This window comes from Eptesicus fuscus, chromosome 7 (genome assembly GCF_027574615.1).
Source record: "Eptesicus fuscus isolate TK198812 chromosome 7, DD_ASM_mEF_20220401, whole genome shotgun sequence".
NCBI classification, from domain to species: domain Eukaryota; kingdom Metazoa; phylum Chordata; class Mammalia; order Chiroptera; family Vespertilionidae; genus Eptesicus; species Eptesicus fuscus.
In genome coordinates, this window is record NC_072479.1 from 60,495,245 (window position 1) to 60,638,433 (window position 143,189).

Sequence of the window (143,189 nt, forward strand, 5' to 3'; positions counted from 1 at the left end):
TTCTCTTCCTTTTTGAGATTATATACTGTCAATAGGTGTAATAAACATGGTTTTTATTATTTCATTTATAATAAGATTTTTGTTATAATCCTGATTATAATTGCTCTTTAAAAAGAAAAAATTTCTTTCACACAGATTCATGAAATAAGAGAACTAGAAAGGAACCTTAGAGATTATACATTGCCGAGAACCAATTCCAGCATGTAATAATTACAAGAGTTTCACCAAAAGGTTGGTGAAGCTTGGGGAGCTCAACAGGGTTGAGTCAAATGTAGTTTACCTGTTGGAAAAGGCTAAACGGCACTTCCCCCAAACCTGAATAGGATTGTTAACTGCCAGACAGCTCAGGGCATTTTATTGCCTCTTGTTGGCCAAACACCTGCACAGCTGTAGGCTATTCCCCAAACTGTATTCTACCTTTGATACTGTACTCCTTGAAGTGTATTATCTCCACCTTGCCTTAGGATAAATCATGTTAATAAAAGCAGGGTCCCGAGTGAAGGAGGAGAGTCTTCGGTTCCTTTTAGCTGAAGCTCCTCTGACCCCCAATGCCTTTCAAAAATACCTTCGTCTCCGGACTCTAATCATCTACACGCAGATGATGAACCCTTTGTAAGACAGGGAGAAGAACCCCGGCATTATGACGCCCTAACGAGGGACACCAACAATACATTCTAGTGTTTCCCAAACTTTTTCACTGAGATTATGTTAAAGAGAGTAAATGAATAAGTAGCTCTAGATTGAGGGGGACAGATTTTTGTCTACTCTTTTATTTTACATGTGAGGAAAACCCAGAGGGATGCTTTTATTTTTAAAACTCAGTAATATGAGGAGCTTTATAGGGTCTAAACTATAACCTAATAATCACTACATCACCAAATTCTCTTCAGATATTAATGTAAAAACTAGTAGGTGTTTTATATAGATGTACTATATTATTAATGTTTATGTTACCTGATAATTTCAAGAGCCATTTCTATTTTGATTATTTTGGTTTTCCCCTCATCTGTTTTTGCCTATTAGTTTTAAGTGATCTTTTCTTTCTCAAACCTTTATAACTAGAGTTAAGAAAATATGACTGTCCCAATATCTTTGGAGATTATAGTCTTATTTGCTCTTTGGAGAATAGTTACACAAAATATTAAAGATTGGCCCTAACCGGTTTTGCTCAGTGGATAGAGCAGCAGCCTTCGGACTGAAGGGTCCCGGATTTGATTCCGGTCAAGGGCACATGTCTGGGTTGCAGGCTCCATCCCCAGTCAGTGGTGGGTGTGTGTGTGTGCAGGAGGCAGGCGATCCATGATTCTCTCTCAGCATGGATGTTTTTATCTCTCTCCCTCTCCCTCTCTGAAATCAATAAAAATATTTTTAAAAAAACTTTAAAGATTGTAAGATGTGATGGTAGGCAAAATCTGACAGTTAAGAAATCTTAATTTTAAAATATATTAAAAAATATATGCCATTAGATCTGTTCATCTTTATATTTGGCACGGATTTCTTAAAGAATATATGAAAAAAAAACTTTACTTTTGAGAATCCAGTGGGTTTTTAAGATGGACCTTTGTAAAAACAATTAGCTATTTGTAATTGATAATCTATTGTGTTCATAATAGATTTGGTGCACTAGACAATGTGGTTATTCTGATGAACCACATTGGTCATTAAAAAATAGTTTTATTCTTAATCTTTGGACATGAATTCTCCAGAAAGTTTGAAATAAAATGCAGGTTTAGAAAATAATTTTTGTCCTCCCACAAATTCTGGATATATTAGTATAAAATTTTGCTGGGAAAAAATGATTTAAAAAAAAAAATCCTTACCGGAGGATATTTTTCCATTGATTTTTAGAGAGTGGAAGAGAGAGGGAAACACAGAGAAATATCGATGTGAGAGAAACACTTCTATGGTTGCCTCCTGCATGCACCCCAACCAGGGCCCCGGGCTAGGTAGGATCCTGCAACTGAGGTATGTGCCCTTGACCTGAATTGAACCCGGGATCCTTTGGTCCACAGGCCGGTCGGTGCTTTATCCACTGAGCCAAACTGGCTAGGGCAGTGGTCCCCAAACTCATTAGTCAACAGAGCCAAATATCAACAGTACAACGATTGAAATTTTTTTTGAGAGCCAAATTTTTTAAACTTAAACTTCTTCTATGTCACTTCTTCAAAATAGACTCGCCCAGGCCGTGGTATTTTGTGGAAGAGCCACACTCAAGGGGCCAAAGAGCCGCATGTGGCTTGCGAGCCGCCGTTTGCCGACCACTGGGCTAGGGCAAAAATGATTTCTTAATTATATGAGTTTCACTAAGCAATTTTGTTACCTGTATTGTTTTAGATAAATTTCTATAACTTATTAATAACTTTTGATAACTTCACTCAGCGGAGGGCCAGGTATGAGCTATTAATATGGGTAAAAATTCTGTACTTGATCTTAGCCAAAAGGCTGAGGCACAATGAGCCTGTCATTCTGGATATTACACTTGTCTGTTTTCTATGTTTTGATCCAAAGATGTTTTGCAAATAATAACCTCATAACTTATTCCTATTATTTTCAGTTTGCTCTGTGTGTCTTTGTGGTTTTTGAGATCAGAACAAAAATGGATTCTCTTAAAATGTTTTGATACTTGTGATTAAACATTTTTGTTATGGTAGGCTTTCCTGCTGATTTTTTCTTCCTCTCTTATTTTAGGTTCCTTTCTCCAAATTTAGTTCTTGTTACAGACAACACTGTAACTATGTGAGAAAAGCCTTTTCAGTATTTTCCTTTGAAAACATTTCTAGACGGTTGCATTCTTGAGACTTGGAAACCTTTTGCCTCACCACTTAAGGTTCTTTTAAATTCCAAGTTAATTATTTGTATAATAAATGTGCATAGTAAAAGAATTGAAGAAAATAGTCCATTGTCTTAACCATATGAGAACACTGGTTTCTGTGGATATTACACATCTGAAGTGAATGTATCCTTTTAGTTAGCTGACTATCCTTTTCTCTGTGTTTCTGCTTGAATTAACCAGCTTTAAGTCCAATGTTCTTTACTTACTTTTTTCAACCTTAATTATTTTGAAGATGTGATTCTTGTTTTTGGTGATTCGCACACCAGAGAAAGGGAAAGAATTTTGGACTCTAAGACCTATTTAAAAGCATAGAACTAAGTGAGCTTCTTGTGAAATTAGATTACTGGAAGCATAGAGCCTCTATAAAGTGGATTGGACATAAGGGAGTACAAACCCTGGGGTAATTTTCACTCTTAGGCAGGAGAGTTTAGGGATAGCCTCTTAGAAAGGGGTGACATGCAAGTCTGTTTGACACATCGTTTGAGCCTTTGCAATGCTTTAGGCCCTGAAACAAGACCAGTGGTTTTTTTTTTTTTGGTGTTGGTTTCAAACAGGAGCCAAGAGCAATGTCTTCTTGTGGTTTGTTGGCCATTCAGGACCCAGTGGGAATGGCCAATTCAATTGGAAGAAACAGAGTCTGTAAATACAATATTTTTTGTTTGTTTGTTTACATTTGGTTGTTAGGTTTAAGAATCAGGAACTCATAATTCTGTGGGGATAAGGACTTAACCAAAATAGTATTGTGTAGCTGTTAAGAGAGACTTTGAGTTTTTTACTTACTCATTTCTCTTTTCTCCCTTCCCTCTTTTGCTCACTGTCTTGCTTTGTGGTAGTTAGGACATTAATCAAACAATCTCATATTACCCAATATTTTAAGGCAGTATTTCAGTTTAATTTGTAATTATACTGATTGAAAAATATGCTTTTTTAAGCAACTGGTGGTCCCTGCTTTATACTTGGCAGCAAAGAAAAATTTTTAGTGCTTTTGAATCTTATCCCATTTGGATCTTATCCCATTTGTTGGACATTTTGGGAAAGTCTTTTTTTGACTCAAGGTAGGCAAGGGGTAAGGGAAGTGTGGGAAAAGTGCTTTAAGGTTTGCTGAAAAATATGCTAACTGTAGCTAATTGGTTCGTTTGGTATTGCTGATAGGCATTTCTCTTTCTTTTCCTAGGACTTGGATGTTGTGGGTGATGGCATGCAGTGTCCTCCTTCACCCTTGCTTTTTGATCCTTCACTAACCCTTGAAGATCATTCAGTCAAAGACACTGCTGAAGGCCCAGTGGATACTTTGGCAAGTGAAGAACAACCCGGCCAGGCTTCCCTCATGTAGCCATGTAGCCAGGCAGAGGGTTCCCCGCTGGCTGTGCTAACGTGCACTCCCAGAGAGTGAGTGGGGTTGTCATCACACGGAGACTGTAAAGGTGTCCCAGATGGTAGTTCTCCAGATAGGCTCCTAGAGAGAACCCCTGGTTCTCATATCTCAGAGCAGGACACACATTTAGTTAGCTAGACAAGGAATCTAGGTACATTGTTCCTTTTAAGGCAGAGTTCAGCACTGGAATTGTTTTCATCATAGGGTAAGGATAAGTAATGTGATTTGGTTTCTTTCTCTGAGCCTTGGGTGGGATACAAATGGCCCTGACTGAAGACCAGCATTTATACTATAGCTGTTGGTTTCAAGCAGAGGCCCAAAGGACCATCTTCCTGTGATCTGTTGGTTGTTCTGGAAATTCAGCACAGAATGGCTATTTCATTTGGAAGAAACAACCCACAGCTCTCCCTCCCATTGGGAGAATCTTAGGAATGCTTCAAGTAATGACAAGTATGGGGAAGAGCAACTGCCCAGTATTATTTTATTTCTGCTGTCTTGTTCTTGTTGCTATGATACATGGGCATTGATAAGTCAGATTCATGCTTCATATCACAACAAATGAATTTGTAACCAAAGTAACTTTCTTTTGACAGGGCCAGATGCAGATGGCCGGAGATGGGTGCAGATCGCAGGGATCTCGAAATTCTGAAAAAGCCTCTGCACCATTGCCTCAAAGTGGAGTGGCTACTGCAAATGGGAAGCCAGAACACAGTTCTATCAGTTGATAGTTTGTTTTGGGAACCATTTGACTTTGGAGGATTTGAATTTCCTGTTATTTAAACAAGTATTTCTGACCTCTCTAAAGGACAACCCAGACTACTTTGTTTTCCTTCTGGGTTACTGAGTGCTATAGTCAAACATACACCAAATTTTGGGGGAAGGGACCAGTAGTAGTGTCTAAAAGTTGTGTCTTCCCACTCTGGGCAAGGAAGAAAGATAGGTGAATCTTGTCAGAGCTGCTGGGATCAAGCGAGTAGTTGGGACTCTGCTATGAGGAGAGACATCTTGGTAAGGGGATTTCCAAAGTCTTTAAGTGGGAGTTGTGTAGCCCTGGGCTATTGATGGACCCAGTGTTTGGCCATTGCTATCTAGCAGCTTGTGTTTCAGCCTTTTCTCACCTCTCACCTAATTGGAGAATCTGAACTCCCTTCCTCCCCAGTAAACTCTGACCTGTAACTTCAGAAAATAAGCCCACAGGACTGGGTCCTCAACCATCCATCTTCAGCCTATGTAAACTTCTGCAGTGACTATCCTAATGTAAGATGCCATAAAAAGTTATTGTATATAGTTTCTATTAAATGTTAAAATGTTATGAAAATATAAATCACTTGAATGCATGTTTTATTTGTATTTGAGAGTGAGTATATATACACACACACATTTGGGTGGTGGTCCTTAGGGAGCTGTTTCTGATGGGAAAGGGAAAATAGGACAAGATATATTTCCATCCTAAGAAGTAAATACACTTTTAGTAACTTTAGTTTTGGTTTGCAGGATAAGATAAAGAACTGTTAGAAGTAAATGGAAAGGGGTAGGACCTCCCTATTAAAGCTTACCAGTTCCAGATATCTTCCTTTTCACTCTCCTCTGTGCCCCCTACTTCTCCCATTTCTCTCTCACAATGCCTGATTATCATTTTAAAATTCTCTAGGACTAGGAATGTATATCCATAAACACGTATCTTTAACCATCTGTCTTCTATGTCAATTTCTGTATGTAAATTACATATGTATATGTAAACACATATATAAAACTCCCAGAGAAGTTGGGTCTGGTGCTGGATCACAGAGATAGGCATAAGTTGTCCAGATCTTTTAAAAGTTACTTTATTTTTTTTAGAGAGGGGAAGGAGAGGGAATGAGGAAAGAGAAACATTGATGTGAGAGCGGAACATCAATCGGCTGCCTCCTGCACGCCCCCTACCTGGGATAGAGCCCACAACCCAGGCATGTGCCCTGACCGGAAATGGAACCAGCAACCTTGTGGTGCACAGGATGGCGCCCAACCAACTGAGCCACACCTGCCAAGGCTGTCCAGATCATTTTGATGAATCTAAGAGAGTTAAAATAAAAATTTAGGTAGGGTTAAGTTACCTATGCTAGAAGTTGTTTATTGAGGTGCATTATGACAAGGAGGCTAAAAGATCACCTATAAGAACCGAACTAAGGAACAAAAAATTTATAGTTAGACCAGTGATTTCAACCTTTCTCATCTCATGGCACACAAAATAATTACTAAAATTTTGTGGCACACCAAAAATGTTTTTCACTGATTGTGTTTTTTTTTTTTATGTGACAGTCTAAGGGAGAGGAGGTCAGTGTCTGACTAAACAGGTATCGTGTATTTTAAAAATTCTTGTAGGATGAATTTTTATTTTGGTTCAAAAGCTGAGTTACACCATCACTTTGGCTTTAGTTTACGTATTTACATCCAGAGAATGGTTGAAAGTAGCTCAGAAGGCCCATCGAATTCTGAGATCTTTCATAGGTCCTGCAGTATATTCATAATACAGGAGAAGCATTTATGCAACCATAAACAAGAATATGCTTGCTCTTGCAACAAGATTAGACTATCGAATTCCTGTTTAAAAAAGTGATATACAAACCATTAGCACCCACCCATCACTCCAGATGATTGTAAATTAACAGGCCCATCCATGAGCACTTTCTGGGTTAGGGGAGGGGAAGTGGAGGCCAAGGAATTAATACTCCAGAAATTTTGATGGTCGCTCTTGGAAACCCAGCAACAAGGGTGAGTTTTGAGAAGGCCACATACAGTTGCCACTCCAGGGTCTTGGGTTCTGTTAGGCACAAGGAAAACGATTTGGTAGGAAGAGCCTCAGACTGCATCCTACCTATATGAGAGTGCTGATGAGTCCTAGATGAAGTTTCCCTGTATGAAGTAATGACTTGGAATCCCTTCTGCTTTCAGTCGTGTAGCAGCCTGAGGGAAGTGTGGCCTTGATGTGACACCTAAAGGTGAGGGAGCTGGAAGCTGTTAACTGTTTGCAGTACATGATCTCGAGATTTGGGTGGCATACTCTAATGGCCACTGCATTCTGCCTGTGCCAGACAGATTCATTTCTCCAGGCATGTTCACAATTCCTGAGGGGCCTCTTAGGAAGATAGCTTAGGGTGGCAAGTTACAGTTCCCAATGCTGCAGTTTGTCTTTGGGCCACAACTTTGTCACCTCCCTCCACTAAACATGATAAATTCCCTTCATTGTTATCATGGAGCTTACTTGGTGGTGTGAACCTAACTCATTCCTGTCTTGAGCCTTTGGTAATCATACCCTTCTCAGGCCAGGGTTGCCACGCATGTCCCGTTACAGTAGACAGTGTAGTGCCAAGCTGCACCTGTGGCAGAAAGAATAACCATCTCCCAAGATGTCCAAGTCCTAATCCCTGGGTCCTGTGAACATGCTACCTTACTTGGCAAAAGGGATTGTACAGACATGGTTATGGTTAAAGGCTTTGGACTGGGAAAGAAAGCAACCTGGATTATTCCAGTGGGCCCATGCTGATGTCAAGTCCTTAAAAATGTTTCTCAGCTGTGATCAGAGGAAAAGGACAGTGTGAGAAGGATGGTGGTTCTGACCTGTAGGGGGGACCAGGGAGAGGTCTCTAGTTGCTAAATATGGTCCCCAGCTGACAGCCTGCTCAGTCCTATGTTGCAAGAGACTGAATTCTGCCAACACCTGAGAAAACGGCTGCCCTAGAGCCTGCAGAGGACTGCAACCTGCCCATACCTTGATTTTGGCCTGGAGAGACCTGTACTGGACTTCTAACATAGAGCTGTGAGATAATACATTGATGTTTTTGAAGCCATAAGTTCGTGGTAATTGGTTATGGCAGCAACAGAGAACCAATATCGCACCCAAGTTGATGACCTGGGGTTTTCCCTTTTTTTTGTTTGTTTGTTTTTTTTTTTGTATAAAAGAAGCCCTACTTCTGCTTATCAGTTATCCTATGAAAAATGGAGGTCCTGCTCTAACCAGTTTGGCTCAGTGGATAGAGCGTTGGCCTGCGGACTGAAGGGTCCCAGGTTCGATTCCGGTCAAGGGCATGTACCCTGGTTGCGGGCACATCCCCTGTAGTGGGTGTGCAGGAGGCAGCTGATCAATGTTTCTAACTCTTTATCCCTCTCCCTTCCTCTCTGTAAAAAAATCAATAAAAAATATTTTTAAAAAATTATTTGAAATGAAAATGCAGGTTCTTTCCTGCTAGTTCCTGGATGCAATGTACAATGGCCTCTTAACAGCTGTAGCTTATAGTTCAACTGGGTCCTTGCTATGTCTCCTGGCAGAGTGCACCCATTTAGGACCTTGACCTTGTAGAGCCTAAAGTTGTGAGGTGGGATACCCCATTGGGTCACTGGGTGTGATAAATAGGGCTTCTCTGCTTCTAGCCTTTGGTCCTAAACCCACTTATTCTTTCTAATGAATGGAACTTAGCACTTCATAGAGATCTCTGATTGAGTGCATGCACTGTGTCCTGAGGGATGGCACTCATCCTTGCGAAGTATTTCTTCCCAGCGGGTGTTTCAGCTGTGCCTCCAGTGGGTTGTCCCAGGGCTCTCTGAGCCCAGCTGCTTCTGGAGGGTGCAGCATGTGGAGCCCTGCTTTGCTGTGCGGTGAATTCCTGGCCAGGTGCTGTGTTGTGTGAAATTTCATGCCTGTTCTGTGAACAGGAAAGGTGAAACCTGTGCCTAAAATAGGCATCCCTGTGAGGATGTACCTATGCCTCACTTCTAGGATGGAAGTCACCTAACATATTAATATACTACTTACTACCAGGAAGACATTGAAGCAGTTGAGGAATGGTGCCTTTTTAGGGGATCAGGCTGGGTATTTTTCTCCTTCAATTAGTCTTATGGGTACCCATCTTCAATGAGCTCGTGAAAGGGCCCCAAGTATGATGTGGGACCATGATGACACTTGCAGTTTCTGGGTTTCAGTGTCAACCCAGACCTATCCTACGTAATAAAAGAGTAATATGCAAATTAACCATCACTCTGCTACACCCACCAGCCACGCCTACCAGCCAATCAGAGTGAGTATGCAAATAAACCCAACCAAGATGGCTACAGCCACAGAGAGCAGGAGGGAGGCTTGGGTTTCCCAGGCAATGGAGGAAGCCAAGCTTTCCGCACACCCTGGCCAGCCCAGGCCTCCACTCCAGGCTACAAAGTTTCAATTATAGAAGATACATAAGTTGCAACAGAAATGGCTGCTGGCCACAGAGCAAGCAGGAGGCTTGGCTCTGCTCCAGGCTACAAAGTTTCAATTGTAGAAGGTAAATAAACCCCAGATACCAGGGCCTCCACTTGGGTTGCCAGGGGGCGTGACTGGCCTGCAAACTACCACAGGCCCCTTGCTCAGGCCACCCCACGCCCCAAGGGAACCCCCACCCTTATCCGGGACACCCTTCAGGGCAAACCAGCTGGCCCCCACCCATACACCAGGCCTCTATCCTATCTAATAAAAGAGTAATATGCAGATTGACCATCACTCCAACACACAATATGGCTGCCCCCATGTGGTCAAAGATCCTGCCCCTATGTGGACACAAGATGGCCACCACAAGATGGCCAGCAGGGGAGGGCAGTTGGGAGGCACCAGGCCTGCAAGGGAGGGCAGTTGAGAGGGACCAGGCCTGCAAGGGAGGGTAGTTGGAGGCGATCAACCCTGCAGGGGAGGGCAGTTAGGGGTGACCAGGCTGGCAGAGGAGGGAAGTTGGGGGCAAACAGGCTGGCAGGGGAGCAGTTAGACATCAATCAGGCTGGCATGGGAGTGGTTAGGGGGTGATCAGGCTGGGAGGCAGAAGCGGTTAGGGGCAATCAGGAAGGCAGGCAGGCGAGCAGTTGGGAGCCAGCAGTCCTGGATTGTGAGAGGGATATCCGACTGCCTGTTTAAACGGGCAGTTGGACATCCCTCGAGGGATCCCAGTTTGGAGAGGGTGCAGGCTGGGCTGAGGGACACACACCCCTGTGCACGAATTTTGTGCACCGGGCCTCTAATATCCAATAATCCTTGAAAAGACTATTTCCCTTCCCTCAGTATACAGTCATGAAAGTAAATGGGAAGTACTGAGGAATTCATTACAGTACATGCTTAGTATCTTCCTACATGGGGGGAGTGCTGGCACTTTGGGATGCCCCTGCAGACTATGAGAGTTCAGGGAGGTCTGCAGTGCTAATATTCTTAGGGGCTTCCACTCAGATGTTTTTATCCTATATATTAGAGTTCCAAGTTTTTCCAATCAGACCCCTGACCTTAATATAACAGTATAAACTTGGTTGAGCATTTAAACTTTTCTGAAGTTCAGCTCTTACTAAGTCCTCAGCCTGTTTCTCAGGTGTGTCTGCTCTCATGCTACAGAGATGATAAAGGCTTCTTTTTAAGAAACCCCTCTGGCTCTCCTGCTTATCCTTTAGCTTTAAAAATAAATGTAGCTGTACATGACATCCTCAGAACTTATATTAATCTTATAACTAGAAGTTTGTACCTTTTGATCACCTTCACTCATTTCCCTATCATGGCCCCCATCCCCCAACCTCTGGCAAGCATCAGTCTGTTCTGTTTCTATTGAGTTTGAGGTTAAGCATAATGCCCGCAAAGGTCCATCCATGCCATGGCAAAAGGAAGGATTTCCTTCTTTTCTCAGGAAGCCTGATGAGTAGTATGTCACTAGGATAAAGGTAGGTTGATGCCTTCAGATTCCAGTAACCAGGATTGGTATAATGGGCAAGAGGCGTTGGTCTCAATTTTCTTTGACATCTAGCTCAAAATTTCCTCTGAGACATATTTTCTGGATTCCCTGTTCTTTCATTTTCTTAGTCTTTTTGATCACCAACTGGCTTAGCTGCCCAGGTCCTACAGCTTGCAATGATTGCCATCCTGATTGGAACCCCAGGCCACCAGGACTGTCATCATCCTGTCATCAGCAGACAACACCACCTGTCCTCACAGTTCAGCTCCTGTAGGTGATTGCATTTGATCAGTGCATCTAACCAACTTTTCTCAGACCTGGTCTGCTTGGTTCCAGTGCTCTTCTGCTTTGACCAAGTGTGATTGATGCAGCCGAGTCAAAGATGTAGAGATGGAGGTGGTGAGTAGAGAACTGAGGTGTGCAACTTGAAAATGATTTCTATCCCCTTCTCCAGTATTATATTCCTGCTGCTACTTAGCTATAGCTACTCCAATGTCTTTTAAACCTCTTCTGTCTTCCACAGCTTAGGGAATGGCAGATCATCCACCCAGTGACGAGCTGGAGCCTAGCATTCATCCATTGTTATCTCTCTCTTCTGCTGTCCACATCCAATTGATCACTATCATAATTCCTCCTTCATAACATCCCTTGAGTTTGTCCTTTTTCTTCATCTCTACTGACATTACCTTCTTTTGAGTCATAGGTTGCAAACTGGTGACCTTTGCACCAGATGTGGCCAATAATTGGTTTGTTGTTTTTTGCACTATTTTGAAAATTTAAAAAATTATATTAAAAGGGAGAGAGAAAAAGGGGGCACCACATGGGCTTTGAAACTGATACTCTGCAGAAGAATGACCAATTAGGAAAGCACAGGGATCATAAATTAAGGAAGGGTCCAATTAGAAAGGGTCATGAGAGACAAAGAGTTACAGCCTTTATAAACCTGGAGACAAAGAGACTTAGAAGATTTTAGGATTGTTTTTTCCCCATTAGAGTGTTGGAAGCCGCCCATTGTCTTCACTAGCAGAGGGGTGTTGACAAGGAACCTTGAAGGCTGGAGACCTTGAGCTCTGAAAGGTCAGAGCTCTGCACCCACTGTTTAGTTGAGACAATGGTAGCTGAAGCAACTTCCACCTTTTAGTTTTATGTAAATCCTTGCTGATTGGCTATTGTTGGAATTGCCTGCCTAAGGGCTATGGGTGTATCCCAAAACCTGAATAAAAGAGATAGCAAGGCCAGAGCAAAGGGGAGTCCTTCCTCTTGAACTGGGCTCCCGCCTGGCCACCAATATTTCCAAATTAATATTTTCTAGACTCTTTCATTTGTGTGTGTCCTCCTCCAGAGCCCAAACCCTGAACCTGAAACCTGAACCATGTGGGACGTGGGGTGGGGGGCACTCACAACTGGCGCCTTCAATGTGGGACCTCTAGAGGAGATGATATTTCGCCTAGAGCGAAGAAAGGAAGAATACACCAAAAGGGTGGGGAAGAATTCACCGAAAAGGTGGGGAAGAATTCACACTATAGGTGAGGGAAATTCACCGCACTCAAAGCCTACGATCAGCTGCAGAAGTCTTGATCTGTAAGTAGGGTGAGAATGTCTTTTTCACCCAGGCTAATGGGGCAGAATTAGGTTATAAAGTAAACTTTATTATAAACTTTTGGTTTGCATGCTTAAGGAATTAAAGTTTTAGAAGGTATTCTCTTACAGTTTTTGTTTGATGTTATAGAACATAACCCTTGCCCTAACCGGTTTGGCTCAATGGATAGAGCGTCGGCCTGCGGACTCAAGGGTCCCAGGTTCGATTCCGGTCAAGGGCATATACCTTGGTTGTGGGCACATCCCCAGTAGGAGGAGGCAGCTGATTGATGTTTCTCTCTCATCAATGTTTCTAACTCTCTATCCCTCTCCTTTCCTCTCTGTAAAAAATCAATAAAATATATTAAAAAAAAAAAAAAGAACATAACCCTTGGTTTCCTGAAGAAGGTACATTAGATCTTGAATGTTTGGCAAAAAGTTGGTCAAAACTTGAAAAAAGCTCAGCAGCAGGGGAAAAAACTTGCGTCCAAACTGTTTCTCCATGGGGAACACAATATTGCATTTGTTAGAGCCTTTTAGAGATGAGGAGGAGTCTCCGCCCCTGGCTCCCTCCACTACTTTGTGGAAGGAGAGCTTGGTGGGCTTTTACCAGCAAAAGGGGACCCTCAGGGAGCTTTTAGTAAATGTATGCAGGGACTTACAGAGTCATTTTCTGATTTTGTGGCTCGTCTCACTCAAGCAGTGAGATGACAGATTCAACATGAGACAGCAGGAGATATTTTAATTCAACAATTAGCTTATGAAAATGCACATGCTGATCAATTGGTTGCTTTATTAAAAGAAGCCTTAGAATCTCATCAGCTTTTACATCAGCCTGCCAAAATGTTGTCTAAACAATTCTCAATCACTCGGCAACAGGCAAAACAGATTATTAAGGAATGTCCCACTTGCATGTTACATCTACCTCAAAGGCCTAACACAGGAGTCAACCCTAGAGGTTTGCTAAGAGACCATATCTGGCAAATGGATGTAACACATTATACTTCCTTTGGACGCCTTGGGGCATTACAAGTCTCTGTAGACAACTTTTCAAAAGTCATATGGGCTACTGCATCTACAGGAGAAACAGCAAAACAGGTTATTAATCATTGCCTAGCTGCTTTTGCCATCATGGGAATTCCAAAAATTACTAAAACTGATAATGAGCCTGCTTACACAAGCTGTCATTTCCAGGAATTTTGTAAAAGGTGGAAAATTCAGCACATTACTGGAATATCATATAATTCCCAAGGACAGGCCATTATTGAACGATAGCATCAGTGGCTAAAATCCCAACTTGAAAAACAAAAAGGGGGGATTATGGAGAAATCACCTCCGGGTAGGCTGCACCAAGCTTTAATTACTTTAAATTTTTTCACTTGTGATGCTGATGGCAAGACATCTATGGAGTTACACTGGTGTCAGAATAAAACAAAGGAAAATGGTCTAGTTAAATAGAGAGATCCCGAATCTGGTTTATGGAAGGGACCTGTTCCATTATTAATGTTTGGCAGAGGGTATGCTTGTATATTTTCAGAGAATTTTTCCAAACCCGTGTTGATTCCTGCTAGAAATATTAAACTGCAACATGGATCCAAGAGAGAAACTAGCCAGATTAATAAGAACCTTGTGCTTGGAGCCACACCTTGAAGCTGCAAACAATCAACTACCTCAGCCAGAGAGCAGCGACTACAGGCAATCCACTGAAGATGAGGAGCAGGAGAATGACAAGCCCAACAACAAACCGCCCGGAGGTCACCTGGGGCATGGTAAAGAAGACGGTACAGAAAGCTTAGCGAATTTGTGAGGAGAACAGAACTCCAAGAACTCCTGAGAATGTCTTTCTTGCCATGCTAGCAGTAATCAGCTGTGTGGTAATATTACCTGGGGCAAATGGGGAAGCATTTTAGACTTATGTTCCTGACGCTCCATGGGTAAGACCCCTTACGTGGGCTGATCCCCCGCCTAATGTAGTCACCAATAATACTAAACACTTTGGTCATCCAGGAGGACTACGGGTGGGGCAAGGAAGTATATTGGCAAAGTATAATTACACAGGTGTCGCCACCCAGCTTCCCTTTAGTATGACACAAAATCAAACCACTGCTCCTTTGTGTGTAAAATTAAAGAAAGGCTTCTGGCTAGCATGGACACCAAAGGAGGGGGAGGCAAAAGCCCAAATACGTCTACTATCACTACTTGCTCCAGGGAGAGGTGCAGAAAATGTAACTAAGACCTTGTCTATACAGAAAGGAATTGATAGCCAGTTTGAAATTGAATTGACGTCATTAAGGTCTACAGTCTTGTGGATGGGTGATAAAATCCATGGCCTAGAGCAAACTCTTTAGTCAACAGTGGTACCTCATTTTGTCCAGAAACAGCCTCTTTAGCATGGCATTTAAGACCCTTCATCATCTGACCTTACTTACCTAATGATAGTCAATGATAGTCATCTGAAAGAAATGTTCTTTATCTTACATGCAACTCTCCAGCCATATTGAACTTCTTGGATTTATTTGAAAAAGAAGCAGTAAAATGTGGCCAAGTTCTGGGGTTTGAACTCAGAGGGACCTGGATTTTAAAAAATTGTTGAAGGAACCTGCTGGGCAGTTTAGGTGGTTAGAGCATCAGCCCAATACGCCAAGGTTGCAGGTTTGACAGGGCACATACAAAAAGCAACCAATGAATGCATAAACAAATGGAACAAATTGATGTTTCTCTCTCTCTCTTCCCCCCAAAAATCAATCAATAAAATAATAAAAATTTGATAATGCCCTCGGCAGTCCCGGATCTGTCTCTTGCTTCAACAGTGTTTAGACGGAACAGATCCAGGGATGCCCCTACTTTCAGCCTCCGACCACTTTCCAGCATCTTATCCAGTCACCACCTTCAGAACCACCTCTGAGACCAGCCAACACACCTTTTTTTCCCCACTGTAACTCCTTATTTTGGACCAACCATGAGCTCCCAAATTCGTCAGAATTATTCCACCGAGATGAAGGCTGTGGTCAACTGCCTGGCCAACCTGCATCTGCGGCCTCTCACACCTACCTCTCTCTGGGCTTCTATTTTGACCTTGATGGTGGGCTCTCGAGGATGTGGGCTACTTCTTCCTCGAGTTGGCAGAGAAGAAGCGTGAAGGTGCCGAGCATCTCTTAAAATTTCAAAACCAGTGCAGTGGTCGCATTCTCTTCCAGGATGTGCTGAAGCCTCCCAAGATGAGTGGGGCAAAACTCAGGACACCATGGGAGCCACCCTGACCTTAGAGAGGAACCTGAACCAGGCCCTCTTGGAGCTGCAGGCCCTGGGTTCTACCTCCACAGACAGTCTCTGTGACTTCCTGGGGAACCACTTCCTGGATGAGAAGGTGAAACGCATCAAGAAGAGGGGCAACACCTGACTAACCACCCGTGGCTGACCGGCCCCCAGGCTAGGCTGGACAAGTATCTCTTTGAAAGGCTCACAACTAGGAGCTTTTGGAGCCCAGAGGCCTTTGAGGGGCCCCTCTGCATTCCCCTGGTATCTGGCTTTTAACTGAGCCTCTCTCTGAAACTATCAGCCATTCTTTTAACCACCCTGGAGCCCTGTTCTATGCTTTGGACCAAATGGAAATAAAGCTTGTTGCAGCGAAAAAATAAATAAAAATAAAAATTTGTTGAAGTCTTTTTTTTTTTTTAAGATACTATCAAGTTAATGAATTTTATTCCTATTCCTGGTCTGCTAAGTTAAAAAAAATCACATGTTGATACTGGACTATATCAGAAAAATCCTATATCTTTTGAGATGATTATAATTTTTCTTCTTTAATCTCTAATATGTTGAAAGACATAGTTTTCTTTTTTCTTGATTGTTTTTTAAATTATTATTTAAAAATTTAAACACATCCTGTATTTCTTGTATAAACCCACTGGGTTATAATTTATTGTTCTTTTTACATATTCCTAGTTTAGTTTTCCAGGATGTAAAAATCCCAATGCATTTATAAAAAAAGGTATAATGCCTCATGATTTCATAATGACACTCTTATTCACTTTTAGATTAAAGAGTTTTAACTAAACTTTTATCTTACATCTGCACATTCTTCTCCACACATTGGCCATCTTGGTTCTTAAGGACACCAAGAATGATAGAATTAAAATATAATCTAATTGCGTAGTTGCTTTATCCTATCTAATAAAGAGGGGATATGCTAATTGACCCTCATGCCATTGCAAAGATGGCAGCACCCACAGCCAATAAGGAGGGAATATGCTAATTGACTGCCACACCCTCAAAGATGGCACTGCCCACAGCCACAAGATGGTGGTGCCCAGTCCCCTCAGCCCCACCAGGGCCTGCATGCCTGCCTCCGGAGTTCCCCAGTCCCCTCAGCCCCCCAGCCACTCAGAGCCAGCCCAAGGCACAGGCAAGCCTTGGATGGCGGCTGCCCAGCCGATGCCCGAGGTGCAGGCAAGCCTTGGATGGCGGCTGCCCAGCCACCCAGGGCTGCCTGAGGCTCAGGTAACCAGGGCTGGCTGAGGCTTGCGCTGTCGGCAGTGGCAGCAGCAGAGATGTGATGGGGGCGTTGTCTTCCCCTGATCGCTGGGTCGCCTCTCACCCCTGAGGGCTTCTGGACTGTGAGAGGGGACAGGCCAGGCTGAGGGACCCCCCACTCCATTGCATGGATTTTCATGCACTGGGCCTCTAGTTATGTAGATAATATGCAGGGGTAGATAAAAGTAGATTTACAGTTATGAGTATATGAAATAGAGTTTATTCTTGTATTAGTATTTATTATTGCATTATTTATTTGTATTACATGTAAACCTATTTCCCAACTTTGTATATGTATGTATGTATTGGGATTTTTGCATCTGGGTTTATGAAGTGAAACTGCCCAGTAATTTTTTTTTTATTGTTTTGTTGTCATGGTTATGCTATTCTCAGAAAATAACTTGAACTTCTATCATCTCTTTCCATTCTTTGAACTAGTGTAAGATTAGTTATTTCTTCAATGAATACTTAGTAAAACTTGTCTATGGAGTCATATGGGGCTGGAGGGTTTTTTTTTTTTTTGTTTTGTTTTTTTGTGTGTGTGTGTGTGTGTGTGTGAAGATTTTTGTTTTCTGACTCAATTTATTTAATGGTATCTGATTGTTAAACTTTATTGTTTCTTGCATCAGTTTCGGTAAGTTATATTTTTTCTAGGAATTTGTCCTTTCACATAAATCTTCAAATTTATTACAAAGTTGTTTGTACTATAATCTTTACTTGAAGACTGAATCGTATTAGTGATTCTCTTTTTTTATTTTTGTTATTGGTTAACAGTGCAGTCTTCCTTTTTCTCTCAGTAGTAATTCTCCCAGTTCTGTAGTCTATGGTGCATAACCAAACTCAAAGGATTTGGGATTTAAGTATCCAATGAATTCTGAGAAAGAGAACTTAGCAGGTGTGAGGGCAGAATAAGCCAAAAGAATTCCTAAATTGCTGTGACAAAGGGTCAGAGGCAGGAAGGGTTATCCTTAGAGTAATGGATCCTCCCATCCCCTCTAATGCTTTACATTTCACAGTAAGTCCATCTCAACCCTGGCCGAGCCCCTCTAGGAATCAGAACACTACCTCCCACCCAGGTTCCAGCCACTACACGGGGACTCCTAGTGCCACCCACTTTTACTCAGTTTTCCTGGTAATATGAGTTACTTATCAAATGCAGATAAATTCTAGGCACTATGGGTATAGCAGTGAGTTAAACAGAAACAATCCCAATTGTTACAGTCTAGAGTCTAAAAGGGGAGATAAAGATTAAATACTTTCACAAACACTCACATTACAATTCTGAGGTTGTTACAGAGACAAAGACAGAACCTATCCCACAGCTCCGGGAGGCCTCCTCCCTGGGAAAGTGAGATGAGATCTGCAGGACAAGGAGAAATTAACTAAGAATGAGAGAATTGAAGAGAAGTTGGAGGAAACACTGCAGGCAGAGGGAAGACTTGTGCAAAAGCCCAGGAGCAGAGGAAAGATGGTACAAACGTGAAGCCACTGTAGCCCAAAGCAAGGAGTTTGGTCTTTATCCTAAGTCCGAGGAAGAGTTCCTGAGGCTTTATTTTTTATTTTTAACAAAGGAGTAAAAAGTTTTGCATTTTCCGAAGATTCCCTGGGTGGCAGTGTGAAAAATAGATGACCAGGGGAAAGATAGGTGTGGCCATAAGGAGATAATTAAAAGGTATTGTAGTCTTTCAGGTGAGATGAGATAGTGTCGTGAATTAGAATGACTATAAACTTGGTAAGAAATGGATAGAAAAGTGTTGATGAAGTTGGACTAGTCCCAGAGACCTCCATCCATCATGGGTTCTGTTCCTTCTCTACACTTCCACTAGACTGCTTTCTTCCCTTTTCCCTCCCCTGTCCATTTTCACCTCTTCGTTATTGAAAAGGAAGCTCACACTGTCTCTCTAGTGCCCTCTGGTGGTCATAAGTAGTCACTGCGTTCATGTCTGCAGGGCCACGCTCCCTTTGAAACCTGAAGGGAAGAATTCCTTCCTTGATTCTTCCTAGCTTCTGATGGTTTGTCAGCAATTTTTGGCATTCCTTCGCTTGCAACGTCATAACATCAACTAATTACATCTCCAATGACCCTACTTCCAAATTAGCTCACATTCTGAGAGTTATGACATCAACGTATTTTTCTGGGAGGACATAATTCAACCGATTAACACCAAGTAATTAGTGTCAGAGCTGGTGCAAGAATCTAGATAATTCATGAGTAAGAACGCTTTACTTGGTGCCCTATACTAGTCTGTATTCTTTTTTTTTTTTTTTAATATATTTTATTGATTTTTTACAGAGAGGAAGAGAGAGGGATAGACAGTTAGAAACATCGATGAGAGAGAAACATCGATCAGCTGCCTCCTGCACAACCCCTACTGGGGATGTGCCCGCAACCAAGGTACATGCCCTTGACCGGAATCGAACCCGGGACCTTTCAGTCCGCAGGCTGACGCTCTATCCACTGAGCCAAACCGGTTTCGGCAACTAGTCTGTATTCTTATAATGCATTTATCCCACATGCATTGGATATAACTCTAAATTTTAGTTGAACTTTCCTTTTAGGCAGAGTGTATGTAGTTTATAGAGATTTATATTGTTGTCTTGCTTATGGTTGACCCTTACCAGTTTCATTTTTTAAACAGCTTTATTGAGGCATAATTGATGTACAATATTTTGTACATATTTAAAGTATGCAATTTTGTAGATTTTTTTTTTTATAGCAAAGGTGGAAATTTATTGATGAACAAGTACAGACTCCCACGTGGGGAGGCAGAAAGAGTCCCCTGTAGATTTTGATATATGTATAAATCCATGAAACCTCAATATAGTAAGCATCTTTAGTACTATGAAAACTTTCCTTGTATTCCTGTGAAGGGTCTCCTTCCCATTCCTGCTACCCCCACATTCCTTTTTTTAAAAAGAAATATTTTTATTGATTTCAGAGAGGAAGGTAGAGGGAGAGAGAGAGATGGAAACATCAATGATGAGAGAGAATCATTAGTTGGCTGCCTCCTGCACACCCCCCACTGGGGATCGAGCCCGCAACCTGGGTATGTGCCCTGACTGGGAATCAAACTGTGACCTCCTTGTTCATAGGTCGATGCTCACACACTGAACCACACCGGTTGGGCTCCCCACATTCCCAAACAACACTGATCTGCTTTCTTTGATATACGTAGATTAGTTTGTATTTTCTAAAGTTTTATATAAATGGAATTATACAGTATGTACTCTATTTTTTTTTTTTTGCCTGGCTTTCATTCAGTATAATTATTTTGAGCTTCAACCATATTATTGTTTGTATCAATAGTTTGTTCTCCTTTTTTTTTTTTAATATACTTTATTGATTTTTTACAGAGAGGAAGAGAGAGGGATAGAGAGTTCATCGATGAGAGAGAAACATCGATCAGCTGCCTCCTGCACACCCCCCACTGGGGATGTGCCCGCAACCAAGGTACATGCCCCTGACCAGAATCGAACCTGGGACCCTTGAGTCCGCAGGCCGACGCTCTATCCACTGAGCCAAACCGGCTTCGGCTGTTCTCCTTTTTGTGTGTGTGTGTGTGTGTTGTACTCATTCGAGGACATTTTTCCATTGGTTTTTAGAGAGAGTGGAAGCGATGGGGAGAGACAGAGAAACATTGATGTGAGAGGGACACATTGATTGGTTGCCTCCCACATGCTCCCCAACAGGGATTGAACCTGGTTCGTGTTCCTGGGTCTGGTGGATTGTAGGTCGACTAAGTGGGTGGGAGGATCTACTTTAGCAGCCAGGACTTAGGCAGGGTTCAAGTCTGTTCCATACGTTTCATTCTGGAGCTCAGGTGGTGGAGGTGCAGTGGCTACCTGGAGCATGCTCTCTTCTGACAATCACTGGAGCACAAGACGCCAAAGAAGACCATGCAAGCACATTTTTAGTTTCTACTTTGTCACACGGGCTAACATTCCATTGGCAAAGCATGTTACATGGCCAATTTCAACATCCATGTGGTGGGGAAATAATCCTTGTCCACTGCAGTGCTCTGGAAGATCACATGACAGATGAAGGCGTAATTCACTCTACCTCAGGAAGCCACAGGGTTCTTGGATAGTTGTGAGAACTTACCTTGCAGCCTCTTGGAACATGGAGGTACAGAGAACTTGCTCCAAAAAAAAAAAACTGGGGGAGGATTAGCCCTGATAAGGAGCTGTGTTATACTGGTGCCAGAACACAAGCTGGCCTCTTTATTTCCTCCTAGCTGTACCTTCCTGTTTCTCTGTTCCTTTCTTCTCCTACCTAGGAATCTTCAGCTGGGGCTCAGCCATGGTGATACCAATCAGACAAGGAATGGAGTCCAGCCAGCAGTTGTAGCAACAGCAGCAGGAGTGGGGCTATCCATTCAGAGAGCTGGCTACCTGCCGCATGAGCAGCAAGGCCATGGCAGAGGCCATCAGAGAATGAGACCTCAGTGTCCTGCTTTCCATAACACGGAGTGTGGCCAAATAAGCAGTCTCCAAAGGTACTTTGTAAATGGTTAAAAGATATTATATCAGGAGATTAAATGGGAAACTCTTTGTTTTAGTTTCAGCTGCGGCCTTAGACAATAGATGCCACATTTCAAAGCGAATTGGAAGACCACAAATATTTACAAAAGGAGATTGGAGAAATATACTTTTGCATCTTTAGTTGATATTCCAATGTCAGTCTATAAAAGATGTGGGAGAGGTCAAGAAAAGAGCTGGAGAGAAGAGGGGTAGCTTCCTGAGACAGAGTTCGTGTACTTTCATGATTTGAGGGTGACTAGAGAAGCCATGATAGTTGCCTGAGTTTTTAATCCAGAGGCAAGAAAAGAACCCACCCCACAGAATAAATGCAAAGGTATGGTGGGACGAAGAAATGCTCTTATATGGTTATATCCCATGAGTCAGACTGTATGTTTGAAACACTTACATTACTGGAATGTGATTATGATTTACTTTATTAAGTGATTTATTAGTTACTATGGCAGAAATTGCTAGTTGTCCACTGCAGTAGAACAAAAGTAGTACCTACGTAGGTACTACGTTTCCCAGGCGCCCTTGCAGCTAGGAATGGCATGTGATTAAATTCTATATTTGGAGTATAAATGGAAGGGACATGTGCCTTTTCTAGGCCTTAAAACATAGCATATGTGTTTCTCCACACTTATTCTTCTTCCTGAAAATCGGAGTAGGAAGTGCCTTCAAACCAGCTTTGTCCAAGTAGGTAAAGACAGTACCCAGGGCAGTGCTTCTCAAATGTTTCTCTGCATAAGAATCACCCAGGGAGTTTTTTGTTTTTTTAAAAAATATATTTTATTGATTTTTTTTTTTTACAGAGAGGAAGGAAGAGGGATAGAGAGCTAGAAACATCGATGAGAGAGAAACATCCATCAGCCGCCTCCTGCAACCCCCCACAGGGGATGTGCCCGCAACCAAGGTCCATGCCCTTGACCGGAATTGAACCTGGGATCCTTGAGTCCGCAGGCCGACGCTCTATCCACTGAGCCAAACCGGTTTTGGCTCACCCAGGGAGTTTAATAAAACAGAGGTTAAAACTAGGATTCAATAGGTCTGCAGTGGACTCAAGAATTTGCATTTCTATCTCCCAAGTGAAGCTCATACTGCTAGTCCACAGACCACACTTGGAGTAGCACTGCTGTAGAGTACGGTGGAGATGCAGGGGGAAAGAATCTGGGTTTCTGAATGTCTTGTGTGGGACAAGGGAGCTTTTCTACTGATCTTGGACTGTTTTGTGAGAGCACCATATTTTTGGGACTCTATTATAGTAGCTTAATCATTTACCCTAGCCTACATAATCATCCTGATGTTCTGCCAATTCTTCCCCATGTCTAAACCAAATCTCTCCCACAATTCTCTTCTGTTTTATCTTGAACTTTCCTTCATGGTTATGGAGAATAATATTAGCCACCTTTACTAAATGAATTTCAAAGAAGCTGGATCTAGAATGCTATAGTCAGCTGTCAGTTCGCTTAGATGGGTAACCCATTTCTCAGGGAAGGATTTTACCTCAAGTATCTTTCCAGAGGAGATATGGTGGGCTTGGAGAGAACAGGATTTCCATGTAGCAAATCTCCATCACGACCCAGCCCTTAAACATGCTACTTGAAAGACAGCTGAATTTCAGTAATTTTTATTTTGGAGGCAAAGATGGGGGAACATTCAGAGCTTCCTAGGACCTTGAAGAATTGCCCTGCCATCTGGGCCACCTTCTCCAGGAGCCATGTTCAAGGACAGTCTCACAGCTGACAGCCGGCCAGGTATTGGGATAAATCCCTATTTTTGCAGTGATTTACCCAGGCCACCCTAAGGATAGAGAAATAAAACATAGATCAAAGGCAGAGTCAGAAGTCTGTAAGGGCTCGATGGAGAGGGAATGCAGGGCCTGCAGGCTGGAGTCTATTTATGTTGTGGAAGAGTCTTAGGTATTGAAGGCTTGCCCACCTGAGACACAAGTGGGTGGGTGCTGCAGTGATACCTGGGGTGAAAACATCACAATATTATTCTGCCTCATTTCACCTCAGGAGAACAGTCTCAACTCCTTACAAAGCTCAGGGAAAATCCTACAACAGAGATGCTGCTCACATCAGCATCCTAGACACAGTCTGGGCCCATCCCTGACAGAGTGGCTGGTCTCTGCCCTTCACAGTCTCCTTACCAAGCAGACATCCCGTTAGGATCTTTCACAACCCTCTTGATACAGTTGATGTCGTCATTGATGTTATCATCCAGAAATTCTGAAAGGAAAAGTGGATGAGCGCAGAGGGAAAAAAATCCCCTTTCCTGTTTTAATAATTAATCATTTTTTGAAGAGTCCCAAAGGAAATTTGAGATTCCGAAACCCTTTATCTCTGGAGCCCTTCAGGGGGGTTGCCTTTCATTTTGCCAGGATTTGGTGCCTTTGCTAAGAATCTGTTTTTGAGCCCTGTTCTCTCCAGAGGGCATCCAGGACTTGATGGACTAGAGAGAGCCTTTGTTTCAGGCATCTGCTTAGTGTGTCCCGAGTGCTATGTGCGTTTATGGATTGGTGATGCAGAGGTGTCCGTGTCAGGAATGGGGTAGCATGTCTTAAGAGATGGGGACTCATGAAGGTGAGGCTTAGTCAAGGGTCAGTGTATCTCCCTCCCCCCTTTTCAGCAGAAGGGTCTCTGTGGAATCCTGTTTTAGTGTGAGGACTACTTAGGGCCCTTTTATTTTGTATACTCAGCTCCCACAGTGCATGCTGAGGGTCAGGTGTTAGGGAGTAATGCATTGAATTTGGCACTTATTTTATCTGCCCCCTCTCCACCCAGCCCTCAGAGGGGATAGAGTCCTTACTGCTGCACATTATGTTGCAGGCATTTTCTGAGGGATACTTGTTGTCTTTGCACCACCACTTGTTGTTCAGCTGGAAGAGCCCATAGTCACTACTGCCATTGGAGTTTTTTCCATTAAAAGCCCGGGTGTTGAAGTTACTCTCATACTGAGCCATGCAGACCCCTGTGTCAGAGAGAGCAAAAGGTGTGGATAAAAAAGGGATCTCCATAATAAGATTCAACTTGTGCTTTACTAGAGCTACCAGAAAGGAAAAGTCCATTAAGACTGAAATGCAAAGACTATGAGACCCTCAATGTTAGAGGTCATTTGTAATCCAGATGTATTCCCAGGCTTAAGCAATAATGAGGCCATGGTAAGCATGTAATAACAATTTGTTAAATATTTGGAATGCCCAATCATTAATCACAGTCTGTCCCACAATCTAACCTTTCCAGCCTCACCTTCCAGGCAAATATCCAATTCTTGCCATGTATATGCACTTTTGCTCTGTATCCCAAGGTATATGCAAGAGAAGAGGTGGAGAGGTAGTGGAGGAGAATCCTAGGAAGGAATTCTAGACAAACTATCTTTGAGGGTAATAAGAAAGAGAAGGTTTGGCATGGAGAAAAATGAAGATATTCAAGAGAAGTTAAAATAGTTTCATGTGTACCTACCAATGTGATAGATGACTCTCAATCCTTTTCATTGCCTCGCCTTCTATTCTCACGATCCCCATCTAACTCCCTTGTGACACTCGTAGAACAACCTTAGACAAACTTAGCCGATGTAGGTTATTTTTGGCAGAGGAGAGGGTGGGAGGCAACACCTATTGTGCTACAATGACCTGGACTAAAAAGAATGCAGGTGAAAGCAAAGATGATGGCCGCAAAACTAAAAGGAGGTAGGTTAGGTTTTGCGTATGTCCAAGGAAATATTCCAAGCCATTGGGTGGGAAGGTGATTTGGGGGAGAAGCAAAAGAAAATCTGTGATAGGATAACTCCTGGTGGAAAGAGAGAAAAGGAGAACCCAATAGGAATTACAAGGCAGAGGAGACAGAGACAAGAACGGACAGGGGAGTGGAGAAAGCTGGTTTGGGGAGTTTGCTGGGTTGGGGAAGAAGGCCGCTTTGAGCAGAGACAGAAAGGACGGATGAGTAGTTCATACTCACAGTTTGCCAAGCTGTAGCCATGGAAGCCATCCATTCCATGAGCCTTCAGCTGGCGGGCCAGCTCACACTTGGAGAAGACTTTGGCATTGTAAGCTGCAAAGAAGCAGCTGAAGAGAGAGATGATCAGAATTGCCCTCATTTTTGCAGCTAGTGCAATCCGAGAACTGCTATGTCCAGGACACGCTTGTCTCTTATACCCTGTGGACACAAAGGTGTCTCTGAGTGAACAGTTGTGCTGGCATCTGTGCCAGGAAGAAGGACTTGGCTGCCCAAGGCTAATTCCCCAAGCTGGTCTTGCCAGTGTAAATTTCAAGGAAGGGGATGTAACCAAGAATGGTACCAGGAATAAAGTCTCAATGAGGAAGCAGGCAGTCCTAGATTTGGGCCAGTGCATGGGGGTAGGGGGTGGGGGGTGGAATGGGGAAAGAAGGGGATGGTAGGAGAAAGAAGTGTGATTTTCAAGGCTTGTGCTTTGTTGGAATGTCCCCAGAGGAGGTTGTCCTATATGCTTTGTGGAACTTTGCCTGTCTGTATTGTTTCGCATCTTGTTGCAATTTTGAATTCTCTGTCATTTATATCACACTAGAGGCCCGGTGCACAAAATTTGTGCACACTGGGGGGGGGGGGGGTGTGTATCCCTCAGTCCAGCCTACACCCTCTCCAATCTGGGGCCTCTTGGGGGATGTCAGACTGCTGGTTTAGGGGTCGGGCCTAAACCGGCAGTTGGACATCCCTCTCACAATCCGGGACTGCTGGTTCCTAACTGCTCACCTGCTTGCCTGATTGTCCCTAACCACTTCTGCCTGCCAGCCTAATCGCCCCCTAACCACTACCCTGCTGGCCTGATTGATGCCTAACTGCTCCCCTGCTGGCTTGGTCACTCCCAGCTGGCCCGATCGCCCCCAACTGCCCTCCCTTGCAGGCCCAGTCACCCCCAACTGCCCTCTCCTGCCAGCCTGCTCGCCCCCATCTGCCCTCCCCTGCTGGCCTGGTTGTCCCCAACTGCCCTCCCCTGCTGGTCTGATCTCACCCCAATGCCCTTCCCTGCAGGCCTGGTCGCCCCCAACTGCTCTCCCCTGCTGTCCTGATCTCGCTCCCAACTTCCGTCCTCTGCAGGCCTGGTCGCCCCCAATTGCCCTCCCCTGGTTGTCTCTAACTGCCCTCCCCTGCCGGCCTGGTCATGTGCCCTTGACCAGAATCGAACCTGGGGCCCTTGAGTCCGCAGGCCACGCTCTATCCACTGAGCCAAACTGATTAGGGCAGGAGAAAACTCTTTTAGTTACTTCCCAGAGTACTTCCAACATCCATCTTCATGTCCCTAAAGAATACCACCACACTCCCATCCCAAGTATTTATTTTTAGCCTCCATTTCTTGTCTGACAAGAGTTTCTTCATCTCTTGCTTCTTCCAGTCTAGATTATTAATATTCTTAAATATAGGGCCTAGAGCTAAATGAAAATACATCAAAATCTCTATGATTCCTGATAATTTTGAGCTTTAGGGGAGAAAGTTAAATAAATTCATTCATTGCAAAATAAATTTTAGGAAGATCTGAAATAACTCTGGGAGGGTGCAGATAAATGACCAAAAAGCTTGGGTACTAGCAAATATAAGGAGAAATTACACAATTTGTGTTTATAGATAGATGGCTTTTAATTGCTTCGACCATCCTTTATCCTAGGAATAATTTCCGCTTGATTGTAGTGTATGCTCTACAATTTTTTTATTGATTTCAGAGAGGAAGGGAGAGAGAGAGAGAGAGAGAGAGAGAGAGAGAGAGAGAGAGAGAGAGAAAGAGAGAGAGAAACACCAACAGCCTGGCATGTATTATCTTTTTAATGTGCTGTTTGATTTGTTTTGCTAGTATTTCGCTGAGCATTTTTACATCTATATTTGTTAAGAATACTGGCCTGTAGTTTTCTTGTAATATTTTTATCTAGCTCTGTTATCAGGCTAATGCTGGCCTCATCAAAAGAGTTTAGGAGGGTTCGATTTAGGAACAATTTGAGAATTGGCATTAACTTTTCTTGAATGATTGGTAGCGTTTCTCTTCAATACATCTGGTCCTGGGTTTTTCTTTGTTGGGAGGTTTTTGGTTAATGATCCATCTTTTTACTTATTATTGGTATGTTCAGATTTTCTATTTTTTCATGATTCAGATTTGGTAGTTATGTGTTTCTAGAAATTTATCTACTTCTTCTAGGTTATTTAATTTGCTGGTATGTAATTATTCATAGTAGTTTCTCATGATTCTTTATTTATTTAAAAAAATGTTTTTATTGATTTCAGAGAGGAAGGGAGAGGGAGAGAAACATCAATGAGAGAGAATCATTGATCAGCTGCCTCCTGCAAGCGCCCTACTGGGGATCAAGCCTGCAACCAGGGCATGTGCCCTGACCAGAATCAAACCTGACCTCCTGGTTCATAGGTTGGTGTTCAACCACTGAGCCACATCAGCCGGGTGACCCTTTATTTCTGTAGTATCAGTTTAATATCTCCTCTTTAATTTATAATTTTAATCTCTCTTTTTTCTTTGTAGGTCTAGCTAAAGGTTTGTCAAGTTTATCTTTGAAAAAACCCCTGCTCTTAGTTTAGCTGATCTCTTCTATTGTCTTTTTAGTCTTTTCTTTAGTTCTTCTTGATTTTTTGTTATTGCCTTTCTTCTACAAAATTTGGGTTCAGTTCCCTCTTCTCTTTCTAATCCTTTGAGGTGTAAAGTTAGACTGTTTATTTGAGATTTTTCTTTTTTTTTTTTTTATTTTATTGATTTTTTACAGAGAGGAAGAGAGAGGGATAGAGAGTTAGAAACATCGATGAGAGAGAAACATCGATCAGCTGCCTCCTGCACACCCCCCACTGGGGATGTGCCCGCAACCAAGGTACATGCCCTTGACCGGAATCGAACCCGGGACCCTTGAGTCCGCAGGCCGACGCTCTATCCACTGAGCCAAACTGGTTTCGGCGAGATTTTTCTTAATGTAGGTGTTAATCACTAAAAACTTTCCTCAAGAAATGCTATTGCTGTATTCCATAAGTTTTGGTATGTTGTATTTCCAGTTTTATTTGTCTCAAGTTATTTTTTATTTCCCTTTTGATTTCTTCCTTGACCCCATTGTTCATGAGCATGTTGTTGAATCTCCACCTATTTGTGAATTTTCCAGTTTTCTTCTTGGTATTGATTACTTGTTTTATATCTTGTGATCAGTAAAGATGGTTGATATGATTACAGTCTTCTTTCTCTCTCCCTCCCCCGCCCCCCCATTGATCTCATTGATTTTTAGGGAGAGTGGAAGAGAGAAGGAAAGACAGAGAGAAATATCCATGTGAGAGACACACATTGATTGGTTGTCTCTTGCATGTGCCCCAACCAGGGCCTGGGCAGGAGAGAAGCCTGCAACCAAGGTACATGCCCTTGACCCGAACTGAACCCAGGACCCTTTGGTCCACAGGCCCATGCTCTATCCACTGAGCCAAACTGGCTAGGGCTGATTACAGGCTCCTTAAATTTATTATGGCTTGTTTTGTGGCCTAACAAATGATCTAAGCTGGAGAATGTTCTATGTGCACTTGAGAAGAATGTGTATTCTGCTGCTGTTGGGTGATATGTTCTGCATATGTCCTGAAACTCCCATTGCCCTTCCTTTGGACATATCCTTGGGGAGTGGTATCTGCCCTCGAGGCCTACTCACTTCAGGGTGTTCTGGTGAGATGGTGAGAGGCCTTTTCTCTCTCCTTTCCATCCCTTCCCTCACTGCCATTATTCCATTCCTTTCCTTGCCCTTCCCCCTTCCCTCCCTTCTCCCATTTCCTCCTGGCTGGTTTAAGATCTTTTTCTTGTTCTAGTTTTATAAAGCCTCAGTGGCTCCAGTTCCTGTTGTTAGATTTAAATACTGCAGTTGTACCTTTATGGAATGGGGAATAAGGGAAGGATATGGTGAAGGGATCAGGAAATGAAATAAAGTTTCAGTGGAATAAGGAATCAGGTTAGCAATTGAGGGGTCATGAATCTACCATCAAAGGTTTGAGATATGGGGCAAAGATGGAGGCCCATTGAAGTTAGGAGACAATTTGGGAATAATATCTAGAGGCATTTTGGGTTGTCACAATGATTAGAGGGACCTCCTAATGCTTAGGGAGTGGGGTCTAGCTATCTGTCAATGTGCAGGGCAATGCTGACCTCTAAAGAATTTTTCTGTGTTCTGCTTGACCTTAAAATGTTTTAGGTAGACATTCATGTAGGTATAAAGTCTGTTAAAAATTAATTAAGCCTAACTCCACTTCACATACAAACACAAGCATTTTTTAATGGAATTAATATATGCTGATTTTTCTAGTAATACAACAATTGTGAAAATCAAGGGGAGATTGGAACTTTAACAAGGATATTTATCATTTCAAAAATCCTATCATTGATGGCAATGCTGCTCACGTTGCTGGAGTTACCAATGTGACACATCAGTATTCCTATGCTGTAGCCACTACGTTCTGTGTTAGGGGGTCTAACATCCAATTACTTATTATGTTTTCTGGTGTGGTTGTAGCCAAAAATTTTTTTTGGAAATAAATATTAATTTATAATAAATTACTTCCCTTTTATCTCTCTCTTATGCAGCATTTAATACATTATGCCAATTTTCATGAAAGTATGTGTGAAGTTAGGTTATGTGACCTTCAAATTTCATTTCAAAATACTAAAGAGGAAATGATAAAATGTTTGAATTTGAAATAGGGCCTTGGGTCTCACCGAGTGCGCTGTTCTGGGGGTGATGCTGCTGTTCGCAGCAGGCCGGAGTGCGGAGGTGGAGAGCACAGGCTTTGGAGTCAGACTTTGGGTTCTTAATACCAGACTTGACACTTGTTAATGTGTGACCTTGAGGAGGTCACTCTATCTTTATGCCTGTTTTATTAATTGTAAAACAGAAATAATAACTGTATCTCCTTTGTAGGGTTATTGTATTAAGTGGTTTTGTAGGAAGCACTGAGAACAGTGCCTGTACATAGTAAGCATGCAGCAAACGTAAGCTATTATCAGCCCCTCTCCTGTACCTTCTCGCCTCTGTACCAGAAAAACGTTTTTCAGTGGTCAGATGATCCTAGAGGATTATCTCATGAATTGTTTTAACGTCCTCAGGATAGCTGAGGCCCATTAGTGCTGTACACCAGCTGTCTTAGTCAGTTTGGGCTACTATGACAAGATACCACACACTGCGTGGCTTAAGCAGCAGAAATTTATTTCTCACAGTTCTAGGTGTTGGGAAGCCCAAGATCAAGGTACCCGTTAACGGGGTTTCTGGTGAGGACCCTCTTCTTAGTTTGTAGATAGCCAGCTTCTCTAATGTTACATGATGGAGAGAGGGGGAAGGGTCTTGAGTGTATTTTCTTCTAAGGGCACTAACCCCATCATGAGAGGTCCACCCTCATAACTTAATTAGCTCCCTAAAGCCCCATCTCCAAATACCATCACATTGGGGATTAGGGTTTTAACATATGAATTTGGGGAGGATATAAACATTCAGCCCATAGTGCCAGCTAAATATCTTCAAGAGGTATGATGAAGTTTTTCTCACTCTTAAGAGGCATGATCACAGACTGAGTTTTCATCCAGCTCAAAGTCCAGGGCTTAAAGTCAGGAGGAAAGGAGAAAGGATTAGGATAAAAACCCTGCTGGAGGAATTGAGTGCCTGTCCCATAGGAAATTTGGGATAGTGCCTGTTTAAAGTGCCTCCTTTTTTATGGTAGAATTTTTAGTCCTGATCATAGCTCGAGGAGTCTAACTTCTCATAATCTTTGTGTCCAGTTTCTATACCTTGCCTTGTCTCTGGCCTTGGTTCATAGCTCTCTGTTCTCTGAGTCCTGTTTGGCAACTGGGAAATAGTCTAATTTTGTCATTGGTTTTATGTATAGGGATTAAGGCTTGGAGCAACTTCCAGATATATAACCCTTTGGGGGATAATGTATCAGTCAAGAACTGTACTTCCTGGAACAAAGATTATTCTGTCTTCTTAGAAAACTTGATGACCTTGTTGGAAATGCCACAGGGAATCTTGACCTGCTTGCAGGAGGATGGTGTGAGGAGTTTAACCAGTAGGTCCTGAGAAGGCCATGTCCTTTTTGAGCTTCCTTCCTGGCTGAATGATTTGTTTTAGGCAAAAACTTCAACATCTATCCCCAAATAACAACAAGAAGAACAACACAATGTCTTTCTGACATTAAACTTTATGAAGTTGAGCCAAGAAAAATGATTCACATGGGATTTCAAGGGCCAGAGAACAGGTACCCTCAGAGAGAGGAAAAGGAAGTCAGATTGGGAAAGGTCGCTAGTGTTGTCCATGACCAGGTCAAGGATCTGCCTCTATATCCTCCTCCCTTGGGCAATGTCAAAACGCCAGGTCTCCTCCTCCTCCTCACTATTGTTTACTCCCTTCCATAGTTAGAGGAGATGTCGCTTTACACTCTCCCAGCATAAACACAGATAAAGCTCATTAACTTCCACCATTCTGGGATGTGTGAGCTGTCATCGATGCTGAAACCTGCTGTCTGGATTTCTTACCTCCAATTCATCCTTGCTCAGGCCTCTTCCTCTGGCTCTTCATTCTCTCCACACCTCCTCTGTTCCTTTGTTCTTAACAAATCTTATTTCTTCTACTTTGATTATTCACTCATAAAAGTAATGTCTGTGTTCATCTCTTTTCCTTTTCTTTCTCTCTTTTATTTTTGACCAAGAATGCAACACTGATTAAGAAAAGAAAATGGACTTTGAAATAAAAAAGATTGAAGTTTTGAGCCTTGGGTTTGCCTTACTGCCTTACTGCCTTAAATTCACCTCTGTGAGCCTCATTTTCTTCAACTATAAGATGGTGTCAATAAAATCTACCTGAGTTTGATATATAAAAAAGTGCTTAGAAAAAGTTGATTATTATTATAATTAGAGTACAAGGTCTTAGTTATATGGAAAGACATTGTGAAGGAAGAATTATCACTAGATCAATACTTTTACCAGTATTATTATTATTTTAAATCCTTACATGATGATATTTTTTAAGAGAGTGGAGGGGAGGAGAAAGGGAGAGAGGGAGAGGGAGAGAGAGAGGGAGAGAGAGAGAGGGAGAGGAAGAGGGAGAGAGAGAGAGAGAGGGAGAGAGAGAGAGAAACATTGGTGAGAGAGATGCATCGATTGGTTGCTTCACACACACACACACACACACACACACACACACACACACACACACGCACACACACACACATGCTCTGACCTGGGCTGGGATTGAGTCTGCAACAGAGGTACGTGCCCTTGACCGGGAATGGAACCAGTGACGCTTCAGTCTGCGGGCAGACACTCTTAACAACTGAGAAAAACTGACTAGGGTTAGATCAATAATTTTAGGAAAGTGCACAAAAATAACAGTGGCAATGCTAGAAGGTAGCCTCTGTGGTTCTTCTTGAAGTACATGTTCAAGGGCATCGTATGATGTTGACCTGGAGAAGTAAAGGTATAAACACTAGGCATAGCTTATTTATGATATTTACTTGGGGTAACTAATTGGTCTGGCTAGCCATCTACTCATGCTTTCCCTGATTAAACTAATTCAACAAATCTTTATTGATCACTTTTTATGGAATTGCTAGGCAAAGTTGGTGGGAAATTGTTATAGGCAGAGGAAAATAACATGTGAAAAAGCCTGTGTAGTCAAGGATATAAAAGATAATCATTATGGCTGAAGCATAGATACAAGATTGTGAGTGGTAAGAAATGTTTGTAGAAGCACATGGAGGCCAAGTCACATTTAAGAGGTTGAACGTTGCTCTAAGGGCACCTATGAAAACATGCATTTGGGGTTAGATTTTTTCCCTCCACAGGAAAGTGTGACAGAAAGGTAAGAAGGCAAGGTAATAGAAGATATTGGCAAAAGTGATTTAGATTTGGACTACTGAATCTTATCTGGATAAGGAGGGAAGTGAAGACAGAGGAGGCTGATACACAGAGATACAGTAGAAGTAACTATCAATGGATAAACTGTCTTAATGGAATCAAAACAGGAGTATTAGGAACAATTGAGCAAGTGACCTGGAAGAATAAGATGTTGGTGAGAAAAGTAGATGCCTGAGTTTATGGTTTTAGACATTCCATGAAGTATTCCCAGGATAGAGCCGTGGGAATGGGTGAGTGAAGTGGAGTGGAGTAGATGCCTATTGGGTTGAGGAAGCTGCGTTTTGGATGGGACACTCATATGAATGTTTCAATCACTTGGAGTAGTATCAGATCTTGGGATGGAGAGAAATTCTATGAAACAAGTACCAGTGTTCTTAAAGAATGAGGGAGAGTAACCAAAAGGAGATGGGAGGCATATGGGCAAAATATATAAACCTCAAGGAAGTAGGGCCTTTAAAAGAAGGTGGGGTTGGTGATGGTCTAAAAGTACCAGGAGTTAGACTGATTGCTTCTAGATCTGGATATACTGGGTTTTGTACAATAAATAGCCTCTACTTGAGTCTATTTTTACAAAGTAAGGATTCTGAATTTGTGTACATTATTTCTGTGCAGATTTTCATGTCTTCATTATACATGTATGTGCCCCAAAACAATATATGTATTGTTATGTGTGGTTTTAAGTTTTTAACAAGGGGTTTAGTAGTATGCATATTATTCTGCACCTTGTTTTTTCAGTTCAAGGTGTTTACTGTTTTTGCTTGTTTGCTTTTGCTGCAAAGTGCTTTATTGTTTCCATTTGGTCCAAGGCATGGGACAAGGCTCTAGAGTGTTGAACCTTTTGCACTTGGATGTTGAGTGTGACTCGACACGGTTAGCATCGGTAGCAGCTCTTTTTATACTCTTTGAATGTATCAATAATTTGAAATATAAAAAAATCCAAATAAATAAGTTTGTATGAAAAGAAACTCCAGTTTTTTATTCTACTGCCGCGCTTTGTAAAATCTGGGGTATTTAAAAAATTAAATCCCGAGTAGAATAAAGGAATCGAGAAAAAAGCAAGAGAGTGCAAAGGGTTAAAAGGATGCTTAGAGGTTTCAGGGAGAGGCTCAGGCAGAAGCCAGGTATCAGGGGGATGCAGAGGGGCCCCTTAAAGGCTTCTGGGCTCCAAAGGCTCCTAGTTGTGCTTGAGGGTGAGCCTTTCAAAGACATACTCGCCCAGTTCAGCCTGAGGGCCAGTCAGCCCGGGGAGGTTAGTCAGGTGTTGCCCATCTTTTTGATGAGTTTCACCTCCTCATCCAGGAAGTGGTTCTCCGGGAAGTCACAGAGATGAGGGTGTGTACCTGCAGAACTCAGAGTCTGCATATCCAAAGGGTCTGGTTCAGGTTCTTCTCTATGACTCTGGCAGCTTCTAAGGTGTCCTGAGTTTTACTTCACTTATCTTGGGAAGGCTTCTGCACATCCTGGAAGCCGGCACGGCCTGGAGAGGTGGTTTTGCATCTTCAGGAGTCTCTCCATGTTCTCTCACTTCTCCTCAGCCAACTCTTGGAACAAGTGACTCATGCCCTTCAGAGCCACATCATCGTGGTCAAAATAGAAACCCAGAGAGAGGTAGGTGTCGGAGGCCCTCAGATGCAGGTTGATCAGGAGGTTGACGGCAGCTTCCACCTGGTGGAATAATTCTGACGAATTTGGGAGCTCATGGTTGCTCAGCAATAAGGAGTTAAGCTCAAAAAATGGTCTCAGAGGCTGAGGATGGCTGAGATGGCTCCAAAGGCGGTGACTGGAAAAGAGGTTGGAGGGTGATCAGGGGCTGAAGGAGGGGCATCCCTGGGTCTGTTCTGTCCAAGCACTACTGAAGCAAGAGGCGGGTCTGGGCACTGCTGAGGGCACTCAGGTGTTCCTTGTTTTTGAAATTTATTCACGTTGATACTTGCTCTCACGTTGACTACTCTACAGTGATTCATTGTGTTGCCCCCTATTTTATATTCATTCTTCTGTTGATGAACATTTAGATTGTTTTCAATTTTAGTTATTCAGAAAATACTGCACTGAACGTAATTGTATGTGCCTTCTTCTTTAACATAATATTCTCTAGTTTCACTTTGGTATGTCCAAGTGTAGATTTATATCTTATTTATTTTGTTTGGTATTTTGAATATATATATATATATATATATATATATATATATATATATATATATTGTTAATCCTCACCCAAGGATATTTTTTCATTGATTTTTAGAGAGAGTAGAAGGGAGGGAAGGGGGGAGAGAGAGAGAAAGAGAAACATCGATGTGAAAGAGATGAATATTGGTTGCCTCCTGCATATGCTCCAACTGAGGCTGGGTTCAAACCTGCAACCCAGGTATGTGCCCTTGACCAGATATTGAATCGGAGATTCTTGGGTGCGAGGGCCGATGCTCTAACTACTGAGCTACACTGAGGGCTGAATATATTTTAATGAGAATTTACATCTCTGCTTGGCTGGTGTTGCTCAGTGGTTGAGCATTGACCTATGAACCAGGAGGTCATGGTTCTATTCCAGATCAGGGCACATGCCCGGGTTGTGGGCTTGATCCCTGGTAGGGAGCGTGCAGGAGGCAGCCAATTAATGATTCTCTCTCATCATTGATATTTCTATCCCTGTCTCCCTTTCCCTTCTGCTCTCTGAAATAAGTAAAAATATAAAAAAAGTTTTACATGAAAGCATTTCATAAATTAAGCCAGAGTCTCTTTATAGCCTCTCTCTGCTGGTCTCAGGTGATGTTGTGACGGAAGGGATAGAGTGTCTCCTGACTTCCTTTGAGGAGAGGTAGGGTGAGAGAAGAAGCTAATATTTATTGAAGTATGTCCTACAGGAAGGCAATGGATTTTTGCACATTGATTTTGTATCCTGCAACTTGACTGTGTTTGTTTATTATTTCTAGTAGTTTTTTTGGTGGAGTCTTTAGGGTTTTCTATGTATAGCATCACGTCATCTGCAAAAAGTGACAGTTTGACTTCTTCCTTCCCTATTTGGATGCCTTTTATTTCTTTCTCTTGCCTTATTGCTCTGGCTAGAACTTCCAGTACTATGTTGAATAAGAGTGATGAGAGTGGACATCCTTGTCTTGTTCCTGATCTTAGGGGCAAAGCTTTCAGTTTTTCACCATTGAGTATGATATTGGCTGAGGGTTTATCATATATGGACTTTATTAGGTTGAGGTACTTTTCTTCTATTCCTATTTTATTGGGTGTTTTAATCATATATGAATGTTGTATCCTATCAAATGCTTTTTCTGCATTAATTGACAAGATCATATGATTTTTATCCTTTCTTTTGTTAATGTGGTGTATTATGTTGATTGATTTGCGAATGATGAACCATCCTTGTGCCCCTGGAACGAATCCCACTTGATCGTGATGTATTATTTTTTGGATGTATTGTTGTATTCGATTAGCTAGTATTTTGTTTAGGGTTTTTGTGTCTGTATTCATCAAGGATATTGGTCTGTAGTTTTCTTTTTTTGTGTTATCTTTGCCAGGTTTTGGTATCAGGATTATATTGGCCTCGTAGGAGAGGCTGTGGAAAAAAGGGAACCTTCATTCAATATTGGTGGGAATGTAGACTGGTATAACCACTATGGAAAGCAGTCTGGCGATTCCTCAAAAAATTAAAAATAAAGCTACATATGGTCCAACAACCCCACTCCTGGGTATATACCTGAAAAACTCGAAACCATTTATACGCAAAGATATATGCACTCCTATGTTCATTGTAGCATTATTCATGGTGGCCAAGACTTGGAACAGCCAAAGTGCCCTGTGATAGAAGACTAGATAAAGAAGATGTGGTACATATACACCATGGAGTACTACATTGTCATAAGAAAGGATGAAACAGCGTCATTTACAACAACAAGGATGGACCTTGAGAATATTATGGGAAGTGAAATAAGTCAGACAGAAAAATCTAAGAACTATATGATTTCACTCATATGTGGAATATAAAACTGAAGCTTATGAACACAAAAAGCCAGAGGGTGGTTGCCAGAGGGAGTGGGGTGGGAGGAGAAAGGGGTCCTAATACGAGCTGACAGGAGAAGATTTGACTTGGGGTGGTGGGCACATGGTCCTATATATAGATTTTGTAAATTAGTTATCCACACATGAAACCTATATGCCCATGATGACTAATGTCATCCCAATAAAATTTAATAAACAAAAAAGTGTGTCATAGGCCAAACAAAGTGCACAGATAGAGGGATTTAGTATATGTCTTTCATTTAATTTTCATAACAATCCTATTGTTATTATTTTATTCCTTTTATATATTTACTAGTAGCCCATTTGCAGGAAAATCCTGCAAGCGGCTATTGCGGCCGCATGCGCTGCCGCTGCAGCTGCCGCCGCCTTTGCGGCCACCGCGCCTGCACCCGCTCGCCACTGCCGCCCGCCCCGCTCCGCCCCATTCCACCCCGCTCCGCCCCATTCCACCCCGCTCCGCCCCGCCCGGGCTTCCCCTCTGGCAGCCACCTTGCTTTCCGCTTTTCCTCCCTCTTCCTTCTAAGTTGTCTTCAGTCTTCACTCCTCCCTCCCTCAGCATATGCAAATTAACCGCCATCTTGGTCGGGTAATTTGCATACTCGCCCTGATTGGCTGGTGGGCGTGGCTTGGGCGTAGCGAATGTGCGGTCAATTTGCATATTTGTCTATTATCAGGTAGGATTTTAGGTGAGGTATCTGAACTCAGAGAGGTCAAGTGATTTGCCTAAGTTAGTATGTGGCAGAACTGGGATCACAACACAGATAGGTCTGCTCTTTTCTTTATACTGCAGTTCCATGTGCCTTTGACCAATGATTTAAAAAGATGACACTCTGAATCAGAATTTCTGGCTTTAGGAGTTGGCAGGGGACAGTTTATGGGGATCAGGTGGTGGTGGGGGTGAAGGGAAGGGCTTGGGGCTTTCTCAAACTCTTGAGAAAAATATCACAAAGGCAGTCCCATGCTTTGTGCAGGGCTTGGCTTCCAGGGCCTCCTGACAATTCCCTACCTATCTCTTGACTGTGTGCTCAGTGCCAATCACACCGAGTGACCAAACGCCTCTGGGCAAGTGTGAGTCATGCATCCTGAGGAGGGTGTGGGTTCTGGTTTTGGGCACCTGATGTGCCCTCTGTCCACTCTATCCTGGTCCTCTCTCCAACACACTGGCACACACAGCACAGGACTTCACTTTTGACTTTAGTGAAAAGAAAAAAATCATAGAGAAATTTTAAAAACTCAAATACAGCCTAAACCCTGACCATTTCCCAAGCATCATTCCAGACAGGGACATTTTCTGTTTTTTTTTTTTCAACCCAATTGAGACAGTTGTCTATTCCAGATTTTCTACTTCCTGAAGATCCTCTCACTGGCCCTTTTTGTACAACTGTCTTATTCCTACTACGTGAGGGTTATGTCTCTTTACATCCATGAATAACTATATCTTCTTTTTTCTTGCTCGGTTTTCCTATTATCATCCATCTCATCCTGGAAACCATGCCTTCTCCCTACACTGAGAATCAGTTGTGGCATTTTTTAAAATCCTTGATTTTGGAAAGAGAGGAAGAGAGGAAGAGAGAAGAGAGGAAGAGAGAGAGAGAGAGAAAGAAATATTGATCGGTTGTCTACTGTATGTGCCCTGACAGGGAATGGAACCCACAACCTAGGCATGTACCTGACCGGGAATTGGATCTGCACCCTTTTGATGTACAAGATGGAGCCTCAACCAACTGAGCCAGCCTGCCGGGGCTCTTGTGGCATTTGTTAAATGCAGAGCCCTGGGCCCCACTTTGGTGATTCTGATGGTGTAGGTCTGGTGAGAAGCCTAGAAGTCTGCATTTGTAAATAACTACTCCAGTTCATTCTGATATAGGCGACCTACATACCATACCTTGAGAAACATGCTGAAATATATATTTAAAATTAGAAATGTTTTTGGCTCATTTTTTCAAAACTTTCAAACATTCCCTGATAGGGCAGAATTTCAGAATCCTCTCATTGGGTTTATTTCTTTCCTTTTTTTCTCTCATTTAATTGCTTCCTTCCTTTACTCTATTACCTATTGGTACCACATCAAGGACAAGCGGACTAATGGGAACCCCCAGAGCAGTGGTCTAATTGGCCTCCGGACTGCAGGCATGACTGCATAGAGCTCCTTCTGGGCCTCTAATGACCCTTCCCCTCCCAAGGAGGAGCTGTCTCTGCAGTGGGAGCAGCTCTCACCCCCTCACTACCTACATCACTACTCTACTGACTTTAACCCCAGAGTTTGGTTTCTCTATTCGAAGCATGTCATGAGATATCTTAATTCTTTTTTTTTAAATTTAATTAATTTTTTTTTTTAAAGTATTACATATGTCTCCCTTTCCCCCCAGTGACCTCTCCCCAGTCACTCCCACCCCCCCCAGGACAAGCCCCCACAGTCCCAGTGTCCGTGTCCATTGGTTATGCTAATATGCATGCATACAAGTCCTTTGGTTGATCTCTTACCACCCCCCGCCTCCCCTGCCTTCCCTCTGAGGGTTTGACTCGTCTGTTCGGTGTTTATCTCTGGATCTGTTTTTGTTCATCAGTTTATGTTGTTCATTATATTCCACAAATGAGTGAGGTCATGTGATATTTATCTTTCTCCCACTGGCTTATTTCACTTAGCATAATGCTCTCCAGGTCCATCCATGCTGTTGCAAAGGGTAAAAGTTCCTTCTTTTTTATAGCAGCATAGTATTCCATTGTGTAGATATACCACAGTTTTTTAATCCACTCATCTGCTGATGGGCACTTAGGTTGTTTCCTAATCTTAGCTATTGTAAATTGTGCTGCTATGAACATAGGGGTGCATATATCCTTTCTGATTGGTGTTTCTGATTTCTTGGGATATATTCCTAGAAGTGGGATTACTGGGTCAAATGGGAATTACATTTTTAATTTTTTGAGGAAACTCCATACTGTTTTCCACAGTGGCTGCACCAGTCTGCATTCCCACCAGCAGTGCTTTCCCATCATATGTCTCTTGGCCTTCTGTATGTCCTCTTTCAAAAAGTGTCTATTTAGGTCCTTTGCCCATTTTTTGATTGGATTGTTTATCTTCCTTTTGTTAAGTTATATGAGTTCCCTGTAAATTTTGGAGATTAAACCCTTATCAGAGATAATATTGGCAAATATGTACTCACATGCGGTGGGATTTCTTGTTTTGTTGATGGTTTCTTGAGATACCTTAATTCTTAATGCTTCTTATTACCATCTCCTTAGCCCTCCTTTCTCAATCTGCCAATCTCAGTCCTTGCCACCTTAGATGAATGGTCTACAAATGTTCCCCACTTGGTCTTATGCTCTGCTCCCTCTTGCATTCTTTCAGTATTTACTTAATCCATTTTTTCAACTAATATTTATGGAGTACCTATAGTATTTAAGCCCTATACCAGGCATACAATTTTCGATCCCTACTCCATTCCAACTAGAAAAAATGAAGTTACCTCATTTTGTTAGACAACTATTTTCAATCTCACAGTCTCCATATTTTCATCACAGTGATCTTTAGTCCTGTAGACTTTGAGGACGGGGCTAAGCTAGAATCCAGGAAGAAGTCGATAGCTGTCCTCGGATGAGCTGTCTCCAGAGCCTGTGAAGGGCCCCTTTTACCTCTTGGTTCTTGAGGCTGTAGATGATGGGGTTGGCCATAGGGGTGAACACAGTGTAGAGGACAGAGAAAGCCTTTCGAAGTAAGGGGGCCATGTGGTCTGTTGGTGCTACATAGACCACGATGAGGGTGCCATAAAACACCCCAACCACGCTGAGGTGGGAGGAGCAGGTGGAGAAGGCTTTGTGCCTCCCACGGCCTGACGGTATTTGCAGCACAGTCCTCAGGATGAAGGCATAGGAGGTCACAATCAACACGAAAGGGGCCAGTGTCAGGAAGCCTGAAATGCTCACTCCAGCTCCCCACATGAGCCCTGTATCACCACAGAACAGCCCTACAACTGGAGCAAAGTCACAGAAGTAGTGGTCGATCTCCCTGAGGCCCGGGCAGAGGGGCAGAGGGGCTGCCAGGGCCAGAGTGAGGGCGGAAAAGGAGAAGCCGCTGAACCAGGCACCAGCAGCCAGGCAGCCACACCACCAGGTGCTCATCAGGGCAGGGTAGTGCAGTGGGCGGCAGATGGCCAAGTAACGGTCGTAGGACATGGCCGAGAGCAGGAGGCACTCAGCTGCAGCCAGTGAGGCAAACATGTAGAACTGAAGCAGACAGCTGGCCAGTGAGATGGCTTCCCTCCCTTTCAGGAAGCTCCGCAACAGCTGCGGCATGATGTTGGAGGTACAGCCGATCTCCAGCAGGGAGAGGTGGCAGAGGAAGAAGTACATGGGTGTGTGGAGAGTCCGACTGGAGGCCACAGCCAGCACGATGAGGGCGTTGCCCCCCACGGTTAGCACATAAATAGCCAAAAAGAGGGTGAAAGGGAGGAAGCGCAGGCGTTGCAGCTCCCCGAAGCCCACCAGGATCAGCCAGGTGGTCTGGTTCTCACTGGCACTACTGGGTTGCTTCCGCATCTAGCTCTGGGCCCAAGAGAAGACAGGAAAGTAACGTTAACCTAGATCCCGTTACAACCACACACTGTGCTTGGCTTAGTCATTTCTTCACCACAGGAAGCACAGGAGACAGGCCATGCTGTCTCTTGTTGCTAGAAGAGAAATTGAGACCCAGTGAGTGTAAGCCAATCATTCAAGGTCACTGGAGTTTTGTTTTGGACCCAGGTTTGCTTGAGTCCAAAGCTCCTGCGTAATTTTTTATCCTGCTTTCCCAAGTCCTTTCTGAGTGATAGACACGTTAGGATCAGGCAGCAGCACAGGGCACTTCCTGTCATCAGGGAGCTATGTACCTGATGACCCTGGCTGAGCATCAACGGGAGAACATACCTGGGGGGCCCTTCTGAAAGGGTGGGAGGAGTGGCCGTGACCTCCTGGGGAGATGGTCCTCCTCTGAGGCCGTGCACATTCCTGAAGCAGCTGCTCATCTCAGTCTATCTCCCCTTCTAAGCACATGAGACTTGGAAACCCCAGTCAGCAAAATATATCATTTACTCTCTGAGAGACGCCATAGAGAAAGATCTGAATTAAGTCAGATGCCACTCTCTCAGGAAGCCATTCTTTTCCCTCGGCCAGGTGGCCTGCTGACTGTTGGTAAAACCATCTTCAGACTTTGCCTAATCTCTCATCAGTTTGTCGGAAGCAGGGGATACTTTCTGTTTCTTGGTTCTCCTACCCTGTATTCCCCATACAAGTGAAATGCTCAATTTATCTTACCTAACTGCGGATTCTTTAGGAATTTCTATCCTGGTACAGGATTCCTTCTTTCAGTTATTATAGTCTTACCCTAACATCAAACACATAGGAAGGCCTTGATAAGTACTTGTGGAATGAATGAACGAATGAATTAGTTACAATAATTTTCCAATAGTAAATTGCCACAGAAAAATCACAGCATCTGACAATTATTGCTTGGGCTAGAGAAAAGAGCATTTAAATGATTACTAAAAGAGAGAAGGAATCTCTGGGTTCTCCCCTGACTGAGGGAATATTGAAATATTGCCACTTGGAAGAAACCAGAAAGCCCAACAGGATATAGAGTTTTCTCATTTTTTTTTTTCAGTTAAGAAAGATGACATTCACATTAGCAGATGGCAGTGAGAACGCATGGTTTTTGTGTTCCTTCCTGGTCCTATCTTTCCCCTCTGGTTTTGGGCTGCTATGCAGACACACATTTGGTCACATGAGAGGTACAGACATAGAGTGAGTAGAATACTTTCAGGTATAATCTAACATATTTTATCTTCTCTACACTAGTGACTTCTTAAGGAGCCAGGAAAGCGACTTGAATTGAGAATGGGATAGGACCCTGGGTTTAGCAGAGAGATAGAGCAAGGGAAGAAACTAGATAAAACTAACGAAACCAACTAATCAGTCAATGACCCAAAACTTTTCAGGTCTGGACTCTGGATCAGTGCTTATGATAAAAAAGTTACTGTTGCTCTTGCTAACCAGTGAATTTGACCTTGGTCCCTAGTAAAATTTTTAAGTAGATGTTTTATAGAACACTTGGAAGTCCCTTAAGGAGGCATCACCAGGAGCTATGTGATGTTAATTATAATGTAAAACCTCAGTAATGTCCTTTATTTATAGTATTAATAATTTAGTAGATTAGGAGAAACAGTTAGAAAAAGAACATATTAATTTCAGTAAAGTTTCATAGAAAAGATAATGACTGTGAGCTTAAAGTTAATACCCTTAGCTTGGCCACTGTTCACCAAAATTATTCATTAATGACTCTCTAAAAATCAGAGAAAGAGATCTATGTACAGGAAAAGGTTTTATTTTATTTATTAATTTTTTAAGGAGAAGGTTTTATAGAGCTTATCTTCTTTACCTGTTTTAGCAGTGACTTTGGTAGACATATAAATAGACATATAAATATGCATGGCTCATCAAATTTCAGATGATATGAAATAAAGAGGGGAAACCAATATTATAGTTGATAGATTACAATTCAAAGTAATCCTGTCTTTTGGAATGCTAGACTAAACACAAGATGAAATTTAACAGGGCACATATAAAATCTGAATGTAGGCTTTAACAATCAGTAGAAAAAATACAGGAAGGTTAAGATGACTTGGTAGTTATTTATGTAAAAATGATTTGAGATTTTGTTGATTATCATGAATTAGGCATTGGGAACTGTAATGTATTGGGAACATATGAAGAATGTGGAAATGTTCAATCTGGAAAAGACAAAATTATTGGAAGAATATGATAGCTGTTTTCAAATATTGGAGGGATTCCTATGAAGAAGAGGGGTTATGCAGTGTGGGGTGTGCAGGAGGCAGCCAATCAGTGATTCTCTTATCATTTCCATCTCTCTCTCCCTCTCCCTTCCTCTCTGAAATCAATAAAAATATATTTAAAAAAATAAGAAGAGGGGTTATGGTTAGCCCATAGAGGCTTAGAGGCAGAACAAGGACCAAGGGGGTGGGGATGGTAGAAAACCCATACATACCCACCTACCGCTGCTGATTTCATAGAGGTGATTCTTATGGGGTGAACTATTATTTACAGCAGGAGTTTTGGGTATGAAAATAAGATGAGGCTCACTTGACAGGATCAGAGTTGGGGAAATGAAGTTTCTTCTTGTAGAGCCTCCAGAAGTTTGTTGGCAAATATGGGCCCCGTTCATTGGAACCTCCTGGAACAAACAAAACATTTAAAAAATATGGCAAACTCTTCTCTGAAGTTGTTTAGGTTGGATCGGGGGTCGTCCTCCTTGTAGGCAGAGAATTGTGTCAGCCCAGAAAATCCCGAGATACTCAGATTCAGTGGAGAGGAGGCCTGACCTGCTTTGGGCTCGGAGTCAACTCCTTCTGTCCTGGTTGTCTTACCCCTGGACTAGGTTCTTCTGCCAGGGCCAGCTCTGGACTTTCTGCTCCTCTCCTGTGGAGGCTCCATGTTACTGGCTTCTCCCCACCCCAGGGTGCTCACAGAAGTCTGTTATCCCTATTCTATATGTGCTGCTATGGACACGACTGCCTTTTCTACCTCCCTTCCCTTGTGGGGCTTGAAGAAGAGCCTCACTGGGGACGAGACACAGTTTGCAGCCAAATGGAGCAGCTGCAGTTGCTCCAGTTAGATGTCTGGTCCACCAGGGACCACACTCAGGTGTTTCACTCAAATTTAATGGCCTTTTTCTTATGGGGTTGGGAAAGACTGGAAAGACGTAAGAATAGCTACAATTAAAACCACTCTTTATCCAACACTTTGTCATTCATAAAGCCAACACGAACTTATTTAATATGTAGCTGGTTCTCACGATGAACCCCAAGGTGAATGTGAGGATGCTATGATGTGTCCTTGTGGCATTGGAGTGGGTTATCTAGAGTGTGACCTCCAAGGACGAGGTTAGCAGTATTTCTACTCTGGCATGGGTTAAGACCTGCTTTAATCTCTTGGAAGCAGGAGGAAACTACAGTATAATTCTATAGATAACTTGTTCTGCTATTTGATAGTTTAACATCACACATTAACATAACACCAGGTCAGGCCCCTTCAGGATAATGGAGGCAGACAGTGAAGTGTAGCTGCCTGACCACTGAAGAAGGGAACGTGCTACAGAAACATAGCACTCAGGTCCTCCCGCATGAAAGCTGAGAACAGATCTAGGCCAGAAGGAAGCCAGCACAGGGTCGGGGCAGGGGTTGGTTTTCCTGAGTAACAGACTAGGATGGCCCTTGCTGGAAGAAACTGACAAGTATTTTACCTCGACAGGTGAAAGAGCCAGTGGAAGGACTTACATGAGGAAATGGTGACCTGCAAGGAAGTAGTTAGCGTATTTTCTTTGAGGGAGTAGCTGAGAATAAAATATGGCTGCCTAGGTCTTGGGTTGTGTAAAGAGCGTGAGGGAGATACTAGGTGAGAAAGGGAAAAATAAGAGTTTTTTTCTAGGTAGAAAGGAAAGCCAGTGTTTATTGACTTAGAGTTTATGATAACAGTAATAAAAATATCCAACTTGTGCTTAAAAGTTTGTTTAAATTTTAGCTTTTTTTCCTGAGGCATTATCTGTGAGTTTAGTGAAAATGAAAGAGCTATATATTGTTTTTTTTTAGGTATTAAGTTATATATATATGCCAAACGACGGGAACGTTGGAATGACCAGAATGACTAGTCGCAATGACATGCACTGAGGCGGCCAACCAGCCTGATTGGGGCCCCGATCGGCCCTCCCCCACAACCACCTGCGGCCCTCCCCGCCGCCAGCCCGGCCCCGATGGCCTCCATCAGAGCGGTCCAGCCGGACCCCACCCGTGCACGAATTCATGCACCGGGCCTCTAGTTTTTGTATAAAAATGTGTCATGACCTTAATTTAAGAAACATTTATCGCCCTGGCTGGGTTGCTCAGTTGGTTGGAGCATCATCCTGTACACCAAAAAGGTTACAGTTTCGATTCCCAGTCAGGGCATATACCTAGGTTGTGGGTTCGATTCCCGGTTGGGGCATATACAGGAGGCAACTGATCAATGTTTCTCTCTCACATCAACGTTTCTCTCCCTTCCTCTTTCTCTAAAAAAATAAAAAAACATATCCTCAGGTGAGGATTAAAAAAAAAAAGAAATATTTATCAAGATTTATAACCTGTCAGACACTGGTCTAGGCTCTAGGTATATAGCAGTGAACAAAACAAAATTTGGTTAGTAGAGTTATCTACTACTTTCAGTTATCCATATCTTAATGAAGGGTCCATATTACCATGATCAGATACCCCCTTCATTCAGAGCTGGCTTTTCTGAAGGCAAAAATCCTGCCTGGGGAAAAATTTACCTTCATAGAACTAGCTTCTTGTATCCTCATCTCCAATTCACTGATATAAGCATCAAGAATGAATGGAGATCTTTAAAAGGGCAATGAAAGAAGGCAGAACCTGGGAAATCACCAACTGTAGATCACCACCCTCCCCCTGCCCGCCATAAATATTTCTCTCTTTTTCGCGTCCATCGAGGCTAGAGAGCGGTCCAGTTCCTGAGTAGGGGCGGCTGGGGATTGAGAAAATGAAAGAAAAGAGACAGACACAGAGATAGAAGGAAAAAGCTGGGGCTGGGTGGGACTACTGTCCTCTGACATGGACAGGGACAGGAACAGTGACCCTGAGCCAATACAGCATGTTTATTTTATACAGCAAAAAACAGGAAGTTTTACTAAAAGTCAAGACAAAGGAGATTATGTGTATTCTTGGGTGGGCCCGAGTCATATTCATTCCTGGTGCTTGGCTGGATTTAAATAACAAAACTCACCCCCTGGCACCTGGGCTGAAGGTCAAGCTGACAACACTCTTGTCTTTTGGCAAAGCGTGTTTCTGGGATGTGGCTTTGCCGACGCCACTGGATTCAGCTGACAATAATTAAAGAAATGCCCATGTGCCTTCCCAGGTGCTTTCTACACGCCCCGCCTCCCCCAACCCCAACCCTGTATAAGAGCTTGCTTGAAATGAAATGAGAGAGCAATTTTTTTTTTCTTGTGTTAATCCTCACCAGATGATATTTTTCCATTGATTTTTAGGGAGAACGAAAGAAAGAGGGAGAGACAGAGAAATATCGATGTGAGAGAAACACATTGCTTGGTTGCCTCCTGCACGAGCCCCGACCAGGGCCCAGGCCGCTAGGAGTGGAGGGGTTGGGGGGATGGAGGGATGGGAAGCCTGCAACCAAGTCCATCGTCAGCATCAGAGAAAACACGAGTTCCTCCACAGCAAAGGGGAGGAGCAGAGGCCCCAGGAGAGGCTCAGCCCGGCTGCTGACATCACAGAGAGCCCACCAGATGAGGCCACAGTCTATGCACTTCCTGAGAAAAAGAGGGAGATGCAGAGCCCAAGCCCTGCTGCAGGAGACGCCCAGGAGGTGACAAATGCCCAGCTGGACCAGCGGGCCCTCACCCTCAGAGCAGCCCAAGCTGTGTCCCCACAGCCCACCAGCCCACAGCTGATGCCAGCACATACACAGAACTTCCCAGACACTGACTCGGGACCACCTGGCCTCTGCAATTAGAGACATAAGGCACTCTGTTTTTTAAAAATGTAAATTCTTTATTGTTTAAAGTATTACATAAGTTTCCTCCCCCTCCCCCATTGACCTCTCCCCAGCCGCCCCCACTCCTGACACAAGTCACTCTTGCAAAGGCCTGAAGCACCACTAGGAGGGCTTCCCTGTGGAATCATCCCATTCTTGACAGTCATCTATTCATTTCTCCTGGAGGCAAGAGCTGGAGTCTGGGGACCCCTACTCAACACCTAGCAGGTTCATTAACCAGGTGGCCCCTCCTACAACCCACCAGCTCCTTGGAGCACCCATATAACACTTGTTTCCAGAGACCCAACTACAATTGTCCAGCAGTTTCTAGCAACCCAGCTACTGTTGTCCAGCAGTTTCCAGAGACCCAACCACTGTTGCCCAGCGGTTTTCAGAGACCCAGCTATAGTTGGGCTGTTTCTGGAGACCCAGCTACAGACCTACAGTCACCCAGCTGATTCCAGACATGTCCTGTGAATCCCCACCTTCCCCCCAGAGACTGTTGAAACCATCTTCTTAGCTGACTCTAGACTTTCCACTTGTTGAACTTGAGCCTGGGCCATATTCATGCAGTTAATATTTGATGCTTCATTTTCTCCGAACCCTGCTTCAGCTTGTTCACCAATAAATGTTTTCACCTCCCCTGCCCCGCTCCCCCCCCCCCCCCCGCAAAAAAGAATGAACGGAGAGGCTATAAAGAAGAGGATGTAGTAAAATAACAATACAAAAGAGACCATTTGAGGAATATGCACTCTGCTAGGCACTCTGATAAGAGTTTTATAAAATTATCTCACTGAAGCCTCACAAGAATCCTAGGAGGCAGTTATTATCATGATCTACAATTTATATATGTATCAGGCAACTACAGCACAGAGAGGGCAAATACATTGTCCAGGGTCATACAGTTATTAAATTGTGGAGCCAGAATTCAAATCTGATATTACACACAATTTAGACTTTGATTGTTATTCAAAGCACCAAATCTGCACTCTTTTTTTTTTTTTAAATTCTTTTTTAAAAAAAATATATTTTACTGATTTTTTACAGAGAGGAAGAGAGGGATAGAAAGTTAGAAACATCGATGAAAGAGAAACATCGATCAGCTGCCTCTTGCACACCCCCTACTGGGGATGTGCCCGCAACCAAGGTACATGCCCTTGACCGGAATCGAACCTGGGACTCTTGAGTCTGCAGGCTGACGCTCTATCCACTGAGCCAAACCGGTTTTGGCAAATCTGCACTCTTTGCTTCTAGATTTCTGACTATGTAAGAAAAAAAATAAAGCTATTCATAAGCTACTATAAATAAAAAAGGCAAGCCATAGATTGAGAGAAAATATTTACAATAAACATATCTGAAAAATAATTTGTATCTAGTATATACAAAAAACTCTTCTAACTTTGAAAGAGTTGACAACATCATGACAAATACACAGCCCTGGCTGGGTGTTGCTCATTGGTTAGAGCACCGGCCTGTGTACCAGAGGGTTGCATTTTAAAATAATTTGTGTTTTGATTTATATTTGTATATTTGCATTTTTTGTTGATAGTATTCTCAATTCAAAAAATAAATTAATGGCCCTAGCTGGTTTGGCTCAGTGGATAGAGCATCAGCCTGCGGACCAAAGGGTTCCAGGTTCAATTCCCATCAAGGGCACGTACTTTGGCTGCAGGCTCCTCCCTGACCTGGGCCCTGGTTGGGGCTTTTGCAGAAGACAACCAGTTGATGTGTTTCTCTCACATCCATGTTTCTCTTGGTCTTTCCCTCTCTCTTCCACTCTCCCTAAAAATCAATGAAAAAATATCCATGGGTGAGGATTAAAACACACACACAAAATAATAAAAAATAAATTAATTAATGGTTCATATAAGCAAAAAAGCAGGTATAGATATAGTAATGTAGTACAACAATTTAAAGTAATTCTATGTAAATTGAGAGCAGACCTTTGGTGTGGGTATAGAATGTGAATCAATAGTGCTAAGTGACTTTGCAAGGACATTTGATTAAGCAACCAAATCAGAAAGTGCCAGTAGAGAGCACCCCCTCTCCAAATTTTATTTGCTTTAAATAACTCTTTAATTTAAACAACTCTCTAATTTAAGATTTTGTCTGAAATTTGGGTTTTAAATTCAAGATCTAGCTTTATTCATATAGTGATAATTTACTTGAATTATGGGAGGAGGTAGACCAAGGGAGGATATTAACTAGAAGAAATAATGTTCAATACCATTGTGGTCCTAAGGGTGTCCTTCCAAATGGTCCTGGGCTCTGTCTCTAAAGTACTGCTCACCTACAAACCACGGTTTCGGATGGCTACTGCCAAATGTGCTTTGAAACAGATGCTTCTGATCCCTTAATCTCTAGTCGTCCTCTAAAATGGACAGTTTGAGAAACCCTGATTTTTACCGTAGCACCTGAGAGACTGAACATAGCTTCCTAGTGTGTTTCTGAAAAATCTGGTGTGTTGTAAATGCCTCTTCCCTGCCTTGATTCAGATCTCAGCCCGCAAGCAGACCACCTAACTAAGCCTCTCTGGTGAGGGAGATTTTAGTAGGAGTTTTTCTCCATGACCTGTGCACATCATGCCATACACTCTCTCTTCCAGTGCTGTGATCATTGTTTGCTGTTCTTCTCTGGTCTATTTCTAAGAATCTACATCTTTCTCTGAATGTGACTGTAACCATTAGATATCTATCTTCTTTTCCAGATGACCTCAAGAAACACTATTTTACAAACATTTCTAGGAAAGTAATGGTTCCTCTTATCTGAGTCATATTTTTTTTTCTGCACTTGGCTGTGATTTCTGATCTGAATACTGCTTTTTATTGCTTATAGGGGAGGACAGAGGTAATCCTATATAATAAAAGCCTAATATGCAAATTGTCCCCTTGGACAGTCATTCGACCACTCGCTATGACGTGCGCTGACCACCAGGAGGCGGTGTGGAACATGGTGGGTGTCGGTGACGCACTGCAACCTCTCACTGGCTACCTGGTGGTGGGGGTGACAGGGACAGAGGTGCGGTGAGAATGCGGAGTGTCTGCAGAGCTCGCTTTCACTCTCCCTGCTACTCTCTCCCGCCCCCAGGATGCCAGGCCTCACGCGCTGAGGAAGCCCCTGTGCTCAGGTGCCAGGCACCCGCGAGGAGCCCGCCCCACACCCATGCAGCCTCTTCTGGGTGAGCCTGGCCCGTAGCCGTCGGGACTGCAGGGGCCGGTCGGGCTCCCTGTGAGTTCACACAGGAGCTGGTCTGTGAGGTTGGCCAGGAGAGAGCACACTGCCCACCTGGCTTCCGTGTGGCGCTGCTGGGTGGCCCAGAGGCCCATGCTATGCCCTGGTCTGCGGTGTCTGGTCACACTCACCACATCTCAGTGTGGGGACTCTGACGCCATAACTCAGGCAGAGTGGACGTACGGGGGACCAGGGTCCCAGGTACTGCCCAGGGCCCAGAGGTCAGCTGGTACCTGTCCTTCCACACCAGATGCTCATGCTTTGATTGCCGGCCAGGCGTAGAGACTGCACCTATGCATGCATTTCGTGCACCAGGCCTCTAGTCAAATTATAGGCAAGCAGTCTACTGCCATAAGTCTTGACTTGACTAGATGTGTAGAAAGTCCCTGTGATTCCTGGCCCACTAGTTTATTCTATCACAGGTACTTAGTTCATAGCCCAGGACAGAAGGCATTTTACACTAAACTCCACTATTGGAAAGAATAGTCCTCAGAACTAGATTTTTAAATTTTAAATTTTAAATATTTTTTATTTATTTTTATTGATTTCAGAGAGGAAGGGAGAGGGAGAGAGAGAGATAGAAACATCAACAATGAGATAGAATCATTGATCTGCTTTCCCCTACACACTCCACAATGGGGATCGAGCCTGCAACCTGGGCATGTGCCCTGACTGGGAATCGAACCATGAACTGAGCCATACCAGCTGGGCAGGACTAGCTTTTTAAATGTGTCCCTATCACACATGGTTCAAGATCATCCTCTCATTCTCAGTCACATTCTCAACCATACTTGCTTACTAGTGTAAAGAATTCCTATTCCTGTCCTTCATGTACCTCTCCCAATGACTTTGGGTGGAGTGGAGGAGAAATTCAGTAGCAGCATTTTTTCTGTTTCTGAAAATGTATCTCTTTGCTATCAGGACTTTCTCCTCCTCTCTCTTGGCACTCCAAGATCTCCACACTCATTTCACTTATGCTATTTCATATACTGGTTATCCATGGTACAGAAATGGGATAAAACCAAGAGGAGTTTTCCCTGATTCTAAAAAGTTGTAGAATATAACAGTTTGCAATGCCTTAAGTTTGGAAGTCTTAAATAGTTTAGTTGGGAAGGATACCTCTCTGCAATATAAGAAAGTATGTTTAGAGGATGAGCCATGGCATGAAGGAGGCTAACAGCTATTGGTACGTGAAGCTTGTTGCCAACAAGTTGAAGGAATTATTCAGAATTAGTACCCTCAACTCCACTTGCTCAGGGGCACTGATCTTAAAGCTCAGACCTAGAATCTGGTTTTATAGGATCCATATATATCCTAGCCTAATCTTAAAGTGATTAAAGTCCAGTTTTTCTATTGGCTTAGGTCACTCTATTTTTAATCTACAGAGGCCAATTCTGAGTGTGTCTACAAGTTTCTACTAGTATATCCATGAACAAATCTGCTACAAGTTATTAGTCTTGGATTTACATAATGTTTCAATTAATTTCAGTGCAGAATCAGGTTTGGGGGTTGGAGATGGGAGCCTGATAATAGTGCATAGGATACATAAATATGTACCGTCACACACACTTTTCAAGTTCTCTGTTTTCCTGAAGTAGTAAGTCTCTAGATCCAAGTTATATCTGATTCTTAAAGTCTGTGTTGCCATTTTATAACCATTCCTTACCCCTCAGCCATGAACCACTATATCAAGGGACTCTTCCTTGGCTTTGTACTATGCTTGGGTTGACTGGACAAGTGCTAGTTCTAATCCTGGGACCATGGCATATAATGACATATACTCCTTTTACATACTTTGTATGTCTATAGGGGGAAAGGGTCATTGGCCATGGAATTTTATTGTATGTTCTGATTGCCTCTCTCATAATACCCCTCAGGTCTCCTTTGTTCTTGAGGTTGGCTGGGGACATCCTCCTTCCTAGAACCAACCCCACAAGAAACAAAGGTATAAATAAAGCCAACTGGGGAACAGGATCATGCTTGGAACTCTCTCTGGACAGAGAAAAAACAATACCTGGTATGGACTAGAGATTAGGGAAGGGGAAGGAAAAGTGGGGTGAAATTACGGAAGGAAGTTGGCAGGCTCAGTGTTTCTGTGTGGCACAACTCATTGTTCTTCATCCTTTTCCTAGAAGTAGGGCTTGGTGCCAGGGCTCATGAGGCTTCCTCTGCAAATAAAAGGAGGTGGAGAATGAGTGGTGCGCCCACTTAAGATTATTGGGGGGAGCCAACATGATGTCCTTCACGACTCTGCTCCTGGTGGGCATTCTGTTCCCTGCCCTTCAGGCCAAGCAATTTACAAAATGTGAGCTGTCCCAGGTGCTGAAAGACATGGATGGCTATGGAGGCGTCACTCTACCTGAATGTGAGTTTTCTGCTGCCTTGCTTCATCCCATTCTTCACCAGCTTCTCTTCTCTATTCTCGCCCCTTTCATCCTTACTTTCATTAAATTATCTAATAACCCTATTATGTTGATCTATTTACATGTTTAATACATTTATTCTCCTATATTTTTTTCTCCCATTGGTCTGATCTTTTTGGAACTTTTCTTTTGATCTCATCAAGATACTCTGTTGCTTTGCCGTATTAGGAGACTTGCTGGAGAGCCATTTTCTCTCTAGGAATACAGGTCCTCATTTATGCGATGCCTGGACATTCCTGTGATACCTTTCTCCTCTTTTCCCAGGGATCTGTAACATATTTCATATCAGTGGTTATGACACACAAACCATAGTCAATAACAATGGCAAGACAGAATATGGACTCTTCCAGATCAATAATAAACTTTGGTGCAGGGACAATCAGATACAGTCAAGGAACATCTGTGACATCTCCTGTGATAGTGAGTAGCCTCTTTTACCCCGTTTCTCTGTTTTTCTGAGCCTCTCCTGAATGATCTCTGGATTCACTGCCTTGGACTCCACATCAACTTTGGGACTTGAATTGAGAATACTATGTAAGAGGCTGCTAAAAATTTTCATGATCATCAAATCCCGAACAGTCCCCTGAAGTTTATGGGTAGATGATCTGAGCTGTCTGGGAGTCTTGAAGTCTGATACCTAGCATTTTCAGAGTAAGTCAGTTGATGAGGTTGATAATTCCTCCAGACATGCCCCTCAGCTAGGGGAGGCATTGGATTTCTGTATTGGCTTTCTTATGTAGAAAGGCAATAGGCATAAGCCTCCAGAGAAGGACCAGACCTACTAGATGCAGGGAAGAGAAAAACTCATTACCTTTCTGGATAACTCTCAGCTCTATATTTTGTCCCCTCTAACTATTTCCAGAATTCTTGGATGATGACATTACTGATGACATGATTTGTGCCAAGAAGATCCTGGATAGTGAAGGAATTGACTACTGGTGAGTCCCTATTCTATTTTCTACTTCCCCTTCCCTTTCTTCTTCTCACCCCTTTAGCTCCTGCACCACTCCTCCCCTCTCTATATTCTGGCCATTTAATCTAGAATATAGTCTCCAAAGCAACACTCATCCAGCAGATTCAGGTTTCCAAGTTTTAAGCATCCATCACTCCACTCCTGTTTGGCAATTGTCCTAACAGGAGTTCTCCATAGAAGGCTGAGACCCAACCTCCTTTCAGCTAGACTTGCACATCTGATTCTACTTACATAATTCTCGTCCCTAAAGTTAACACTCAGTACCTCTGTATACCTTATCTAGCCCTGAAATTTTTTATTTTATTTTATTTTATTTAGTTTTAAAAATGGACCCTACTCCACTAGGTGGCTCATCTGGCTAGGAAAGTCTTTCTATAATTTTCACCCATACTGTTCCACCTTATCTCTCCTGGGGATAAAGCTAGATGGAAGTTTAAGCTAAGATCCAGTCAGCCAACTTGCCCTGTCTCCTTTCCGTTATCAGGTTGCCCCATAAGCCACTCTGCTCTGAGAAGCTGGAACAGTGGCTCTGCGAGAAGTTGTGAGCACCGACTGTCCTTGCTTCTGTTCTTATTCTGCTTCCGGAACTCCTCTTCCCCAAAGATACCCCAGTTTGCATCTTTCTACTCACTTGAAGCTAATTTGTCTTTGAGACCTGTGCCCTGTAGTAACACCATTGGACACGTGAGGACAATTCTCTAAGGATATGTGACTAGTGCACTAGACTTTTGTCCCATGCTGAATGCCCCTGGTGGCACTTTCACTACAACAATGGATTCTACCTCTGTCCTAATTAAAGGGTCTGATTTTGAATGGCTGGCTGTATTTTCTTCCTGGAGGGAGAGGGAAGAGGGTGTGGGGGTGAATACTGAAGCCATAGATCATAGCTATCTTCTATCTCTACTGAAAAGGAAATAGGCTGAACTTATAACAGAAAGATGGATTTACTTTCTGTGCCAACTCAGTCAACAGACTTTTATGGATCATCTAGAATATTCAAAGAACTATAGAGGGGATCCAAAATTGGCTAAAGGAACTAGTAAGAGAGATGGAATAAACACTAATAAATAATAATATACAAGGAATAGTATCATAAACATCATGGGTAAGGTTAGAAATGTGCCCTGAGCATTCATAAGAGGAGAGATCATTTATATTTGAGGGTATGTATGGGAAAAGGGATCAAGGAAGGATTCATGAAAGGAGTAGCATTTGAGTTGGCTTTGTATGTGGGATTTTGACAGATGGAGATGCGGGGTGGGAAAAAGACAGCAAGAGAAGGGGCTTCAGGCATCTGAAAAGGGTAGAGGGATTTCTTTGTCTTTGAGAGAAGGAAATCCTCTTCACAAAGAGCTGAGAGGAACTCTTTCTGGAAACTAGAGCTAAAAACAGAGGACCCTTACAGTCAGCTCAGTAATAGAAGAATCGACACCGGGGCCTTTGGGTTTGGACCCTGCTTTCCATTACTCCTCCTTGCCGCTTCACTTGTTTTTAAGAAGGATTTTCACATAACTTTATTTATTCCAATGATTATGAGAAATGTGAAAGAAGGAAAACCAGGAGATTTGAGTACTAATGTCTGTTTGTGCTGCTCATTGATGGTTCAAATCTGGGCAGGTTACCTCTGTCCTCTGTACCCCAAGTTCGTCTCTTAAAATGAGGGTTTTAACCTAGGTGGTTTTTCAGAAATCTCTTCCTTCTTTGACAATCCAACATTCTAAAACTCCAATTTAATCTATCACATTTCTGAATTAGCTGAGTTATCTTCTAATTCCTGTCTTCTTCTTCCTGCTTTCCTAAGATGCCCAATATAGCTAATTATACTGCCCCCACCCCCTCTACCCGCTGGGGCTTTAGGCAATCTGACTTTACTTATCGCAGAGACTAGCAGCTTCCAAATGAGGCCCACATGGCCTACTTAGGGACCTATAGAGCTAGGCAGGGGTGGGGAGACCATCCCTCCCCTATACTTAATGAATACAAGCTCTCAGAAAATAACTTGATATTCATCATTTGTTTTTGTATGAATTTAAATACAATGTGATGCATCTTCCAATGCATTGCATGCTATTCCCCTCCTAATTATGGGACAAAAAGCTTTCTCCCAAGTATACAGAATTTTAGGAGTAATCCCTGTATATGGGTGTATGGTAAGGGCAGGATTGGATGTTCATTCCTCCCATTGAGCTCACACATCTACTTCTTACTTCTTACTCTGCCTCAGTTACATGCTCAGGGAGCCATATGCTCTGGAAAATATAAGGGCCCAGCTCCATCAAGTGGTCAGAGCAGAAATGCAACTAAAATTGAGGCTGGCTCAGCCCCATAGCCTTGGCCCTCATCCTATAGAGAAGATTAGGAAATTTCACTTGTGGGTATACTATATATAAGGCCATAATCTTCAGAGGCCTTTGCAGAAAGAAACTGACAATACATTTATTTTCAGAGAGGATCTTACCCTGGGGTCAAAGGGTCAAGGACAGGGAGCTGGCATGGAGGTAGTCTGGACTGATGCAGAGATCTTGGCTTTTAGGTAGAAACAGGAGGGAAACTGCTATTGTTCTCTTCCTGAGAACTTTCTTGGGAGGTGAATGGAGGTGGGATGGCAGCTGAGCATTTGCTCTGCTCTCTCCAACTCCTGCAAGCTGGGATGTCTTGAATAGGCAGGGAGCTGAAGTGGTCCAGGCTAAGGGGGGCTGTGAGGAGGCTCAGGGCAGGGGCTGTCACTGCGCATGCCACTCACAGAGCTCTATGTGAGGAGGACCCAGGACAGTGCCCCAAAATATGGATTCTTTTTCTCTCTTTCTATCCCAGTTTTTTCTCCCTGCTACTTTTCCTCTGATATCTATATTGTTGCGAATGCAAGAATTTTACTGAATAAAATTAAATATTCTTTTTAATATGTTTCTTCTCTCACTCCCCCTTCTCTTTCATTCATTCATTTCCCCCCCACTTATCTAATGCTAAATGAACATCTATTAGATGACAGGATTATTCTAGACACCGAGGATACAGAAGCTATTAGATAGGGGCTTTGTTCTCAAGACTTACATGTCAGAGGATGATATTAACCTCCTCCCATTTTCTAGGATCATTTAAGAGAAAGAACTCCTCAGACGAACTTAGCCTTCATTCCTTAAATTTTCAACAAGTAGTTATTGAGGATTTGTTATTTGCTAGGTTTTATTATTATTTTTTTTAGGCTTTAGTTTAGATGTCAGTTGTTAAGAACAAAGACAGGAGGAGATGCATTTATTTTATTTCTTTCTTTCTGAGTTATTATGGAGCTGTAGATCTTGCCAGGAATTTTTTGGGAAGGGAACAAAGGAGAAGTTGGGTCTCACAGTTCCAAGACTGGACTCTCCCAGAATGCAGTGGGATATTTGCTAGTGGCCAGCTAGGTTGATTTACACTTTGTGCATAGACAAAAATAAAAGAGTGAGGAAGAGGCAGAAAGGGGAGGGGTGGAAAAGACAAGAAATGAGAGGGAAAAGCGATCATTGTAGAAATGGCCAGTGAAGCAGTGAGCATTTTCCTGTGTGGTGACTGGGCCCCCTATGGATGGTGTCATCTGGTTTGTAGAAGTTTCCCAAACTCGCTTGACTGGGGAGGGCGCTGGGGTGAGAAAAACGCAGACTTCTGTTTTGGGAAAGAATGAATGCTGAGATCACTGAGTGGTGGCAGCTCTTTTGCCTCCTCTTCTCTCCCATAACTTTTCCTCCGGGTGCGGCGGTGGGGCCTGGGTTAGGTCAGCCTGGGCTGCCTGGCCAGCATCCTCCTCAGAGCTGCCTTCACCTCCTGGTTCTTCAGACTGTAGATGAGGGGGTTGAGCAGAGGCGTCACCACACTGTACTGCATGGAGAGCACTTGCTCCAGGACTGAACCAGAGGCTGGAGTCATGTACCTGGAAGGCAAGTGCACAAAGGGATAAACTGAGCTCAGGACAATGGTCATGGTACTGTTGGCAGCCACAGTCTATCCCATCCCAGAGATTCTGCAAAGAGGGTCCTCAGGGCTGAGCCAACTGTCACTGGTGGCAGCACCTAGAAATGACTGTGTGGTCAGTGAGTGAGAAGTTAAGCATTTCTGCCTTCAAACATGAGTGATCTTTTTTTTTTGTTAATCCTCACCTGAGGATATTTTTTCCATTGATTTCTGAGAGAAAGAAAGTAGAAAGAGGGAGGGAGGGAGGGAGAAAGGGAAAGAGGGAAGGGAGGAAGACAGAGAGGGACGGGGGAGGGGGAGAAATAACCATTCATCCATTGCCAATTGCTGCCTGCAAGCGCCCTGACCAGGGCTGGGGATCAAACCTGTAATGCAGGTACGTGACTTGACCAGGTGCATTCCCTTGACCGGGAATCGAACCCATGACCCTTCAGTGTGTGGGCTGATGCTCTAACAATTCAGCACACTAGCCAGAGCCAAATATGAGTGATCTTATGCAGAACATTACAGGAGCTGCCCTGGGCAAAAAAGTTCTGCAGCAGATCAAGTGCGGCAGGTTAGAGTAGAACTAATGATAATTCCATGCATTTCCATAGCACTTCATACTCCCCAAAGCACCCTCCTTTAATAGCTGTGATGATAATGAGAGAAATTTTTTTCTTCTCATATATATATATATAACTATAGTAGGTCCTTGGGTTATGTCGGAGATCCGTTCCTACGGCGGGGCGCGATATAATGTGATTTTCGCCGTAAATCAGAACCCACCTACATAAACACCTACATCACTCACATGGAGCACATACACAGCAGTAATGAAGTGAAACAGTAAAAAAAAAAAAAAAAAAAATTAAAAGAAAGAGAACAATTCCTGACCTTTACTTGTGGTAAATAAATAGTAAAAAACATAAAGCACATAGGTACATATATCGAAATGTTGGAACTTTTTTAAAATTATAAATAAATGGGAGATGGTGACGTAACCACGAAATGACATACGTTGAGTCTGACGTAACCCGAGGACTGCCTGTACATGTTCTCATCCTGTGATCATTGTTTCTTGCAAAATTGTAAGCTTAATCCAATAAAACTGTCGTTGTTCCCAACATTCCCAACTCTGGATCATAGCACATTATTTTTATAATGAGTAGGGGACAAACATTTGTCTTTTTAGGTGCATTTTCCTCTGGCGTAGAAAAGACCAAGCTTGGCAAATAAAGTGGAGGATAAAAATGTGTTAAGCACAATATATAAGTTTAAAATAATAAGATTAAAATTTTGGCTGTATCTTGTTAAAGTGCCACTGGGAGTATTTCCCACAGAAGCATTACTTATTATTATTATTATTGTAATTACTATTATTATTTTTAGCAACAGTACCATCATTATTGAAATGTTCTTTTGAGTTCTGGTATGCTTGATTAAAAAAGATATTTGTTTTACTATGATTTTTCATTATCTACTTCATCTCTCCTGACGTTTCTGTGAGGCAGGTAGGAGAAATCTTATTGCCCTCTTACAGCACATGAGGATACCGAGACAGAGAGAGATGAGAAGATTTGCCCACAGGCTCAGGTGAGCTCTCCTAGACGATTCTTTATAATTTTTTCCCACCTCTGGTTTCTCTCCAAGTCACAAACAGGTGAGACGAGTACGGAGCCATCTGTGCAAACCCATCTGCATTTCACTAATAGAGAACTCAGGCCATACTTACTGTGCCTCCTATAAGTGAGGACTCATCAGCTGGAGCTGTTTATGTTTGAGAGAAGCATGGTAGGAAACAGCATGAGGCTTGAAGTCAGTGAGACTTGTTTTAAATTATGGCTCCATGACTAACTTGTTCTGGGGCCTTTGAGAAATTACCTGGTTACTCCTGCAACTTGGGTTCCTTATATAAAAATGGAGTTACCAATATTTTTCTTATACTATGATACATGCCCAAATCAATCATGTAAAGCACCCGGTGTCTTGTAGGTGCCTAATAAATAGTTATAACATAAATAAGCTTTGGAGACATCACTTTCCAGCAGGAAAGAAAGATGGGATCTGTTTCAAGAATATGCTTTTATTTTTTGAATAAAAATCTACTAAAGACTCCTTGATTTCCCTTTGAGAACTCCCAAATCATAGGTTAAAGTAATTAGGAACATGTTTAGTCCTTGAACAAGCTCATTTTTCAGAGTAGACCATTGAGGCCTCAAAAAGAAAATGGATTTTTCATAATTCATACAGTTTGTCCACAGCAGAGCCAGGACTAGAGCCCAGCCTTCTGAATTACATCACAATTATTATCCTGCTACTTTTGCAATGCTTGGTTCTACAGACCAAGGCCACTTGGAATATCCTACATTTATATTCAGGAGGTATAGTATGACATACCTGAAAACTCCTGAACCGTAAAAGATGGTGACCACAAGAACGTGAGAAGAGCAGGTGGAGAAGATCTTGCTCCGACCCAGGGCAGAGTTGATCCTCAGGGCTGTCATGATGATACGGGTGTAGGAACCCAGCAACAGGACAAGGGTGCCAAAGCCCAGGACCCCCACGGTTGTCAGGATGGAGGCGATGCTAATGTAGGAGTCAGAACAGGCCAAAAGGAGCACTGACGGAAGCTCGCAGACAAAACTGTGGATGATGTTGGGGCCACAGAAGTTCTGTTGAGCCAGGAGAAGGGTGTTAACAAGGCCACTCCCCATTCCTACGGCCCAAGATGCTGCCACCAGGCCAGTACACACCTTCCTGTCCATAGCCACCATGTACAACAGTGGGTGGCACACAGCCTGGAACCGGTCATAGGCCATGACTGAAAGGAGGCAAGCTTCAGTGGTTCCAGAAAATATGACCAAGAAAATCTGGGTGAAACACCCAAGAAGGGATATAGTCTTCCACTTGGAAAGAAGGTTCTCTAGCAGTTTAGGCACAATGATTGAGGAATAGAAAGCATCCAGGAAGGAGAGGTGACTCAGGAAGAAGTACATGGGGGTGTGGAGGTGGGAATCAGCTCTGATCACCAGCAGCATCAGCAGGTTCTCTGTGAGGGTCAGGAGGTAAATCACCAGGAACAGTACAAAGAGTACTACCTGGATCTGAGGGTTGTTGGATAGTCCTAGGAGAACAAACTCGGTGACTGTGGTTATGTTGCCAATTTCCATGGAGCAGTCAAGTTTTCCTTTAGAGGGACAAGAACGGAAAAGAATGCTGAAACGGCTTGCCAGTCCCAGGACATGCCTGGTGATGAGGCATTGTGAGTAAAGCTTCTTGGCTGACACAGAACAGACCGTGCAGCAAAGGCAACCCTGCCAAGTGAGCTGTCATCAGCCCTTCCCAGCGTAAGGCAGTAACCTACTGGCCAAGGTGCGGAGGTGGGGAGGAGGAGTGTAGAGAATCAGACCTAGGAAGGAAAGAGAAGAGAACAGCGATGATCCAGACTGGAAAAGGAAAGGAGGGGAGTTGGGAACAGATGCCAGAGTACTGAGAAGTGCTATTCTCCAGCTCCAAAAGGAACCGCGTTCGAACCCCAGGAGGGCTGGCTGGCTGGCATAGGGAGTCAGTAATAAACGTTTGGCTGGCATCCAGCTGACAGACCATGATGAAGGTTTGAACGATTGCTACGGCATTGGGATACCTGATGACGGCACAAGACCTCTCCTGCCACAATTTGTGAGTTAAAAAACAACAGAATGGCCTCACTCAATAAAAAGCAGTCTGGGAAAACGATGTGGCTTCTAAAGTCCATTTCAGCTTAGAAATCCTAATCACTGAGGAATGGTCTTCCTTGAGTATTTCTGGTACTAAGTAGAAACTCCTTCTCCCCTTCCGTGTCAACCCAAGCAGAAGTGGCACACAAAGGTGCTTCCTGGTTTCATGGAAGCCCGACAGGAAGGAATCCTCACAGTGGAAATGAGGGCTGTGCACGTCACTTACTCCAAGGGCTTCCCATCCAGGGTTTCTGTGAAATTATAACGTCCACTGTTTGCACTGTGATCGCAGGATTTAACATGAGAGTCCACGCGTTGGTATCAGGAGATTTGGATAAAACCAAGTCAAACTTGGACCATTTTCTCCACATCACAGGGATGGTAAAGCCAAAATAAAAAAGGAGCGACAAAACATAAAAGAACTAGACCACCTGGTAAAATGTACAGTTATGGGATTTAGTCTAAATCAAAGGAAGGTAAACTGGTCACCCCTCCCTTCCTGAGAGATAACTCAGGAAGATGATAAATGAGGATCTGATTTCTGTTCATGAATTGTGCACTCACAGGTTCCCAGAGTGAATAGTTTTAGAAGAAGATGCATTCAATGAGATGGAGATTTGTCTTCACAGGCCAACAAGAGATGCTCTCAGTGGAGGATACCTGAATGGTATCTGTTCCAACACTGGAACAAAAGCCACCGACGTGGTTAGAGCGCTGCGGCTTTCCTGACCTTGTCCTTCCTTTAGAAGATGCAGAGTGGAACTTCTGAGCAGGGTAAAATCCCTGTGGTCTTTCTCTCCAAAGGGAAGCCTTTTTGACTCTGCTGCCCAAATAACAATGGCCAGAGGGACTTGACCTAGAGAGTCTGGGAGGTCCCTGGAGAGGCCTTTAAGCAGGAGGTCTGATCTGAATCTGAATGAGTTCTCCAGGGCCGACTATTCCTCTCCTGTATCACTCTTGTTTCAGTGGGTTGCATCATATAACTGGGGCCATAGGATGGCCAGTAATTTCTAAAGATAAGAATATAGTATTCTAAAACAAAAAAAAAAAAAAAAGAATATAGTATTCTAAACTAAAAATGGAACTCCCATTTGACCCAGTGATCCCACTTCTAGGAATATATCCCAAGAAACTAGAAACACAAATCAGAAAGGATATATGCACCCCTATGTTCATAGCAGCACAATTCACCATAGCTAAGATTTGGAAACAGCCTAAGTGCCCATCAGCAGATGAGTGGATTAAAAAACTGTGGTACATCTACACAATGGAATACTACGCTGTGGTAAAAAAGAAGGAGTTCTTGCCAAAACCGGTTTGGCTCAGTGGATAGAGCGTCGGCCTGCGGACTGAAGGGTCCCAGGTTCGATTCCGGTCAAGGGCATGTACCTTGGTTGCGGGCACATCCCCAGTAGGGGTTGTGCAAGAGGCAGCTGATCGATGTTTCTCTATCATCGATGTTTCTAACTCTCTATCCCTCTCTCTTCCTCTCTGTGAAAAATCAATAAAATATATTAAAAAAAAAAAAAAAGAAGGAGTTCTTACCATTTGCAACAACATGGATGGAGATGGAGAGCATTATGCTAAGTGAAATAAGCCAGGCAGAAAAAGATAAATATCATATGATCTCACTCATTTGTGGAATATAATGAACAACATAAACTGATGAACAAAAACAGATCCAGAGACAGAGAAACATCAATCAGACCATCAAACCTCAGAGGGAAGGTAGGGGACGGTGGGGGTAAGGAGGAGAGATCAACCAAAGGACTTATATGCATGCATATAAGCCTAATCAATGGACACAGACAACAGGGGGGTGGGAGGTAATGGGGGAATAAGGACACATATGTAACACCTTAATCAATAAAGAAATTAAAAAAATAAAAAAAGAATATAGTATTTTAAGGCCTTTTAGTTCTAAAGGTTGAGTTTCCCTCCCACCTTCTTTACCTGCCTCCCTCCCTTCCTCTCGTCTTCTCTCCCTTTTCCCTTCCCATTTTCTTATTTTTTAAATTTATATTTGTCATTATAAAAATAAGATAATGATAAAAGACAAAAGTGAAAAAAGTTATTGAAGATACTTTAAACATAAAAAATATATTAAAGATACTTTAATGATAAAAAAGAAAATAAAAATGTGTCATCATTTATTGCAATTCAGATAAAATCCTAATAGATTAAAAACTTTAAAACAAAATTTTTATTGTGGTAAAAACTTTTTATTATGGACAAATTTAAATATATACAGAAGTAGAAAGTATATGTAAGTGATGTGTATTTTCTGGATATCACATTTTCATCCAATTATCCATGTAAGTCACCAAAGGTTACTTTCCTCTCCAGAATTTATCTGCAACTTCAACAGTCAGGGAGTTGATTAAATATAACTGGAGTATCACTTTGACTATTTTAAAGGTTTTGCTGATTACTTGTTCTCTTTTCAAAGACTATAACTCTGCAGATCCTTTGCTTGGAAACTTAGCTATTCAGTATTTGACCAACCTTTATATATTACAACATGATTGCCATTGTAGCAATAATTAGTACCTCTATCACTTATATAATTATCACTTTTAGTGGTTATGTCCATGTAAACATCGTCCAAACAAATTGAGAATTTTTTTTAGTCTATTTGAGCCAAATTGACAATAATTGCCAGAGAGTGAAATCTCAACGCATTGAGAAAAATGCGTTGGAGAATGGCAGTTTTGCAGCTTTATACATTAGAGTAAAAAGAGGTGATGTAAGGAGGGTTACATGAAATCCATAAGGGAGCAGGAGCAAGCAAAGCAGAGATTGAATAAGAAGCAAAATGGAGAGCCTCCTTCTTTTACATTGGAGGGTACAGGATAGTTAATAATGATCAGGTACCACACAGAGTTGTTATGCAGGGAACAAGAGGACAGTGAGGGTTCTGGGGTCTACCCCTCTGGTGCCTGTGGTTGTGCCCTGAGGGGTCTGGAAAAGATTATGCTGACATTTCAGAGGTATGTTATCTCAGATGCAAAAAGACAACAGATGGCTCGCTTGAGGCAAAGATTGACCTTTGTCAAGAAAGCCACAGGCCTCTGATGTTTCTTTTTATTATTTATGAGATGTAGCATTTTTTTATTTTTATTTTATATTTTATAAATATATTTCATTGATTTTTTACAGAGAGGAAGGGAGAGGAATAGAGAGTTAGAAACATCAATGAGAGAGAAACATTGATCAGCTGCCTCCTGCATACCCCCTACTGGGGATGTGCCAGCAACCAAGGTACATGCCTTTGGCCGGAATCGAATCTGGGACCCTTCAGTCCGAAGGCTGACACTCTATCCACTGAGCCAAACCGGTTAGGGTGAGATGTAGCATTTTTATCCTTTTATTGTCAACCTTTCTGTACCTGATGTTTAAGGTAAAATTCTTTTAAGTAGCAAGATAACCTTTTAGTCAGAGTACTTAGGCTATTTAAATTTAATATAATTACTGATGTAGTTGGATTTAATTTTCCATCTCACCATTTGTTCTCTATTTGTCACACCTGCTATAAATTTCTTTTTCTCTTTCTTGTCTTCTTTTGGATTAACCATTAAAAAAAAATCACTCCATTCTTTCCTTTCTATTAGGAGACAGTCTTTTACTCCTGTTTTAGTTGTTGCCACGGATATTACCACACTGATCCTATAAATTAGAACTTTTACTCTTTCCTGGGCAATATAAGGGTTTTAGCATAGTTTTAATGTTTGTTTGTTTTTTTACCTCCTCCAACATTTTGTGCTGTTATTGTCATGCATTTTGATTATATGTGTGTGCATACATGTATACATATGTATGTATGTGTATAATTCCTCAAGACATTAAGTTACTATACAGATCAATATTAATTTGAATTTCCCCACATTTCAAATTTTCAGGTGCTCCTAATTCTTTCCTCTAGTTCAATGTTTCCATTTAGGAACATTTTTTCTCTATAAAGAAATCCTTTCAGTATTTCTGTTATGCAAGTATGCTGGTGCCAAATGTCTTAAGCTGTTGTTTGTCTGAGAATATTTCCCTTTCATTTCTTTTTTGAAAAGGCAGAATTTTTTAAAATTTTATTTATTGATTTTGAGAGACAGATGGATAGATACTGATTTGTTGTTCCACTTACGTATGCATTCATTAGAGGCCCAGTGCACCAAATTATTGCACAGGTAGGGTCCCTAGTGGCTGCCAGCTGCCAGCCAGGGCCTTCCTTTGTTCCATACCGCCCCCGGTGGTCAGTGCACATCATAGCAAGCGATGGAACTCCCGGTCAAGCTCCCAAGGGAACACTTTGCATATTAGGCTTTTATATATATAGATTGGTTAATTCTTGTATGTGCCCTGACCAGGGTTCGAACCCACAACCTTGGTGTATCAGGATGGTGCTCTAACCAACTGAGCTACCAGGCCAGGGCCCAAAAGGCAGAATTTTAATAGCTTTTTATTAACAGGTTAAGTCATGGAGTTACAAAGTAATTAGAAATTTTTGGAAAGGGTATTATTGTTTTTTTTTTTAAAAGCACATTCTATACATAAATAATATCTAGTGTTTGTTAATTAAGCTTGTGTGTAGCATGGAAAACCTCTAAAAAAGGGGGGAGGGATTCAAAATCAGGCTGAGATGGAGACATTGGCAATACTTAAGAGTTGTCAGCCATACTCCAGACAGGAAAACCAAATAGGATTTTTGTGGGGGTGGGGTTGGTGTTACTCTACCTGAAATACTGTGTGATTACTCAACACAATAGATCTTCAAAGGAAATGAAAAATTAACATGATAATGAGGTTCCTGCATTATTTGGACTATATGTCATAATTATGTTTAGCAAATTCAGATAGTCTTAACACAAACAATTTCCATCAGTTATGAAGATAATTAACCATATGGCCTTTTTTTTTCTTCTGGATAACAATACAGAACTGATGAGCTATAAAAGATTGTTTTATGTCATAAGAGTGCTAGTTTTTTTTCATTTATGTTTATAAGCATTCACTGCTTGAATCAATGTTAGGCTTGGTAATTAAAAACAATTTTATCACAGCAAAATGTACTTATTTCATTCTAAAGGAATAAAATGCGTGAAGAGAAACAGCTTTTATTTTTGTTTGCAACTCATAAAATTGAGTTATTTTGCTGATGTGAAATGACAATAATTCATTTTAGGACCCTATCATCTTCTGAAAAAGCCACACACCCACTTCTTAAATGTGTCAAAGTTATAGCACGTCCCATCCCAGACTTGGACAGAGCAAAATAATGCAAGCTACTGACTGCTTATCTCAAACAAAAGATAACTAAAGTGTTGGGATCAAACCAGGGAGAAGGGAGCATAGCCAGATGAAAAGAGGTTTTTTATTTAAAGACAAAATTCCTCAACTGGCCCTCTGGCATAGGCAGTTTCTACTTTCACACTCATCAACCTGTATATGATCTAACTTTAAATTTTTCTTCTTCAAGGGCTGATTTGGATTGACTTGTTGAGAATGATGTCCATATGAGAAAGAGATGTCTGTGGTTACATGTAAAGCGATGTGATAGGTTTGCAGAAATTACAGATGAAGACAGTAGTTAAGATGTCAGCTATGATCCATCAATTTGAAGGTCAAGCTAGCTTTATTGTATACCCTGAAGTCTCTCTCAACGGTATTGACACAGGCAGCTGTTCTCAGGTACAATCCTAGGTTATACCTTATGGCTGTGCGATTGATATTCCTGGCAAAAAACTCCATAGCGTAAGCTAAGCCATATGCACAATGTTTCTCTTGGATGCACTTGGTAATATTTTGGAATCCTGCTGTGGGTACAATGGGAATAGTTCCATAGTGCTTTCCAAATGTTCTTTCTAAACTCTTTTGAACATACATGAGCAAGTGGTAGGTAGAATCTTTCGTATTTGAAGGTCAAACAGCCATAGCAGACATGATTTATATTCTTCAGCCACTCGAAGTAAGATACTGTCACTCCTTCAGCATTCAAGTAGAGATCAGGAATAACCATAATGTTCCTTTCCAGAAAAATCTTAACGGCTTCTGGAGTTGTTGGTCCCTTGGTGGCTTTGGCAATGATCTTGGCTTGGACTCTGGATGCACTGGATTCAGTCAACTGCTTCTCATTGGCAGCAGGGATCAGTATGCCTGCTTCCAAGATGTTTCCTTAGTAGAGCTTTGCCTTGAGAAAGCCCAGGATCTATCTGTGTTGCAACTTGAAGTCTTCTAGTTGTTTTTTGTTTTTTAGGTCAATGCCATCTAAATTCCCTGTGTTCCCCGATTCACCAACTCCAACATATTTGGCACCAATACAATGCAAATATCTCAGAGTGCAGCCCACATTGCTAAATTCCTGAATAACAAATGTTTTCTCTCCAAACCCGGAAGCCATTCCTAAAATGCTTATGTAAGAAGCTTCACTGAGGAAGTTTCCAATCCCTTGGAAACGGCCAATGGTGGAGCTACAACTGTGGATAACGCGTTGACTGCTGGGTTTACCAGTAATGCGGACACGTGCATTCACATCAAAGTGCCCTAGGGTGCTGACAGAGGTGTCAGCGACCCCGGACAGCTCCCGCTCACCTGGGGAAGTCGCATCAATGCCAAGACCAGTAAAGCCCCCTTTTTTTTTGCAAGTTCCATGTAGACCCTCCTTGTGATCCTTTCCAGTTCATTATCATAGTTCTTGGGATTGATCTAAACCCCAGCTTTAGCACCCCTGCGGGGCACATCAACCACAGCGCATTTACACGTCATCAGAGAAGTCAGACTTCTACTTCATCTACACTCACATCTTTGCTGTAAGAGACAACCCCCGCGCAGGGCGTGCAGCGCTGGCTGCGCTGGGCTCCCGCGCCCTGGATGACCGCCCAGGAGCCCTGGTTGAGCTGGATGGGGAAGGGCAGGCTCAGCACGTGGTCTCCATGCACCAGGTCCGGCTTGTGCTCCTCGCTCTCCCGGGTCTTGACGTGTTCCGTCAGCTTGTCCTCCAGTACGCTGGCGCGGGGGTGGAAGAAGCCCTCCACCTCCCTGAAGTTTGGGCCATCCTCGCGGTCCGCTGCGGCCTTGCTGTACGTAGCGTCGCCCCGCGGGCTGTGGAACGGCGGCCGCAGGGGCGGGGCGGCGCGGCAGCGGCGTTTCCCCAGGCGGCCGCGTGGGGGCGCCGCGCGGGAGGCGCGCTCTCGGTCTGGGAGGCCCCGGGCCCGGCTGCCTGCCAATTGCAGGCGGTCTTGGCTGCCCGCTTCCCTCTGCCGCTGGCCGCTTGGCCGCCTGACCGAGGAGCCGGCTGCGGCCCTGGGAATGCGGGCGGACCGGCCCCCAGCGGCGCCGCCCCTCAGCCCAGCCCACCTGCCCTGTGGGGGCTGGCGGAGGAGCTCTCCCTTCATTTTTGAGGTACTTTTTCTTCCAATTTAAGGTGCATTTTGAGGTACAGAATTCTAGTTTGCCTTTATTTTCTTTCATTATTTTCAAATACCAACCCATTGTCTTAAGGCTTCTGTCTTTCCGTTGGGAAACCAGTTTTCAGTCTAATGGTTGTTCCTTCTACAGCAGGCTCACCCCCCACTTATTTCCCAGGTAAAAAGTACAAATGGAGGCCCTTTCTTGTCCCATCATTGGGTTGGTTCTTCATGAACTCAGTAGGTCTTTGCTTAAAAGAATTCATCCCACTGAAACCGGTTTGGCTCAGTGGATAGAGCGTCAGCCTGCGGACTGAAAGGGTCCCAGGTTCAATTCCGGTCAAGGGCATGTACCTTGGTTGCGGGCACATCCCCAGTAGGGGGTGTGCAAGAGGTGGCTGATCGATGTTTCTGACTCTCTATCCCTCTCTCTTCCTCTCTGTAAAAAATCAATAAAGTATATTTTTTTAAAAAAGAATTCATCCCACACAATCAAGCTCCATGCGTGCTCCTCAGGCCTGGTGTGCACACTCTTCTGAGACCTGCAGGTGGACCCCATGCTGTTTGGGCAGGGAATTTTAGGGTCCAGATATTTGGGGTCTGATTTACGGAGCGTGCTGGCTGTGGGTGGTGTATCAGCTGGATTCTGCAGGACTGGCACCCTGTGAAGAATGTCAGACAACAGGAAGCCCTAAAACACAAATCCAGACCGAGAGCACATTTGCCTGTGTCTAAAGGTGGTACTGTTTAAAGGTGTCCAGGTAAAAACGTCCAAACCTGTAGAGAATTTTTGGTATGAGTTTATCTGAGCCAAACTGATAACAATTGTTGGGAAGCAAAATCTCAACGGATTGAGAAAATGCTCTGGAGAATGGAGGTTTTGCACTTTATTTTATAATCAAAGGGGAAGGTATAAGAGGTTACATGAAATCCACTAGTGATCAATTAGGGAGGTGAGAGAAAGCAAAGTGGCAACATTTCTGAGATTGGATAAAAAGTAAAACAGAGAGACATATACTTCTTTATAGGATAGTTAACATCTATAGCACATAGAGAGGGCATGCTGGAGAACAAGATACTGATGAGGGGTTCCTGGCTCTTGTTCTGGTGGGAGAATGTGCTCTGAGGGGTCTGGATAAAAGGGGGTTACTGACATTCCAAAGGTATGTTACTGTAGATGCAAAAAGACAATAGGCAGGTAAAGATTGACCGTTGTCAAAGAAGATACCAGCCTAGGATATGACTACCCACTGCTACTCACTTTTAGTTAGGAGGTTTTCCTTTCAGACCATCCTGTGTGGTTACTTTAGTAGGTTTCTGAATTTGTAAGGCTTGCCATGCAGGTCTCTGCTGAGCTTGTCAGGTTTAGTATGTGGCCCCTTTTTCATTCACAAAGGTAATGTGTCTTTTGTCTTAGGCTATTTTAAACATTTTCTCTTTGTTTTTTGGTAGTTTATTATGAAGTACCTAGCTGTGACTTCTTTATATTTATCGTGATGGAGGTTCATAGTAGTTATTGAGGTACTCTCTCTATTCTTCCAACCCACTCTTAAAGCTTTGTGATGTACAGAATCTGGAAAGTGTATCTCTCCTTTGACAACCAATTCTTCTTAGGTTCTGTCACTAAAGGGAGGCTATTTGTTGTTTCTGTTAGCATCACACCAGCAATAGTTGGGGTTCTGCTTTCCAGCTTTTTCTCAGCACTCCCAGAACTAGTCTTCTCTTGCCCCCTCAGATAAAGCAGCAGCAAGAAAGCCGCCCCTCCCAGTTCTACAAGCCCCGACTCTGAGCTCCCGAGATAGCAGCACAGATGGGTAGCACCCCTCTTCAGAGATCTGAGACTCAGCTCTTGGAGAATCTCCTGCAGGCTTTTAGTTGCTGACGCTCCAGTCCCTTCTCTTTGTCCCCCTAGTCCTAAACTATTTCCTGTACTTACTATTTCAGCATGCCCCACACTGGGGATCGAGCCCCCGCAATCGGGGCGCAACCCAGGCGTGCGCCCTGACCGGGAATCGAACCATGACCTCCTGGTTTATAGGCTGATGCTGAACCACTGAGTCATACCCAGCTGAGTTTATGTTCATTTGTTTAGAAAGAAGTTTAAAGCTACCTTTCCCCCTCATGTAATATATACATTTATATGTGCACAAGTTACCACTTTTGACAAAATAATCCTAAATAGTCCTTTCTTATAGGAAATATTTTTGGACTAGGCGGCTTTTTCACAGTCTGGGGAATAGCTATGTTGGAATTGTAGACTGAGAGACTATCTAGATCACAGGATATTAGAAATAAAAGGAGCCTTCATCATTTTCCTGTTGTGCCTCCTTTACAGGGGAGGAAACTGAGGCCCACAAAGCAGAATAACTTGAGCAAAGCCAATATGGGTTCGTGATCTTATAATTGCGGGGGAGGAACACACTTCACGCTACCCTCAAGGTTCTTCTGTCTGGTCTAATCATCAAATAGACATGAGACAGATTAGCAAGAGAACATAACCAAATTTAATACATACATATGTATGGGAAACACTCATACATGATAGAGTAAGAGACCCCACATGCAAGAGAGGTTCATAGGTATAAAGAGAACATGGGTATATAAGGCATCATGAGCTTCAAAATGTCATTGCAGGATGATAGGAAGAGCAGACCATTAGTAAATAAAAATTTGCCCTACCCTATAAATGCTCTGGAGAGCATATATAAATAGATCAAAAGAAGTGATCTCTGATAATCTCTTATGGGCAAGACCTCTAATTCACATAGGTAGTTAAGGGGAGTGGGCAGAAGTTTCTCTTGAGCCTATGGCTAAAGTTGCTTTTAGCTCAAAATACCACAGAGGGACATCTTGTAGTGACTCATTCTGGACCCCCACATAATCCAGACCTTCTAATATACAGTGCTATTCATTGAACCAAATGCAATACCATATCTGGACATTCTATCCCTACATTCCACTACCCAGTAAGAGTTGATAGGGCAAATATCTTTCACATCACATTTATTTAATCACTTGTTTGCTGGTTTCCTTGTTTGGCAATTTTGATGTGCTTGGGACTCATTTGATTTCCAAGTTCCCAGTTATGTCATAGACCAGTGATGGCGAACCTATGACACGCGTGTCAGCACTGACACGCGTAGCCATTTCTGATGACACGCGGCCGCTGAGGCGGCCGCATGCCGAGGATGTAACATTTGCTGCTCCTGAGGATGAAACATTTGCAAAATAATGTTTTTTCCTCAAAGTGACACACTACCCGAGTTATGCTCAGTTTTTTGGCGAAGTTTGACACACCAAGCTCAAAAGGTTGCCCATCACTGCCATAGACCCTGGCATTTCTGCTCATGAGTCTCACTCCCTCTTCTGAGTTAGTGATGATGTCTGCATAATAACTTCTATTTTTCAGGCACCAAAGCTGTACCCTAGATGTCACAGCCTCATGGGTGGGAATAAAAGAAATTTAGTTTCCTAGGCAGTGAAAGGATAAGCAGTCCTCATGGTGATGCTTCTACCTTCATGACCCTATCCCAACACAAAGTAAGGGAGGAGATCCACTGATTGCATACCATCTTCTGTTTTTTTCTATGTAGTGTTCACTCTTTGGTATCTTACACTTGCTATGTTGTACTGAAGAGAAAGGGAGCTTTTTGCCTTAATTTCTGAACCAAAACAATTTTGAGTGATGATGAGATTTTGTGAGTGTATGTGTTCTTTCTGAAAGATGTAAACTTGTTGCAAAAAATTGGAACATTTCATGTATTTTGCTAATATATGGGGAAAGTGGGATAAAATATTTGAAAAGGGACTATTCAAGAAAATATACACTCAACTATACTTAGACACATGCCGATGAGTCCACTTTTCTCTATCACCCATTACTCAGGCTGTGTCTTAAAAAGAATTCCCAATAAGCCCTAGTTAGACCCAGATAAGAGTATTGTCTGTGCTACACGTGAGCATATGAGACAGTCTTCTCCATACGGGATTGGATGTCAGATGAAAGTGTAGGGGAGTTGAAAAGATGAAAGAAATAGTGCATCACTTAAGCAGTGCCTCTGAAGGCAGCACATTCAAGTACTGTATTAATGAAAATTCTGACAATGGAGTTTATTATGAACCTATTGTGTTTGACTCTTGATTCTGAATTAAGCCCCAAAGGTAATGTACGTTTCCAGAACACTTTCCAGAAGGGAATAATGGCCACACATTTCTTTTTTTTTTTTTTTTTTTTTAATTTCTTTATTGATTAAGGTGTCACATATTTGTCCTCATCCCCCCATTCCCCTCCCACCCCTCTCCCCACGCATGCCCCAATCCCCTGTTGAACTTAACCGTTGGATAGGATTATATGCATGCATACAGGTCCTTTGGTTGAACTCTCCCCCTCCCCCCACCCTCCCCCTACCCCCCCCTATCCTCCCTCTGAGGCCCGTTAGTCCGATCGATGCCTCCTTGCTTCTGGTTCTGTTCTTGTTCCTCAGTCTATGTTGTTCATCATTTCCTCTAGATGAACGAGATCAAATGTCACTAGATATATACTAATAAGAACTGAATGTGAGACGAGCAATAATATTTATGCTGACAGGCAAATGAATCAATCTGTAGCGAGCTTCCCCCTGGACCAACAGTTCTTTTGAGACCCAATTTCGATGTCCAGTAGTTCCTTATGTGTACATGTCAGCACTGACCCCTCAGCTCTGGATGGTGGACAAATGGTGGTAATGGAGGTCCGACTCCCTCTGGTTTGGTCTCGGCCGAACCCAGGGGCACGGCGTCACCTGGACTAAGGGGCACGTGGCCTCACCCATACCCAAGGGGCGCGTGGTCTCACCCGGGCCTGGGACCCAGCCTCACCCGGATGGATCCAGGGGCGCACGGCCTCACCCGGACCCAGGATCTGGCTTCACCCGTACCCAGGGACGCTTGGCCTCTCCCAGACCCAGGGGCACGTGGCCTCACCCGGGCTTAGTTGCACAAGGCCTCACCTGGATCCAGGGACACATGGTCTCTCCCGGACCCAGGGACGCTTGGCCTCTCCCAGACCCAGGGCCACTTGGGCTCACCCGGGCCTAGGTGCACGAGGCCTCATCCGGATCCAGGGACGCATGGTCTCACCCGGACCCAGGGACGCTTGGCCTCTCCCAGACCCAGGGGCACGTGGCCTCACCCGGGCCTAGGTTCACGAGGCCTCACCCAGATCCAGGGACACATGGTCTCACCCAGACCCAGGAACATTTGGCCACTCCCAGATCCAGGGCCACTTGGGCTCACCCGGGCCTAGGTGCACGAGGCCTCACCCGGATCCAGGGACACATGGTCTCACCCGGATCCAGGGACGCTTGGCCTCTCCCAGACCCAGGGCCACTTGGGCTCACCCGGGCCTAGGTGCACGAGGCCTCACCCGGATCCAGGGACACATGGTCTCACCCGGACCCAGGGACGCTTGGCCATGGCCACACATTTCTTAGTGTGTTTTTAAAATTTCTACCTTTTCATCTTTCTATCCCATAATTGTCTCTCTTTGATTCCTGAATATTCCTCTCTATACAGAACTATCCACAGCTGACACTCTCGTTTGGCTCTTTGCCTTTATCCCAGAGACCCAAAGATCCTGGCTTGGCCCTGCCCTCATTCTTCCATCTTTTCACTCCTTGTATTGGATCCTATCTGCTTGGTGGGGTGCTCTTCTATCAAGTTGGAGTGAAGATCCATGGAGCCCGGGTTCCTGACTAAGGTAGGTTGGGCAGAGTGGAGCTCAGGGGACAGGTCATCTGGGTGAAACACCTGGCAGAAGCCAAGGAGGTCTTCTTCCTTTATTGTATGATTAGGGTCCAGGGTAGCAAGCTGGTTAATCAGAGTGCTGGCTTTTCAGGTTGTGGGCCTGGACCTCTGATGGCTGTTCTTCAGTGCTGGGCAGTAAAATTCTCATATTTTGGGATGTCCAGGAATCTGGAGGCCTGATGCTTCTGTACCAAATAAGAGGAGGTTGTGAGTGTATGAAGGAGAGAGATCCCACCACCTCGGCTCCCCTCCCTTTCCTCCACTGTCCTTAGGGATCTTGTTATCACTCTCTACCTGGAATGGCATTACTGGCTCTGGGTGCTGCAATTCCCTGATAATCATGTGGCCCAAAGGAAAGAGCTCTTGCTGGGTGTTAGGAGACATAGTGTTACTACTTTTCAGAGCTTGTGTTTTCATTAGGAAAGTCAGGAAAATTTCTAATGCTTGGCTCAGAGGAATATTAAAATTAAGTAAAAGCATAAATCTAATATGGTTTAACCAATCAAAAGTGTTCCTCATATGTAAAGGTTTATAATAATTACATTTAAAATTTATGTAAATATGACATTATCTGTCAGTTATTCTTTTGATGGATTCAACACTGATCAATTTAAATAAAGTATAAAGTTTATCTCTTTAAGAGGAATGGATTTTATTTTAGTAGGGCCAACTCTCTAAGATAGGATCAAATTTGGTTCCAACAGGAGTCTAGGGAGTTCACCTTCTCCATTTCCTGGTTCAGGCGGGACCATTCCTGAAATACATCAAAGTGATTTTTAAAAAACTGTTTCCAAAGTCCTCTGCAGAACGTGGTGTTTCTGTCTTTCTGGACTACCCAGACCTCTGTTTCTCAATAGTCACTAATGGGAAAGTCATTTCTAATGTCTAAATTAAATCTTTAGTGTTGTAGCCTGATCTTCTTTTAGTCTTTTTTCTTATGGTAAATAAATGGACATCTTCCAATGTTGGGGCACTGGACTCTCATATTATTGATTTTCTCCTTCTAAGTCCTTTTACTTCTAAGTCCCTGATGTTTAACTCCATTTTCATGGCTTTTCTTTTCTTATCCATCATTTTTTATTCCATTATTCTCTGACTTGAATGAAGAGGATCTCCAGTCTAGGACTGATCCTGCAATTCCAGGGATTTTTGTTGGGGATGAGGCTGGAGGAGGAAGCCCTGGCTCTATAGTTCATTAGCTAAGAGTGATGGGAGGCTAACCTCTTCCTCTTTAGAAGAGATATATATTGGAAGTATAAGCTTCTGAAGGCTCAAGACCCAGATATATTCCTAGCCATTACACCCATTTCTAGGAGGATGCCATCTCCCTCAGGGACTATCATAGAAAGGCCACTTACCCAATCCTGGATGCAGATGACATTAAGCAGTTACTCATCCCTGAGGTAGATACAGAAAGGAGTCATTCTGTTACAAGGGTCTGGAAGTATCTCCCTAAAACTCCAGAGTCCTGCTCACATCCTTGGTTTGGAGTATAGCCAGTCAGGGTGGGAGAGGCCAGAACTTATGGGGAAACTAAAGATCTACGGGCAGTTGCAGAATATGGCACCAGATATCTGGTCACTTGCAAAGCATAGTGAATCATGGCCACCAGACCTGTTTAACCAGTGCTGGGCATTACGAGTTTGTCAAATGCCTCTGTACTGGGCCATTGCCACGGGAGCAGGTCCTTGGCTTCTTACTTGTCTCCTTTTCTTTTGCATGGAAAATGGATATGAGACTTGAATTCTCATTTTATCCTGAATTTCTCCCTCACCCATCACTTTAGACAGCAGAAAAGCAACAGCAGCAGCTAGGATCCTAGATCTAACTTGGTCCTTGGTCCTTGGTCAATAGGCAGGTGTTCCCAGTGGCCTCTTTGGAAGTCAGCCTTCCTTGAATAAGGGAGAGCGTTCTTCAAGCTGAGGTAAGCTTGGCTCTTTTGACTTGTTGATCCTTAGGGATCAGCATCCAAGAAAAGTTTTCTCTGTATTTCATGAAGGATTCTGCTTGGCCATTTCCTTTATCACTCTTGAGTGGAGTGGAGGTGATTGACCAGGTTTGGAGAAAGATCAGAGTGGGTTCTGTCTGGACTGGCTATATTTATAGATCCCCAAGAAGGCTTGGAATCTTACAAGCTCTGTTTTGTGGAGGGCTAGAAAAGCATAGAGTAGTTCCAATTCCCAGAGAGACCCTGTAGTAGTCAGAATCTCTTTTTGATTTTCTCCTCCCTCTGATTCCTGCACTCACATATAAAGTCTCCTCAGTCTTTCCATGGGATTTGGAAGTCACTGAATTAAATCTTATTTTATTCTGACATTAGAGGATATTTCATTGGGCTCAGTCATTTACTGAGTAACCCTTGTTACTCAAAGTCTGATCCAGCAGCTTTGGCATCACATTAGGAGCCTGTTAGAAAACTAGGATGTCAGAGGCCCACCTAGACCTACTAAATCAGTATCTTCTTTTTAAACAACGTACCTAGGTGATCTGTATACTTGAAAAAGTTTGAAAAGCCCTGATTTATAAGTTCTGTCTTCGGTGGGTGAAGGAAGGTGATACAAATATGGCCTTCAAGCTATAATTCTAGGCTCCTGGGTATTTTGAGTATATTCCTGAAACACTAGAATTTGCATTTGGGCATTTGAGAACTATAACTTGGCCATCTTGAATAACCATTCCATTATGACCTCCTCATTATTCAGTCCCTATGCCAGCTCTGCTCAGTCCTTACAGCAGAGCTGGGAAGCTGCTCACCTCTGCGTTTGCTCTCTCTCCTCTACTGAAAAGGGCCATGTCTGACTGAAGGCTGAGAGTGTCCCCAGGTCCTCAACAGCCATCCCAAGGGAGAAAGGGTTCTTGCTGTGCCTGTCTAGTTGGGCTGGACAGAAGAGAGACAGGCAGTGCTCATGGAAGATCAAGGAAAGCCAATGCCAAGCTTAGCTGAAGGGGGAAAGGAAAAGTGGACCTGGACTCTAGCTCTCAGCTAAATGGAAGGTCTAATGATGATACTTTGGGATGAACTCCTCCTTATTTCTTCCCACCATTCCTGGCTAATCCAAACCTTGGAATACTGCTTTTTTACCTCGAGTCCGAGCATCTTCCTGTAGCTGAAAAATAATGAGAATTCAGAGGGGTCAGTCAGAGACTCAGGGGCCAGTTTCCGCTGGCTATAGACTTGGTTAGACATAGGGGTGTCTGTGTGGGAGATATGGGCTTCCTGGGAAGGGGATTAAACTCTAAGTTTCCAGAAAGCCGAATTTGTGTTGTTTTGTCTCTCTCACACCAAACCACTTGACATAATGCCCTGCATACAGCATATGCTCAGTAAAAGTTTGTTGAATGATGGATAAAGAAATGGGATGAGCCCTGGCCTCTTTAGGGGCAAGAGACACTCTGGCCCTTTTACCCTCCCCATTGGGTCTCTAGTGGTTCTCTGAGGTGAAGCTTTAAGTATCTGTGAAGGACCTTTAAAAAAAATCCTTCTTACTCATCCCAAAGTACATTGCTGTTTATGAGACACTTTGGGACTCCTAGCTCTCAGGAGCCGACTGGATGGTCTTTCTATATAACAATGCTCTGGAGCTGGGTCTTAATGTTTACATCATCAGAAAGAAAGTACATTTTAATTTGGCCTCTCCCTGCTGTCTTTTGCTTTCCTTTTTTCTCTTAGTATTTAAGTATAAAAATTGCCCTTATAAGTCTGGGTTGGGGTGTCTATTTTGTCTGCACCAGCCTGGAGGACCTATGAGGGCAGGGGTTGTGACTGATGGACTCTATGAAACAGCACCAGAAGAGCAATTCAGAACTGAGGATGTCAGATGGGACTTTTCATTGCTACATAAGCCCTGAGGATAGAAATCAAACACACTCAAGTCCCACTAGTTCAAGTTCTTCCTGGAGGAGACTCATGACTCAGGGGACTAAAGTGCTGGGTAGATTGGAGGTGCCCTAACCCCAAGGTGAAACTTGGGTGAAATATGAAGCTTCTGATCGCTACCCACTGCACTCTTTTACCTGCAGCCATATGGAAAATACTGCTATAATTTTTCCTAGAGTAAGTCCCAGACATAGTAACAGGATACAATGACATGGCTTCTTGAGCTATAGAAAGGGATGCAGTTATAAGGCCAAGAGTGGTTGAGATAGTGAAATAGTGGAGTTTATTTTCAGTGGCTTCTCAATCTCTTTACCTATCATTCTCCCCAATTAGGAAGAGAGGACTACTGTTTTTAAGACCACAGGAGGCTTATATTATATTTATATTTTAATTTAAATGAAGCTATATTTTTATTCAGAGGAACACAGGTTAAGAAATCTGTGCAGATGTTTCCCATTTCCCATTTTATGAAATTAGTACTTGCTCTAAGTTTTGTGTAAAATACAAGCACATTGTATAGATAGTGCTTGTTGCTCTCCACAGTAACAAACAGAAAAAGAAAAAGCCAAGGCTTGGTAGGACCAAGATATAGCAATACCGTGAGCAAGCTAATATTATAACTCAGTGCTTGGGCAGGCCAGTAATCTAGTGCATGTTTGACTATATTTTTAAATATTTGATCAGAATTTGTATAGAAGAAAGACTGAAATCTGTATGGAGGGACAGCAGAGGAGGAGAGTTGTTTCTGTTTAGCAAAGAAATTTAGCTCTGGCTTTTAATTTGCACTTCCCTGCAGGTAATAGACGTACTCTCTTAATAAGGCAATTTACCATGCCCCTTGGGGACTCCTCCCAACTCAGTCACTTATCAGCATTCCTATAACTACATAGGGTATTCTTGCTGAGAGGATTTCTGGTAGAAACAGTTTTCTCTCTATGTGATCATATTTCCACAAGGGAATGGTTAGGCATCTTCTTGCCTCAGTTTCCTGGACTAGATGAAGACACGAAAACCTTGATCAGAGTCAACATCACAGTAGATTATGGAAAAAAACGGGAGCAAAGGAAAGTGATGTGGCCAGGGAATTTAGAGAATTGATATTTAATCTTACCTCCTTTTGTATATCCCTAAAAGCCATCCTCACCTGACAGAAGACAAAATATAATGGAAAAATTAATATTATAGACTTTATTACAAAGGAATTTTATATATAGAATTTCCCAGTCATTAGGCTATAGAGCAATGATGGGCAACCTTTTGAGCTTGGTGTGTCAAACTTCGCCAAAAAACTGAGCATAACTCGGGTAGTGTGTCACTTTGAGGAAAAAACTAACTCCAAGACTCTAGTCGCAAATGTTTCATCCTCAGGAGCAGCAAATATTTCATCCTCGGCATGCGGCCGCGTGTCATCAGAAATGGCTACGCGTGTCAGTGCTGACACGCGTGTCATAGGTTCGCCATCAGTGCTATAGAGTGTGAATGCTAAGAGACTATGGCTTCCTAGCAATAAATCCCATTGACTTTCACTCTACATGTATTTCTGGGCCACCATTTCTTCATATGAGAAATGGGTGAAATACAGAAAGTTGTTTAAAGATGGCTGAGTTGTAAAAGGAATGTAAATGAAACCCACTATTATATTTCATTTCTGTTTAATTGGTTCTTGTTCTGAAGCTAAACATAGCTATTAAACACATATTTGTATTTAGAGTATAATATACAAGAAGACACCAAATGTTGGTGAGGATATAGAGTAGCTAGAACTCTAATACACTGTTGGAAGGAGTATAGAATTGTATGATCACTTTGGGAAAAGCTCTGGCAGTTTCTTGTAAAATGAAATATGTAACTACGCTCTCACCCAGTCATAGATGAATACAGTGACATTTGGAAACCTCAGTTGCCTCATTGAGGAAAAGATGAGGACTTTAAGACAGATAGCTGTATCTTCTTTGGTGGAAATAGAATTGTTTTTGTTGATATTCAGGAGTTTTAATGTATATAAGGGTGCATATGGAAGAATAGTCAATGGGGTAGACAGTATCAGTTATCAATTTATTGCCTCTCGGCCACCCTTAGTTCACTCTGTTATATCATATCCACCCTTTATTATGTCATAAGTATCCAGTTATGTGCTGGTTCCCAAAAGAATGGTTTTCTGACCCTTACATAAACAATTCACTCTTTAGCTAAAATAATAATTGTAAGAACATTAAGTAGTTATTCTAATATAGCATTTTAATTAAGAAGACTATTTTCTGCTGTAAAACTTATGGAAGAGACATTGAAAATCACAGAAAATTAAGAAGTTCATTACTCATTTCATATAGTATTGTTCAATGAGGGCTTGCAGGAGAGGCTGTGGAGACTTTCCCTCATCTATATAAATAAAAATGTAAATGTTCATTTGTTCAAAATCTTAAATCTCTGAAAGTTCTTCACTGATTGCTTTGAAATTTTGACACAACGTTGCATTCGAATACGCGCGTGTTTTTATATACCTTATACCTACTATTATATAGATGTCACACCTGTGACAGGTAAAAACATGCTTTTTTTGAAAAACAGCGCCATCTGTTGGACGTAAAAGCAACACATGCTATACTAAATATTTTACGATTCCATTTCAATGTTGATAATGATTGAAGATTTGTGCTTAGAAATCGCGAACAAAGTTCTCAATCAATTGGGAATGCCATCACCGAATCGATCTGCTGCTGCTTTGTTCGATGTAGAATTGCGTCGTGAACAAAATTACAACATGGGTGATCTTTTGTCATATGTGCAATCAAATATTCCTAAGCTAACGTTTGAGCAAAAAGGTATTTATGATCAAATAATGCAAACTGTCAATAATGGCGTTGGAGAAATCTTCTTCTTAGATGCACCAGGAGGAACTGGTAAAACGTTCCTAATTAGATTGATTCTGGCAGCAATTCGATCCCAAATTGACATAGCCTTAGCTCTTGTGTCGTCCGGAATAGCTGCGACATTGCTACCAGGTGGAAGAACTGCTCATTCCGCTTTGAAATTGCCATTGCACATGCAATTCATTGAAACCCCCACGTGCAACATTTCCAAAGCATCCGGCATGGCAAAAGTATTGCAGAAATGCAAACTTATTGTTTGGGATGAATGCACAATGGCGCACAAAAAATTGCTCGAGGCTCTTGATTGATCATTGCAAGATTTGCGTGGAAACATCAGACCATTTGGGAACACATTAATATTGCTTGCAGAAGATTTCAGGCAAACATTACCTGTAATTCCTCGATCGACACCAGCAGACGAAATAAATGCTTGCCTGAAATACTCTACTTTGTGGCGACACATAAAGACGTTAAAATTGACTACAAATATGTGTGTCCAGCTGCAAAACGATCGATCAGCTGAGATATTCTCACATCAATTGCTGGAAATTGGGAACAGAAAGGTGCCAGTTGATCTGACCTCAGGACGAATTTCATTGCCTCATAACTTCTGCAATTTAGTGACATCAAAAGAAGAATTGGTTGAAAAAGTATTTCCCAATATTCAAACCAATTATAAGAATCACGATTGGCTGAGTGAACAAGCTATTCTTGCGGCCAAGAACAAAGACGTCTACAAACTTAACAATATTATTCAGTCTAACATTCAAAGCGAGGCAGTCACATACAAGTCCGTCGACACTGTTGTGGAAGCAGATGAAGCGGTTAATTATCCAACAGAATTTTTGAATTCACTCGATCTGCCAGGGATGCCACCACACGTACTGCAATTGAAAATTGGCGTGCCAATTATCATGTTGCAAAATATCAACCAGCCAAAGCTTTGCAACGGCACGTGGCTTGCAGTAAAAAAATTAATGAGCAACGTCGTAGAAGCAACAATCTTGATAGGACCTTTCAAAGGTGAAGATGTCCTCATTCCTCGCATTCCTATGATTCCAACGGATATGCCATTTCAATTTAAGAGATTGCAATTCCCAATTCGATTGGCGTTTGCAATCACCATCGACAAAGCTCAGGGCCAATCTTTAGAATTGTGCAGTTTAGATCTAGACATGGATTGCTTCTCACATGGACAATTATATGTTGCGTGTTCTAGAATCGGCAAACCAGACAATCTCTATATCTGCACAGACAATGGAACAACAAAAAATATTGTATACCTACAAGCCTTGTGAAATTAAACATATTAGAAACGTGCGCTTTCTCTTTCTTTTCCATTTAACCAGACTGAGCCACAGCAACGCATGGCTGGGTACAGCTAGTCTTTAATAAAAAAAATTATAGTAATTGATTTAATAAACAGACTTTCCTTGCTTGGCTCCATATGGGAAATTGATATTATGGGTTCAGAAGTGATCAGTTGTACTGTATTTCTTGTTTACTCTTTCCCAAGAGTTTAAATGTACATGCAATTAAAATGCTAAGATTGAGAAGTTGAAGTAGCTAATGTTTTGGGGAAGGCCTCAGAAACTAAGTAAATGTCTGTGTTATGAAAATTCGCAGCACTTTGCTCTGGTTATTTTATGGTCATAACTAGCTTTTGCATTGATATACCATTAAAATAAGAAGTGAAATCTGGCATTTTCATGTTTGAGAGTTGGCTACTTTGTCATTTTCAGGTACCTGGAAAACCAAGGACTTTTTGTCAGAATGTAAAAGATCAGTTTTTATAGAATTAAAAGAAGCTAATCTCAAATTCATTAAATTTAAGTGTATTTTAAAACAATTTCAAAAAGCATGGCTTAATCATATAGATTCTGAAGTTTACTTCTCATGGCATTGCTTCAGTTAGATGTCTGAAGGTAACAAATTCCCACTGGTGACATAATGAATCTATTTTTCATTTTCAACTCATAGTTTTTCAGATCTCAGAATACTCTCTTGATAGGATTCAACAATTTTATTCATTATCAAACATCTAATTTAAATGTCTTCTACAAAGGAAGACTTTTTTGGGAACTAGATTTCTTTAAACCAATTTAAATGATTTAATCTAATTTCCTTGAAATTAAAATTTTATATTTTTCTTAACCACAGGAAGGACAATTCTTCACATTCAAAGTACAGATTCTTATTATTCTTCTCAACACTTAGGACTCTCCAACAAATAGCAGTTCTGAGTCTCTCAAATCTAATAAATTAAAGAACAGGAAACCTCGAGCCATACTTTCTACTGTTAGCCATTATTCTCATTTAAAATATTGTCAATAAATTTGGGAAGATGTAGGATATCTTTTTTTTAAAAAAAATATTTTATTGAGTTTTTACAGAGAGGAAAGGAGAAGGATAGAGAGTTAGAAACATCGATGAGAGAGAAACATCGACCAGCTGCCTCTTGCACACTCCCCACTGGGGATGTGCCCTCAACCAGGGTACATGCCCTTGACCAGAATAAAACCTGGGACCTTTCAGTCCGCAGGCCAACGCTCTATCCACTGAGCCAAACTGGTTTCGGCAGATGTAGGATATCTTGAAGCATTTAAAAAATGTTGTTGGTAACCTGTGATGCCACAGAGCAAATATGGCATTTATGCCCATTCAGAATCTTCATTAAAATACTCTGAAGAAATTCAGACAGATAGAAATGCCTTGGTAACAAAACAATTTCCCATTATAAATAATGCAAAGCAGAATGGTGTTCCAATTATTGAAATTATGCTGGAATTATATCTGAATAACAATCCAATTTTTATGTCTTTTAATGTCTCGATAGAGACCTTCAGTTATAGCCAGTGAAAGAAAACAATTCTTCTCTGTGCTAATAACAGGATCCTAATCATGTCCCAGGCAAGACCTTCAGAAGCAATGGGACCATTTGGCATGTTACTCTCAGAAACAACAGTTCACTAGCAATTATACAAAAATTGATAATTTTTATCAACTTCATTTGGTATTCAAATGGATGAAATTAAATACTTCTACTCTTTAGGTTGATTCATTTCTTTTTTGAGAGGTTTATTTTGAAGCTAACTCATTCTGGAGGGACCAAATCTTTCAGAAAATTATGTCTTAGGATGAAGGAATCAAGAGCCACAGTAAAGTATTTTTCAGACAATTTTTAATGGCTCCAGAGGCAAAATAACTTTCTTTCCAATCAGAAATGGAATTAATATCTTTACTTTTCATAACAAAATTGTAACTTTGCCTTCTTCTCATCTGAGAGTTAAAGTAGATGCTTTCTCGGTACTTGCCCTAAGGTACTTGGCTAGTGGGTCAGATTTAACTTTTTTTATTATACAGTTTTTATTAAAAGGCTGGCAGAGAAAACATGTTTGAGAGGACAATATCTAATGGACCTGTGGGTGTCAAGAAGGGGTGCTGAGTTGCAGACACTAGGAATCTCTGAGGATTTGAGACTGGATGAGTAATAGAACAAGATGGGACAAAGTATGATAATTCTTCACCATCAGTCAGTGAATTACTCAAGGGGAAAGAAAGAAACTTGCTCCTTTCTTAAGCCCTTTCTCCCTCCTCCCACCTCTCACCATGCTTTCAAGCTGGTGGCAGCTGTACTCACCTGGTCCCACAGGGCTTCAGTGAGCGTTACCTGTATTTCCTATTAAAATAAGAGACAAATCTTGGTAATATTACCCTAATTCTCCCAGAATCTGAACTGACACATGTGAAACTGATAGAATACAAGGAATTATTGGAATTGAGATAGACACCCCATTTGTCAGGTAGCCCCAAGACTCCTTCAAGCCCAATTGGGTCAATTTCAGCCCATATCTCGTCATCTCTTGATCTATCTGGTGGATGACAGATAGAAAAAGACTCATATATTTACCTACCTTATCAATATCCACATGGCCTGCTTTCCCATGGATTCATCTAGTGTAGTAGGGGCATTGAAGATGTTACTAGTCTTCGTAGCCAGTGACCCATCAGCTAGTCAAAAGCACTTCAAATTACAGTGCCCAAGTCCTTCAATACATAGTCCTTATTAGGCAGCTTTCCTGCCTTCTAGCCACAGCTTCTTCTCCTCCATTTCCCCTAGGAATCAGTCCCAAAGGAACCAGTGTATTTGGAAGTCTTACTAACCGTTGGCTTCATTGTTTCTTCAGTGGATTTTCTGGAAAGAAAGGATGATATAATTCTGATGAGGCACTGGGTGGGTGACATCAGCAAGATGGCAGAAAAGGAGGTTCCAACCTTCATATTCCCCATGGAAACATCAATTTTGACAACTATTTGTGGATGGGAATACCTCTGTAGGAAATCAGGAGTCCAGTGAAGAAATCCAATCACCTCATTTAAGCAAAAAAGTCCATGAACAGATGCATTGGAGAGGGTAAGAAAAAACAGTTTCACTTAACTCATGTCACCCCTCCTCAGAGGCAGCATAGCTCAGTGCCAAGAGAGAACCTCTCAGCCTGTGGTTCTCCCATGAGGGAAAGTGAGAGTGAAAAGAACACCCTGCTTCCCAGCCTATTAAGACATTGCCCAAGAGACCCACTTTTGCCTCACTCTACTCAGATCACAGAGGTGATCAGCACAGCTGAATAATCATAGCGGGGAGCTGGCAGCAGAGAAAATGGGGTAGGCACTCATAGCAACCACTACATGGATCTCAGAAACCAGCTGCAGATTCTGTTAGCTGGTTTGCAGACTCCATCAAGAGGCCCACCCATGAACTCCATGGAGTATACAAAAAAATAAAGAGAAAGGAATCTAAACACAACACTATAGAAAGTCAACACTACAAGAGAATAAGAAAGGGACAGAGAAAAACTATAAAAACAATCAGAAAACAATAAAATGGTAATAACTATATACTTAATAATTACTTTAAATGTAAATGGGTTAAATGCTCCAATCAAAAGATAAATGGATGAAGAGATGTGGTACATATATACAATGGAATATTACTTGGCCATGAAAAAGAATGAAATCTTACCATTTTTGACAATAAGGATGGACCTTAAGGGTATTATGCTAAGTGAAATAAATCAGGCAAAGACAAATACCATATGATTTCACCTATATGTGGAATCTAAAAAACAAAATAAACAAAACAGAAACAAATTCATAGCTACAGAGAACAAACTGATGGTTTAAATTCTAAATATATATACACCCAATATTGGAACACAGGATGAGGCAAAAGTAGGTTTACAGTTTGAGTGTATGAAACACAGTTTATTCTTTTTTTTTTTTTTAATTTCTTTATTGATTAAGGTGTCACATATTTGTCCTCATCCCCCCATTCCCATCCCACCCCTCTCCCCACGCATGCCCCAATCCCCTGTTGAACTTAACCGTTGGATAGGCTTATATGCATGCATACAGGTCCTTTGGTTGAACTCTCCCCCTCCCCCACCCTCCCCCTACCCTCTTCTATCCTCCCTCTGAGGCCCGATAGTCCGATCGATGCCTCCTTGCTTCTGGTTCTGTTCTTGTTCCTCAGTCTATGTTGTTCATCATTTCCTCTAGATGAACGAGATCATATGTCACTAGATATATACTAATAAGAACTGAATGTGAGACGAGCAATAATATTTATGCTGACAGGCAAATGAATCAATCTGTAGCGAGCTTCCCCCTGGGCCAACAGTTCTTTTGAGACCCAATTTCGATGTCCAGTAGTTCCTTATGTGTACATGTCAGCACTGACCCCTCAGCTCTGGATGGTGGACAAATGGTGGTAACGGAGGTCCGACTCCCTCTGGTTTGGTCTCGGCCGAACCCAGGGGCACGGCGTCACCCGGACTAAGGGGCACGTGGCCTCACCCATACCCAAGGGGCGCGTGTTCTCACCCGGGCCTGGGACCCAGCCTCACCCGGATGGATCCAGGGGCGCACGGCCTCACCAGGACCCAGGATCTGGCTTCACCCGTACCCAGGGACGCTTGGCCTCTCCCAGACCCAGGGGCACGTGGCCTCACCCGGGCTTAGTTGCACGAGGCCTCACCTGGATCCAGGGACACATGGTCTCTCCCGGACCCAGGGACGCTTGGCCTCTCCCAGACCCAGGGCCACTTGGGCTCACCCGGGCCTAGGTGCACGAGGCCTCATCCGGATCCAGGGACGCATGGTCTCACCCGGACCCAGGGACGCTTGGCCTCTCCCAGACCCAGGGGCACGTGGCCTCACCCGGGCCTAGGTTCACGAGGCCTCACCCGGATCCAGGGACACATGGTCTCACCCAGACCCAGGAACGTTTGGCCTCTCCCAGACCCAGGGCCACTTGGGCTCACCCGGGCCTAGGTGCACGAGGCCTCACCCAGATCCAGGGACACATGGTCTCACCCGGACCCAGGGACGCTTAGCCTCTCCCAGACCCAGGGGCACGTGGCCTCACCCGGGCCTAGGTGCACGAGGCCTCATCCGGATCCAGGGACGCATGGTCTCACCCGGACCCAGGGACGCTTGGCCTCTCCCAGACCCAGGGCCACTTGGGCTGACCCGGGCCTAGGTGCACGAGGCCTCATCCGGATCCAGGGACGCATGGTCTCACCCAACCCAGGGACGCTTGGCCTCTCCCAGACCCAGGGCCACTTGGGCTCACCCGGGCCTAGGTGCACGAGGCCTCATCCGGATCCAGGGACGCATGGTCTCACCCGGACCCAGGGACGCTTGGCCTCTCCCAGACCCAGGGCCACTTGGGCTGACCCGGGCCTAGGTGCACGTGGCCTCATCCGGATCCAGGGACGCATGGTCTCACCCGGACCCAGGGACGCTTGGCCTCTCCCAGACCCAGGGCCACTTGGGCTCACCCGGGCCTAGGTGCACGAGGCCTCACCCGGATCCTGGGACACCTGGTCTCACCCGGACCCAGGGATGGTTGGCCTCTCCCAGACCCAGGGCCACTTGGGCTCACCCGGGCCTAGGTGCACGAGGCCTCACCCGGATCCAGGGATGCATGGTCTCACCCGGACCCAGGGACGCTTGGCCTCTCCCCGACCCAGGGCCACTTGGGCTCACCCGGGCCTAGGTGCACGAGGCCTCACCCGGATCCAGGGACACACGGTCTCACCCAGACCCAGGAACGTTTGGCCACTTCCAGACCCAGGGCCACTTGGGCTCACCCGGGCCTAGGTGCACGAGGCCTCACCCAGATCCAGGGACACATGGTCTCACCCGGACCCAGGGACGCTTAGCCTCTCCCAGACCCAGGGGCACGTGGCCTCACCCGGGCCTAGGTGCACGAGGCCTCATCCGGATCCAGGGACACATGGTCTCACCCGGACCCAGGGACGCTTGGCCTCTCCCAGACCCAGGGCCACTTGGGCTCACCCGGGCCTAGGTGCACGAGGCCTCACCCGGATCCAGGGACGCATGGTCTCACCCGGACCCTGGGATGCTTGGCCTCTCCCCGACCCAGGGCCACTTGGGCTCACCCGGGCCTAGGTGCACGAGGCCTCACCCGGATCCAGGGACACACGGTCTCACCCAGACCCAGGGATGCTTGGCCTCTCCCAGACCCAGGGCCACTTGGGCTCACCCGGGCCTAGGTGCACGAGGCCTCACCCAGATCCAGGGACACATGGTCTCACCCGGACCCAGGGACGCTTAGCCTCTCCCAGACCCAGGGGCACGTGGCCTCACCCGGGCCTAGGTGCACGAGGCCTCATCCGGATCGAGGGACACATGGTCTCACCCGGACCCAGGGACGCTTGGCCTCTCCCAGACCCAGGGCCACTTGGGCTGACCCGGGCCTAGGTGCACGAGGCCTCATCCGGATCCAGGGACGCATGGTCTCACCCGGACCCAGGGACGCTTGGCCTCTCCCAGACCCAGGGCCACTTGGGCTCACCCGGGCCTAGGTGCACGAGGCCTCATCCGGATCCTGGGACACCTGGTCTCACCCAGACCCAGGGATGCTTGGCCTCTCCCAGACCCAGGGCCACTTGGGCTCACCCGGGCCTAGGTGCACGAGGCCTCACCCGGATCCAGGGACGCATGGTCTCACCCGGACCCAGGGACGCTTGGCCTCTCCCCGACCCAGGGCCACTTGGGCTCACCCGGGCCTAGGTGCACGAGGCCTCACCCGGATCCAGGGACACACGGTCTCACCCAGACCCAGGAACGTTTGGCCACTCCCAGACCCAGGGCCACTTGGGCTCACCCGGGCCTAGGTGCACGAGGCCTCACCCAGATCCAGGGACACATGGTCTCACCCGGACCCAGGGACGCTTAGCCTCTCCCAAACCCAGGGGCACGTGGCCTCACCCGGGCCTAGGTGCACGAGGCCTCATCCGGATCCAGGGACACATGGTCTCACCCGGACCCAGGGACGCTTGGCCTCTCCCAGACCCAGGGCCACTTGGGCTCACCCGGGCCTAGGTGCACGAGGCCTCATCCGGATCCAGGGACGCATGGTCTCACCCGGACCCAGGGACGCTTGGCCTCTCCCAGACCCAGGGCCACTTGGGCTCACCCGGGCCTAGGTGCACGAGGCCTCACCCGGATCCTGGGACACATGGTCTCACCCGGACCCATGGATGCTTGGCCTCTCCCAGACCCAGGGCCACTTGGGCTCACCCGGGCCTAGGTGCACGAGGCCTCACCCGGATCCAGGGACGCATGGTCTCACCCGGACCCAGGGATGCTTGGCCTCTCCCCGACCCAGGGCCACTTGGGCTCACCCAGGGCCTAGGTGCACGAGGCCTCACCCGGATCCAGGGACACACGGTCTCACCCAGACCCAGGAACGTTTGGCCACTCCCAGACCCAGGGCCACTTGGGCTCACCCGGGCCTAGGTGCATGAGGCCTCATCCGGATCCAGGGACACATGGTCTCACCCGGACCCAGGGATGCGTGGCCTCTCCCAGACCCAGGGCCACTTGGGCTCACCCGGGCCTAGGTGCACGAGGCCTCATCCGGATCCAGGGACGCATGGTCTCACCCGGACCCAGGGGCGCTTGGCCTCCCCCAGACCCAGGGCCACTTGGGCTCACCCGGGCCTAGGTGCACGAGGCCTCACCCGGATCCAGGGACACATGGTCTCACCCGGACCCAGGGGCGCTTGGCCTCCCCCAGACCCAGGGCCACTTGGGCTCACCCGGGCCTAGGTGCACGAGGCCTCACCCAGATCCAGGGACACATGGTCTCACCCAGACCCAGGGGTGTGTGGGCTCTCCCAGACCCAGGGGCGCTTGGCCTCACCCGGGCACGGGATCCAGCGTCATCCGGGTCCAGGGGCACTTGGCCTCACCCGGACCCGGAGTCCGGCCTCACCTGGACCCAGGGGCATATGGCCTCACCTAGACCCAGGGACGTGAGGCCTCACTTATACCCAGAGGCGTGTGACCACACCCGAGCCCAGAGGCGCGCAACCCCGCCCGCACCCGGGTCTCAGCGGGGCCCCGTCTTCCCGATCCCAATTCCTGCCGGTCAATCCCCCCTCAGCAATTCCCCTGGCCATCCTTCCAGAGCTCCAGTATGGCTGCTGCAGAACTCGTCGGGCGGCGGCTCGGCGAAGCTCCGGTGCACCCGGTGCATGGCGGTGGGCCAGTCTGGCGTCGCTGCGTCGGCCCTTGGGTCTGCATCGGTGGCCGGTCGCCGAGCATGCGCACCTGGCCGCTTCCGGGGCGTTGAGATTCTTGACGGATTCAGAGGTCAGCAAGCGCGGAGTCTCCCACCCCATGTCTCATAGGGGTTCGTCTGTCCGTGCTTGGCTGCCAGTGGAGCCGTCCCCTCAGCCGGAGACCGCCAGGGGATCTGCGCCGAGCACGTTCCAGGCCGCTGTTGTATCGCCTGAGCCTTAGTTCTTTTGTGTCGCCTGAGCCGTAGTTCTTAAAGTGTGGTCTTTGGGTCACCGGCATCAGCATCATCCCACATACCCCTCTTTTATTCTAGTTGTAGAGCATCTACTCAGCCAGCCCTATGGTGGTCTTGGATGGTGTCTGCTCTGCTCTCTTGTCGTAGTCTCAAAGTTGTTGTGGTAGGCAACAATCAGGCTTCCGCCCTATGCCTCCATCTTGGTCCTCCTTTGTATAGTTAAGTCTTGATTGTTGTTGGTGTCACTGGGGGGGCTCTCTTTGTCTATAAAGGAAGAGTTGCTGTGCAGGAGACACGTTTATGGGCCGGGTCTTGGTGCAGCAAAGCTTTGGCGCTCACTGAATATTCCCGTTGAATGTGTCCCTTATGCACGTGGTTGAAATCTGGTGTCATCTCCCACAGACCACCAGATGCCCTCGTTTCTGGGTCTCCAATGGGGTGTAGATCAGCTACTGCCTTAGGCACTCAGCAAGGATTACAGCAAAAACTGTAGTTTCTTCCTCCTGTCTGAGTGGCCCTGGAGCAGTCCGACTAGAACAGCAGATCATCTGGTCCGCTGCCAGAGGGCAGGCCACCCACATGCATAAGCCGTTGCTTGGGGCGCAGGTGTGCCTGCAAGATTTGCGGGGCAGGTCTTCAAAACGTGCGGGGCGGGTCCCAGGGCGGGGCGGGGTCTCAGGGCGCCCACAGGCCATGGTGCGGCGAGCCAAGATGGCTGTGAGTCTGGTCCTTCTGCCTTCCACGTATCTAAGTCCCCTCGTTCCGCACTCCAGCGCAGCAAACACTGATTGCTGGGCGCACCTCCGCAAGAGTCCCGCCTCTCCCCGCAGGCATCTGGGTCTCCCGGGGTTCGCCAGAAGATGGGTTTCAGGGTGATGGAGAGCCAATCTCCCCTAGGTTTGGAACAAAAGCCCCTCTCCCCCGCCACCAGCCAGACCCACGCACCTCCACACCTCATCCCCTCCGATTTCGCTGGGTGCGAGGCAACAGAACAGCCCCTAACCTCCGCCGCCATCTTTTTCATACTTCCCAATCTGTACCTCTTAATCCCTTCATTTCAGTCAACTCTACTGAAGTCTAGCGCCGCTGGGAGGTGCACGGAAAGGGCGCCCGGACCTCCATCCAGTGTGCGGTGCGCGCGTCCCGCGGAACCAGGCGCGCGAGGGCCACGCGGCTGGGACGGGCGCTGGGCGGCCGCCGAGCTCCAGGCACCGCCATCGCCGCGTTCCGGACGTCGCCGCCGCGGCGTCCCCCCCAATTTATACTTCTTAATCCCTTGAATTCAGTCAACTCTACTGAAGTCTAGCGCCGCAGGGAGGTGCACGGAGAGGGCGCCCGGGCTTCCGTCCGGTGCGCGGTGCGCGCCTCCCGCGGAACCAGGCGCGCGAGGGTCGCGCGGCTGGGATGGGCGCTGGGCGGCCGCCGAGCTCCAGGCACCGCCATCGCCGCGTTCCGGACGTCGCCGCCGCGGCGTCCCCCCAATTTATACTTCTTAATCCCTTGAATTCAGTCAACTCTACTGAAGTCTAGCGCCGCAGGGAGGTGCACGGAGAGGGCGCCCGGGCCTCCGTCCGGTGAGCGGGGCGCGCGGCCCGCGGCACCAGGCGCGCGGGGGCTGGGCGGCGGGGACGGGTGCTGGGCCGGGTGTCCTGCGGGGGCGGCGGAGTTGCGAAAGTGAGTGAGTTTCCCAGGGTTTCGCCCGGAATGGGGTTCAGTGCAATCGGAGCCGGTGCTCAGCGCACTCCGGAGCCTTTATCTCCTTCCTGCCAGTGAACTCCGGCCAGGTCATCAGCCGCCCCCTCCTCTCCGGTTCCATCCTCCCCGCAGGCGCGTGTGCTCGTGTCTCCGCCCGTTTCTCCATACCTCAGGCTTTTACGGCTTCCCCGACTGTCCCCGTGGCCTTCCCCTTCCCCCCAGCTGTGGGTATTTCAGTCCGCCAGCTCTCCTGTGGTTCTGGACGATGTCCGTTCTGACCTCTAGTTGTATTTTTGAAATTGTTGTGCCCGGCTGCAGGTTAGGTGTTTAACCTATGCCGCCATCTTGGTTTCTCCACAGTTTATTCTTGCATTATTATTTATTGTATTATTTTTCTATACAAACAGCTGTAAACCTACTTTTGCCCCACCCTGTATTAGCAGAACTGAAGGAAGAAATAGACTTTAATAGCCCACTTTCAACAATGGATAGATCATGCAGGCAGATTATCAATAAGGAAATAGTAGATTTGAATAATAACAGACAAAATGGATCTAACAGACATATACAAAACATTCCATATAACAGCAGCAAAATACACATTCTTCTCAAGCACACATAGAATATTATTCAAGAGAGATCATATGTTGAGCCACAAAGCAAGTCTTACCAAATTTAAGAAGACTGATAGCATATCTTTTCTTACCACATAGTATTAAGCTAGAAATTAATAAAGGAGAAATTTGTCAAATTGAAAAATACAAGCAATTAAATGGCACACTCCTGAACAACTAATATGTCAACAATAAAAAAATCAAAGGACTAAAATAAAAATATTAAAAAAAACAAGGGGAGTTGGGAAGCTGAGTAAAAAAGGTGAAGGGATTAAGAAGTGCAAATTGGCAGTTACAAAATAGTCACAGGAATATAAAGTACAGCTTAAGGAATATAGTCAATAATATTGTAATAATTACATACACATTGTCAGATGGGCAAAGATTTATTGGGGGATCACTTCATGGATTATCTACATGCCTAACCACTATGCTGTACACCTGAAACTAATATAATATTGAATGTCAAGTATAATTGAAAAAATGAAAAACATTTTAAAAGAAAATAATTTAATTTATAGTAGAATAAAAAGGAACAAAATATTTAAGAATAAATTTAACCAAGGAGGCGAAAGATCTGCACACTGAAAACTAAGACATTGAGGAAAGAAATTGAAGACACAAATAAGTGGAAAGATGTTCCATGCTCATGGATTGGAAGAATTAAGATTGTTAAAATGTCCACACTACCCAAAGCAAACTACAGATTCAATGCAATCCCTATCAAAATTACAATAGAACAAAAAAATCCTCAAATTTGTATGAAACCATAAAAGACCTCAAATAGCCAAAGCAATCCTGAGAAAGAACAACAAAGCTGGAAGCATCACACATTCTGATTGCAAACTATATTACAAAGCTGTAGTAATCAAAACATTATGGTACTGGCACATAGACCAATGTAACAGAATAGAGAGACCAGATATAAATACACACACAGCTAGCTAATCTTGGACTAAGGTGTAGAGGCACCTGGGCATTTCCTTAATTATCGTCAGCTGAACTCAGGGCTTAGGCCGAGTCAAGCCCTGGGAACATGCTTCCCCAATGAGGCTGGACCTGTTAATCAGTTCTGACTTCAGAGCAGCCCAGGTGTCAGCAGGGGCGGGTCTAGATATGTAAATCCAGTAATGCTGGGGCCTAGTTAAGAATGCAAATAAGCTCCTTTGATCCTAAGTTTTGGTGTTACTTCCTGGATTTTGGGGAGATAAAATAAACCTGCTGGGTGGCTCAGGGTCGTCGTCATGCTGCCTCTCCATCAGAGAGGAAAGATGGCGTCCCACCCAGCCCCAGCTTCATGAATCTATTTTTGCGTCTTGTTTTCTTTATTTCTATTATTTCTCAATCCCTGGCCGCCTCCACTTAGAACCGGTTCGTTCATCTCTCTTTCCGTGCGGGACGCGGAAAAGGGAGATCCCCACCATGTTTGGCCCCCGCCGCATCAGGCCCCTGCACTAAGGTGCCAAGAATATACAATGGGGGAAAGATGGTCTCTTCAATAAGTTGTGTTGAGGAAACAAGATATCCACATGCAAAATAATGAAATTGGAACCTTGTTTTATAACATGCACAAAAGTCAAACTAACCTGGATTAAAGACTTAAATATAAGACCTGAAACTGTAAAGCTTTTAGAAGAAAAATATAGGGAAAAGTTTCTTGATATTATTCTTTTTTTAAAAAAATTTTTATTGTTTAAAATATTACATGTAGTAGTACATATATCTCCTTCCCCCCCACCATTGACCTTCCCCCAGCCTCCCCTACCTCCTGTTGCTTGCCCTCACCCCACCACCCCCGTGTCTTGTGTCCATTTGTTGTGCTTATATGAATGCATACAAGTCCTTTGGTTGATCTCTTCCTCCACCCCCCCCCCCGCAACACTTCCCTGCCTTCCCGCTGTAATTTGACAGTCTGTTCGATGCTTTACTGCCTCTGTATCTATCTTTTGGTTCATCAGGTTATTGATATTATTCTTGACTATTATTTTTTTGATATGACACCAAAATCCCAGGCAACAGAAGCAAAAATAAGTGGGACTATATCAAACTAAAAGTTTGTGCACGACAAAGGAAAAATTCAACAAAATGAAAAGGCAACCTATGCAATTGGAGAAAATATTTGCAAACTATATATCTGATAAGGGGTTAATAGGCCAAACATATGAAGAACTCAGACCCAACAGCAGAAAAACAACCTAATTGAAAAAATGGACAAAGGACCCAAATAGACATTGTTTCAAAGAAGATGTACAGATATACAAATGTCCAAGAGGTATATGAAAAGTGCTCAACTTCACTAATCATCAGGAAAAGTAAATCAAAGCCACAAAATCACCCCACAGCTGTTAGAATCGTTATTATAAAAAAGAATAAACAGGTTTTGGTGAAGATGTGGAGAAAAAGGAACCCTTGAGCACTGTTGATGGGAATGTAAATTGGTGCAGCCACTGTGAAAAGCAGTATGGAGGTTCCTCAAATGATTAAAAATGGATCTACCATATAATCCAGCAATTCCACTTCTAGGTATTTATCCAAAGAAAATGAAAACAACGTGAAAAGCTATATGTACCCCTGTGTTCATTGCAGCATTATCTGAATAGCCAAGATATGGAAACAACCTAAATCTCCATTGGTGGATAAGCCAGACACAGAAAGGTAAGTACTGTATGATCTATATATGTGGAATCTAAAATTGTCAAGCTCACAGAAACATAGGGTAGATGGTGGTTATCAGGGACTTGAGTGAGAGAGAAATGAGGAAATATTGGTCAAGAGGTACAAAGTTTCATTTATGCAAGATGAATAAGTTCCAGAGATCTAATGTATAGCATGTTGACTATAGGTAACAATACTGTGCTGTATGAAATTTGCTAAGAGGGTAGATCATAAGTGTCCTTCTCATTACCAAAAAACTATGTGAGTGGATGGAAATGTTAATTTTCATTATAGTGATTATTTCATAGTATATACATATATCAAACCCTCAAACTGTACTTCTTAAGTTATAAAATAAAGAATCAAAATAAAATAAACTTGATGTACTGGAAATATAAGTCAAAGGCTTCTCTTCTCCTAAACTCTATCCTCACAACTCCTAGTGAGACTTCTTGATGTTTCTATACTAAAAACGCAACATGATAGCCAGGGTCTCACCTTCCCCCTCTCATGTCTCCTTTGGAACTAGCAACCTTATCTTCCCAGTATCTTGTGACAGCACATTGAGAACTCAAAAGCATAGAGCAGTGGCAATAAGAGTGATGGTCACTATCATTAAACTTGACTATTCTCCTGCCAGATTGTGTTCGCTCCAGTCCCTTCACCCTGCCTAACTTGAACAGCTCAGATCCACCTTGAGAAAGTATATTCAATGATCAAACTGCTTCCTTTTTTGATCCCCCACAATGTGTTATTTTCTTCACAACTCTGATGGAATGGAGATGGGGATTTAAGGCTGAGGAAGAAGTTGAAAGATTTTGCTTATTCTTGGTAGCACTATCTAAGCTGTTGTTTCTAAAGACCAATATAATCAGTGTCAAAATTACCTGGGAGAGGAAGTAGTTGTATATAAGATTAGAGGGGTAACTGGCAGGAAAAGAGGGGTGAAAATGGACAACCAGTCTCATGTACCATGCTAGTGGATTCTGAGCAGACTCAGCTTGGATCGTCTGGCCCGGTGTAGACCTGTGTAGAGGTGACAGGCCAAAGGAAGTGAGGGGATTGGCAACAAATAGGAGGGAGGAAGGGTTGGTCATTACCTCCTAGAATTGTTTCAGGAGCCCTAGTGTGGAACCCTAAGAAAGGATTGGGGGGAAAAAGGCATAAAGTGATGGAGGGGAGAGCATGGTTCAGAACTCAAGGATCCTCTATCTCTGGCCTGGACCTCCTACTTGTACAACTCCTGCCATAGAAAGGAGCAATGTATCTTCCCAAACAAGGGTAAGGAGGCCAATTTGACCACAGGGAGGGGGAACACAGAAGAGAGCAAATACTGAGCCCAAGAGGACATTGAGCCTAACAGATCTCTGTCAAGTTTAATAACAGTGACCATCACTCACTGCCTCTGCACTATGCTTTCTCAGCGTGCTGTCACAAGATACTGTGGGGGACTCTTGTTAAGAGGGGACTCTTTTTTTTCTTATTGTTTTATTGATTTCAGAGAGGAAGGGAGAGGGAGATAAAAACATCAATGATGAGAGAGAATCATTGATTGACTGCCTCCTGCACGCCCCCACCTGGGGATGGAGCCTGCAACCTGGGCTTGTGCCCTGACCAAGAATCAAACCGCGACCTCCTAGGTTCCTTGTGTTCATAGGTCGATGCTCAACCACTGAGCCACGTAGGCCAGGCAAGAGGGGACTATTGATGAACATAGATTCAGGGTAGCAAAGAACAAGGTGAATATCTTGGAGCTCATGCACAGAATTCTGCCAGCTAGAATGCTGTTTTTCTGTGGAACCTGGGGACAAGCCGTACCTGTTATCCTGAAAACCCCCTTACTTTTAAGATTGTTTTCCTGAGGATTTCATCTGCCTATTTTAGGGAGTGAGGAGGGAAGAGAAAATAAAACAGAACTGGGTTCACCTAGAATTTTCTCCTGCAGGCTGCATTTTAATCCAATCTTTGTAAACATCCTATATAATAAAAGGGTAATATGCAAATCGACTGAATGGCGGAACAACCAGTCGCTATGACACGCACTGACCTCCAGGGGGCAGCTCCTGCATTAAGCGTCTGCCCCCTGGTGGTCAGTGCGCTCCCACAGGGGGAGTGCTGCTCAGCCAGAAGCCGGGCTCATAGCTGGCGAGCGCAAAGGCGGTGGTGGGAGCCTCTCCCAACTCTGCAGCAGTGCTAAGGACCCCTTGGGGGATGTTGCCTGCCAGCTTAGGCCCACTCCCTGCAGCAACTAAGCTGGCAGGCGGACATTCCCTGAGGGGTCCCAGACTGCAAGAAGGCACAGGCCAGGCTGAGGGGACCCCCTCCGCCCCCATGCATGGATATTGTGCACTGGGCCTCTAGTATAGTGAATAATTGAAATACTGGATAAAGGACATTGGGAAGAGGATTAGGAAGTATGTGCCTCTGTGTGTGTGTGTGTATGGTGTGATATGAAGAGAATGACATACATACATACATACATACATACATAGAAAAAAAGCAGGTTTACAGTTCTGAGTATGCGAAACAGTGTACTCTTATATTATTATTTATTAATTATTGTATTATTTTCCATAAAACAACTGTTTGTATGGAAAATATGTCACATTATGAAGAGACAGGGGGAGGAGAAGAGGAGGAGGAGGAGGAAAGGCTAGAGGGGAGAGGAGAGGAGAAGAAAGAAGAGATGTACTCACAGTAGAATTGTAGTGATTTATTACTAGAAATTGGGCCAAAGAAGATTGAACCTCCATGAACCAGGCACTGAGGTGGGTGCTTTGAACCACATATCTTCACACAGCCCCGTGAGGGTGTGGGGGGACTATTTTACTGTGTAGGCTCTGATATGCTAAGTAATAATAGTGAAAAGGCTGATATTCCAACTCAGGTCAGGTCTGTTTGACTCCACTTTCTGATATGACTTCTCTAAAGGAGCCTAATTATTGTGCTCTCCTTGTTTTATAGCTGAGTTATTGGAATCCTAATTCTATAGCAGTGGGAAGAATTTGGAGTTTGGAGAGAGAGAAAAGTTTGGATTCCAGCATCACCAAATTCCAGTTCTGGGCCTTTTGGTAAGTCTCTTTGCCAATTATGAATGTTTCCTCACCTGAAAAATAGGAGGAATGATCTTCATCTTACAGGGTTTGGGGTATTATATGAAAGCCTTTGTAACTATAAAGTTAATTTCAAATATTATTGGTATTAGTATTTTACAGTGTTGTGCCCACTTCTGCTGCCACAACATCTGTTCATTAGTAGGGAAGTCAGGTTTCTGATGTGGTTATGTGCTTTCCCAGGTAGAACTCTCAGAAACTCCAGTCTCTACTCACTCTTCTTCTCAGAGTCCTGCAGCTGTCTGGAAAGGGTTCATACTCTTAGAACAGGTTTCCATTTCTCTACAAGTTTCAGGCTTCTTGATTCCTCACTGGCTTTCGGATTTGAGGCCCAACTAGTCATTCTAAGTACTTTAATAAGATAGACGACCAGAAACCTTGAAGACACTTTTAACTCTTTCTTCCTGAATTCCTATAAACTCTTAGAACATATTGCATACTTCAAAAGCTCAAGCCAAGTCCCAATTCCTTTCGGAAACTTTCCTGTCCTATAAGCTCACAGTAAGCCCATTTTTTCGTTTTATGGATAACACTGTCTGGGTCTACTATTCAGTTTCAAGCAACAGATTCTGGTCCCCCTCTCCAACTGGTCCAAGGGAAGCATGGTTTGGGATGGCTGGCGTTGATTTATACTGTAGAGGACATAAGGACTTCTTAGAAAGTTGACTCTGAGATAAACAAATGTTCCTGGGTTGTATACTCAACTAACTCTTAGAGGAATTTCAGATTGATGCCCACCCTCTAAAGTAGAATGGTAAATATTCTCTATTGTCCCTTCCATTGAGGAGGTGGAGAGGAGAGAGGACACATGAAAGACCTCACCTTACCCATCCAGGAAATAGGTGCAGCTGGAAGAGGATGGGAGACAGGTGACTCTAGTTTTTCTCCCATAAAGCATATCCAAATCTAAGGACATTTGAAGGTAATAATAGCCCATTTACCTAATCTGTTGCCTGAATGTCCTTCCTGCTTTTTGTTCTCGATCATGGAAGGTATGCTGTGCCATTTGTCCTTGAGCAGAAACCAGAGACTCTGAAGCTGAAGATGGAGGTCCCTCCAGACCCTGGGGAGGCATAAATGAATAGGGAGAGGGCAGATTAATAGTGAAAAGAGAAGCACTTACCCACTGGAGAATTACCAGGACTAATGTCTCAGTAGTTCAGGAAGCATCTGTGTTTTGAGTGTGTGTGTGAGTGTGTGTGTGTGTGTGTGTGTGTGTGTGTGTGTGTGTGTCTACATATATGTAAAGAAAAATAGGGTGAGAGAAAGGAAGTGTTTGCTCCAGGTGAAGTCTTAGTCCTCTTTTTCAGTAAGAACAGAAATTCCAGTGAGAAGGTGGGTGGAAAAAAAAAAAGAGAGAGAATCTTAAGTAAAAAATAATAGCTGGCTGAGACTGGGGCTAGGGAGTCGGCCAGAGGCTCCTTGAGGTGGAGGAGGGCTGTCAGGCAAGGAATGGAAGCAGTGTATAATGAAGTCACAATGGCAAATGCCCCATCCTGTCTCACCTCACAGAATCTTCATGGTCAATTAAGTGTAGTACTACAGGCTGGTGGACTGTTAGCTCCAGCTTTCAAGTGCTTTGTGGGGAGGAGGGAAACCTCATAGTTGACTGTCAAAAACCCACGAGGTTGAGAGGTCAAAGCAGTAACATATGAGAAGTTGCCTCCCAGTTTTCTCCTCCCGTCCTTCCCCACCTTCAAACCCCAGTCACAAACTAAGCAATTATGCCTAGAAACTTAACCAGTTAGGTGCCCCAAATCCCACTGCACCCCATCCCTTTTCCCCTAGAACTTCTCTTTGAGTCACATCTCACAACAGCCCCATCTCATTTGCTCCCTATCAACTTGGCCCTTTTCAACTCTTCTGTGATTTCAACTGTGACCTCATAGATTTGAACAACTGGCTATCCCTCCCACCCTCTCAGGCCAGGCTCCATTCAATCCAAATGATGATGATAAAATAATGATATGAAATGTTAATTTCTGGAAATGTTTGCTGCTTCACTGACCTCCACCCATTGTGTTAGACACCCACTGCTTCTGAGACACAGTAGGAATAAGCCCAGAAAAAGAACCCATTTTTTTACTTTGGATTTCAAAACAGGGTGCCAAAAAATTGGCTTTATGTCTCAAAAATTACTGCAAATTCAGCAAATTGAAACAATAAACAACACTTATTTGTTATCTCAAGGTTCCATAGGTCAGCTGGAGTCTCAGCTGAAAGAAATTGTGGCGTCAGCAGGGCTGCATTTCTTTCTGGAGGTTCTGGGGATGAATCCACTTCCCAGCTCAGATGGTCAGGAGAATTTAGTTTCTTGAAATTGTAGGACTGAGACAGGTTCCAAAATGGCAGCAGATTAAGTGGAGGCTACACTGACACTCTCCCAGGACCAAACTGGAATTAAACTAAGATACAGCAAAGCCATCCTGAATTATCAAGGAAGACTAGCTGGAGAGAACCCTGATAACCAAGTATAGAAAGCAGAGACCACATAGAGACAGAAGTGAAGTTCCAGAGGGATATTTCAGCTGTGTGTGTGTGTGTGTGTGTGTGTGTGTGTGTGTGTGTGTGTGTGTTCCCACTAAGAACTCTGGGATCTAAACTCCAAGCTGGTCTCCCCATCCCAGAGCACCAGAACTAAGAAAGATGCCCACATAACATCTGGTTGTCTGCCAGGGAGAGATGGCTAGAAATTCAGACACTGTCTTAGAGGGCCAACACAACATTTTGTATGAAGCCACTCACGTTGTGCTCTGGCAGAGGGAGGGGAGAGTGGACTAGAGCTGTGTGAGGGGAAAGTAGGTTTGGTGCCTCTGGGGCTAAAGCTCAGAAAGAAGCCACCCTGGATTCCTGTGCTGAATCATTCCCTCATACGGTAGAGGACTTCTTTTTCCAGTAGACCTTTACCATCCAGGCAGCTTTTGCCTGTGGGGGAAGCAATTTCCCCACCCTCTTGGAAAACCTCTCACCCCACCCTGTGGAGTCTAAACCTTGCTGTAGTAGATAGCTTGAGGCTAATCAAGACTGAATAATAATCAGACAGGAGGCAGAGGCAGGTCTCTAGAGGTTTTGAGTCTTTGTCTGATCTAATTTGGGGTCAGGGACTAGGAAAAGCAGATCTTGGTCCTTTCCAAAGGCACCCAGACCCAGCAGACAGACAGAGCCACAAGCTGTAGATTGCTGATAGCTCCAAATGGTACTCAAGGCCAGTCAAAAACAGCATCTGAAATTGTCCTGCACCAGAGACTGGGAGTTGTTGCATATCTACCTAATACACAGACAGAAACCCAAACAGGCAGTCAAAATGGGGAGACAAAAACAACAACAACAAGTCCCAAATGAAAGAACAAAGAATTCTCCAGAAGAAGAGTTAAATGAAATGGAGATAAGAATATGACAGATATAGAGTTCAGAATAATGATTACAAGGATGCTCAACAGCATGAGAAAAAGATACAGAAACTATGAAAAATGACCAGTCAGAAATGAAGAATGACATAGTACTAATAAAGAACACATTGGAATGAATACACAACAGATTAGGAGAAGCTGAGGATAGGATCAGTGAATTACAAGACAGGGTAGAAAAAAATCACTCAACCAGAGAACCAAAAAAGAAAAGACAATTAAAAAACAGGAGGACAGCTTAAGGAAGCTGTGGGCAACATGAAACCTAACTATATTCACATCATAGGAGTACCAGAGGGTGAATAAAGTGAGCAATAGATAGAGAACCTGTTTGAAGAAATAGTGGCAGAACACTTCCCTAACCTGGTGAAGGAAAACGTCACACAAGTTCAGAGAGTCCCAAGCAAAAAGAACCCAAACAGGCCCATGCACAGACACATCATCAGGAAGAATCAGAAATCCTGAATAGGCCAATAATAACTGATGAAATTGAAGCAGCAATAAAAAAAAAACAAAACAAAACAAAACAAAAAAACTCCCAGCAAACAAAGCCCTAGTCAGTATGGCTTCACAGGGGAGTTTTGCAAACATTCAAAGAAGAACTAACACCTATCCTCCTCAAACTATTAAAAAAAAAAAATCCAAGAGGAAGGAACACTACCAAGCTCTTTCTATGAGGCCAGCATTATCCTAATTCCAAAACCAGATAAAGACACTATAAAGAAAGGGAATTACAGGTCAATATCCCTGATGTACATAGATGCTAAAATCCTCAACAAATATTAGCAAATCGGATCCAGCAATATATTAAAAAGAACATACACCATGATCAAGTGGGATTTATTCTAGGGATGCAAGGCTGGTATAATATTTGAAAATCAATTAATGTGATACATCACATAAACTAATTCAAAGACAAAAATCACATGATCACATCAATAGATACAGAAAAAGCATTTGACAAAATCCAACACCCATTTTTTCTAAAATCTCTCAACAAGATGGGAATAGAGGTATCATACCTCAACACAAAAAGGCCAGATATGACAACCTACAGCCAACATCATACTCAATGGGCAAAAACTAAAAGCGTTTCCCTTAGGAATAGGAACAAGGCAAGGATGTCTGCTTTCACCACTCTTATTCCACACTAGAGGCCCAGTGCACGAAATTTGTGTGTGGTTATGGTCCCTAGGCCTAGTCTGTGATCAGGGCCATCTTCCCTAGTGGCCTGCAGCTGGCCCCACCCCCCACTGCCACCCACCCCCGGTTCCCTGTATGCCATCAGGTGATCGGAGCCTGATGGCCGGGGAAAGGGACTGAGAGGTTGGCCATCCCCGCCCACTTGCCAGCCTTGCCACCCACCGCCACCCCAGTTCCCTGTTCACCATTGGGCGATCAGAGCCTGCCAGCCGGGGAAAGGACCTGAGAGGAGGTCAGTGCACCTCATAGTGACTAGTCGAGTGGTCGTTCTGGTTGTTCTGCCATTAGGGTCAATTTGCATATTACCCTTTTATTATATAGGATAGTACTGGAAGTCTTAGCCACAGTGATCAGACAAGAAGAAAACGTAAAAGGCATCAAAATTGGAAAGGAGGAAGTAAAACTCTCATTATTCTCAGATGACATGATAGTGTATGTAGAAAATCTTAAAGACTCCACCAAAAAATGACTAGATTTAATAAATGAATTTGGCAATGTATCAGGATTCAAAATTAACACCCAGAAATGGATGGCATTTTTATACACCAATAATGAATTCTCAGAAAAAGAAATGAAAAAGCCAGTCCCATTTACCATTGCAACAACAAAAACATTAAGATACTTAGGAATAAATTTAACCAAGGAGGTAAAAGACTTGTACTTGGAAAACTATAGGACATTGAAAAAAAGAGATAGAGGAAGATATAAACAAGTAGAAGAATATACTGTGTTCATGTATTGGTAGAATTAACATGATTAAAATGTCCATACTACCCAAAGCGATCTATAGATTCAATGCAATCCCTATTAAAATACCAACTGCATATTTCACAGATATATGGAACCACCCCCCCTCCCCCGCCCCAAATAACTACAGCCATGTGCTGTGCCAGCACAGCCAAGGGTTTGGCGAACCTGAGGGAGGGCAGTGAAGGATGTAGAAAAGACAGATGAAGAGAATAAGCTGGGTCTAGTTGGACCTCCTGTGCCTGGCTAAGGCCACAGAGAAAAGATCCACATGGCAAGTTGAGCCTTTATTTTATAGTCAGAGGTAAACAAGGTGGTGGTCAACATAGTTACAATGTTCTTGTGAGTTTCACTTTTTTTTAAATTTAATAAATCTTTATTGTTCCGATTATTACAATTGTTTCTCCTTTCCCCCTCCCCCATAGCTCCCCTCCACCCAGTTCCCACCCCACCCTCTGCCCTTACCTCCCCCCCACTGTTCTCATCCATAGGTATACGATTTTTGTCCAGTCTCTTCCCGTATCCCCCACACAGACACCCCTTTCCCCCTGAGAATTATCAATCCACTCCCATTCTATGCCCCTGATTCTATTATATTCACCAGTTCATTCTGTTCCTCAGATTTTTAATTCACTTGACTTTTAGATTCACTTGTTAATAGATATGTATTTGTTGTTCATAATTTTTATCTTTACTTTTTTCTTTTTCTTCCTCTTCTTAAAGAATACCTTTCAGCATTTCATATAATACTGTTTTCTTATCTGTGAAGCTCTTTATCTGCCCTTCAATTCTGAATGATAACTTTGCTGGGTAGAGTAATCTTGGTTGTAGGTTCTTGCTATTCATCACTTTGAATATTTCTTGCCATTCCCATCTGGCCTGCATAGTTTCTGTTGAGAAATCAGCTGATAATCGTATGGGTGCTCCCTTGTAGGTAACTAACTGTTTTTCTCTTGCTGCTTGTAAGATTCTCTCTTTGTCTTTTGCCCTTGGCATTTTAATTATGATGTGTCTTGGTGTGGTCCTCTTTGGATTCCTTTTTGTTTGGGGTTCTGTGCGCTTCCTGGACTTGTAAGTCTATTTCTTTCATCAGGTGGGGGAAGTTTTCATTCATTATTTCTTCAAATAGGTTTTCAGTATCTTGCTCTCTCTCTTCTTCTAGCACCCCCATAATTCTGATGTTGGTACGCTTGAAGTTGTCCCAGAGGCTTCTTACACTATCTTCAACTTTCTGGATTCTCTTCTCTTCTTGCTTCTCTGGAGGAGTGTCCTTTGCCTCTGTATTCCAAATCTTTGACTTGATTCTTGCGTTCCTCTAGTCTGCTGTTGGGTCTCTGTATAATATTTTTTTATTTCAGTCAGTGTATATTTAATTTCTAGTTGGTCCTTTTTCATATCCTCGAAGGTCTTGTTAAATTTATTGGCCTTTTCTAGGAAATTCTTGAAAAACCTTATAACCGTAGTTTTGAACTCTGTATCCAGTCGTTTGTTTTCCTCCATTTCTTTCGTTTGTGATCTGTTTCCTTGTCTCCTCATTTTCGCTGCTTCCCTGAGTTGGTAGGGTGGCTTTGTGTTCTTAGGTGTCCTAAATGGTTCAATGGGTCAGCCTCTCAGTTACCTGAGGTGGACACTCTTCGTGCACCCCTTTGTGGACTGTGTGTACAGCCTTGTAGTTAAGTCTTGATTGTTGTTGGTGTCACTGGGAGGAATTGACCTCTAGGCCAATTGGCTGTGAGGACCCGCTGTGTCTATAACAGAAGAATTGCTGTGGTGGAGACATGTTTATGGGGCAGGACTTGTTCCAGTGGGGCTTTGGTGCTCACTGAGTCTGCCTCTTGAATGTGTCCCTTATGAGAGTAGTTGAAATCTGGTGTCATCTCACACAGACCACTAGATACACTAGTTTCTGGATCTCCAATGGGGTGCAGGTCAGCTACTGTCTGAGGCCACCCAGCAGGAGTAACAACAAGAACTACAGTTTTCTCCTCTTTGCTTGGGATTTGGAGGTTTTGGAGCAGTCTGACTGGAGCTGCAGTTTATTTGGTTAAGCTTCTACAGGGCAGGCCATTCATATGCAAAAGCTGCTGTGTGGAGCTTGGGTGTGTTTGTAGATTGTGCGGGGCGGGGTCTCAGGGCGTCACTAGGCTAGGGCGTGGCAAACAGCAATGGCTGCTAGTCTGCCTTCTCTGCCTTTCCACGTTTCCAAGTCCCCACGTCCCGCGCTCCAGCACAGTAAACAACGATTGCTGGGCGCGCCTCTGCAAGAATGTCACCCTCACTTTCCGACCTGATGGCCGACAGTCCAGCTTCTCCCCGTAGGCGTCTGGGTCCCCTGCGTCTCCCCAGAAACTGGATTTCAGAGTAATTGGGAGCTTGTTTCCCTTCGGGTTGAAAAAAAGCATTGCGCCACCAGCCCGATTTGTGTTCCTCCGTACCTCAGCTTTTCAGCACTGTGCTCTTTTCTCTTTCCTTCTAGATGTAGAACTTCCACTCAGCCAGCTTTCCTGGGTGATAGACGTTTTGTCTTTTAGTTGTAGTTTTGAAATTGTTGTGTGAGGCGGCAGTTTAGGAGTTTACCTTTGCCGCCATCTTGGTTTCTCCGAGTTTCACTTGTTTTGGCAGCACTTGGTGCACCTCCCACAGCCCATTAGCTACCCAGGAAGGATCTAGGGAGTGTCATAAGGTCAAACTTAATTATGCTAAGAGGACTGTGCCCTCTAAGCTGGGACTTGTTTGTGGCTTTGCCAACAGGTCAGTCCGAGGCTTAACCCTATAGCCGCTCCCTACACAGCCCTCCTGAGAAAGAAGAACAAGCGTGGAAGAATCACAATACCAGATATCAAGTTGTACCACAAAACCACTGGAATCAAAACAGTCTGGTACTGGCACAAGAACAGGCATATAGATCAATGGAACAGAACAGAGACCCCAGAAATCTACCCAAGCCATTACGCTCAATTAATATTTGACAAAGGAGGCAAGAGCATACAATGGAGTAAAGATAGTCTCTTCAATAAATGGTGTTGGGAAAATTGGACAGAAATATGCAAAGAAATGAAACTAGACCACAAACTTACACATACACAAGAATAAACTCAAAATGGATAAAAGACTTAAATATAAGTGGTGCAACCATAAAAATCCTAGAAGAAACTATAGGCAGCAAAATCTCAGACCTTATAGCAATATGTTTACCGATACATCTCCTAGGGCAAGGGAAACAAAAAAGAAAACAAACAAATGGGACTATATTAAAATAAAAGGCTTTTGCACAGCAAAAGAAACCATCAACAAAATGAAAAGGGAGCCCACTGCCTGGGAGAACATATTTGGCAATGATACATCTGATAAAAGATTAATATCCAAAATATATAAAGGACTCATACAACTTAACAAAAAGAAGACAAACAATCCATTTAAAAAATGGGCAAAGGACCTAAATGGACACTTTTTCATCTGGCCAAGAGACATATGAAAGAAAATGCTGAAAGTTACTAATCATCAGAGAGAGAGATGCAAAATAAAACATGAAAATGATGTATTACCTCACATCTGTCAGAATAGCTTCCATCAACAAATTAACAAATGACAAATGCTGGCGAGGATGTGGAGAAAAGGGAACTCTAATACACTGCTGGTGGGAATTCAGACTGGAGTAGCCATTATGGGAAATAGTATGGAGTGTCTTAAAAAAATTAAATATGGAACTTCCTTTTGACCCAGTGATCCCACCTTCTTGGAATATATCCTAAGAAACCCGAAATACCAATCAGAAATAATGTATGCACCCCTATGTTCATAGCAGCACAATCTTACCTTATAATAGACAAATATTGCAAATTGACCGCACCTTCGCTACGCCCAAGCCACGTCCCACCAACCAAGCCACGCCCACCAACCACGCCCACCAGGAAACCATTGCAGGGACGTTGGGGTGTGGAGGAGCCCAAGGCCAGGAAAGCCACCCGAGGCTTTCCTGGCCTTGGGCACCAGCGGGGAGCCTGCGCCGATCGCAGGAAACCACTGGGGGTCGGCCCCTGCGATCGGTAGCAGGGACGCTGGGTGCGGCCGAGCCCAAGGCCACCGCCCGGGGCCAAGCCTCGACCCTGAAAGAAGGCAGAAGGCGGTGGCCACAGCCAAAGCCTGGGTCCCCGGTGCCGGCAGAAAACTGGTGCAGGCAGCCAGGTGAATGAAGGTCTATTGCACGAATCTTCGTGCAAACAGGCTACTAGTTTACAATAACTAAGATCTGGAAAGAGCCCAAGTGCCCATCAGTAGATAAGTGGATAAAAAAGCTGTGGTACATTTACTCCATGGAATACAATGCAGCAGTGAAAAATAAGGATCTCTTACCCTTTGAGACAGCATGGAGGGACCTGGAGAATGTTATGCTAAGCAAAATAAGTCAGTCAGAGAAAGACAAGTATCACATGATCTCATTCATACCTGGAATCTAAAGAACAAAATAAACTGATGAACAAAATAGATCCAGAAACACAGAAGCATGGAACAGACTGCAGAATCGCAGAGGGAATGCCGGGGTGGGTGGGAGGGAAGAGGTTAACCAAAGACCTTGATGCATATATGAATAATCCAGGGTACACAGACAATAGTGTGGTGAAGGTTTGGGGCGGGGGTGGGTGCGAGCTAGAAGGTCATTGAGGAAAAAAAAGAACATCTGTAATATTTTCAACAATAAGGATTTAAAAAACAAACAAACAAATAAATAATTAAAAAGAAATTGTACGACTGAAGTCCCTGTTTTTTTGTTGCCTATCATTTGTTGTCTGGGCTTTACTCCTAGAAGCTGGTCACATGACTTCTCATGCTTTCTATATTTCCTTCCTCAACCAACTATGGATCAAGTCTCATATTTTGAATCTCTTTGACTTCCATTTCTGCCACATCTCTCTCACACCAATGGGAGTTCTCTGCTTTTAAGGACTCATGTGATTAAATTGGGTCTATTTGGATAATCCAGGATAATTTCCCATTTTTAAAAGTCTTTAACCTTAATGACATTACAGAGTCCCTTTTGCCGTGTAAAGTAACATATTCACAGGTTCCAAAGATTAGGGAATGGACATCCTTAGGGAACCATTCTGCCTATCGTAGAAGGCTATGTTCTGATTTTAAGGTAGTGGCTATCTATGGGTAGATGAAGGGAATAGTATAAAGAAAACTTCAGGATGTAAGGGTGATCTGGCTGCGACATTTGCTACCCCACTGTTTGCCAGGGTTGATTAGGCTGATCTGGCCGGCTAGTCGGGTGTCCCCCCTCCTCCGTCACTGATCCATGTGTGTCCCTCCCAAAGCTGCTCGCTCAGTATGTCGAAGAGGACTACCTTACCCCCAGAGGAGAAGACCAGTCTTCAGTCAAGGGTATACAAGTAGTTGTGCTACCCTGTTAAAACCTCCAAACAAGCTCTCAAGAAGACTTCAAGCCTATAATGTCCTATTTTTTAAAAGGAATCTAAAGCAAATATGGTAAAAGTTAAGATTGTTAAGTATGCATGGTATAATGGAGGTTCTTTATATTTTCAAGTCTTTATGCATGTTTGAAAAATTACATAACATAAACACTTTTAAAAAATACACAACAAAAACATTGGAAAATATAGAAAATGCTGTTTTATGTATCTCAGGGTTATAGAGCAAATTCATACTGGTTTCAGAGATCATTAGTAAACCATAGAGATGCTTCAGAAGAGTGGTTGATGCAAAAATGATAGCCAGGTAATACAATTATTACTTTAATATACTTGGGTGTGAGAAAATGAGATAATTTAGTCAGAAGCTACAAGGGTATGTGGGACTGGGAAAGTATTTTAATTTTAATTATTAATTTATTTATTTATTTATTTAATATATATTTTTATTGATTTCAGAGAGGAAGGAAGAGGGAGAGATAGAAACATCAATGATGAGAAAGAATCATTAATTGGCTGCCTCCTGCACGCCCTCCCACTGGGGATTGAGCCTGCAACCCAGGCATGTGCCCTTGACCGGAATTGAACCTGTAACCCTTCAGTCTGCAGGCCCACGCTCTATCCACCAAGCCAAACTGGCTAGGGCATGGGAAAGTATTTTTAGAAAAAAAAAGTTATGATACATGCAAATGGAGAAAATAGTTTGAATGTGCTAATTATTAAATGCAAAACACAAAGGAAGAAGAAAAATTAAATATCAACTGGAGAAAGAACAAGTTTGAAGACGCTAGATCCCAGAGGAAGCAGAATGGATTAATGTCTAAAGCACAGGTGGAGACATTTGTCTTGGATTGAGAAGGAACATCTCCTGTAGTATATTAGCTCAGGCTGCCATAAAAAAATACCATAGACTGAGTGGTGAAGATTGACAGAAAGCAACTTCTCTGGTCTCTTCTCATAAGGGAGCTAAGCCCATCATGAGGGCCCCACCCTCATGACCTCATGTAAACCTAATTATGTAAACCTAAAGTTAATGGGAAAAATGGATTTCAGGGACCACCAAAGGTGTGGGTTGGAACCTCAAAGGGTAACACCCTGAAGTAAAATTGGATTGGAAGCTGGCTGGCTTGGCATGGGCTGAAACTCAGCTTCATCTCAGCCCCTGAAGTTACAAATAATGATCCAGAACTGATGACATCCATGCTAAATGAAAATTCTCTCTGGACGAAGAGACTGCAATCCAGAGTCTTGATTAATTTCCATAATTTCATAATAATATCCTGTTCTCAATAGAAAAAAATTAAACAAGAATATGGGAAACAAAAACTAGAGTCATTGGAAACAGATACAGATACACTACTTTAAAGTTTAAACTATTTATGGAGATTGAAAACAGATTGAGAATTTTAGCATATTATTTTTGGAAACTATAAAAATATCTAAGTGAAAATTCTAGAAATAACTCAATGGCTGAAATTAAGATCTCAATGTATACATTTAAAGGAGATTAGACATTGTTGGGAGTATACTAGTGACATGTAAGATAGGTAAGAAGAAAATAAGTACAGCAAGACACAGAGAAAATAAAGAAAAAAATACAGTATGACATACATAATGTATAGAATGCATTTTCTGTCTTGTGAATTTTTCCTGAGCTCAGAGTCATACCCATCATGTATGTGGAGTTCCAAGGAAGAGAGAAAGAATGAGTAATGGATGAGAAAATGGGGCAATATATAAGATAATGGGTGAAATTTTTCTAAACTGAAAAAAAATACAGGGTGTCCCCAAAAATATATACATACTTGAACAGCTGATAGCTCAATTTTAAAATGTATTTTAATACAAAATGAAATGTATTTTAATAAATGCTGCCTTTTTAATTATTCAAAGTGTGTGTATACATTTTTGGGACACACTATATGTCAATTACAAATGCTAGAAGTCCTATAAATAAATTCCAAATATGATAAATAAAAAGAAAGTCACACATTTTCACATCATAATAAAATTACTAAATCAAAGGACATAATACTGAAAGTGGCAAGAAAAAAAAAAAAAGACAAATTAACTCCAGAGAAGTACAATTAGACCAGAGATTTTCAACCTTTTTCATCTTGTAGTACATATAACATCTATATATATAAAAGCCTAAGCTACTGAATGACCGAACAACCAGTTGCTATGATGCGCACTGACCATCAGGGGACAGATGCTCAATGCACAGGATTGGGCTCCCTCCTGTCTGGATTGGGCCTGCAAGGATCAGGCTCCCTTCTGTCTGGATCAGGCCTGCAAGGATCAGGCCGAAACCAGCTATAAGACATCCCCTGAGAGGGCATAGGCCAGGCCAGGGGACTCCACCAGTGCACGAATCTGTGCATTGGGCCTCTAGTATTATTATATTTTTTGCCAATCCAACAAAAAATTAATATAATTTTACTCATTCACACCAGATGGCTATTGTCGTGTTGGTTGTTGTCATTTTCTTATTTGATAATCTAAGGGAAAAGAGGTCAGTGCCCCTGACTAAATAGTCAGGTATTGCTAGTTTTAAAAATTCTTGTGGAACACCAGTGTGCTAAAGCACATCAGTTGGAAATCACTGAATTAGACTAATAGTTGACTTCAGGAGAAACATTAGATGAACAAGGAGATAGAGGACAATGAAATATTATCTTCAAAGCACTGAATTAAAAAAAATAAGATTTTATGTCCTTTAAGAATGAAGGTGAGATAAATATATCATTAGAAGACTTTCACTAAAGGAATAATGAAAAAGAGTTCTTAAAGGAGAAAGAAAATGCTCTCAGATGGAAGCTCTTACTTTCTTCTGACCTATCGCTAATACTTTTCTGATTCGCTAATACTTTTTAACTCTGTCTAATTTGTGTTAAACTCATCCATTGAAATCTAGTTTCAGCTTTTGAATTTGCAATTGCAGATGTAGAAAAAACTGAGCAACAAAGTCAAATATGTAGGAAAATTTAAATTACTGTTGACCGGATAGTGTTTCTATAGTAATAAATGTCTTTACTATATATAATAATTAAACTCATGACAAACATTAGCAAGATGATCTAAAGGTAAGCTGTGAGTCACTGAGTTTCAGTGGGAATTCGCATTGGGATCTTCCGGTACTCATTTTTAGTTAATGAGTACAAAGTATGCTTTGGGCTGAGCTTCCCAACAATCAGGATGGACCTAGACTTCCCCTGGGCTTTCAGGTCATACCTTGCCAACCTACCTATTGGGCACCTTCATCCAAAAGCCCTTATGAATGGCTACATCTGAGCCTCCTTTGTTAGGAAGGTGCTTTTAGCAATGTAGTAACAGTCAAAGACTGTGTAATTGTGCTAGAGGAAGTATGAAAGAATTGCTGTACTACTTATTAGGAATTTGAAATTTTCAAGCTTTTCTTTGTCATTTTTGTGGAGCAATTAGGGGATAAGGGTAAAAATGCTATCAAAGTTTAGAAGAGCTTTCTGAAGGCTTTATTTGCAGAGGCTTTTGAGTATTGAGCTTACATATCTCTATTTATGCACAAAAAGTCTCCCATAGAAAAAACAATGTCAGTTCACATGATTCAATGTTGTGGAACATCTTCTGTCTTGTGAATTTCTCCTGAGCTCAGAGTCATGCCCACCAACTCAGAAAAACAAGACGCACTCAGTGCCAGGAAAACACAGAAACCAGGTAATGTTTTCCCTGTTCTCTGACGGTTTTCTCTGTGTTCCCTGTAGGACCCCTTTACCCTCATTCCCACCACTTCTCGTCATTCTGCATCAGGCACTCTGTTCCCCCTCAGTCCTCTCAACTTACCTTTATTCTCCTGGTCTGAAGGTAGGAGAACATTTCTCTCTGACATAGTATTTGTTTCTTTTACCTTAAATGTTTTGGTCTGCTCCTCAAAACCACTTCTCTTTTTCTTTTTGGGAAAATTACACACTTGGATTGGGGGTGAAGACAAGAGAATTCAATGATTCTTCAGCACCTCAGTTGTCTTCAGCACTATACTTAAGTTAGTAAGTTAAGAACTCACAACTTTCCAAGGTAATTATTTTTAGTCTTCATTTTATATGTGGGACAATTGAGACAAGTCTGTTTGCTGTATTCCTCGTTTCTGGTGCTGAAAGCCCACATTATACCAGAAATCTGGCCATGTGGGAAAGCTGATAGCTGAGAACTGTCTGTAGGAGTTGGGAGGAGATTAGAATATCAGTGATAGCTTTTGGGCACCTCGTGTCTAAAAAATAACCCTCTCTAAGCACTTCAAACATATAGGGTCTACAAACATATTAGATACTTTAGTCATAGTTATCCCCCATAATATTGTATTCTGTGGTATGTGGAAGTTCAGAATAGGGCACAAGACACAGCTTTGGTGCAAACCTTTCCAGTGGGTGAAATTTTTATCCAGTATCCTTTCTACATCTGGTTTCATGGGAGTCTAGGACGTCCAAGTCCCTTCCTGGCTTCTAATCAGATCTGTTCTCTTGTGACTCCTCTCCTCCTAAGTCTCATCCATTCCCTTACTCATGCACACATTCACTTCTGTTTTTAAACAACACTTTCGAGCAACTTCTTTGAGGCAGTTACAATTCCTAGGTGCTTCTGCATGTCTCATTCTGAGATGAACTCCTCTCAGGCAGCTTTTCTTTGGAAATGACCTAGTCAGCCAACTCCACCTAATTGTGACAGTAACTGAAAACATAAAGTGGCAGCATTCTCGGAGCTGTTCCCATTCCACATCTGGACTCACTAGTCTGAATAAACGAAGCATCGAGAACAGTAAAATTGTAGCACCAGGTGAAAGTGGTGATTTCATTTACTTCTGTGGCCCCTCAAATAGCTAATATAGTCCACCTCTACCTGTGAGGGAGTCTGGCCCGACAGGAGACAATTTCCAGGTTTGTCCTCTGCAAGAGTTTCGTGCTTTGGCCTTTATTTCTAAGAGAGGATGTTTCCCCAAAGTTCAAGGAATTCCTAGTGCTAGTAGTGGGGCTCGTTTGGAGATGAGTAGGACAGAGGGGAGCTTTCTTTCCGCTGCCCTCCGAAATGATAACGGGCGGTTCTCTGTCTGTATTTCATGGTTTGATTCCTTGCTTTTCCAGCAACTTCTGCCACTGGTGTACTGTTCTGCGGATGAATCCAGTCACTATAGCTAGAACATGAGTGGTGAGTAAAAGAAAAAAATAAAATAATAACAAGAGATAATGCAATCCCCACATGACTGGAAGTATTTAGGTTTTTACAATTTATCCACGTATTTTCCTCTTTTAGAAATCAAGGAGGAGAGCTATTTCAACAGGAATTTTTAAAGTCCACCTTAATACCAAATTCTCACACTGATATTTAAACTTATTTATCTTCTGGACTACTGGATTTTCAAAGGTTTTTCTTTAACTCAGTGTTAGTTATTGCTCAACAAGGCAAGAAATGCAGGTAATGTGAAGTTGATTTATAAGAGTAGCTTTAGTGCTGTCTGTTGTTTGGATAAACAGTCGGGGGAGGGAATCATGGCTTTTGAGAAACTGAATGTGCTGGTCTTGTAGTATGAACACAAGAGATAGAGCAGGACATGAGGGTCAAGGTGGTGTGGTAATAGTGTTGAAGGGCTATCCTGAGCTGATCGTTGTAATCTGGGTTGTCAGATCACAGTTGGAAAAAAGGGTCAAGCTTTTGAAAGTTAGAGGGTAGTCTATACTTACAAGTGGCCTGAAGGCTCTGACAAGAGCTGACTCTGAATAGATCACACAAACGGGGCATGGAGATTATGACCAGAGTATGTTTTCATATTCGTCAGCAGTTTCTTGTGATAAATTACATAGTATCTGGGATATCTCTGTGCTGCTTTGTCTCTAATTAACCCCATTTCTCCTCACTGGGCAAATGTCCAGCCACTACCCCTCTTCACTTACCATTAATGATCTCAGTGAATAACAAAAGCCATCAGATGAGAAGTGCTTCCTTCCTAACACCAAATCTACTGACTTCATGCTTGTTTTGTGGATGAAGTAAACCTAAGGCCATCCATGCTCTGTTTCTGCTCTGAAACCCAGCTGCTCTCAGAGACACCGTTTCTGCAATTGTATCTCATTCCTCCTGGAATTTCTCTCTTTCTACTGGATTACTAACAACAGTTTACAAACATCCTTCTGTAGATTTAATAATAAAACAACAACAAGTTAACTCTAAGACATTACAGAAAGAACAATAAATGTGGACGGAGTTGATCTATCATTGGGATTCGGTAGAAAAGATTATTACAGGTTTTAGGAAATCTAGAGACTTAGCATTTCAGAAATACATTTTTGAGTAGGCATGAAACTTTGTGAATGGAGAGTAGGGTTAAAACACTGAGATATCAGACATTAGAAGAGGCGTCACCCAGTTTGTTTCTGACATTCCCAAGAACACACTGAAGGCAATGAGGAACCACAGTGTTATCTCTGAGTTCATCCTCATGGGGCTGTCTGCGGACCCCCAGATCCAGGCTCTGCTCTTTGTGCTGTTCCTTGTTATTTACCTCCTGACCCTGATGGGGAATCTGATGCTGCTGCTGGTGATCGGCTTTGATCCCCATCTTCACATCCCCATGTACTTTTTCCTGAGGCAGTTGTCCTTCCTCGATCTCTGCCACTCCTCTGTCACTGTGCCCAAGCTGTTGGAGAATCTGCTGTCTGAGGAGAAAACTGTCTCAGTGGAGGGCTGCCTGGCTCAGGTCTTCTTTCTGTTTGCCTCTGGGGGCACTGAGTCCTGCCTACTCACTGTGATGGCGTATGACCGCTATGTTGCCATCAGGTCTCCTCTGCTCTATGGCCAGGTGATGAACAGACAGCTGTGTATGGGGCTGGTGTGGGCCTCATGGGGTTTGGCTTTTCTGGATGCTCTCATCAATATCCTTGTAGCTCTCAATTTAGACTTCTGTGAGGCTCAAAATATCCACCACTTCTGCTGTGAGCTGCCCTCTCTCTACCCCTTGTCCTGCTCTGATGTGACTGCAAGTTTTACAGCCCTGCTCTGCTCCAGCGTCCTGCACTTCTTTGGAAATTTTCTCCTGATATTTTTCTCCTATGTTCGCATTTTGTCCACCATCCTGGCCATCAGCTCCACCACAGGCAGAAGCAAGGCCTTCTCTACCTGCTCTTCTCACCTCACTGCAGTGATCTTCTTTTATGGTTCGGGACTTCTCCGTTATCTCATGCCAAATTCTGGATCCACTCGAGAGTTAATCTTCTCCTTGCAGTACAGTGTGATCACCCCCATGCTGAATCCCCTCATCTACAGCCTGAAGAACAAGGAGATGAAGGCCGCTGTGAAAAGGATGTTGAGAAGATGTTTCTGGTGCTTCAAATAATAACATCAGAATGATGAGGATTCTGGGTAGAACTGCAATTAAGTAGTGCCTGGATGTTCAGAAGAATTCTCTGATGTCAGGATCTGCAAGGTTCCCTACAGCTTTTCTTAAGAATACTTAAGCAGAGATGGAGTTAAGTTTTTTAGAATGATACCAGTTGAGTCCGAGTCAGAGAAAAGTGGTCCTAGGTATTTTTCTTAGAAAAATATTTAAATTATTACACACAGTATGGTACACATTTTTATTACACTCCGTCTATCTTTGCCATGCTTCTAGCAGCTAAATTCCACTTGCTCAATATGGTTCCATAGAGGCTGTTAATCATAGATTCTGTTAACCATGGTGACCCAAAATTCTCCCTGTCCCTGCTCATTATTCATTCATTCTTCCTGGCACAGTGTCTGGTACAGGAATTAGTACATGGTCAATGTCAGACCATTCACTCTGTAGGAATTTTAATGAGGAGAGATTCAGAGAGGCAGAGGTCATCCATTTTGTTTGCAGTACTCTGACAGCCAATCCCAATGGCCCACTGGTAAGATCACTAGTGTTATCCTAGATTCTTCCTTTTCAAGGCAGATTTATAAACATGAATTGTAATAAGAACACATAATCAGATATTTGCATGATGTCAGGGACTGTGCCAAGCATTTTATGATGTGTATTTAACCACAAGTGCGTTAGGTAAAGGCTTTAGTTATCGTTATTTTAAGAAGAGGGAGGAAACTGCCTCAGAGAGGTATGTGGTAGGGATGGAATTTGGAACCAAATGGACTTACCCCTAAGTCTATTTTTTTACCACCTCACCACACAGACTCTCCCCTGGATGCTGTGAGCTACCCCAGACCAAATTCATGAATTCCCTCTTTAATTATTGTTGTTGTCTTAATTTCCGTTATTTAAGCAAGTCAGAATTATATTCTGTCATTTGCAAGGAAATGACCTAAAAGACATATATTGGTGCCAGCATGGAATTGCAGGTATAGACAATGGAGAATCTGAAAGTGTTTGTTGGATCTATGCATGTCCAATAAAGACCACAAATAGCACATTTGTTTATCCTCTTCACACCATTTACCTAATCGCCAAAAATCCTGTGAGGGGGCCCCATGACAAGAGAAGATTCCCCAGCTCGTGTGCACTGCTAGACAAGCAGCTCTGGCACTCAGCCCAGTGATGCTGTAGAAATAGCATCAATAGCAGAGCAAATGCTGCACAAGGCCAGTGGCAACTTCAAAAAGAAACCAACAGAATTTCAGCAGAGGTCTCTTAGATCATGAAACACAGTTGGAGAATTAGTGAGAAGGAAGTTTGTGAGAGATATGTGGGTGAAAATTGTGGTAAAAAATTAATTATTATTTCTTTTTGAAATTACCTTTGGTTTTTGCTTATTTACAACCTATCAACTGTCATTGTTCCCTTCAATTTGCACTCTCAGCTGCAGAGAATATAAATTCAAAGAGATCAAGGACATTTTTTGGCACCTGCACTACCTTTTTAAGAATCTTAAAAATTTTTTAAATATGCTTGCTGCACAATAAATAAATTTTGAATATGTCAATTATGGGCAAAGAAATGAGAATATATCTAGGATGGAGTCTCACCAGAGGGACCTCACTGCCAAAGCAGTTTGAAATAATTATATGAGTAGAATAGTCTACTATGTGATGCAAATCTCTTCCTTCCTTGTGAGCCTAGTTCTGGGCCATGGACTCACAGTTTGGTCATGGCTGGGCAATGTGGTGGTTATGCAAAGGTTCAACAAGATTTTCATGCAGGAAGGATGTTCTGCTGTTGCCATTGGTGAATTTTATTTTGATAAAGGTCATACACTACTTTTGTTAGCTATATTACCAAATACATTCTCGTTTTTGTTCTCATTATGAATTAAAAATTCAACTACATTTATTACTTTGTTATTTCTAGTATGTAGGATTGCTTGGTGGTTTGTACACTGACCTAGTACCTGTCAAGTTTGTTGAACTATTTTCCTAGCTCTAATGGCTTAAGATACTATTGGGTTTTTAATTATTTCATCATAAATGAAGGGAAATTACATTTTAATTTTTTATCTTAAAGTATAGTTTAATTATTTCATCTTAAATAAAGGAAATGATTTATTTTTCATTGCAATTCTTATGTTTCATATTTTAAAGTTAATTTATTGGACATCAGTCTCTAATATGGACATCTTTTTTATTGAGTCAGTGAGAAAACTTCTCATGTTTCAGCATTAAGGATGATGTTTGTTCTGGTTTTGATCAATACTGTTGACTTAGTACATGAGATCTCTTTTAACTATACTTTGCTGAGAGTTGATGTAAAATTTTATCATATGTGTTGTTTTTATTTTTTCATAATGTATTTTTTTTATTGATTTCAGAGAGGAAGGGTGAGGGAGATAGAGAACATCAATAATGAGAGAGAATAATTGATTGGCTGCCTCCTGCACACTCTCTACTGGGGATTGAGTCTGAAAACTGGGCATGTACCTTGACTGGTAATGAACCGGGACCTCCTTGTTCATAGGAAGAAGATTAACCACTGAGTGACACCAGCTGGGCTCATATGTGTGTTTTTTATTTCTATTGAGTACCAGGATTTTTTATCTTTTGTTTACTAAAGTATAGTGTCTGTCACATATTAAGCATGGAATAAATACCTGTTTAATAAAAAATAAATTTATCAAAATAGTCATATGGATTTTATTATTTGATTTTTAAATAATAAATTGTTACAGTCGGTGTCTGGTGTTGAAGAATTGTTGCATTCTTGAAATAATGCTACTTAGAATAGTAAAAATTGAATTAACTTTCATCAATATTTAACTTAAGAATTTCCTACTTATGTTCATAAGTGAGATAGTATAATTTTTTTTCTTGCATTCATCTGGTCTTTTCTTTTTAACAGCTTTAATGAAATTATGTTTCACACATCACAGAGTTCATCTATTCAATTCAATGCCATGGTCTTTAGCACATTCACAGAGTGTGCAAACATCACCACAAACCAATCCCAAATTATTTTAATCATTCCCATAACTATAGGCAGTAACACTCCAAACCTTCCCCCTAAGCAATCACTAATCTGTCTTTTGCCCATATTCTCTAGATTTGCCCATTTCAGACATCTGAGCTTGGCATCAATAATATGTTTTATTTCATCTTTGTGTTTCCTTAAAATATTTTCAGTAAAAAGGGGTTATTTCCTTGAAGGCTTTATAAAACTCATCTATAAAATTTGAGTACTTCTTTTCTTTTGTTGTTGTGTAGGGAAAATTTTGATTGCCAACTTAATTCCTTTAATGATTAGTGTTATATTTGGGTTTGATATTTGTTCATGAATCAATTTTAGTTATTTGTAATTTTTGTCTATTATTCATATAACTAGAGGCCCGGTGCATGAAATTCATGCACGGGGGAGGGGGGTGTCCCTCAGCCCGACCTGTACCCTCTCCAATCCGAGAGTCCTCAGGGCATGTCCTGCTGATGGCTTAGGCCCGCTCCCTGTGGTTCTCTGCTCTCTGCGGGGCTTGCCTGCTCCACACCATAGCAATGGGCAAGCAAGCCCTGCTGGGTGCTGCCTGCAGCTGGGCTTGTCTGCTCCCGGGTCGCCGCGGCAACAGCCAAGCAGGCCCTGCTGGTTGCTGCCTGCAGGCCCACTTGCCTGTTGTGGGTCGCCGGCAGCTACCACAAAGCAGGCCCTGCTGTCTGCTGTCAAGCTGCACCACTGGACCCACCTCCAGGCCCACCCTGAGGTTGCCTGTCCAGCCCTGCCTGGCTCCCTGGCCCTGCAGCGGCTGCCGCCGCTGAGGTCTGGCCCTGCCTCCCTCTTTGGCCCTTGAAGCAGCCTAGGTGGCTGCTGATCAGGCCCTCCCCCAGTGCAGGTGCATGGAGGTGGGTCCAGGCACCGCCTGGCTGCGGCGGGGGCGGGGTCTCTCCGGGGGCAGCGGCGTTGGCTGTGGCAGCGGGGGCAGGGTCTCAGCAGCGGTGGCGGCAGCAGCGGTGGGGGCGGGGTCTCTCCAGGGGCAGCAGCGGCGGCGGGGGCGGGGTCTCTCGGAGGCAGTGGCGCGGCGCCCGGACCCACCTCCATCTGCCGCGGCTCTGACCCGCAAACGCTGAGGGGTCTCCCCTCAGCAGCAACGGGATCCGGCCATTGAGAGGCGCAGGGGGCGGGACTCGCGAGTCCCACCCCCTGCGCCTCTCAATGGCTGGATAGGCCACCCAAAGTCCCGCCCCCCAGCCTCCCGCTGCCCAATCATGGGCGTAGCAGAGTGATGTTTATTTGCATATTACTCTATTATTAGATAGGATGTGTTAAACTTCATTGATATTTTTTAAATCTTATTTTATTGTTGAGAGTATTACAGATGTCCCCCATTTTTCTCCCTTGCCCCCCTACACTTATCTCTCTCCCATCCCAGGCCTTCACCTGTCTATTGTCTGTGTCCATGAGCTATGACTAATTTGTACTGCTAAATCCCTTCTTTTTCACCCATCCTCCCACCCCCCTCCTATCTGGAAAATGTCAAAATGTTCTCTGTATCTATGAGTCTGATTCTGTTGTGCTTGTTCATTTATTTTGATTTTTAGATTCAGTTGTTGATAGATATGTATTTATTGCCATTTTATTGTTCATACTTTTTGTGTCTCCTCCTCCTCCTCCTCTTCCCATTTCGTCTTCCTTTTCTCCTTCTCCTCCTCCTGCTCCTCCTCCTTTTCTCCTTTCATCTCCTCCTCCTCCTCCTCCTCCTCCTCCTCCTCCTAGAAGACCCTTTAACATTTCATGTAATACTGGTTTGGTGGTGAACTCCTTTTTCTTATCTGGAAGCTCTTTAGCTGACCTTCAATTCTAAATGATAGCTTTGCTGGGTAGAATAATATTGGTTATAGGTTATTATTGATTTTCATCACTTTGAATATTTCTTGCCACTCCTTCTGGCCTGCAAAGTTCCTGTTGAGAAATCAGCTGACATTATATGGGCACTCCCTTGTAGGTAACTAACTGCTTTTCTCTTGCTGCTTTTAAAAAATATATATATATTATTGATTTTTTAGAGAGAGGAAGGGGAGAGGGATAGAGAGTTAGAAACTTCGATGAGAGAGAAACATTGATCAGCTGCCTCCTTCACACCTTCTACTGGGGATGTGCCCACAACTCATGTACATGGCCTTGACCGGAATCGCACCTGGGACCTTTCAGTCCACAGACTGACGTTCTATTCACTGAGCCAAACTGGTGAGGGCTCTCTTGCTGCTTTTAAGAGTCTCTCTTTGTCTTTAACCTTCAGCATTTTAATTATGATGTGTTTTGGTGTGGGCCTCTTTGGATTCATCTTATTTGGGGCTCTCTGTGCTTCCTGGACTTGTATCTCTATTTCTTTTACCAGGTATAGGAGGTTTTCTGTAATTATTTTTTCAAATAGGTTTTCAATTTTTTGGTCCCTCCTTTTTCCTTCTGGCAACCCCCCCCCCCAATTATGCGAATGTTGGTATGCTTGAAGTTACTCCAGAGGCTCCTTACACTATCTTCATATTTTTGGATTCTTTTTTTATTTTTGCTGTTCTGATTGGGTGTGCTTTACTTCCTTATATTTTGAATTCTTCCTTTGATTCTTGGCACCCTCTATTCTACTGTTGATTCCCTGTAAATTATTCTTTTTATTTTATTTTATTTTATTGATTTTTTACAGAGAGAAAAGGAGAGAAATAGAGAGTTAGAAATATTGATGAGAGAGAAACATTGATCAGCTGCCTCCTGCACACCCCCTATTGGGGATGTGCCCGCAATCAAGGTACATGCCCCTGACCGGACTCGAACCTGGGACCCCTCAGTCCACAGGCCGATGCTCTATTCACTGAGCCAAACCGTTTAGGGCTGTAAATTATTCTTTATTTCAGTTAGTGTATCCTTCATTTCTGACTGGTCCTTTTTTATATTGTTGATGTTCTCACTAAGTTCCTTAAAGTTATCACTAAGTTCCTTGAAGTACTCAGTAAGTTCCTTGATCATCCTTATAACCACTATTTTGAACTCTGTATCTGGTAGTTTTTTTGCTTCTATTTTATTTAGTTCTTTTTCTGGAGATTTCTACTGTTCTTTCATTTGTAACACATTTCTTTGTGTCTGCATTTTGGCTGCTTCCCTGTGTTTGTTTCTATGTGTTAGGTAGATCTGCGATGTCTCCTGAACTTGGTAGAGTGGCCTTGTGTAGGGCCCAGGGGCTCAGTCTCCTCAATCATCTGAGCTGGGTGCTCCAGGTGCACCCCTGTATGAGCTGTGTGCATTGTCCTATTAAAGTTGAGCCTTGTCTGATATTGTCACAACTAGGAGGGATTGACCCCCAGGTTACAAGGATTGCCTACAACTATAGCAGAAGAGCTGCTGTGCAGGAGCTGACCCGATGAAGTAGGACTTGCTTGAGTGGAGCTTTGGTGCTCACTGAGTTCGCCTCTTGAGTGTGTCACTCATGGAGGTGGTAGGTTGTAATCTGGCATGGTCAAAGCTGACCACCAGGTGCACTGACTCTGGAGTCTCCTGGGAGGTAACAAAGTCAGTCACTCCAATTGCCTTGCCCAGGGACACCTAGTATGAACTACAAAGCAATCTGCAGGTGGCTGCTACTTGTGTTGGGCTTGGGGGTTCCCAGGAGAGGCCAAGCTGTGAACCAAAGCAGGCTGCCAATAATGCTGGGCCTGGGGCCACTTATTGAGAGGTATGGGGCATGCTGGAGCTGGCTTCTGCTTGTTTGAGAGATTTTTAGGACAGTCTGAAGCATGAGACAAGAGAGACAGGTTTTATGGAAAAGACACTGGAAATGGCTTGGTTAAGTCTGCAAGAAGGGAGGGACAGGGTTTCAGGGACTCACCAAGGTGGGGTGAAAAGTATGAGTCAGTTTGATGAAGATTCTTATATGGCAATGCCTGTTGCCTCTGTGGCGGGGAGGGCTCAGCAACGGAACAATGGCCTCTGCCAGCACTTCTGTCTGGGAGAAAGCTGCCCTTATAGCTCTCACCCTGATTCCAGACAAGTTAATTCCTCCCCAGTTGTCCCATGTTCCTTTCAAGCTGCTTCCTCAGTGGTAGAGCTCAGAGGGAGTGAAATGGTGTGTGGGCCCTTTAAGAGGAGCTGCCTAAGGCTCCAGCTGTCTCTGTGCCACTCAGCCACAATTATTGCTGGTTTTTACAGCCAGAAGTTGTGGGGACTTCTCTTCCCAACACTGGAACCCTGGGCTGGGGGCCTCGGTGTGGGGCTGGGACCCCTCATTCCTCAGGAAAACCTCCACAGTCAAGCTATCCCTCCAGATTTTAAACCACCACGTGTGGGGGTGTGCCCAGCTGGTTCCTCAATTCCACCCTCCCCCCCCTCTTTCAGCTAGATTTCAGGTATTTCTGAATGATGGTTGTTCTGTGTTTTAGTTGTAATTTTGATGTGGTTGTGGAAGGCATTGAGTGCCACATTTACCTACTCCCTCATCCAGGCTCTGCTCTTTGTGCTGTTCCTGGGGCTTTACCTGCTGACAATGATCCTGGTGATCAGAGGGGACTATCACCTCCACATACCTATGTATTTCTTCCTTGCCCACCTGTCCATCCTAGATATCTGCTTCTCAGTTATTATGCCCCAAATGCTATAGAACTTCCTGCCTCATACGAAAGGTATCTCAGAGACAGAATTCGTGAGGCCTGCTTGGAAGTATCCTTTTTCTCCCCTTTGGGTGTGTTGAAACCCATCTTCTCTCTCCCATGCTTAGGACCACTGTGCTGCTGTCTGCCACCTGCTGCTCTACACCGTGGTCATGAACAGGTCTCTGCACTGCAATGGTCAGTGTGGCATGGGTGATGGGGTTTCTAAACTCACTAGGGAATAATCTTTTCATCCACAAGTTACATTTTTGTGAGTCCACCATTATCTCCCATTTCTGCTGTGAGCTGCCTTGGCTCTTCCCTTTGTCCTGTCCCTCCGTTCCACTTCCAAAGAATTCCTTCTCTCAGGGTCCAGTGCTTTTCTGCGGCTGCTGACACTTTCCCTGATCCTCTTCTCCTACTCCAGAATCATGTCTGCCATGCTGAGCATCTGCTCCTCTGAGGGCCAGGACAAAGCTTTTTCCCACCTCACTGTGGTGCGCTTGTTCTTTAGGATGTTTCTGTTGAGGGACATCAGTTTCCCCTCAGTCTCAGTGTTGGAGTGAGTGGCCTGCACTCAGTTCCGTGTGATCATGTCCTTGCTGAGCTCTCTCATCTACAACCTCAAGAGCCGGGAGGTGGAGCTGCTTTGCAGAGGGAGCTGAGGCCACAGAGTGTGCCCGAGGCTCAGAAAACGCTGTGCATACTCTTCTCGGAAAACAAAAATTATCTCTAGAGGAGGAAGATTATTATAGTCACAGAGCACTTGGAGAAATTACATTTTAATGAAATTAAAATGTTTTGTCTGGATTTTGAAGTAAATGAACTTCCACAAAAGCAGAGGCTGAGAGGAAAAAAAGCTTGGTATACTGACTCCTATCCAGCAGCCCTTTGCAAAATAGTCTGAGAGTGGCATCTTGGCTCCATCTTCGGAGATAGCAGGGCAGACACAGATGAAATCTATTGGAGCAGAACAGGGTCTCTGGCCAAATTGCTAACTTTTCTTGGAATTTTTACAAAGGAACATAATAAAGAAAGGGGCTACAAGAATGAAGGAATCAGTTACAGATAATGCTCCAGAATGGAGATAGTCAGAGCTATTCATTCACCTGACCTTGTGCTATTTACTGGAATAAATTGGCAAGTATGCTTGCAGATAGGGTGGTACAATGGTTAATTTGTGTGTTAACTTGACTGGGCTAAGAGATGCCCAGATAGCTGGTAAAACAATTATTTCTAGGCGTGTCTATTAGGTTGTTTCCAGAAGAGATTAGCATTTGAATGAGTAGAATGAGTAAGAAAATTTCCCCCATCAATTTGAGTGGGTATCGTCCAATCTGTTGTGGGCCCAAATAGAATGAAACTGTGAAGGTAGGGTGAATTTGCTTTCTCTGCTTGAGCTGGAATACCCATCTTCTCCTGCCCTCAGATATTGGTGCTCCTGGTTCTTCAGATTGGGACTTACCCCACTGGCTTTCCTGGGCCTCCAATTTGCAGACAGCAGATCATGGGATTTCTCAGCCTCCATAGTCATGTGAGTCAATCTCTAATAATACATTATCTATCTATCTATCTATCTATCTATCTATCTATCTATCTATCTAATATATCTATATCTATATCTATATCTATATCTATATCTATATCTATATCTATATCTATATCTATATCTATATCTATATCTATCTATATATCTTCTATATCTACTAGTAATCTGTTTTTCTAGTTCTGTTTTTCTGGAGAACCATGACCAATACAGCAAGGAAAAGAAAAATGAATAGATTGTCAGATGTGGAGAGCAGCTACAGCATTTGGACAGGTTCAAGCCTCAGACTGACTTGTGGAAAAGCCACATACAAGTCCCAGCTTGGAAGGCAAAGCCCTCCCAGCATAATTATAGCCAAAGGCTATGGCTGTAAGCTTGACCTTATAGTCCAACCCTGCAGTCCTAGGTAGCTAAGGGATGTGGGCTGCAGGGGGTGCAGCAAGTGCTGCCTAAACAAAGCTTGATAGAGTTCAGAGAATGGCAACAACAGGAAAGAAGCAGATTTGAAACTCACAAGAACATTGTAAACATCTTGCCCTTGTTTTGTTTTGTGTGATCTGACTATAAAATAAAGCTTCGGCTTACAGACTGTGTCACTGTTTCCTCATCCAGGCACAGTGATCTACCTGGTCCCAACTGTATTCTCTTGTCTGTTTTCTTTAATTCTTCACCACCCCTCCTCAGGTTCACCACTGGCCGTGCTGGATGCAGTTCAGTCAGATTGGAAATCAGTATATTGTTCCTATTTTATTTTTCCTAAGCTCTCCTACCTGAGGCCTCACATTTTAAAATATAGAGTATGCATCTGATCCAGGTACATTTGAATCAGGTACAGTTTATGGAATGTGGGATAGAAGTGAATAATTATAGAAGCAAATTTAAAAGATTAATAAGCTACTCCTTTGCATCTACTTAATTAATAAATATAAATATATAATAGCAGCCTATTGACAAACATTAAAAACTTCTAAATATATGGAGAATAGTATCCTCTGCTTATGGACAGGTAGAATGACTATTATAAAGATGTCAGTTGTTCCCAAATCAGTTTATATGTTCAGTATATTAATCATAATTTCAGAATACTTTTATTATTTTTAAAAATCTTTATTGTTGAAAGCATTACATATGCCTCTCTTTACCCCCCATTGACCTCCTACTAGCCCACCCCTGCCCCCTGCCCCCTGCCCCAGGCCTTCACCACCCTATTGTCTATGTACCCTGAATTATGCATATATGCATCAAAGTCTTTGGTTAACCTCTTCCCTCCCACCCACCCCTGCCTTCCCTCTGAGATTCTGCAGTCTGTTCTATGCTTCTATGTCTCTGGATCTATTTTGTTCATCAGTTTATTCATTAGATTCCACACATAAGTGAGATCATGTGATACTTGTCTTTCTCTGATTGGCTTATTTCGCTTACATAATACTCTCCAGGTCCCTCCATGGTGTCTCAAAGAGTAAGAGATCCTCCATTTTTACTGCTGCATAGCGTTCCATAGTGTAAATGTACCAAGCTTTTTTATCCACTCATTTACTGATGGGCACTTGGGCTGTTTCCAAATCTTAGCTATTGTAAATTGTGCTGCTAATAACATAGGGGTGCATGCTTTTTTTCTGATTGGTGTTTTGGGTTTCTTAGGATATATTCCTAGAAGTGGGATCACTGGGTCAAAAGGAAGTTCCATATTTAATTTTTTGAGGACACGCCATATTGTTTTCCATAATGGTTATACCAGTCTGCATTCCTACCACCAGTGTACTAGGGTTCCCTTTTCTCCACATCCTCACCAGCATTTGTCATTTGTTGAAAGGTGTGAGGTAATACCTCATTGTCATTTTATTTTGCATCTCTCTGATGATCAATGACTTTGAGCATTTTTTCATATGCCTATTGGCCATCTGTATGTCCAATTTGGAGAAGTGTCTATTTGCCCATTTTTAATTGGATTGTTTGTCTTCATTTTGTTAAGTTGTATGAGTTTCTTATATGTTTTGAATATTAAACCTTTATCAGATGTATCATTGCCATATATGTTCTCCCATATAGTGGGCTCCCTTTTTGTTTTGTTGATGACTTCTTTTGCTGTGCAGAAGCTTTTATTTTGATGTAGTACCATTTGTTTATTTTCTCCTTAGTTTCCCTTGCCACAAATGTATCAGTAAACATGTTGCTACGAGAGATGTCTGAGATTTTGCCGCCTATGGTTTCTTTTAGAATTTTTATGATTTCATGACTTACATTTAAGTCTTTTATCCATTTTGAGTTTATCCTTGTGTATGGTATAAGTTGGTGGTCTAGTTTCATTTCTTTGCATATTTCTGTTCAATTTCCCCAACACAATTTATTGAAGAGACTGTCTTTACTCCATTGTATGCTCTTGCCTCTTTTGTCAAATACTAATTGAGCGAAATGGCTTGGGTATATTTCTGGGGTCTCTGTTCTGTTCCATTGATCTATATGCCTGTTCTTGTGCCAGTACCAGGCTGTTTTGATTCCAGTGGTTTTGTGGTACAACTTGATATCTGGTATTATGATTCTTCCACGCTTGTTCTTCTTTTTCAAGATGGCTGTAGCTCTTCGTTGTTGTTTTTTTTTTTGTTCCATATAAATTTTTGGAGTGTTTGTTCTATATCTGTGAAATATGCAGTTGGTATTTTAATAGGGATTGCATTGAATCTATAGATTGCTTTGGGTAGTATGGACATTTTAATGATGTTAATTTTACCAATCCATGAGTATGGTATATTCTTCCACTTGTTTATATCCTCCTTTATCTCTTTTTTTATCGTCCTGTAGTTTGCTGAGTACAAGCCTTTTACCTCTGGTTAAGTTTATTTCTAAGTCTCTTAATTTTTTTGTTGCAGTGGTAAATGGGATTGTTTGTTTAGTTTCTCTTTCTAAGAATTCATTATTGGTGTATAAAAAAGCCATTGATTTCTGGGTATTAATTTTGTATCCTGCTAAACTGCCAAATTCATTTATTAAATCTATTAGTTTTTTTCCTGTGTGGAGTCTTTAGGGTTTTCTATGTATAATATCATGTCATCTGAGAATAATGAGAGTTTTATTTCCTCCTTTCCAATTTGGATGCCTTTATGTTTTCTTCTACTGATTCCGGTGGCTAGAAATTCCAGTACTGTCCTATATAATAAAAGACTAATATGCAAATTGTCCCCTTGATTGGGAGTTTGACTGGGAGTTGGACCAGGGGATGGGGCCAGCCTGTCAACCACCCATGACCCCTCCCCCTGGCTGGCCCCGCCACTGACAGCCCCTCCCCCCCTGGATCGGGGGTGAGGCCAGCCCACCAACCGCCCACAGCCCCTCCCACCACCCGGCCTGATAGACCCCAATTGAGGCAGGCTGGCTAGATACCACCTGTGCACGAATTCGTGCCCTGGGCCTCTAGTATTGAATACTAGTAAGAGTGGTGAAAGTGGACATCTATGTCTTGTTCCTGTTCTTAGGGGAAATGGTTTTAGCTTTTGCCCATTGAGTATGATGTTCGCTGTAGGTTTGTCATCTATGGCCTTTATTATGTTGAGATATGCTCCCTTTATTCCCACTGTGCTGATAATTTTTATCAAAAATGGGTGTTGGATTTTGTCAAATGCTTTTTCTGTATCTATTGATGTGATCATGTGATTTTTGTCTTTCAATTTGTTTATGTGATGTATCACATTTATTGATTTGGGAATATTGTACCAGCCTTGCATCCCTAGAATAAATTCCACTTGGTCATGGTGTATGATCTTTTTAATATATTGCTGGATCTGATTTGCTAATATTTTGTTGAGGATATTAATATCTATATATATCAGGGACAGTGGCCTGTAATTTTCTTTCTTTGTAGTGTCTGGCTTTGGAATTAAGATAATGCTGACCTCATAAAAAGAGCTCTGAAATGTTCCTTCCTCTTGGATTTTTTGAAATAGTTTGAGGAGACTAGGTGCTAGTTCTTCTTTGAATGTTTGGAAAACTCCCCTGTGAAGCCATCCAGGCAAGGACTTCAGTTTGCTAGGAGTTTTTGATTACTGCTTCTATTTCCTCAGTTGTTATTGGCCTATTTAGGTTTTCTGATTCTTCCTGATTCAGTTTTGGAAGATTGTATTTTTGTAGTAATTTGTCCATTTCATCCACATTGTCCAGCTTGTTGGCCTATAGTCGTTCGTGGTATTTTCTTACAATCCTTTGTATTTCTGTGGTGTCAGGTGTTACTTCACCACTTTCATTTCTGATTTTATTTGTTTGGGTCCTCTCTCTTTGTTTCCTGATGTGTCTGGCTAAAGGTTCATCAATCTTGTTTATTTTTTCAAAGAACCAGTTCTTGGTTTCATTGATTATTTTATATTACTTTTTTTAGAATCTATGTAATTTATTTCTGTTCTATTATTTCCTTCCTTCTCCTTACTCTGAGCTTTTCTTGTTGTTCTCTTTCTAATTCTGTAAGTTGTAGGGTTAAATAGCGCATTAATAATTTTTCTTTTTTTAATATATATTTTATTGATTTTTTACAGAGAGGAAGGGAGAGGGATAGAGAGTTAGAGACATCGATGAGAGAGAAACATCGATCAGCTGCCTCCTGCACACCTCCTACTGGGGATGTGCCCTCATCCCAGATACATGCCCTTGACTGAAATCGAACCTGGGACCTTTCAGTCCGCAGGCTGACGCTCTATCCACTGAGCCAAACCGGTTAGGGCAATTTTTCTTGTTTTTTGAGGTAGGCCTGTAGTGCAATAAACTTCCCTCTCAGGACTGCTTTTGCTGTGTCCCAAAGGTTTTGGGTTGTGTGCTCATTTGTTTCCAGGAAGTTTTTGATTTCTTTCTTGATCTCATTCATTGTTTAATAACATGCTATATTTAGCCTCCACGTGTTTGAATGTTTTTGAGTGTTTTTACTATAGTTGATTTCTAATTTAATTCTATTGTGATCTGAGAAGATGCTTGTTATGATTTTAGCCTTCTTGAAATTATAGAGACTTGTTTTGTGTTCTAACATGTGGTCTATCTTTGAGAATGATGCATGTGCACTTGAGGAGAATGTATATTCTGCAGTTTTGGAGTGAAATGTTCTGTCAATGTCAATTAAATCTATCTGATTCAGTGTGTCATTTAGAGTCACTGTTTCCTTGTTAATTTTTATCTGGAAGATCTATCCAGTGATGTCAGCAAGGTGTTAAAGTTTCCTACTATGACTGTATTGCTGTTGATCTCTCCTGTAAAGTCCTTCAGAAGTTTTTTTTTTTTTTTAAATACATTTAGGTACTTCTATATTGGGTGCATGTATGTTTACCAGGGTTATATCCTCCTGTTGGATCAATCCCTTTAATATCATGTAGTGACCTTTGTTGTCTCTTGTGATGGCCTTCATTTTGAAGTCTATTTTGTCAGATATGAGCATTGCTACCCCAGCTTTTTTTTTTTTCAATTTTTATTTGCATGGAAAATTTTTTTTTCTATCCCTTCACTCTCATCCTGTGTGAGTCTTTTATTCTGATGTGCGTCTCTTGTAGACAGTATATAGTTGGGTCATGTTTTTGTATCCATTCAGTCACCCTGTATCTTTTGATTGGAGCATTTAATACATTTACATTTAAGGTTAATATTGATAGGTCATTATTTATTGCTAATTTAATTTTGTATGCCTACATTTCTCTCTCTCTCTCATTTTTTCTTCTCATTACAGCAGTCTCTTTAGCATTTCTTGCAGTGCTGGTTTGGTGGTGATAAAATCCTTTAGCCTTTTTTTTTAAATCTGGGAAGCTCTTTTTTCACCATCTATTTTGAGTGATAGCCTTGCTGGATATAGTAATCTTGGTTTCAGATCCTTGCTTTTGATTACCTTGATTACTTCATGCCATTCCCTTCTGGTGTGTAGAGTTTCTGATGAGAAATCAGCTGATAGCTTTATGGGAGCTTCTTTGTAGGTAACAAATTGCTTTTCTCTTGCTGCCTTTAAGATTCTCTCTTTGTCTTTACTTTTTGGCATTTTAATTATGATGTGTCTTGGTGTGGGCCTGTTTGAGTTCTTCTTGCTTGGGAGTCTCTATGCCTCCTGGACTTGTGTGACATTTTCCTTAACCAGGTTAGGGACGTTTTTTGCTATTATTTCTTCAAACACGTTCTCTATCTCTTGCTCACTTTCTTCTCCCTCTGGTACTCCTATGATGTGAACATTGTTACATTTCATGTTGTCCAACAGCTCCCTTAAGCTGTCCTCCTGTTTTTAATTGTGTTTTTTTTCCTTATTCGTTTTCTGATGTCATAATTTTTATACCCTGTCTTCTAATTCATGGATCCAATCCTCAGCTTCCTCTCATCTGCTGTGTATTCCTTCCATTGTGTTCTTTATTAGTGCTATGTCATTCTTCATTTCTGACTGGCCATTTTTTCATAGTTTCTCTATCTTTTCTCATGCTCTTGAGAATCCTTGTAATTATAATTCTGAACTCTATAACTGATAATTTATCTCCATTTCATTTATCTCTTCTTCTGGAGAATTCTCTTGTTCTTTCATTTGGGACTTTTTTTTTATTGTCTCCCCATTTTGGCCTGCCAGTTTGGGTTTGTTTCTATGTATTAGGTAGATCTGCTATCACTCCCAGTTCCTAGTGCAAGACAATGTCAAACACTGTTTATAACTGGCCCTGAGTACCATTCAGAGCTATCAGCAATCCATAGTTTGTGGCTCTGTCTGCTGGGGCTGGGTGCCTTTGGAAAGGATCAAGATGTGCAGCAAGGTCTGCTTTTCCTAGCCTGGGGACCCAAATTAGATCAGGCAAAGACTCAAAGCCTTCAGAGACTCACCTCTGCCTACTGTCTGGTTGTTATTCAGTCTTGATTAGTCTCATGCTATTGACCACAGCAAGGCATAGACTTCACCAGGTGAGGCGAGAGGTTTTCCCCAGGCAAAAGCTTCCTGGATGGTAGAGATCTACTGGAGAAAGAAGTCCTCTGCAGTATGAGGAAATGATTCAGCACAGGAATCCAGGGTGGCTGCCCTCTGAGCTCTAACCTCAGAACCCCCAGCCTTAGATTCTCCTCACACAGCTCTAGTTCATTCTGCCCTCCCTCTGCCAGAGCCCAAGGTGAGTGGCTGCACATGAAATTTTGAGTGTTGGCGCTTTAAGAGAGTGCCTATATTTCCAGCCATCTCTCCCTGCTTTTCACAGCCAGATGTTATGTTGGCACCTTTCTCAGTTCTGGTGCTCTGGGCTGGGGAGCCACGCTTGGGGTTTAGACCCCAGAGTTCTTAGTGGGAACCCCCCACAGCTGAGATATCCCTCTGGAACTTCAGCTGCTGTCTGTGGGAGCCTGGCCAGCCCTTTGGCACCTCCACACTTCCTACCAGTCTCATTATGGTCTCCAGTTATCAAGGTTCTTTTTGGTTCTCTGATTGCGTGATTTTTTTTCTCCCCTGTCTTCTAATTCACGGATCCAAGGAGTCATAGCAGATGCTTGTTATCAGGGTTCTCTCCAGCTAGTCTTCAGTTGATAATTCAGGATGGTTTTTCTTCATGTTAGTTGTAATTCCAGTTTGGTCCTGGGAGAGTGTCAGTATCTTCCCCTTACTCTGCTGCCATTTTTGAACTCTGATACTCGTGGACCTTTAAAATGGATGGTTGATGGCACAGAATTAGTCTTCCATCACTGTATATGACCAATTGTGATGGAATCTACTGCAGCCCAAACTGTGATTCTTTTGCTTCACCTCTGATCTTTTCCCTTTCTCCATTATGTTGCCTATCTAAACCATTTGTTCAAATTAGGGTTCCTAAATCTCCTTTTACTTATTATGGGCTGGAGTTCTTTTATATTTTGCTAGAAAGGCAAATACCATTTTTAGATGTGGCAAACTGGAAAACCAAGTTTGGGTGATTGAGATTGTGATCTACTCCTCCATATACCATTGCCTTGTATTCCAAGTTTTTGCTAAACAGAGATGAGGTCTGGAAAACTGTGACCTTAACCCAAGGATACTTGGAGCAGAGAGAGAGAGAGAGAGAGAGAGAGAGAGAGAGAGAGAGAGACATCAGTGATGAGAGAGAAGCACCCCCATCCCTCACTGGGCATCGAGCCCAATACCTGCGCATGTGTCCTAACCAGGAATCAAACCATGACCTCATGGTTCATAGGTTGACACTCAACCACTGAGCCAAACCCACCAAGCAAGTTATGTGTTTTAAGTGTTAATAGTTAAGGGTCTTGATGGCCTGATGTCTATCCTATATCAGTCAACAAATATTTATTAAATCCAGAATATTCACCCAGCTGGCTTCTGAACAATTGCAGTGAGTGAGGCTGAGGTCAGTTTGTAGATAAAATTGGCTGGGGCAAATCATGCTGGAACTCACTAGGAAAGCCTTAAGGGCATCTTTTCTCTTTTGTGCATTTTTTATTCTTTTGTGGAGAGAAAGCTGAAGACAAAGTAGGCATCTGGCCAATTTCTTCAGAAGTCTCTAGATGAAGGAGGCTAACATCCTTGCTGTCAAGCAATTATTCCTGGGCTCAGACACTGGGGAGCTGCTTCCACAAACTTCTCTCAACTGAACTTTCTGTGATCTGTTGAAAGAGGCAGAAATTGCTGGGGCCTGAAGAGACGACAGTTCAGTGTGCCGTAACAAGACCCCAAGACACTTGGCAGAATCTCACTCCACAGTAATCACTCCCTCAAAGGGCTGGCAATGCTCAAAGGGATCACACTTGCTTCTCCCAGGACAATATATCAGTGTCATTGTGAATGTAGAGAATGCCAAACAAAAAGAAGACCCAAAGCCAGAGATGGCAATGGACTGGGGAGGCTCACAGCCTTCTGGACATTGAGGCCGACTTAGCCATCCCACTAGAGAGAGGGTCAGATGAGCCAAAGGCTATCGGAACAATGTCACTAGCTGAGGCTCTGGAGACACAGTTTTCGCTACTGCACTAGTTCTCAAAGTGTAATCCTCAGACAAGACGTATCAGGCTGCCTAGGGAATTGTTGCAGTCAAGGTTTCAGGCTCCATCCTTGGACCTACTGAATCAGAAACTCTGGGGGTGGGGCCAAGCAACATTGCAATGTTTTAACATGTGATTCAGATGCCCGCTGAAGTTTGGTAACACACCTGTGGTTGTTTCTTTTTGAAAATTACCAAACACACAGTGGGAGGAGGTGAGCCATCTATCAGCTGTAACGCTCAGGGGAAAAAACAAAAACAAAAAAACGGCTTCTCTTTGCATTCATTTAAGTTTATGGTTCATTCTTTGAGTTCTAGGATGAGACCCTGATGATCACCTCTCACCCTAACCCACCCCCAGGTTGGTCAGATTCAATCTAATTCCATCATCTATGGAACGTCTTGTATGTGCTGCAGATTTTTTAGAGACCACATAAGAAAGAAAACTAAACATTAACCTTAATGTGTGAGTTAAGAACTATAAACAGAGTGCCTAGAAACCACCAAGAGGGGAAGGGTTTTAACAACAGGATCAAATCTAAATGTTAAGCATGGTATTACAGATTCCTTGCAGACTGGTCCTCTGCAAAGAATCTGTAATACCGGGATAACATATTTCCCTTTGTGAAATGTCATATATCTATATCTATCTGCCAATGATAACATACTTTCCTTTGATTCTAAGATGCACATTTTTCCTATTTTAGTGTTTCTGAAGTTCAGATGCATCTTACAGTTGACAGTAAGTTTAATATGGTTTATTGTGCTTGACCAAAAAAAAAAAAAAAAAGAGGAAAAAAAATCTAACAATTACTAGGTAGTTTACTCTTTTTAGTAAATGACAACTTACAAGTGAAATATATTAACAACTAGAGGCCCAGTGCACAAAATTCATGCACTTGGGGGGAGGGTCCCTCAGCCTGGCCTGTGCCCTCTCACAGTCTGGGAGCCCTTGGGGGAGCGGGCCTAATCTGTCAGTCGGACATCTATACTGCTGTCGCAGAGGCAGAAAGGCTCCCACCACCGCCGCTGTGCTCGCCAGCTGTGAGCCCAGCTTCTGGTTGAGTGGCGCTCTTCCTGTGGGAGCACACTGATCACCAGGGGGCAGCTCCTGCATTGAGCGTCTGCCCCCTGGTGGTCAGTGTGTGTCATAGCAACCGGTCGTTCTGCTGTTTGGTTGATTTGCATATTAGCCTTTTATTATATAGGACTAGAGGCCCGGTGCACGAAATTCGTGCACGGAGGGGGGTTGTCCCTCAGCCCAGCCTGTACCCTCTCCAATATGAGACCCCTTGAGGGATGTCCGACTGCCTGTTTAGGCCCGATCCCAGTGGGATCGGGCCTAAACAGGCAGTCGGACATCCTTCTCACAATCCAGGACTGCTGGCTCCCAACTGCTTGCCTGCCTGCCTTCCTGATTGGCCCTAACCGCTTCTGCCTGCCAGCCTGATCACCCCCTAACCACTCCGCTGCCAGCCTGATTGATGCCTAACAGCTCCCCTGCCAGCCTGTTTGCCCCCAACTTCCCTCCTCTGCCGGCCTGGTCACTCCTAACTGCCCTCTCCTGGAGGGTTGATCACCTCCAACTGCCCTTTCTTGCAGGTCTGGTCCCTCTCAACTGCCCTCCCTTGCAGGGCTGATCCCTCACAACTGCCCTCCCTTGCAGGCCGGGTGCCTCCCAACTGCCCTCTCCTGCTGGCCTTCTTGTGGTGGCCATCTTGTGTCCACATGGGGGCAGGATCTTTGACCACATGGGGGCAGCTATATTGTGTGTTGCAGTGATGATCAATCTGCATATTATTCTTTTATTAGATAGGATAGAGGCCTGGTACAGGGGTGGGGGCCAACTGGTTTGCCCTGAAGGGCGTCCCAGATCAGGTGGGGTTTCCCTTGGGGTGTGGGGCGGCCTGAGCGAGGGGCCTGTGGTGGTTTGCAGGCCGGCCACGCCCCCTGGTAACCCAAGCGGAGGCCCTGGTATCTGGAATTTATTTTCCTTCTACAATTGAAACTTTGTAGCCTGGAGCAGAGCCAAGCCTGGGGCTCCCTCCGAGGCCGCAGCCATTGTGTTGGGGTTATAATTGAAACTTTGTTGCCTTAAGCAGGTGAGCCCGGCCAAGGTGTGTGGAAAGCTTTGCTTCCCCTGTTGCCGGCGGCAACCCTGGCCTGCTCTCTCAAGCTCCATTCTCCCGCCATTTGTTTGAATTTGTTTACCTTCTATAATTGAAACTTTGTAGCTTGAGTGGAGGCTTAGGCCTGGAAATGGCAGGCGGAAAGCTTGGCCTCCTCTGTTACCTAGGAAACCTTGCTCTCTGTGGCTGTAGCCATCTTGGTTTGGGTTAATTTGCATACTCGCTCTGATTGGATGGTGGGCGTGGCTTGTGGGCGTGGCTTGTGGGTGTGTCGGAGGTATGGTCAATTTGCATATTTGTCTATTATTAGATTAGATAAGCAAGTACTAATGAGTCAGATAATATGCTAAATATTATGTGCACATTTCATTTAATCCCCACAATCAAGCTCTGATGGGGTGCAAGACCAAATTCATTTTCCAGGCAAGGAAATGGGAGAAAGAGAAGTAGCCTGCCCAGGTGTAAGGAATAAGGCAAGCCCCCAAATTCAGGGGTCCTGGTAGAACACAAAGCATACTTGGGAGCCAGGCAGCAAGGCAAATATCTTTACTTTTGCAGAAGGGTGCGCAGCACATGGTCTGGGAGTACACCCACCCTGAGCAGGCCATCTGCTTGGCTTTTTAATCCTGATGCATGTGACCTGTACCTCACTCTTGATTGGAGCTCAGGCGTACAGTCTTTTGTGATTGGCTAATATAAAGGGAGGGGTTGGCCTTTGCCGTTTCAAGATGGCGGCCCTGAGGGAAGTTGCAAGTCATGCGGCCAACATGGTGGCTGCCAAGTCTCGTGAGCCAAACTGGTGGCTGCCTAAACTGTTCTTTGACAGAAAAGGTTACTTGTTTATTCTCACACAAGGTCACAGGCAGGTGAGAAGCAGAGCTGGGATGCAAGTTCAACTATGTTTAACATCAAAGTTCATGGTCTGAATTGCATACATTATACATTCACAGCTCTCTGTCTTTGCTAAACTGTTTCTTCTGCCTGGAAAATATTTCTCTTTCTAAAATTTGATTATCTAAACCAGACAGAATCAAATAGTATTTTTCCTATAAAGATTTCCCGGATCATCTGGGATCTGTGACAACTCTCTCTCTACCCCAAGTTATGGCTTCTGTAACATTGGTTGCCCAAACTCTGATTTGAAAATATAAACTTTCAGTAATCAAACCTTGTAATTCTGAAATTGCACCACAAAGAGGCAGTGGTGTTCTAGCCACTAGGGCTGAACTTGTGGACATAATTACTCTCATGCCTCCACAGATTTATAAACTTGAGCTTCATATACTTCATTTAAAGACAAAATGTAAATCTCTGTTAGAATGGTTACTCAAACAATGTTTTTAAAATATGATATTTAGAATCAGTGTAACAAATAATTTAAATGCAAAAAATGAAGTCAGGGTTTAATTTTGTATTTTTCTCTTAACTTATCCTAATTACCATTAATTTTAAGTGTATTAAAGAAGCATAAAAGAGGAAAATAATTCAGAGTAGGAAGAGAAAAAGTAGTCTATAGACTTTAATCTCAGCCCTCAGACTTGATCGGCTAAACTCCATACCTCCCAGGCCTTCCTAATCAGCCTATAGTTTATGATCATCTCTGCCTTGTTTCTATCTCGGGCAAAAATGGCTTTGCAACCTGCCAGATATAACTAGTAGTATTAAAGAAATGATCTTAATTTCATTTCCTGTAACTTAGAGCCCCTGCTTTATTTCTTAACAATAATAGCAGTTGCCTGACACTGAGAGAGCCTCTAATTCCAACCTACTTAAATCAAAAGAAGCCATTTCTCTTTTCAGTTCAGTTAAGGAATAAAATGTTACCTTCCTTGTTTTCCCAAGGCCAGAATAAATGAGCTGTAAATTATGTGTGTGTGTGTGTGTGTGTGTGTGTGTGTGTGTGTGTGTGTGTGTAGATAGATAGATATAGATATGACATTTCACTTATATGTGTTGTATATATAATGGTGTTTGCATATGTGGGAGAGTGTGTGTTTGAAGCAGACAACATGCCACACATTTTAGATTTAAATGAACTTGAGGCTAAATTCCTGATCTTCACTACCTTTAAATTTCTAGCTGCAAGGTTTGGGCAAATTCCTTAATTTATTTGAACCTTATAATATAAAGAAATATCGATATTGTTAGAAGGTATGTTTTTTTTCTCCACTTTTCTAGCTTTAAAGTGGTTGAGTTTATATCATCAATGCAAGAATTCTCTAATTTAAGCTTCAGATAATATTTTATTTAAATCCACTAATTGAAATTTTTAAGTGAAAAAAACATGTTATCTCAACAGATGCAGAATTGCATTCAATAAAATTTAGTTCTTATTTATTAGTAAGGCCTTAGCAAACTGGGAATAATAGGAAACTTTGTTAACATGATAGAGTAAATACTAAGCCTACAGTAAACTTTTGCTTAAAGAATATGTTTTAGAAATTTGTCTTCAATTAAAATAAGAAAGGATGGCCACTTTACCTTTTATAACTTAACTAGAGGCCTGGTGCATGAATTCATGCACGGGTGTGGTTTGTCAGTGTGGCCTGCGGGGATTGGGCCGAAATCAGCAGCCCAACACCACCTGCTGCTCCTCCCTGCTGCTCCTGCTCATCCTGGCCCTGCTGCGCCTGCCGCGGGCTCGCTCCCAGTCAGTCCTGATCGGGAAAGGCTCGTGCCACTGCATCGGCACTTGCCAGCCATGAGCCCTGTGTCTGGGGCCCATCTCGAAGGGGATGGGGGCGGGCAGGACTGATCGGCCCTCCAGGCAGGTGGTGGGATGCCCTTGCTGGCCTGGTATCCAAATCCGTCCAGCTGACATTAGCACTGGTTGTTGGGAGCCACCTGGCGGTCATTTTTATATTGTTTCTTCTTTGTGGAGCATCTAGGGAGGGGTAGTGCCCTAGGCTGACTTCCAGGAGGCCAGTGGCACTGTTGGGATGGTGCTGGTGGTGCTGGTCTGTGGGTGCATAGCCCATTCTCCAGAGATTGCACCTGCAGGACTACTGAGGGAGGGAGTGGCTGTCACTGGGCTCGTAGGCTGCTGGGTCAGTCAGCTGAATGGCACTCCCACTGTGGGAGTGCACTGACCACCAGGGGGCAGCTCCTGCATTGAGCAAATTCCCCCTGGTGGTCAGTGTGTGTCATAGCAACCACTTGTTTGGTCATTTGATTATTCATTTGCTTAGGCTTTTATATATATATATATGTTAGAGGCCCAGTGCACAAAATTCGTGCATGGGGGGTGGGGTGTCCCCTGCACCCTCTCCAATCTGGGACCCCTCAGGGGATGTCCAACTGCTGGTTTAGGCCCGATCCACAGGATCGGGCCTAAACTGGTGGGATCAGGCCTAAACTGGCAGTTAGACATTCCTCTCACAATCCTGGCCTGCTGGCTCCTAACTGCTCACCTGCCTGCCTGCCTGATCACCCCTAACTGCCCACCCCCCCTGCTGGCCTGATCACCCCTAACCACCTCTGCCTGCTGGCCTGATTGCCCCTAACTGCCCCCCTACTGGCCTGGTCGCCTCTAACTGCCCCCTCTGCCAGCCTGGTTGCCCCTAACTGCCTCTGCCTGCCCGCCTGGTTGCCCCTCACTGCCCCCCTGCTGGCCTGGTCACCTCCAACTGCCCCCCCCCACCCCCGCTGGCCTGGTTGCCTCTCACTGCCCCAACTGCCAGCCTGGTTGCCCCCAACTGCCCTCCCCTGCCAGCCTGGTCGCTCCTCACTGCCCCCTGCCAGTCTGGTAGCCCCTAACTGCCCCCCCTGCCAACCTGGTTGCCCCTAACTGCCCCCCTCCTGGCCTGGCCGCCCCTCACTGCCCTCCCCCCCCCGCCAGCCTGGTCACCCCATGCAGCCTGCTGTTCGGTCATTTGGTCATCCCTCACTGCCCCTCCTGCTGGCCTCTTCGCCCCACACAGCCTCCTGTTTGGTTGACTGGTTGTTTCAGTCATCATGGTCACTGCCTTTTTATATATATAAATATTGTATTGAAAGTCCCAGTTGATGCAATAAGACAAGGAAATAAAATAAAGTAAAATGTAAGAACTGGAAAGAAAGAGGAGACAAGGTTAGTTATTATTTGAAGATGATGTGCTTATCTGTATAGAAAAATCCTGTAGAATCTACAGATAAACCAAAATATATTCAAATTCATCACATGTGCTTTACTCTTCAGAAAAATGCATGAAGCATGGTATATTCATACAGTAGAAGACTATATCAACTACATCAATTCACTACATCAATTGAGTGAATTATTTCTACAGATCAACCTGGATAAATTTCTGAAACATGTTGAATGAAAATAAAGCTAATTTCAGAATGTTTCATAGAGTGAGAGATATTTATCAAGTTTAAAAACATAGGTATATATGTAGTAAAAATACAAAACCATGTATGATGAAGTGTATTAGTTTCTATCACAGTAGAAGAAATTACTGCAATTTTAGCAAACTGAAGCAATAAGCAACACCTATTTGTTATTTCAAGGTTCTGTAGGTCAATTAGAATCTCAGTAGGCAGAAATCGAGGTATCAGCAGGGCTGCAGTCCTTTCTGGAGGTTCTGGGGATGAGTCACGTCCAAGCTCAGGTGGACAGCAGAATTCAGTTTCTTTTTTTTTTTTT

At 43.3% G+C, this 143,189-nt stretch overlaps 7 protein-coding genes, 2 non-coding genes and 1 pseudogene across 9 annotated transcripts in view; 5 read left to right on the plus strand and 5 right to left on the minus strand.

Annotated features, from left to right (window-relative positions):
- The window catches only part of KANSL2 (KAT8 regulatory NSL complex subunit 2), an 18,360-nt gene extending 12,828 nt beyond the window's left edge, over positions 1–5,532 (plus strand). The window contains exons 9-10 of the mRNA XM_054719121.1: positions 4,008–4,127; positions 4,802–5,532. Of these exons, the coding sequence (XP_054575096.1) occupies positions 4,008–4,127; positions 4,802–4,933 (252 nt within the window). The 3' untranslated portion in view covers positions 4,934–5,532. The remainder of the gene's footprint in view (positions 1–4,007; positions 4,128–4,801) is intronic.
- LOC114231316 (small nucleolar RNA SNORA2/SNORA34 family) lies at positions 3,333–3,469 on the plus strand. The gene has a single exon (XR_003617269.1). It is a non-coding gene; the product is annotated as a small nucleolar RNA SNORA2/SNORA34 family (small nucleolar RNA).
- LOC114231315 (small nucleolar RNA SNORA2/SNORA34 family) lies at positions 4,469–4,605 on the plus strand. The gene has a single exon (XR_003617268.1). It is a non-coding gene; the product is annotated as a small nucleolar RNA SNORA2/SNORA34 family (small nucleolar RNA).
- Positions 5,533–23,283: 17,751 nt separating the features above from the next.
- LOC103285244 (lysozyme C, milk isozyme) lies at positions 23,284–26,823 on the minus strand. The gene is made up of 5 exons (XM_008140612.3): positions 26,793–26,823; positions 25,510–25,707; positions 24,362–24,523; positions 23,703–23,781; positions 23,284–23,350 (listed from the first exon to the last, which is right to left on the minus strand). Exons 1-5 carry the CDS (start codon positions 26,821–26,823, stop codon positions 23,284–23,286), a joined length of 537 nt encoding a protein of 178 aa, XP_008138834.2.
- A 14,197-nt stretch (positions 26,824–41,020) lies between these two features.
- On the minus strand, positions 41,021–42,001 carry LOC103285513 (olfactory receptor 11A1-like). The gene has a single exon (XM_008140900.2). The coding sequence runs from the start codon at positions 41,999–42,001 to the stop codon at positions 41,021–41,023; it is 981 nt and encodes a 326-aa protein (XP_008139122.2).
- A 3,308-nt stretch (positions 42,002–45,309) lies between these two features.
- Positions 45,310–55,395, plus strand: LALBA (lactalbumin alpha). The gene is made up of 6 exons (XM_008140611.3): positions 45,310–45,327; positions 53,259–53,303; positions 53,573–53,651; positions 53,974–54,129; positions 54,572–54,647; positions 55,167–55,395. Exons 1-6 carry the CDS (start codon positions 45,310–45,312, stop codon positions 55,225–55,227), a joined length of 435 nt encoding a protein of 144 aa, XP_008138833.2. The 3' UTR covers positions 55,228–55,395.
- Positions 55,396–58,426: 3,031 nt separating this feature from the next.
- LOC103285512 (olfactory receptor 8S1) lies at positions 58,427–61,779 on the minus strand. The gene is made up of 2 exons (XM_008140899.2): positions 61,007–61,779; positions 58,427–58,586 (listed from the first exon to the last, which is right to left on the minus strand). Exons 1-2 carry the CDS (start codon positions 61,777–61,779, stop codon positions 58,427–58,429), a joined length of 933 nt encoding a protein of 310 aa, XP_008139121.2.
- A 6,132-nt stretch (positions 61,780–67,911) lies between these two features.
- Positions 67,912–69,707, minus strand: LOC103285511 (glutamate dehydrogenase 1, mitochondrial-like; annotated as a pseudogene).
- A 5,785-nt stretch (positions 69,708–75,492) lies between these two features.
- Positions 75,493–101,611, minus strand: C7H12orf54 (chromosome 7 C12orf54 homolog). The gene is made up of 8 exons (XM_054718468.1): positions 101,569–101,611; positions 101,116–101,237; positions 86,415–86,445; positions 85,891–85,929; positions 80,492–80,524; positions 78,586–78,610; positions 76,862–76,901; positions 75,493–75,688 (listed from the first exon to the last, which is right to left on the minus strand). The coding sequence occupies exons 2-8, from the start codon at positions 101,178–101,180 to the stop codon at positions 75,571–75,573; spliced, it is 351 nt and encodes a 116-aa protein (XP_054574443.1). The 5' UTR covers positions 101,181–101,237; positions 101,569–101,611; the 3' UTR covers positions 75,493–75,570.
- Positions 101,612–117,390: 15,779 nt separating this feature from the next.
- On the plus strand, positions 117,391–118,320 carry LOC103285510 (olfactory receptor 8S1-like). Its single transcript, XM_054718469.1, has one exon. It carries the CDS (start codon positions 117,391–117,393, stop codon positions 118,318–118,320), a length of 930 nt encoding a protein of 309 aa, XP_054574444.1.
- Positions 118,321–143,189: the final 24,869 nt, after the last annotated feature.

What these genes read in the sequence shown, in the direction of transcription:
- LOC103285513 (XM_008140900.2), bottom strand. Translation starts at nt 42,001, where the DNA reads ATGCGGAAGCAACCCAGTAGTGCCAGTGAGAACCAGACCACCTGGCTG.
- LOC103285244 (XM_008140612.3), bottom strand. Translation starts at nt 26,823, where the DNA reads ATGAAGATGGATGTTGGAAGTACTCTGGGAA. An exon ending in TGTTGGAAGTACTCTGGGAA is followed by an intron (nt 25,708 to 26,792) that starts GTAACTAAAAGA and finishes TTGTGTCCACAG; the next exon opens with GGTATAAGAGACAAGCGTGT. An exon ending in TGGCTACAGCTTGGCAAACT is followed by an intron (nt 24,524 to 25,509) that starts GTGAGTATGAAC and finishes TCTCTGACACAG; the next exon opens with GGGTCTGCATGGCTCAGTAT.
- LOC103285510 (XM_054718469.1), top strand. Translation starts at nt 117,391, where the DNA reads ATGAGGAACCACAGTGTTATCTCTGAGTTCATCCTCATGGGGCTGTCT.
- LALBA (XM_008140611.3), top strand. An exon ending in CAGAGAAAAAACAATACCTG is followed by an intron (nt 53,304 to 53,572) that starts GTATGGACTAGA and finishes CCTGCCCTTCAG; the next exon opens with GCCAAGCAATTTACAAAATG. An exon ending in AGGCGTCACTCTACCTGAAT is followed by an intron (nt 53,652 to 53,973) that starts GTGAGTTTTCTG and finishes CTCTTTTCCCAG; the next exon opens with GGATCTGTAACATATTTCAT.
- C7H12orf54 (XM_054718468.1), bottom strand. Translation starts at nt 101,180, where the DNA reads ATGGCACAGCATACCTTCCATGATCGAGAACAAAAAGCAGGAAGGACA. An exon ending in CTGAAGCCCTGTGGGACCAG is followed by an intron (nt 80,525 to 85,890) that starts GTGAGTACAGCT and finishes GTCTTCTGTCAG; the next exon opens with GTGAGGATGGCTTTTAGGGA. An exon ending in TCATCTGCATCCAGGATTGG is followed by an intron (nt 75,689 to 76,861) that starts GTAAGTGGCCTT and finishes TATTTGGTACAG; the next exon opens with AAGCATCAGGCCTCCAGATT.
- LOC103285512 (XM_008140899.2), bottom strand. Translation starts at nt 61,779, where the DNA reads ATGGAAATTGGCAACATAACCACAGTCACCGAGTTTGTTCTCCTAGGA. An exon ending in TACGGTTCAGGAGTTTTCAG is followed by an intron (nt 58,587 to 61,006) that starts GTATGTCATACT and finishes CTTGCCTTCCAG; the next exon opens with GTACATGACTCCAGCCTCTG.